Below are 144179 nucleotides of genomic sequence, written 5' to 3'. Positions count from 1 at the left end.
TTGGATCATGTATAAAAGTTCTTTTTTTTTTAGTATCTCAAAAGAAACATCTATTATAAAAACTAGCTCTCTAAGTTTTTATTTTTATAATTCAGTAAATGGGTGAATTTATAATTTAAGCCCCATCAAACACTTGCAGAGCATATTGGCTTGTTATTTTTGTATTGATATCAAGCATATAACAGAGGTAAAAAACATCTCCGAGGACTTCTTAAATAAAGAACAATTACCACAGCACAGGTAAGTTCTAAAAAGACAGTTCAGTTATTTTTTTGAAACATACACACGTTATAAAATGCATACATAAAAATATGGAATACTTCAAGAATTGTCTCATTTCTTATGTATGGCCATGTTCATATATTCTTTCTGCTAAGGACACCTAGTTTGTTTGTTTGTTTCTTCTAAGTACATTTTAGTGGTTTTTCTTGTGTCTAAATGTACCTTAACATCGCTGTAGATTTCTCCTAGCTTCCAAGATTCTAATTACTGTGTTTGGGTAAAGCTAGTCTATTTGAATTTTCAAGATTTCCCTGGTATTTAGAAAAAATATTATTATTATTTTAAATCACTCCAAGGTCCTGTTATTTCCTATTTTTCCTTCTGTGTCAGTCCCTCCACCAACTCTGTAACCTTCTTCTGACCCCTGCCCAGCTCATGCATTCACCTCAGCACCTTAATACCTCTCCTTTCTCTGACACACTTGTCTGGCTTTTAAACAGACGTATTTTCACGTCCCCATTCCTCCCCCAATCTCTTCTCCATCCTTCTCTTTATCCCTCCCCCATTTCTTCCCCTTCCTTCTCTTTATCCCTTCCCCATCTCTTCCCCTTCCTTCTCTTTATCCCTCCTCCATCTCTTCCCCATCCTTCTCTTTATCCCTCCCCATCTCTTCCCCTTCCTTCTCTTTATCCCTCTCCCATCTCTTCTCCATCCTTCTCTTTATCCCTTTCTTTTCTCTTCCTTCCCCCTCTCTTCCTCTTGCTTTTGTCAGGTACTCTGGTGCTCTCCATTTTCCCATGGTTTCAGTAGGCAGTGAAGACACTGGGTGTCTTCATGACAGTTTTACATCCGTACTTTGCTCACCATGTTTCCCATGCCCACCACTTTCCCTTTTTTACCTTTCAACCTCGCCTAGAACTCTTTTCACCTCATCTTGCAATTACTTGCCACATGACACTTCTGTGTTCAGGGTCCCCCCCGCCCCCCATCAGCTTTATCAGAAAGACACAAGAAGGCGGCTACACTGTAGATTTTCATTCCATGTTTGCTGAATCATTCAGACCCATCACATCTCTTCCTGAAACATTATTGTTTTCTTTATCCCAGTAAGACTAATAATCAAAGACCCAGAGTACTAATTCATTGGTGCTAATTAAATAAGACCCACCAATTGGATACTTCTTAAAGTCAAGACATTGGCATTCGTTCTTCATTGGTATTTTTTCAGGAATCTCTGATGAACAGAATTTATACGAGGTGTAAAAATGAATCCTGGTCAGCCTTGAATCACATTCTTTGGTATGGTGCTGTGCTACCAGTCACTTTAGCAAGCGCTGTAGGAAGCATGGTTAGCACTTCCAACTAGTTCTGCAACTCGGTCAAGTTTCTTAACTTCTCAGCTGCTCAGAATATTCTTCTGAAATTGAAAAAAATCTTCCCTAAAAGATTGACATGAGAAATAAAGAAAAAAAAACAACACATCTAATACTCTAAGAACTACCAAGCACTCTCAGGTATCTAGTAAAAATATAAATCCCATGGCACTATTTAAATTAAATACTTAATTTGAATAAAATAAGTGGTAATGATTAATTTTATGTTACAACATCTGTGTTGGCAGTTTAACATATATTAGTAACGCAACATGCAATCTCTACTCTGTTTATTTCTCATCTCCATTGTCTTTTGTGTGTATTAGTCACCACAAAAAGGGACTGTTTCACAATTCTAAGTGTAAAAGTTTATACCACTCAGAAGCATTATTAATGGGTAGAAGTCTTGGGAATGCTGTTGAAAAACTCACAGATGCACTGACATGCACATTGGCATTTTTTTGTTTGTTTTGCTTTGAAGAGAATGCAAATAAAACACCATGACAGTAATAAGTCAGAAGATTTGCACAGAGTCTAGAATCTCTGTCCCTAAAGCTGTACAGGGGAAGAAGACTCAATTCAGGGCTCACTTTATTCTTTCTCCACCTTCAAGTCAAAAGCAGCTTATGTTCCCTGGCAAACTTGAGAAAACTAATTTCTCTTTTACCACACACTTGTTATCTTATTAATTTCACCTCTCAGGTTGGTCCTGGACTATTTTTTTATTAGTAAAAATTAGTAAAAAAAATTTAAGCTTTATGTTTAATTGGCTTGCAAGTGCCATCTATCAAGAAATGTACACTGATCATTAATATGAGATATATAAATGGAAACATTTTTTTCCCTTTACTCAGGAATTGATCCATATCTTAGGTTGTTTTTATTTCCTTCCCAAAACAAACCAATGATTATATTAACAGGATTTCAAAATCGAGTCAAATTGGAGAGTGGCTTAATGATTATTTGGTGTTCAAAAGACAACAGGCTTAATGTAATGCGTGAGTTCAAGTTCTACCAAGAACTTCAAAAGGAAATCCTGGCCACACATCCTATTTTTAAAATAAGAATTGCTAGGGTAAAAAAAAAAAAGTGATACTGAAGTTTAAAATAACAGCATGCAGATTTCTTTATAGAATTTGAAGAATGGAAAACACTTGCAAAAATATCAGCAGGCAGGGGCAGGAAGAACAAACGGTAACCAAATTGGTTCCTTTGACAAACCATAACATTTACTTTAAACCATCAGCGTGCTACTCAGTAAAAGGCAGGCTACCACTCTTTTAATAGATCCCAGGCCTTGTTAAACTCACAGGTCTGCAAGAATTACCCAGGTCAAGAGCAGGTCAAAAAGTGAAAACCCATGTGAACGTAAACTTTGAAATATCTGCTTCTGAAGAGCCCCAGCCCACTGTCTCCTCTGCAGTAAATACACTTCCTTTTGTGTATGACAGTGTTCAATATACTGTACTTAAAATATGTGCAGGTAATGTAAATGGCATTAGGATATTTTACATCCTTTCCTGTTAAGGGCAATTTCAACTCTCTTCATAGTTGATGAATCTTTGTTAGTGTAGTTTATATATTTTTTTAAAAAACTTTAAAAATTGCCCTACATGTTGAGTCTGTGTTGAATAGTTGCCTCTATTTTGTTTTTTAAAAATTATATTATATTTAAAATTAGAGCTATAACTTCCTCGTGTGTCTAAGAAAGAGTTGGGGGGTGACTCTCTGTGGAATTTATTTGCCTGGTAAACTGGGTATTAATCTGACCTGCAATACACTTGCTGTAGGTTTTGTTCAAGTGTAAGGTCATGCTGTGAAGCTGTTTTTCATTTTGTTTTATATGTGTTAATATAATGCCTTATGAATTACCACAGAGTTTTGTTCTGACAGTTAAAAAGCATAATCGTTTTTCCTTTCAAGGGGATTGAAAGTAAAGCAATTGACTCTATATTTGAAATGATTTATCTAAGATCCTTTCTCTCACATCTTGCCTTAATGTTTATAGAGAATATTCCTTGCGTTTTTACTGGTAGCATTGTATTTATCAAGCTCTAGGTCTGTTTCTCAAGATTGAGTTCATCTTAGGTATGATCTTATGAGTTTATTGGTCAAATTGCTAGCAAAGTTAATTGGCACCATACTACAAGTTTAATGGGAAAGATATAGTATCTTAAGACATATATCAGAATTCCCCATTGAGAAAGTGAAAGAAAAAAAAATACCTTATTGCTGACTTCATGAGAAATGAGGAAGAAAAGAGTGTGATCATGTCTTTGGCACGAGGGTAAAATATTTCTTCATGACTATATTGAAAAATGTTAGTCATAAAAGAGCAATGCCAGTCTCAGTATAAAGACAGAAAAAAAGACTATATACTTTCTTTAAACATGCAAAGTAACTTACATACAAGGATATATTTAGTGGGTGTTCACTGGTGGTGGTGGACTAGAGAAACAGCTAATAGTTGTGCTTGTAAGAGATACCAGAAATGCTTCAGATACCTTACATGTCTCAACTCACTAAAGCTTCACAATAAACTGTTATTGACCTCATGAGCCACAGAGAGATAAGTGTCCAAACCAATGACTTAGAGCCTAGAAATAATGCAACTATATTCAAAGGGAGTAACAGTTCCAAAGCCTATACTTTAAACACAATGTTAAACAAAGTAAGGTTGAAGGAAATTCTATATTTCAGGGGCCCAAGATATCACTTATAGCTTGGATTGCTATAGTAGGCCTTGTGTGGCCTTCAGTTGATTATAGAGGCCAAAAAACTATATTGCCTTAGTGGCATGGTGGGGTAGTCTAGTTTCTAGAGATTCTCTGGTGCTGAGCACTGGACCTAGTGTTAATTAGACACATGCTGATTGCCTAACATCTGGATATCTCAGCATACTGCCTTTATGTCCACATTGGTCTGGCAGTGCATTGCAATATTTCACTTGACACTAGTTGGGAACCTTAAAAAAATGTTCCATAAAACTTAAAAGCACATACACATGATTGCACAAACCATTCTCTTCAGTGAGATTTAAAAAGTCTACAGAACTCCAGTTACCCCATTCAATATTCTGCCCACTTGGCATAGTACTAACTATAACAACCTGGCTTATGTTTGTTAATATGCCCTAGCTCTTCAATGTTCACTTATTTTCTTCTTCCTGCTTCATATACATTTGGGTCAAAGACATAGTAATAAAATTCATTTCAAATTTTGGGCCCTACATGTTTTGATCATAGCAATCTAGCTCACTGCTAACAACAGAGGTAAAAAGCTGATCCCAAAGGGGAGGAAACAGCAAAGACAATCCATACACTCTTACAATGTATTGGAATGAGTCTGCCTTTTGTTTTTAGCAATAGGATTTTTGTTGGAGACATCCAAGATATTTGCCTTTAAGGAGTATAAAGTTTTGTGATAGGTACAAAAGAAGATGAAAACAGTATTTGGTGTTTTTGTTTTATTTATTTTAAAGATCTGTGGTTGTTTTTTTTTAGAGTCAGACACATTTGCGAATCTCAGATATGTTGCTTTTGGTCCAATGATAAAAGTTAAATTCTTGAAGCCTTAAGTTATATATAAGTAATTTTGTGAGAATTATGTTATTTAATATGGAAATTTTCATGTCCCTGCATGAAAAGAATTCAGTAAGTGGTATGTGCCTGTAACTAATCATATTGTATTTAATTATGGAAGAAACATTAAGTGATAAATGTAACAATGTGGTTGGAACCCTCAAGGAAACTTTCATCAAGGAAGAGTAGGAGGCCTGTTGGAGCCATATAGAAGCTGGCTCATGGATGAGGAGTTCATTGGAAGTTAGCACTGAGCCTTCCAGGATTAGTGGTGCTCTTCCAAGCCACTGGGACATGCCAGGCTAGACTAGCTCTTTGGATGAGCCTAAATGACTGGCCAGCTGAGTGGTTCTTAAGGAGGATGCAGGGGAAGATGAAAACTGTATTTGAGGAAGATTTGACCTGGTAGGGTCAGGACAGACTGTACAGGAAAGGGATTTTGGTGGATCTTTGTGTGGTGGACAGAAGTGGTTTAGACAGACACCTTGTCAAACAACCATGGAAGCTGTGGAATACAGGTGAGGTGACCAGGAACTTGATAGACTCTGAGGATGGCTTGGAATATAAAGCAGTGAAAAAGTCAGAGAACTCACTGAGTTACCTTTTTCAAATAAAGCTTTCAAATAAGCTGGCCAGCCAGCTTAGCTGGATTGGCGAGCACCAAGTTCGGTGAGCAACTTTTCCAAAAAGTAAGGTGAGAAGTGACAGGAAGATATCCATGTTTACCTTTGGTCTACACACACACACACACACACACACACACACACACACACACAGAGAGAGAGAGAGAGAGAGAGAGAGAGAGAGAGAGAGAGAGAAAGAGAGAGAGAGGTGCGTGTATGCATGTACACATGAATACCTGTGCACAAGCACATGTGTGCACATATACATGCACATATACATGTACTTGCACACACAATGCACACATATATGCATGTGCACATACATGTACACACACACGGGAGCACATGCATGTACACATACATGCGCAAGCATTTGCATAGACACGCACATGCACAGAGATTATTCCAAAATATTGTAGTGACTATTCTAGAGTAACATTGTTCCATAGTTTTTGTAAGAGATAATGGGAATATAAAAGTTTAACTAAGCTGAGAAGTTAGGGTTTAATGTAAATAATGAGGTCTTCCAAATCTTATCACATCTTAAAGCACATTGTTTAAATTGAGTTTTATCACAACTATCTCTCCGTTAAGTAAATTACTTTCTGATGTGCTGGGTTGGAGGCTGTCCTCTCACATTAACCAGATGAAGTAGCATCAGTTTGCTTTTAAAATTGTCTATTTTATTGTCTCATGATTCTTTCCTTACCACATTTGTAACGTGTTGCTGTCTCAGAAGATAAGTAGTGTTCACTTAGGGGAAGTGTAGCATCTCGTCCTGAAAAGCCAATGATGTCAGCATCAGATTCTATTTTTTTGTACATAAGGTCTAGTAATTTCTAAAGCCAGGAACAATGCATCTGCATTCTTCTGGTAGTGAAACATGACGGAAAGGAAGGGTCATGGGCAAAATAAGTCAATCACAATAGTAAAATCCAAACAATGTTGCTGCCCTTTTCTACTTTATCAAATTTTCTTTTTCGTTATACTTTATGGATATATATTATCTCCTCTACATTTTACTCTGTACAATAGCTTTGAAGATGGAACCTTAGGGACTGGAGAGATGATACAGTGGGTAAAGCACTTGCCCCAGGAGCATGAGGACTGGAGTTTGAACTCCCAGAATTCACATAAAAGTGGATGTGGTGGAACACATATACATTCCCAGCACACATACAGTGAAATGGGAGGAAGGACAGAATATTCTCAGAAGCTCATAGGCCAACTAGTTTGTCATGTACAACAGAGAATGTGAGACCCTATATGTGGATGATTTTATAAATATTAAATATTAGTTCATGAAGTGTATATCTAATGGTGTAAGTCGAAAGTTTAGAATTTTACTATGCACTTGCAAAAGATTAGGATACATATTTCAAGTGACACAACATTGATATGACATGGTAATAATTATTGGAAAGCAATATGCTGACAGCTTTTGCTAGTTGGGTAAATAACTTTTGAAAACCTGTTCTTTTGGCTTTGTAGCCTCCGTGTATAGGAAGGAAGATTGTGACATGAAGAATGTGAACCTTTGATTGCAAAGTTTGCAGCAGTCCTAGGGTGGGTCCTAGTGGCAATCTTTTTGGGCTTTGTGTGTAATTACCGATCATTCTGTTTGTATCAGCTGCTCTCTGACAGGATCCTTGAGAGACTTCATGCCACTATTCCTTTCCTTAGGGTGTTTGTATTGTTATTTTGGTCACATTCAGCACATTTGAAGAACAGCCCGGGATATGTGGCAATGACGTGCAGAATAATTCTTTTCTTTTTTTCTGGATCTTTAGGCACAGATTCATAATGTTAAAAAAGCCAGTCATTCTTCCAGTAGAGCCCGGCTAACGTCTCCTGCGCTGGAGAATGTTTATTTACAAGGGTCTGAACATGCGCATCTTTACAGCTTTCTGCTGTCATAATGAATCACAGGCTATAAGTTGTTCTTTGTTGGTTCGGGTAAGAATCAAATGAAAGCCAGCAGGAGATCTCAGAGTGCACCGTTCACGAGTGTAAAAACACTGTGCCGATGACAGATCATACTGTTTTTATTAAAGCCAAGAACACTGACTTCACTTTGCTTTTTGACCCTGGTACTCGACTGTCAAGGTGATTTTATTTCTACAAATTTTCCTTCTGCTGGCCTCATCAATGATTCACCATAAAACATTAGACAAATTCTCATCATCTGTATATGATTAGAGTGGGTTTGATGTGCTGCTGTTCACCACAGCTAGAGAGATGTGTTCAGCTTTGTCTGAAGAGGAATCCAGTGGCCAAGTTCTTTCCCTGTGTGATATCTCCTTATTTTTAATATCAAATTATAACATGGTATAGATCTGTTATAAAGTCTCCTGATGTGCCATGTGATAACACTTGTGAAAAACTTTAGTTCATCTTCATATATTTTTCAAATGAGAAGAAATCCTCTCTCTACTAAACAAGAACCTTCTATGTGAGCAAAGTATATAGGAATATCTGGTCTCAAAAAACGCATATGTAAGGAGCTCTCACTTCTTGGAATGATAGCATTAGTAACACTATTTAGAAGAAACTAAAAGTTGTACTTAAGGGAGGTGATATTACAGAATTCTGAAGCTATATGTAACCAGCCATCTTGAAGGATTCCAGCAGATTTTCTTTTGACACATCTCTCCTTGTAGTTTTAAATTGGTTTTTATGGTCTCACTGGTGCTTTTCTGTGTCCTGAAACAATTATGTACAGGATGAAAGAGATGTACATATTTTCAGGGGTTATGATTTTTATAAGAGTACACATTAATAATAAAACAGATGATAATGACCAATAACGGACTGTTTATATTCCCAGGGACTTTACATGCCTCCTCTCTCTATATCTATCTATCTATCTATCTATCTATCTATCTATCTATCTATCTATCTATCTGTCTGTCTGTCTGTCTGTCTGTCTGTCTGTCTGTCTGTCTATCTATCTATCTATCTATCTATCTATCTATCTATCTATCTGTCTGTCTATCTATCCTGGGATCTTGAGCTAGCAAAGTAAGATAATGGCAGAAATACTGAGTTTCAGGATTAAGTAGCTTCTTCAAGGTTTCAGAATTAAATAGTCAAATAGAGAAAAGGAGATCTGCTGGAATTAAAGCTTGTGCTCTTTGTACTGTGTTGGCTACTAAAAGGCAGTAAATAAAACAAATGAAAGGAAAAGCTTACAACCCCATGCCATTCTGGCTGAGAATCTATTCTTCCAGTACAGTAATATGCTGACACTCACTTGGGTCATCACATAATGCTCTTCCTAGAGCCTCATTGGCTATGCCTTGTCTAATAAATTTCCTGGAAACATCTCATGATTGCAATGAGAGCGCCCAGAGGCCCCAGCTTATTGTTTCAGCCTCTTGTAAGTAAAGTATCTCCTTTTAAATGTCCTACACCCAATGCAGGAACTTCACAACATGTATTATTATTATTATTATTACTATTATTATTGGGGAAAAAGCCTTCCCTTACTTCTGGTTCTCATGTGGAAAAACTTTCCCTCAAAACATTATTGGTTCCCTTCTCTCCTGTGTTTGCCCCATCCTTGGAAGGACAGAGTGGTTTTATGATTAATATCTTTGGGAAGAATGACTGGAAGATGCCAGATCTCCTCTGCTGTTCTTCACTCGGGACTGCTCTGCCGAGTTTGACAGTTGTACTGGGGCAGAGTTTGCTGCCAAACTCTGGGATTCTATTAGCTGCATATATGGCTCTTGAGTTGAGCGGTATCCTTCGGCTTAGCATTCAGTAGTGAAGTTCAAATTGGGCTTCTGTGATTATTATTATTATTATTATTATTATTATTATTATTATTACTATTATTTGTTTTTTTTCCCTCTGAGATAGGGCCTCATTATATAGTCCAAATTCACTATGCAGCTCAAGTTGTCCTTAATCTCATGCATATCCTCCTTCTACCTTAGCCTCTGGAGTGGTGGTATTCTAAGAATATGCTTTCATGCCTATTATCCAAGACTCTACCTTCTGGCTTCCATGCTTATTCTTCACTTTACTTCTCACCTTGTTTAGAAGCTAGATGGGCGAAGGATGCCATGCCATTGATTGATAACTCTCCTTGAGATTCCAAGAATGCTGTTCCCCTCAGTGTCCTTCCTATCTAATACCCTCGCCACCTTCTTCATTAGTCTACCCAATCCTATTTAACGTGCAAAACCTTCTCAGACACCCTTTGTTCACCTTTGACAGGCACACGTGGATGGTGCATGGACTCCTCCTTCCCTTTAACCATCCCCACTACTTTGAGATTGCCTTTTTAAATAGTACTTATCTCAGTCCTTATCTTTTACCTATTTATTCACTTTATCAGTTTGAGGCCTTTGAAGCCTTATCCTGATACTTGGGGTCACAGCAGTGAACAACTGAGATTAAAAAAAAAAATCTTTCACAGCTGTTGGTCTAGCAGAGCAGGCATGGATTGAGAAGTAATGACAGTTGAATGAGTTGAGCGTGGAGGGAGGAGCATGGTAGGGTCGCTAACCCATCCAGGGTATGGTTAAGGTAAATTCCAAGTCTCCACGAGCGCTTAAGAACCTCACAAAAATCAACTTGTTGGGTAGTACTTGAAAAATGAAGTAAAGCTGAGAGGGTAAATAGTAGACAGGAGGCAGACTGTGAAGAGGGAGCACCTCCTAGAAATAAAATAGTGTGGAGAAGAAACTCAGAGGGGAACAGAAGCAGAACATCCCACAGCTGCTCGAATCAGACAATCGGAGAGAGGGTGGAGCATTACACAAGTGCTAGACAGTTGTAGAAAAGAGGTGTTTATATTAAGATGAGATTTTTGGTAATACTCACTAAAATGGATTATTATTTGCATAAAATTATAATATGGCAGATATTGTGTTAACATTATACACATTAATTTAATCTTTCCAATAACCTTATTACAGTACTAGTATCTCAAGTTCAAAGATAATAAACGGGATTCAGGTGGAGAAAGTAACTTGGCAAAGATCATAAAGCTAAAAGTTGGCAGAGCTGAGAATCTGGGAGTCACCTCACTCCAAAGTCCTCACTTCATGTGCTAGTGACTATTACTACCACCCTGCTGCCAAATGTCACCTCTAATGGCTTTACTATGTGGCCAGTGTTCCAAGAGCTTCATGTATCTTATCTTATTTAATCCTTAGAACAAACTTATGAGGCTGGAAGTGCTTTGCTATTGGTATTTTTCATCCTTCTTTATAGAAAATGAATTTAGAAAAAAAAGAAAAGAAAGCTTAGACCCAAGGAGGGTTAAATAGCTTGATGACAGTGACCTTCTCTAGAGTTTTCTTAAGACAAAAATTACAGCTATAATGAAGATTGGTTTTTTGCCAATATGCTAGTTATCATGGAGGAAGAAATGGTAGGGGAAAATACAGTGTTTTAGAGTAAATGGGCTAGTAGAGACCCTGGGAAGGAATTATAACGGTTGGCATATGTTCCCGTATGGGCATTTCTTAGAGAAGCTATGTTGTTTTGGAAGAAAATGGGACATGGTTAATCAATAGGTTTGTCTCAGAATGGCAAAAAACACAACACACATTCTTTGTGGAAGTAATGTCAGTTTTGGAGAACTTGGGACATGGCAGATAGTAAGGAAGGAGGTATGAGAAATGTGATTACAACACAGCATTTTACTCGGAGAATGCAAGGCGTATTTTCATTTCCTGGAAAAAGGAGTTTCATGAGTGGAGGACAATTACTTCCAAAATTATAGATTTGTTTCCCCAGTAACAAAATCATCATCTCTAGGCAAAAGAACACACAGAACCACGCCTTAGGAACTTAATTTTGTATATGCTACTCTGAGATTTGCTTGGGTAGAATTTTGAGGTTTTCCATATTCTAAAAAAAATTATAAAGATTGTTTAATGGAACTTTTTCTTGTGAAAGAAATTTTGGAATTCCTGCTATGATGTCTAGAAGGATATAAATGCAACAGAAACGTGTTTAGACTTGAGGCTTGTAGAAGTAGTGGACATATTACTGAATCAAAATAAACTTTCTTGACTTAAATTTTCAGGTACAAACATTGATGATTAAAATAGCAGCAGAAATGACTAGTGAGACGACTCAGCACACAATGCTCATGTAGGCATGAGGACCTCAGCTCAGCCCTAGCGAGGTCGTGAAAGAAGAGCGTGAGGGTGGCAGCATGCATTTGTAACTTCAGTGCTGGGTGGGGAGGCCCAAGGGAGTTCACTGGTCAGCCAACCTAGTGGACAGAGAGCTCCAGGTTCAGAGAGAAACCCTGTCTGATAAAAAATTCTGGTAGGGAGTAACAGAGAAAGACATTTGACCTCAACCTTGGGTTTCCACATGCACTCACATGTGCTAGCCCATCTACAAACAAACATGAATATATAACCCCCTCAAAGAGCAGAGGACCATAATTCCCTGAATAGGCATAATGAGAATGGGAGTCAATGGAGTACAATGGGGAGGAAATTTCTGGAATGGGGATTTTGTTCTGTAGCTCAAGTGCTGCTAGAGGGATCCATGAGAAGGCACTACCAAGGTATTCACCCATTGTCCTTAAGGTAGGAAGTCATTAGAGACTGTGGAGGGAGAGGCAGAATATTGAGGCTTGAACAAAGACAATAGGAAACAAGGAATGTGTAAAGTGCTTCAAGAAGTTTGACTCACAGGAAGGAGAAAGATAACATGATTCTATAGAAATCAGTCATGCGGGGGGGGGAGGGAATCTGAGGCTATTTCAGCACCAATGAGAAAGATCGATTACAGATGTAGGTGTTAGAACAACTGACGAAGCGGGGAGTTTCTAACATAGATGGGAGAGTTTTGGGGTCCCATTGATTGATTGATTCTCTCAGTGTCTGTGCTACTGGTGTCCACAATAGACTACTGGCAATGGTCGAGAGAAAGCTGGAACTGACCTACTCTGGTGATCGGATGGCCAATCACCCTAACTGTTGTACTAGAACTCTCATCCAATGACTGATGGAAGCAGATGCAGAGATCCATGTCCAGGCCCCAGGTGCAGCTCCAGGAATCCAATCAGTGAGAATGAGGAGAGATTGTATGAGTGCAAATTGTTTAGAGCATGATTGGAAAACGCACAGGGACAAATAGCCAAACTAGTGGAAACATATGAACTATGAACCAATAGCTGAGGAGCCCCCAACTGGATCAGGCCCTCTCGATAAGTGAGACAGTTGATTAACTTGAACTGTTTGGGAGGCCCCCAGGCAGTGGGACCAGGACCTGTCCTTAGTACATGAGCTGGCTGTTTGGAACCTGGTGCCTATGCAGGGACGCTTTGCTAAGCCTGGGTGAAAGGAGGAGGGGACTGGACCTGCCTCGACTGAATCTACCAGGCTGAGCTGAATCCCCAGGGGAGTCCTTGCCCTGGATGAGATGGGAATGGGAGATGGGCTGAGGGGAATGGGAGGGGAGGGAGGACAGGGGAATCCATGCCTGATATGTAAAATTAAATTAAATTATAAAATAAAAAAAATTAAGAAAAAGAAGAAATAATAACAAAAAACAAAAACAAAAACTAAAACAAACCCAAATCAAACCAAACAATTAAAAAAATAAAGAAACCAAAACAAACTGAACCACATTGAGCAAAATAAAACAAGAAGCATGTAGTCCCATATTTCTTTATTCACTTTTGAATATAACAAAAACATCCTACCCTGAAGACATTTCTATATGGCAATCCAATAAATCATTGTACAACAGCAGCTGGCACAGGGCAGGCTAAGAGCATTAACTTATCTGATGCCCTGGACAGGAGGTGTTTAGTGAGGGAACTCTAGTCACTACCAGTCTTGGATCTTGAGTGTTTTAAATTTAGGAATTAGCAAGTGCTTTAATCTATCATAAAAGCACATCCAATGTAGCTCAAATTCTCTTGAGTTCCAGGCCAGTCTGGTCTACAAAGCAAGTTTTAAGACAGCCAGGGCTAGCTACACAGAGAAACCCTATATTGAAAAAAAAATCTTGGAAGCAATCCCTTTGATTGATTTTTCACATGCAAATTAAGAAACTTGGGAAATTATACATCATTATATCTATCTAAAATAACACAAATATACCTCCTGTCCCATCATTTCCAAGATAGAATTAGCTCCAAGGTATGAGTTGTTGCTCAGAAGACATAGCCTTCAGAGAGTGATTCATCCGTAACAAAAGTGACCCCCTACCAGGACCCACTTTGCAGAATTTCTTGGACAGTTACTTTTGGACTTTTTCCTATTGTTGTTGCGCAACTTTTCCTTTAGCCTCTCTTTTCCCTTTCCTACTTTCCCTTGAATCCCCTTCATTCTCTTCCCCTTCATTTCTTTTTGAAAGAGATGACTATGTGAAAGCTGTTTTATTTTCTGTAATGGCAAACTCATCATTACAATAGTATTTCCCATGTTACCATGAGTTTTGGCCCAAATTCTCATCTCTGTGCAATGTTATGGAACATTTAAAAAATTCCTATAAATTGTTATTCAAAAATACTTTACATCATTTTAGTATATTTTCACAAAACAATAAAGGTGTACATGTTGTCAACTTGACACAAACCTGCATGTACTTGAAAAGAGAAATCACAGTTGAGGGATTGCCTTCATCACATTGGCCTGTGGACGTGTCTGTGGGGTATTACTTTTGATTGTTGACTGATGTAAGGTAACTCAGGCCTCTGTGTGTGTGTGGGTGTCATCCCTTGGCAGGTAGGTCTGAGCTGTATAAGAGAGAAGGCTGAGCAAGCTAGGGAAAATAAGTTGGCAAAGTAGCTTTCTTCCATGGTCTCTGCTTCAGTTCCTGCTCCAGGTTCCTGTCTTGACTTCTCTCCATGATGGACTATAACCTGTAAGCTAAATAAATAAACCCCCTCTACCACAAATTGTTTCTCGTCGAAGTGTTTTATCACAGCAAAAGGAAGCAAAGAAAAACATTGCCTCCTAGTATTTTCTTTATCATATCATGTCTATTTTCCACTCCACAAGCAAATACAAAGAAGAATTAATTATTTTTTTGGAAGAGAAAATGTATGAACTGTGTTATTTGCTGTGGAAAGTTCTAACAATGTTTATGAATTAAATATTTAAGTTTATCTATTATTTCCAGTAGGTGTATACCATATTCAACAATAAAATATTCTCTCTGATGTTCTAGTCTCCTCAACAACCATTTCTAAGCATCTGTTGAGCACCAGATTTGAAGGAATAACAAGTTGATTAGAACCATGGCAACTTTCCTGGTTTATGTATTGACTATTAAGTGCTTTGTAACATGTAAACACAAGTTGAGCATCTTAACAATAACCCTTTCTCTTTTCATTGTCAAGAGACTGGGTATGGAGTAGCAAGGCTCTCAGTTTGGGCTCTTTACAGGATAAATTACACTAGGACCAGTGCTGTCTTCACATCTAGGGTTCATGAAACTCTTACCCCTGGCACCTGGCACACCTCAGCGTCTTGCTGCAGTTTGACTGAGTTGCCTCTTCTCTCCTTTTTTTCAGGCTGTTTTGGGAAGGGACTGATCTCCTCAGATAAAGGCTGTCCTTACACATTATGTTGTGGGGTACACACAACATAATAGCTCCCTCCCTCCCAGCCAACAGGGGTCCTTCTCCTCCTCATGTGGATATCCTGGGCTCCAAACCTTGACAAATTTCATTATCAAAACTGATAAGACAAATCACATGCACTGATGCATGGCCCATCTTACCATAGCAACCTTTGAGCCCTGGGAAGATAGGAAACCACATTTGTGAGTATAGGTTTCTAAAAATTCAAATTTCCACATGAAAGCTGAACTGTGTCATCGGCAGCACAAGTTAATGGTTGTTTTCCTTGAGGTAACAAGGTCAATTTGTTCACTTCTTTCAAGATAATGAGTTCCAAGATCCCCACTCAGTATAACCATAGCTTTCCTGTTGTTCTTAAGGAGAAAGTGTGCTCCACAAAAAAATATAGCAATAGTGCGCAGCTTGATCACTATTTGCTTTTCTTAAGAGAGGGAAAAAAAAGTCGTATCTATGTGCTTGGCCTCAAGACCCCTTTAGAAGGTCAGCAGTGTTAACTAGGTTTTCATAATAACATTAAGATGCCAGTTGCCTTTCTTCACTGGTTCAGCAGTTGTAAAAGCAGCGAGATGGGATGATTGACATCTGAACATGAGTGGCGGCCACAAGAAGCCATCATGTGCTACTTCACCCTGACTCATCGGCAGTCTGAGGAAAACATTGATAGCTTCACTTAGCATGTCCTCGATCCAACAGTATTGATTATGCAGATTTTTGTCTATCTTGGTTTTGCAATGTACTGCACATCCTTTATTATCGCAAGGGAGGAGAGAGAAAGAGGAGCCCTCCACAGCTCTCATATGGTAAACTCTCAAGGCGACCATTGTAGTGTTGAAGATTAATTCATTGACATACTAGATACGTGTTATGTTTTGATGATGCTTTCATTATGTTCCTGGTAAACAACAACAAAACGACAACTTCACACTTTTAGTTCATTTGAAGTTGGGTTGTTACATGAAGGATGATGTAATATTTCTCCCAAAGTTACCAACAGGTGACACCTCACAAAGCTTTATCTCATTTTTCAGTGTATGGTAACTGGAAGAGCTGTGAATCCGATAGTGTTGGTAAGCACAATGAACTACAGTCCCACAGCCTCTGTAATCTCCAAGGTGATCTGAAATTCTAAACAGGAAAAAACTAAAACCTATCCCAAACCTATACTCTCCTTAATCTGTAAAACTCAAGACAGAATTATAAATTTATAGCATATTTCAGACTCTTTCAATTTTATTTACATTGTTTTGTAATAAATTTTATTGTTCATTGCTCTGCTTTTCAAACATTTCAAACAGTTTTAGGATTTTTGATAATGTACCTTGGACTTGGGAGCAATGCATTGCTAACTGGAAAACGGGACTTGGGTGAAAACAATTTGGTTATTATTTGAGCCATATCACTTGCAGGCTTAAAGACTTTGTGTTTGGTTTCTGTTTGTTTGTTTTTAGCTTTTCTAAATTTCAAGGTCTTCCTCAGCACACAGAGAAAAATTTAATGATTATCTGCTCATAGCCGCACTGTGGGGTTTGGATAAGGGGATGGATGGTGCTTTGGTTTGTCACAGGTATCAGTAGCTGTCAATAAAACAAGCTGGCCATTCTCACCAACACGCATCTAGCAGTAAGACCTATTGCAAGTTAGAGAATTTTACGATACGTTTCCTAAAAACAAAAAAAAAAGTTAGTATAAACTATTTCATGTATTTTTGATAAAGACTGGTAAGTAAAAACAATGTTCAAGTCTTTGGCCAAATATTCTTCTCTTTCATATTAATACTTGTTACCTCTTCTGTAAAGTCACTTTAAATATTTATCACTTCGAACAAATGGCTTACGAAAAAGAATGCAAGAATACCGAGGGAGATGACAACGTGTGCATCTGTAATTGGAAAGTGATGGGATGTGGAAAGGATCCAGAGGGGTGACTGCCGCGTTGCATTTATCTTTTGAAGACAATGGACTCACAGCTGAGTATTTCCAATGCATACTTTGCTTTGAAAGCCTGAGACCTATCAGGACAGGCAAGAGGGCAACTTCGCTCACACATTGCCCTCAAAATAAGTCATGAGTTTTAAGGCTAAGCCAAGCTGGCATGCAAAGGGGCGGCTGTTGATCTTTTATCCTAATTTTGGATTAATTGTGATCTACAGCCTTGCGTAAACATGCTATCCCTGTGCTTCTGCCCCTCCACAGCTAAACATTAATCCCTCTTAATGCTCTAAGTCAACTTTTAGTCCTTAGCAGAATTTACCTTAATCTCTTAGTAGTAAGTTAACTGATTTACAAAACATAATCCATGAGCCCAGAATCTTAAGGATGTGTGATCAGCAGCAGCCTCCCTTCACCCAGTTGACTTGACTTGACACAAGCTGTAAAATGAGCTGGTGAAGAAGATGGCCCCATATTGTGAGTTTGGGCAATGCTGTTTCCCATTGTGTTTTAATACAGCAGACCAACAGATGAACTTCTGTTTGTTGGAGTTGGTGCGTGTGTGTGCCTTGGTATGCATGTAGTTAGTATTTGTAATTTTATAAGTATGGCTAATAGGAGCCAATTACTTTTCTGCTTTGTATTTCTTTTTTCTCCTTAGGACTTTGCAACTAATGTAGTCAGTCATCTGAATTAGTGGCAGATCTTTCTCCATGCTTAGGTACCATTTGACTTTATTTCCTAATTATTTAAGCATGTGCTTTATGATCATGGAAAACTGCCCTATACACAATGTCTGGTTTCAGTCTTTCAAATTGGAGTATGAACATCAGTATTAGTGATGACAACCTCAGATGGCTCTGTAATGTAATTTGCTTCTGAAAATCATTCATATAGCATGGATTTTAAATTTGAAACTTACTTGACTACTGAGGTCACCCAAGGTTACATTCTCTCTTACTTCCAGCCAGCCAGGAGGTGCTTTTCTATTTGTAGGTCTGTTCCATCTCACTCCATTCAGAACTCGATGGCTTCCTGAAAACCTCATTCCTATGAAGACTTGTCTTAAATTACTGGTTAGACTTGTCAAGCCCCAGACCTCAAGGTGAAAGACAACATATGTAGTTTGTAAATACAGTTCTTTGCTGCCATATTCTGAGCCCATGGACTTCATTCTCTTCAAGGAATATCAAATGCTCATGTTGCTTACCCTATGTAAACAGAGATGCTTGAAGTTGGTTGCTTCTTTGTAAAGCTATTGTAGCTGTTAGGTCCATCTGCTTATTCAAATGTATCACAAGCCCTGTCTAGAAATGGAGGTGAGCAAATGTGGGAAATAACCCCATGACTTTTGTTGAGGAACTTTATTATTATTTTTTTTTTATTGAATTTAGGAACTTGTTGCCCTTCCTTAATGTGCATCCCTGAGAGTGCATGTTCATGCATTGAGTGAGCATGTGTGGGCTTGTGTGTGCACACTCACTCTGCCATTGTTCTGTGCTTCATTCAAGGTAGGTGATGATGAAGAAAATTGCAGCAGTGCTCTGTGTAGTGAGTGTTCATGGTGCAGTCTCTGGTAGCTACGTTCATTCTTGGGGAAATGTTCTCCCAGTGACAGCATGTACACACACACACACACACACACACACACACACACACACACACACACTGCCCAGGAGGAAAGCTGTCAGAGAAAGAACAAGTCCTGAGAGTAGGGATGGAAGCTGCCTGAAAGGAAGTTATGAAAAGATTCCTTTGAGGCAGGAAGAGGTACCTCATCACATAACACTAGTCAGCCCATGATTAAACTATGTATTTTTGGTTCTTTTCCTTTTACTAGAGACAGGTACATTAAATGCATTATATTCTGCCTCTATTCCATTGGAATTCCTTTCCCTTCGGTTAGCTCCAGTATGTGGCAAGTTATGGCACACTAACCAACCTTGGTGCAAGTTCTATGTTTTTTTTTTTCCTTTTATTTTATTTTACAATACCATTCAGTTCTACATATCAGCCACGGATTCCCTTGTTCTCCCCGTTCCTGCCCCCTCTCCTTCCCCCCAGCCCACCCCCCGCTTCCCACCTCCTCCAGATCAAGGTCTCCCCAAGGACTGAGATCGACCTGATAGACTCAGTCCAGACAGGTTCAGTCCCCTCCTCCCAGACTGAGCCAAGCGTCCTTGCATAAGCCCCAGGTTTCAAACAGCCAACTCATGCAATGAGCACAGGACCTGGTACCACTGCCTAGATGCCTCCCAAACAGATCAAGCCAATCAGCTGTCTCACCTATTCAGAGGGCCTGATCCAGTTAGGGGCCCCTCAGCCTTTGGTTCATAGTTCATGTGTTTCCATTCATTTGGCTATTTGTCCCAGTGCTTTATCCAACCTTGGTTTCAACAATTCTCACTCATATAAACCCTCCTCTTTCTCGCTAATTAGGCTCCCGGAGCTCCACCCGGGGCCTAGCCATGGATCTCTGCATCTAGATCCTTCAGTGTTGGATAGGGTTTCTAGCATGACAATTAGGGTGTCTGGCCATCCCATCACCAGAGTAGGTCAGTTCCAGCTGTCTCTCGACCATTGCCAGCAGTCTATTGTGGGGGTATCTTTGTGGATTTCTGTAGGCCTCTCTAGCACTTTGTTTCTTCCTTTTCTCATGTGATCTTCATTTACCATGGTCTCCTATTCCTTGTTCTCCCTCTCTGTTCTTGATCCAGCTGGGATCTCCCGCTCCCACAGGCTCTCACAATGGAATACTACTCAGCAGAGAAAAACAATGACATCATGAGGTTTGCAGGCAAATGGATGGATCTAGGAAAAATCATCCTGAGTGCGGTAACCCAGACTCAGAAAGACAAACATGGTATGTACTCACTCATAGGAGGATAGTAGATGTGGAACAAGGATGACTGGACTGCTACTCACATCACCAGGGAGGCTACCTGGAAAACAGGACCCCAAGAAAGACACGGGGATCGCCCAATGATGGAGAAATGACTGAGATCTACATGAACAGCCTGGACATGAGTGGGGGTAATAAAGGGCGAGGGTTGAGGGAAAGAAAGTTCTATGTTTTGATAAAGGAAGTGTGGCTTCCTCCTCTGAGCTTATACGGGTAGTAAGGGTGGCTACTATCCAAGAGTTCCATAGCACCGTGACTGGTGGTAGACACAGCTTGAGAGACTCAAAGCAGAGCATTGACATGGAATATGGCTACCACCACTCATAGAACAATTACTTTGTTCTCAGCGCTGTTTTAGGCACAGCACATGAGATAATCTATAAGGGAACAAACCAGAACCAATTCATGCTCTCTGGGACCTCTGCTCAAGTGAAGAACAAGAGTGGGGCCAGAAAATCAGCAGCAGATGTGATGAACCATTTACAAGATTTGTTGGAGGGTGAGAAGTATTGTAGAACAAAGAAGGAATAGGGCAGAGTGACAAGGTGGGAGTGCTGTTTCAGATTCCCTGCAGCATCAGTGTGTCTGAAAGGCAGCAATTGAACTTGGTGAAGAACTTGAAGGAAAGATGCCTCAAGGCAGAATGATACACACAGAAGTAACAGGGACCACAAATCTCCCCAAAAGGGAACGTGGCCAGGGCTAGCTACCTAGGGCCAAAGGATATAGTACCATAGGTGATGAGTGGCAGAGAGATAAGTGGAGATAAACAGGAGAGGAGTGATTTGACCAGGATTGTTGAAAGACTATGGTCTCTCCATTCAAAATGAACTACGAAGGAAAAATCATTGCAGCAAGAAGATGCTGCAAGCTGAAGAAGCAAACTGTTCTGAGGATACTGATGGGCTTCACAGGCCTGCTTCCAAAGAGTGCAGTGTTCAGTGGGTTGAATTTAGTTTTGAGATACTATGGAAACTGCTGTTGACAATGTTCATAATTATCTGCTTACTGTGAACTCATCTTCACCTTCCCGATTCACTATGATCTAGACTGAATTTGAAGCACTGCCTCCTCCACTGAGAGTGGGTATGCTTAATAATGCTGAAAAAGATCACTTACCAGCATCTTTGTGATGTGACTGAAGCATTAAAGAGAGTTGGAGGCGAGGAGTGGATTGAATGATAGGAACATAAATCTTACTACAGTGCAGGCTGGAGAAAATGCATGAGGGGCTGGAGAGACAGCTCAGCAGTTACGAGAACCCAGTTTCAGTTCCCAGCACACATAAAGTAGCTTAGAAACCTTGTGCATGAGAATCACAAGCATGAGGAATTGGACAGTGACAGTGAACCGATCCAGCAGATGCTAGAGCAGGTGATGGATCAGAACGAAGTTGATGCTCTTTGCTTTGATGGCATGTAGCATGTAGAAATTCAAATCTTAAAGGCAGAAGTGAACTTTTTAGGGGACAGCACTCACTCAATCTCCTCAAGCTGTCCTGGAAAATGGGATCCTCCACTCTCAGCCCCGTGAGTGCCTGCATAGGCATGCAGCACCACGCCTGGCTAAGGTAGAATTTTAGATTGGGAAGAGAGAGATGAAGGTGCAAAGTCCTTTTCCTTTCCAGTGAGGAAATGGGTGTCCAGTAAGGTGAGTGGCAGAGTCCTGTCTCTACCCCAGCTTCTGGTCCTGCAGACTTCTTGTGCCTATACTGCTAGTCAATTAGTGGGGTTATGAGTGTTGTAAAACTGTTTCCTTTTGAACATCCTTACTGTTTTTAAAATGCTTTAAAAGCCATTAAATCCAAATGAAAGAGGCTAATGGCCACAGAGGTGTCTGCCAAGTTCTTGTAAATACGAACAGGTTAGAAACAAGAAGAATCTTTGAAATTAGAATTCTGTACATCGAAACTTCACAATTTAATTTTCTTAAAGAGTGCACTTATTTTGTGACTGATATATAAAATATTAGTGGTGGGTTTGCAAAGGTTAGAACAAATGTAGTCTGTAAACAAGACTCAGCACACTGAAGACAGGCATAAAGGAACTGTGTTAGAGGCCCTTCTGCCACTTCTTATGCAGAAGCCAAAGGCAATGCTGGAAATTCACCTACAAGTTATTTGCCACTCGGGGAAGACTTTTTAAGGGCCAGAAATAATTGGATCTAAGTTATTTGCTCGAATCAATGTCACACAAAGTGTTTCTTGGCAATTAGGTAATCGAAATGGAAATGCCAGCTTGCTGTGGATGCACGGCTGTCATTGGTGTATCCATCTATCCATCTGTGCCAGAGGCTTCGTGTGTGTGTGTGTGTGTGTGTGTGTGTGTGTGTGTGTGTGTGTGTGTGTGTGTATTTATTCCCACCAAAGGGAATAAAATGGATTAAGAAGCAAAGGGGAATATTGGAGTTCCGCGATCCTTTGCCCTTTTATGCTTTTACGGTTTTACAAACTCTTCTGTATTGAGAGAAAGAAAAACAGCACAGTGGAACAGTTAAGGAAGTAAGCTTTTGAACTTGACACCCTAACTTGGATGCCAGCTCTGCCACCTGTTCTCTGTGAAACACAGGGACTTAGTTAACCACTTTGTAAGATGGGTGTGGTAATAGAAACTACTTGCCTAATCAGGCTGTTGTGACAACAAGAACCCTGAAGGCTTGCACACGTCACAAACCTTTACTGGAAGTGCTAAAATCATAGCCTTATCCACTACAAATATAATCGTCTGTATTTTATTTGGGGCAGGTAAGCCAAAGTGCAAAATAAGCCTTAAGTACATTGTTATACTCCTTGGCAAAGAACTCATAGTCATAAAACGTCACTGTCTCCTAGTATTACTTAGTGTGGCATGGAAGTAAAAACCTGAAATATAATAGATGGGCTAGGGCAGAAGTTACACTGATTCATTAGAAAGTCAGTCATATTCCAATGTAGTTTCATAGTCTTACCTAAAAGCAAAGAATATATACTATTTCTACACTAAAATGTGTAGAAAATATACTTTCCCCCTCTCTTTTTTCCCTCCCTCTCCCTGTCTCTCTGCATAGTATGTTTTAAGAATGAGCACTTAAATAAGTGTAAAGATAATATAAAGAAGGAAAAAGTAACCAATTTAACCTTCAGGGCCAGAGAACTTTAAAAGCATCAATAGAAGTTGGGCGGTGGTGGTACACGCCTTTAATCTCAGCACTCAGGAGGCAGAGTCAGGCAGATCTCTGTGAGTTCGAGGCCAGCCTGGTCTACAGAGCTAGTTCCAGGACAGCTAGGATTTTTGTGCATAGAAACCCTGTCTCAAACACCCCTCCTCACAAAAAAAAGCAACAGTGGAGATCTAGGGAGCACAATTCAGATGCATAATGTTAAAGAGCTCAGAGCTAATGTCCAGAGTCTTGGGTCACTTACATTTCAGGCTTCGGAAGCAACATCAATATCCCTCTGTGGTGTTCCTTTCCAATGGGGAGCCTTTTACTGGGTATCACTTCTGGTTTTGTTGTACCTGCCCACTTGAAGGAGCAGGGATTTTATTGGGTTCCTAGGGATGTGGCAACAAATTACCACAGACTTAGTAATTTGAAGTAGAAAATTATTCTTTTCATGCACTGGAGGCCAGAAGTCCAACACCAAGGCATGGTCATGGTCTTTCGTCCTCTGGAGGCCCTGGGCATTCTTTGACTATAGTTGCATAACTCCAAACTTGGCCCTGACTTCATACTTCCTTCAATTCTCTGCCTCTCTCTTCTTCCTCTCATAAGCAAGCTTCTCATAGGAATGAGCTCCACTGCTCTCTGTTCTCCATAATCAGCTGGAGACCCTGAATGTAGTCACTTCTGCAGAACAGTCCAAATAAAGTTATAGTCACAGGCTCTGCATTGTGGAGCACCACTCTACCGGCTGCAGGTAAATATTCTCTGTCTCCTGAGCTATTGCAGCCCATGTGTTTGTCAGTTGTTGGCAGGTCACTGTTTTTCTAAGTGTCCTAGTATTTTTCCCGTCCTCCACTAAGAAGTTTCTCTTGCTTTCCTTTCCCTCATTCAGTTCCAAAGTTCATGATGTCATATGTTTGTTTGGTTATGGTGGCGCCCCATTTTCAGTACAGACTCATGTTTCATTTGTATTACTATGAAAATCAGTCCAATGTGTAAAAGGGTAGCATAATTGCTATTTCATTTGCCTAAACTACTTAAGGCAAACAAATTACTTGGGCTCAGCCGGGTAGTTCTGTTGCTGTACCTGGAGGCCCTCATGTTACTCTATCATTGTATCAGACACTGGATAGGTGGGAGCTGAATGATCTGAAATGGTCTCATGTACCTGTTGTTGGTGCTGGATTCTCAGTCTCTTGCATGATCTTTTATGTTCAGGAAGGCTGTTCTGGATTCCTGTGCATGACTGCCTCACTCTAAGATGGCAAGAGTGTACATGCAATACAAGGAATGTTCTAGAATCAGAAATCAAATGTCACCTCCAAGCCACATTGTTGGCTTTAGCCAGTCGTAAATTAGTATAGATTTACTGACTAGGGAAATGGGAAGGCCTTTGGACTCTGCATACCTGCAAAAACCATGCATGTTGCTCACCATATCAATACCATGGGTTTTCCAAAGAGTCTTTGCTCAGGGAAGCTCAGAGGGTGCCCAGTGCTATCAGTGAGGATACAGGTCGTCTTTGGGAGTTTATATGTAATGTAAGTGATGTTTATTTCTTCCTGGAGTCTGAAGTCCTCCCTCCCCAGCCCCCTTACCTCCCTTCTGTGTGTAAGCCCAAAGAGGACATGAGATGTCTTCCTAATTAATTGAGTCAGGCTCCCTCACTGAACCCAGGGCTGGTCAATTTCAGGTAATAGAGTCAGCCAGCTTACCTGGAGGTTTCCTGTTCCTACCTTTCAAGCACTGGGATTGTAGGAGGTCACCTGCCTGGCTTTTAAATATGTCCCAGGCTCAAACTTGTGAGAATCCTCAGGCTTGTGTAGCAAGTGTTTATCCACGGATCCATCTCCCCAGCCCTAAAGCTGTTTTTCAATTAGATCAGAACTAATAAAGAGTATGGAGACATCATTTATCAGATTTTATATAAACTCAGTGAATGAGGCAAGCAGGGAATGACTGAACAGTTTCTAGGGGGTCAGCTCTCTTGAGTTGAAACATAGTACCATCTCTATTGTATCTCCAAAGTAAAGAAATAGCCTTAGAAATTCACCACAATCTAACACTAATTCAAGTATTTTCCATTTATTTACGTGTGTGTGTGTGTGTGTGTGTGTGTGTGTGTGTGTGTGTGTGTGTATTGTGTAGAGTCAGAGCTGTGTGAGTCAGTGCCCACGTGGCGATCAGAGCACAGCTTAGGAGAATTCATTCTCTCCTCCCACATGTGGATTCTGGGGATCCAATTCAGGTCACTGGGCTTTGGTGGCAAGTTCCTTTTATCCCATGAGCCATCTTACTAGCCCAGATTCAAATGTTTAATTACAGGAACCTCAGAATTTTTTTCTGGAAAATGATAAAGAAAAATGTAAAATAGGGCATGTCATAAATAAAGTGACATTATCATACGTGGACTCCTTGAACATTATGAGAGCAGACCTTTTAACAAATGTGAGATGTGGTGCACAGAGCACACGTAGTGCACACATAATGCAGATGCATTTGTGTAAGAGATGTCTACAGGAAATGGGCCGCTCTTGGTTGACAATATGAAGTATGATAGAGTACTTAATAAGGCTGGCAGCCTCGAAATGATAGCATAGTTTCATGCTGATCATATAAGGTATTAACCACAGGCATTTATGTTATTTATTGCTGTCATTATGCACTTTTTTCATCCGTGGAAATCTCTCAGAAACCATATTATTAGTTCAGATGACAAAAGATACTATTTCAGATTTGGGTTTAAAGCTTCTTAATGGTATTTTTATTATACATGAAACCACATACCATTTCAAGACCATGTCTTTCAATTTCTATGCTTATTAAAGTTGCAATTAATACTTATTCTCTTAATGGAAGACATATTTATGACATTACCTACTAAAGGATGAATACCTCTCCTGTAGAATTTGGCTTTTAAATTAATTATACATTTAAGCAGAAGAAGAAAAGGAGGAGGAGGAGGAGGAGGGGGAGGAGAAACAAATCTTAGATGGAAAAATGCTTTACCAAAGATCGAAAAATGCTTTACCCAAGATCGGAAGATAGTGGTGGGCTGTGTAATGTGCCGCTGTGTGTCTTCATTTCCTGCACATCTCATGTGGACATCAGGCCTCACTGGACTGGCAGATTTAAAGCAAATCCATGGGGCATGAGAGAACATGGAGCAAGCAGTAATTATTTCAGGAGAGGAATTCTGCTCCTTTTTTCTGTTACTTTTCTTACAATGTCTTCTGCATTAAAACAAATTTTGAAACAGCAGAACCCTGTCAAACGACCCTTTTCAATAGAAGAAATTTCAGTGCCTTTACTTTACACATATGGACACATGCTGCTTGAAAGCAAGTAAATACTGTAATGGTTGATCTGAGCTGCTCAGTAGGTTAGAAAATATTCTTCTTGAGACCAGGGTCATGTGTTCAATTTCCAGCTGGACAGTACAGTCTCACATAAAGGGACTTGCTCTGAAGCCACGGATTGCTCTTCAATCCTTGTCCATTTCCCACTATGTATATTATTGCATATCAGAGCTAGCATCAGTCAGCTGTTGGCAGTCTCATGACATGCTAAGAGGCTTGGCACTTCTGATGATTTTCATTGCTTTATTTGTTAAAGTAAGGTTAGAGAGACATCAAAGCTAATGTTTACTTTGCGGTTCTACATAGCCTCACAGGCATTGGTTTGGGGAATTTACTCTGAGAAGAAACTCTTCAAATCTATAATGAAACGGAGCAAAGGAAACCTTAAGTAACACAAACTTGAGTATTGTCATCTTTTTTCATCCTGAAGTTCCTTCCTTTCTTGAATCTCTCGCTTTACTTCCTCCATCTTCTAGAGAGAATTTTGTTCTCATTTCCTAGTATCATTAGAAGATTGTGTAAAACTTCGTATAAACTTGAAGCTTCAAAAACAATGGAAATTTTTGTTTAAGTGTAAGTACAACGGAGCTCAGTTCATTGCTTAGGAACTCAATGATGCACAGTAAACACTAACGAGCATCTCATTGAACTTCATGCAAGTGTATACTACATAAAACATTCTGACTTTTATTTATTTTATTTTTGTTTGTTTTTTATTTATTTTGCCAGACAGGTCTCATTATGTACCCAACTCTCCTAGAACTCACTATGTAGACCAGAGTACCCCTCAAGCTCACAAAGATCCATGATCCACCTGCCTCTGTCTCCTGAGTGCCAGAGCGAAGGCACTCACCACTTTGCATGACTCTATTCTGGCCTCTGAGCTTAGCTTTCTAAAATATTTCTCAAAGTGGTTAATGTTGGACGCAATAAACCAGTGAGTTTTTAAGCACATTCGCTTGCATTTTAGAGACCAGAACAGAAGCCCACTGAACTTAAATGAATCTCTCAGGTAACAATAAGTGAGGGTAATAAATCAGCACAAGAAGTCTTAAGGATACTGACTTTAGTCACATGCTTGGGGTACTCATCTATGTTCAATTTCTTTATTTCTGGAGGATTATTCAAGTTTTTTTTGTGTATTCTGTGTCATCATAAATCTTTGTTTGAACTCAGAGTTTTTATTTGTTATAAAATCGTATATGAGTATGCTTATAGTTTATTAAGACCTCCAAGGTTCTCAAAAAAGGGTCTTGGAGCACTGACAGTGATGGGGATATATTCTAATCCATCTGGGGTTGTCTTCTTCTCTCTGAAGCACATGAAGATCTCTGTCACTGTTTAGAACAAAATCATAGACCCAAAGATGGAGTTTTACATTGTCTCTTCAAGCCTGTTGAAAAATCCCACCGATGACAAATAGAGTGGCCTTTCTTCAGCAGAGTGAGGTGAGTTGAAATCTTCAGTGTGGCACACGTTCAAAATTTGCAGATAAACAGTAGATAACAGCCCATGGGGAGGCAGAGGAGGTGATAAGCGGTGTGTGTGTGTGGTTGGTCCCTGACACAATGTCAAGTGCAGAGGGCATCTTGGGCGAGGACAGCTTCCACAGGATGACCTGTGGTTCATGGATATGTTTATACCACGTCTCAAAAACAAAACAAAACAGAACAAAAAAACCCTTATGTCCAGGAATTCAGGGTAAAACCAAAGTGACTTGAAGGAGTATGTGGCAGTTCAGGTTCAGATGGGGAAATCTTTTCTCCTAGAAGTCCCAGAAGGCCACAAATTCCAGCATTAGCTGTGCTGACCGATGACCACTGCATATTGAAAATACAGTGGCTGCTTGTACAGTTCGTTTGTTGAAAAGGTGTTTCTAGGCAAAACTGAAAGTGTAATCTAAACATCGAATGTTGAAATCCAATAATTAAACTTTTTTGACATTCTTCTTATTTAACTTCAAATTCTGCAGGCAGTGAAGCCAACATAGGCATATTCTTTGAAAATAATATTTCCTGGGAATTACAGGCATAAACAATATCTACATTATTTATGTCCCAAGGTCCACCAGTTGTCTCTTTAGTTATTCAAGTGTGGCTGTCAATAAACAGAACAAAAATGATCAAGAAACACTTGTATTTTTGCCAGTGAACACAGTGTGCTAGCTGTACAAGTCTCCCAGTCACAAGTCCAGATCTGGTTCTTGTACTGGTTGACACTCTCCCTTGGATGTCTCAGAGACACCTCAAAATCAGCCTGGGCAAGACTGAACTCCTGATCTTCTCTCAGACTTGGCCATCCTTCAGTGCTTCCTATCTCGGTCCTTGGCACTGGCATCCACCCCCTTTGTGGCTCAGAAATGGGAGAGTCATTCTTCATACCTCCAGCTTCCCAGCCTTCCCATTAATCCATCACAGGACCCTTATTTTTATCCCTGCAAATTTTTACATCTTATGAACGTTTTCCATCTTTGTGGCCTCCAGCCCTCGTCCCAGCCATTGTCTCTGGTCTAGTTCCTGCCTTTGGACCAATGTGTGAGTCACTTTTCTTACCTCCAACAGTATGCCAGTGACATGGTCAAAGCTTGAATCTGGTCAGATCACCTTGTTGTATCAATCCCTTTAACTTATCTTTAGCTGAATGAGGTGGGCTTGGGGAGGAGCCTTGATTGCAACTCCCAAGCACCATGTAGTCTCATGCTACTCAGCCCCAGCCTCACACTCCCCTTTGCCCTCTCTATGTGCTAGCTGAATGGGATTGCTCTTCCTCTATGGTGTCACATCCACCCTATGGGGCTTTAACATAGGCTTTTCTCGGCCTGGAATAAATCACTCCCAACATTGCTAAGCCACATTTCTCACTTGGAAGCGTACCCTGTGCCCTGTGGTACTCTTTCTGGTAGCATTTCTACACTTTGTTGGTGTCACTAATTCCAGTAGTAACAGTAGGCCCTCTTTACCTCTTCTTCCCTCTCTATGCTATAAATTTGATAAGATGAGTGGCGATATCTGTGTTTACTTATCTTATGTTTCTGGCACCGAGTATGTGGCTGGGTTAGGAGTCACTTGATAAATACTGAAAGAACAGCTGAATACATAATTGAGGTATGAGTTTTTGTGAATTTGTTTCATAATGTCTTGATCTGTGACATGGAGGATCTTATATTTTTAAAAGTTTTAAGTTTTTTTTTTCTTTTTTCTAAGAGCATCTAAAGTATGCTTAATTTGAAATTAAATATGGGTTAGAGAAACATGTTCAGTGGTGACTTGATACTCTATGAAAACAGAGTCGGCAAGAGGGGGTGAGTTTCAGGGAGCAGGGAGAGAGGGAGGGGAGGAGAGAAGAGAAATAAACGTATCTTGAAGGAGAGCAAGGAGCAGATGGAATTTGGATGAAGGGAGGCAGAAGTGTGCCCCTGGTAAAGAGAATGTGACAGAAATCCTGAACCTCCACCAGGAGAATGCTTACATCTCCATTCCAAGAACACATATACATAGGCATACACACGTGCACATACCCACACTCACACCTATAGACACATACACAAACACATGGAAAGCTAATGAGTATCGCACCTGTTTATAAACAGGTGAGTGAATGGAAGATTTTTGTGATCTGAACTCAGGAGTCATTACGCTGTCTGTTTCTGTTTTGTTAGGAGACAGGGCCTCAATATAGCCCAGGCTGGCCTTGAACTCTCAGTTGTCTTGTATCAGCTTCCCAAATGCAGGGTTTGTGGGGAGACACCCCCCACTTCATCTGACCTGAACTTAGGATTCTTGGCTCCCCATCTATTGTACCATTGTCCTCCCATCAGATTAAAATATTTCTATATCTTTTGTGTTCAAGGATAATGAGCTGAAATTAACAATAAATTAAGTTTAACTATTGTTGAGCTTTGGTTTAAAATATTAAATCTCTGTAAGAGAATTAAAGGAGAGGAGAAGAAGTCTGCCTTGTTCTTCCCTGGCCTCTAATGGGCTTCACTGTGAACACAGCCTTTAATAAAAACAACCCTTGCAATTTTCAGGTTGTCTTTTAATATAATAATTTTGTAAATACATAAATTAATTTTCTCAAGTCTCTGTTACAGGAGCCTTGGCTCATGCCCAACCAAACACAAAATCTTGCAAACTTTTGATATATATTTATATATTTGCCCACGGCAGCTTTTCCAGAGCTGCCTAGGAAATGCACTTTCAGTCTCTGCTTAGTCCTCGAACATTCGCTTGACTTTAATAGGCTGGGATGATTTCAGCTTATAAATCTTCAACTGGAGGATAAAGTTCAAGTAGATAAAATCAAACAGATGTTGGTGGGAGGATTTCTTCATGACCCATAAAAGTGCTATCATCAAAGCTGAGAATCATTTGTTTTGAATTATTACACTGTTATCAAAAGGATTGTAACCGTCTGTTTGTTGAGGAATTGGATCTGTTTATCTGAAAACAGAACAAAGATGCCAGGCTGAGGCGTTCCTGGGAATGTGTGCTTCAAATGATGGCTGACACTCGGGAGTTAGGGGGCAGCTGAGACACTCTGATTGACATTTGTCAGCAACATGGGCGTCGGGGCATGCCATTCCAGAGTATCAGCCAGAACGGGGCTGAAAGCAGGGGTGGGGTCAGGCTGGGGAAACCCCAGAGGAAAACTAGAACGCTGGCTTCGAAGTGAAGAATTAGCTGTTAGGGAGCTGAAAATAACTCATTTTCTGCACCTCAGACGGCGGGCTGGGAAAGTGTGTGGAGACGCCACTCTCAGAAGTCCTGTCCAAGAGCTGCTGCTGTACACAGACCATCCGCTGGTGCTGTGGAGGGATGCTCTCACTGTGTCTATGTCCACCCCTGCCTATAAAGTAGCTCTTCAAATGCCTTGTCCTTTGCATGAATTTAGTTTATAGGATCAGGCATGTCTAGGTATCTATGAACTTAAAAGGCAATGCATAAATGCATAAAACAAAACCTAAAGAAATGTCTTAAAACTGCAGACAACCGATACGCTGAAACAGCCTCCACTTAGCTATCAAGTCCTCATCATGCACAGAGCGCTGGCATAGTAAAATCTAACCTGACAGAAGGTTCCTTCTGCACTATCTCTAGCAAAGTTTGAACATGATGGGCCATCTGCCTCCCTTAATACAACCAAAGATTTCTTTACATCAGCCCTTACATGCGCTCAGTTCTTCCTTGTTGTTTTGTTTGCATTGTTTCAATAATGACAAGTGGTTCATCTTTTCTGCTCAATGTAGTATAGTTTTGTTGTCATTTCCCAGACAGTATGGTCAGTATGGTGAAATGTAAACAGTTGCATGTAGTCACAGGGCACACACACACACACACACACACACACACACACACACACACACACACATCTCCCTCTTACGCCTGAGGATAAAAGCCTCAGGTAAATCCTTCGTGAACAACAAAACTTCCATTTCTCCATGAAGCCAAATCCCTGTAGGATATAGTCTGATCTATTTCATAATACACTTAAAGAAGAGGGCTCCAGGATTTAACCTGTTCTCTCTCCAACCTGTAAACTGCAGGACCCAGGTTCGTGGACTTAGTTTTCTCCACCATAGATTAAGTGAGCGCTACAACAACACTAGTATTTCACTTCTTGGTCTCACTGCACTGTGTAGACTGAAAGCTGTATGGTGGGTAAGGGACCTCAGCTACTGTGTGTTTCTACCTCCTGTAACATAGCTAAAATAACCCTACTTTCCAAATATCACTTCAAACACCTTTAGGTTACATGTGTATTGAAAAATAAAGCAATAGGCATGCTATTGATTTCTTACACTCTAACTCTTGGTGTCAAGTGTAGAAAAGAAATTTAAATTCAAGTAAGAGGATCAGGTATTAACACCTTTGCTCTATTTTCTTACACTTTAACTCCTTTCTCAAAAGCTTGTCTATGTTATCTTCAATGGCCACCAACTATGAATCTGGGGTTTATTCCTAGAAATGATTATCCTTTTGAGGGCAGTACCTAGATGATGTCTGAGTAGATGCACATTGATACTGCGTGAATATCACTCTGCATCTTCTCCTCCATAAATCATTTCCAAATCTAATTTAATTGAAAACATGCAATGCTTTTATAATAGTTTTTTTCTTAAAGAAATTAAGCAAAAACAAAAGTATAAATAAGAATGTTACATGTAGGAACTGAAATAATTCTTGGATGGAATTACAGACAGGAAGAATGCTTGGTATAACTCAAACAGTAGTAGATGGCCAGGGTGGTGTGATGAGTATGTGGATGGTGATGAGCATGTGGAAGTGGCATTGGCTTCCCTAGTCAGCTATTCTGGTGACTTTATAGTGCATCTTGTGGTACCCACACCATTGGGAGGGAGCATCCCAGGCTCTTTCTTTCTCCTTTCCTCTTCTCCCAGGGAATCTTTAAGATAAACAAGCACTGATATGAATCATTTGAGGACTCAAAAGTGACCTTAGTGCTAAAGAGTTTTTGTTTGTTTATTTGTCTTGTCTTTTTGAGAAATAAAAAGTTAAAAAGCATTGGTCTATGAAATGGCTCAATGGGTAAGCCAGCATGTGGCAAATCCTAAGGCTTTAGTTCCCAGGATCCACATGATGGAAAGTGAGAACTGATTCTAGTAGGTTGCCTTCTGACCCATGCCCCACAATAAATAAATAAGTAGGTAAATAAATAAATGCTACTTTTAAAAAAGAGCACTGGCCAAGTTAGATTTCTCTGATTAACCATGTAGCATTGATGCAAAAAATAGTCAATAAAATACTGGCAAACAGACTCCAAGGACACATCAGAACAATTATCCACCATGATCAAGTAGGCTTCATCCCAGGGATGCAAGGGTGGTTCAACATACGAAAGTCCGTCAATGTAATACACCATATAAACAAACTCAAAGAAAAAACCACATGATCATCTCACTAGATGCAGAAAAGGCATTTGACAAAACCCAGCACCCCTTCATGATAAAGGTCTTGGAGCGATTAGGAATATAGGGAACATACCTAAACATAATAAAGGCAATTTACAGCAAGCCAAAAGCCAACATCAAATTAAATGGAGAGAAACTCAAAGCAATTCCACTAAAATCAGGAACAAGGCAAGGCTGTCTGCTCTCCCCATACTTGAAGTTCTAGCCAGAGCAATAAGACAACAAAAAGAGATCAAGGGGATACAAATTGGAAAGGAAGAAGTCAAGCTTTCCCTATTTGCAGATGACATGGTAGTATACTTGAGTGACCCCAAAGATTCAACCAAGGAACTGATACAGCTTATAAACACCTTCAGCAACATAGCAGGATACAAGATCAACTCAAAAAAATCAGTAGCCCTCCTATATACAATGGACAAACAGGCCGAGAAGGAAATCAGAGATACATCACCCTTTACAATAGCCACAAATAACATAAAATACCTTGGGGTAACACTAACCAAGCAAGTGAAGGACCTATATGACAAGAACTTTAAGTCCCCAGAAAAAAGAAATTGAAGAAGATGTCAGAAAATGGAAAGATCTCCCATGCTCATGGATAGGCAGGACCAACATAGTAAAAATGGCAATTTTACCAAAAACAATCTACAGATTTAATGCAATCCCCATCAAAATACCAACACAATTCTTCACAGACCTGGAAAGAATAATACTCAACTTCATATGGAAAAACAAAAAACCCAGGATAGCCAAAAGAATCCTGTACAATAAAACAACCTCTGGAGGCATCATGATCCCTGACTTTAAGCTCTACTATATAGAGTTACAGTAATAAAAACAGCTTGGTACTGCCATAAAAACCAACATGTGGACCAATGGAATCGAATTGAAGACCCTGACATTAATCCACACACCTATGAACATATAATTTTTAACAAAGAAGCCAAAAGTGTACAATGGAAAAAAGAAAGCATCTTCAACAAATGGTGCTGTCATAACTGGATATCAACGTGTAGAAGGCTGCAAATAGATCCATATCTATCACTGTGCACAAAACTTAAGTCCAAGTGGATTAAAGACCTCAACATAAATCCAGCTACTCTGAGCCTGCTAGAAGAGAAAGTAGGAAGTAGTCTTGAACACAATCTATACTCTTGAGAAGGTGTTCAAATAAAGAAAACAAAGTAATTTGGGAAGAGAAAAGGATCCAGGGAAGTGGGGAGCAAGAAAAGGAAATATGGGATAACTATAAATGGTTTATTTATGCCAAGCAAATGCCACTATGAAATTTGTTTTATGTGACTACTGTAGGTTAATAAAAACAAAGGGAAAAAATAAAATAAAAAAAGCCACAAAGCCAGGGCATTCTTTTGGCTTTCCTGATTTCCTCTTACTTTTTCATGTCTATTTATTTTGCTACAGGAGTGTTGTGTTTGATTGAGAAATGTCCCCTAAAGGCTCATGTATCTGAGTGCTTTGTTCCTCATTAGTGATGTTGTCACAAGAAGTTATAGAACTTTGACAAAGGCAGCATTGTTAGAGGAAGTCTGTCATTGAGGATATATAGCCTTGCCCAACTTCCTGTTCTTTCTCTCTGCTTCCTGTGTATAGATATAAAGTGATAACCCAGCTTCCTGCTCCTGATGGCTCACCGTGCCTTGCCCACCCTTATGGACTTAAGCCTTCTGAACTGTAATCTGAAATGAACCCTTCATTCCTCAAGTTGCTTTTGGGCATGGTGTTCTATCACAGCAACAGTGAAGTAACCAAAACACAGGCCGTATCAAGGTATGGACAGAGGACAGAAGCAAAGGACCTTGATGAAATTGTAAGTTTGAAGTACATGTGGACCATGTTTAGGCACATTTTGATGGAACCAAATTCCCCAGCATTGACAGTCATAGGGAATTGGGGCAAACCCAAGCACTTAATAAAGAGAAGGAAAGGCAGGAGGAGATAAAGAGGGGAAGGGGTGGGGGAGGGAGAGCGGTGACTGGAGAAAGGAAAGCCAAGGGAAAGAGGTTTAATCATTCATCCCGAGTGCTCTCTGTGCTGGTACCTTTGGAAATCAGAATGAGAGTTGATAACTGGTCAAAAGCTTGTCAATGATCATTCTAATTGCTTACTTCCATGAACACCATTAATACTTAACGGGAAACATGAGGCACTTTAACCACATATAGGCCAAAGCTTATGTTGTTTGGATCTTGGTAGGTTTTTGTTTTAATTCTTTCTCTAAGGGTGCCAGCATTTATTTAAACTTGAATATTTTCAGATGACATTTTTGTTAAGGTTAACTTAAAATTCCAAAAAAAATCTCACAAGTAGGGTGACAAGTTCACACAAGAGCCAATTATGTGGCGCTCGCCAGCTGACCTCATAGATGGGGCATTGCGTGTTCTAGTTTGCAGACTCCTCACCACCCTGGTGCTGAGAAACTAGTATTGCATCCACTTGTCTTACTTGCGTGGTCATATAGACATTTGAATATGCAAGTTTTAAAATGCTTCCAGGAAAAGCTTGAAAGTACTTTTTTGTGAAACTGAAGTGAGTTGAATTCCTGAGAGCTCTGTTTCGTCAGACAAGTCACCTGATGGGAACCACTGCCTACCTTCTCACAGAGTTCCCTTCGAGCATCTCTCATCTCTCCAAGTAACGTTTTCTTTTCTAGATGAAATGAGATTCTCTTCAATAACTATTTTGTGTCATCTTACGATTTTCACCATCTCCTAAAGTATACTCAAAACCTGCAGGGAGTCATTTCTGTGACTTTTAAACCGTTATTGTTATACATCTATTTTTCAGAATAATGTGCTTCATTATGATGATTTGGTACACTTCAAATATATTCAAATAACTCCCCATCACCCTTCCTCTTCCTCCCTTCTCCTCATGCTGGACTTTTTCCCTTTCCCAAACAGTCTCCTGCTTTCACATCTTCCTGTTTTTCTAGCCAGTTTCTGCTTGCATAATAAAACACATGTGCATTTTTGATAGGATTTTTTTTTTAGTTAACACAATGTACTCTAATTGTGTTAATTTCCTGAAAGTGACATGAGTTTGGTTCTTCTTGACTAAATAGTATATCAACATGTGTATGTATCACCATTTTTCATCTGTTCATTTGCTGACGATCACCTGGGCTGAGCACACAACTAGAGACTTGGTTCGTGTTCAGAGAATGACTGGAAGTAGAGCATGTGTTAGGGCTCTTCACGATCCAGTGGCTCCAGCACAGCTCTAAGTGGATTTAATGAATATTTTATATAACATTTAGAGGAGAAATATGTATATAGTGACAGTTTTGTATTTGTCTGAAATTCATGGTTACATTTGACTCTTTTTGGAGTCTCACCGTATGCCTGTTTGTCTCCTCATCTGCCTAGATATTCACATATGGCTTTAGCTAAGAGTGGCAGCCATTAATTTTAATGGACTGAGGAACTGAATCTATTCTTTCACTTGTTCACTTAACGTGTTTGTCTATAGAGCATTTATTTTATGGCAAACATTATGCCAAAGGAATAGGAAGGTATAGGTCTTTTTTTTTTTTTAAAAAAATTATTCTTCTCTCACATGTTACATCTGGACAGCAGTTTCCCCACCCCACCCCCATTCACCCCTCCTCTGTTTGCCTTCAGAAAAGGGCAGGCTTCCCAGGGATATCAACCAAACATGGCATGTCAAATTGCAATAAGACTATGTACCTCCTCTCATATTAAGACTAGGTGAGGCAACCTAGTGGCATGAAAAGGGTCCCAAAAGCAGGCAAAAGAATGAGAGACAGCCCCTGCTCCCACTGTTAGGAGTCCCACAAAAAGACCAAGCTACAACACCATAACATATAGAGAGAGGACCTATGTCAGACCCTTGAAGGCTCCCTGATGGTTGGTTCAGTCTCTGTAAGCCCCTACAAGCCCAGGTTAGTCTGTTCTGTTAGCTTTCTTGTGGTGTTCTTGACCCCTCTGGCTCCTACAATCCTTCCTCCCCCTCTTCCACAGAATTCTATGAGCTTGGCCTAATGTTTGGCTGTGGGTCTCTGTATCTGTTTCCATCAGTTGCTGGATAAAACCTCTGATGATGGTTATGCTAGACTCTAGTCTACAAGTATGAGAGGACAGTAGAATATCATTAGGGATCATTTCATTGGTTTTTTTTTTGACAGTCATGTTTGATTCTATCCTAGGTCCCTGGGTTGTCCAGCCTTTGGGTCTTGGCCCCCCAGGCAGTGTCAGGGGTGGGCTACCTCTTGTGGCATGGGTCTCAAGCTGGACCAGTCTTTGGTTGGCCACTCCTACAGTTTCTGAGCTACTTTTACCACAGCACATTTTGTAGGCAAGACAAATTGTAGGCTGAAGGTTCTGTGGCTGTGCTGGTGTCTCAGTCCCTCTACTAGAAGTCTTTCCTGGTTACAGGGGATGGCCAAGTCAAGCTCCTTATCCCCACTTACTATTAGGTCACCCTAATAGATTCATGGGAGTTTCCATTGCACTAGGTTTCTACCTCACCCCAGAGATGTCCCAGTTAATTCCAGTTACCTCTCCTTGTACTCTCTTCTTCTGTCCCTTCCTCCCCCTCATGGTCCATCCTGTTTCCATCCCCACTCACCACTAGTCTACTCACAAAACCTATTTCCCTTTCCCAAGGAGAGTCATGTGTGACCCTCTCCCATCTTGAGCCCTCTTATAAGTGATTACATACCATGTTTGTCTTTCTGGATCTGGGGCACCTCAAGGTGATTTTTTTCTAGTTCCATCCATTTGCCTGCAAATTTCATGATGTCATTGTTTTTTACAGCTGAGTAATACTCCATTTTGTAAATGTACCATATTTTCTTTAATCATTCTTTAGTTGAGGGACATCTAGGTTGTTTCCAGTTTCTGGCTGTTAGGAATAAAGCTATTATGAACATAGTTGACAAATGTCCTGTGGTAGGATGGAACATCCTTTGGGTTTATGCCCAGGAGTGGTATAGCTGGGTCTTGAGGTAGATTAATTCCCAATTTTCTGAGAAACCGCCATACTGATTTCACATTTCTAAATTATTTCTAGCAAATAAGGATCTTTACAGAAACACAATGGAGACTGGTGAGATAATTTTTAAAAGTGTGGAGATCCTTTGAGAAAAATTTAAATCATTCAAAGAATTTCAGTAAAATTAATCACAAAACAGTACTTCTCTAAAATATATGTATTTCACTACCAATGTTATACTTTCTTTCATTTTTTTGTTCAAAATATTTGATATGTCTTAATTTTGAAAATTAATGATAAGTTAGATAGAAAATGGTAAAAATACTAGATGGAAAGTGGTAAGTTACTTTAGAGGAATAAAGTCCAAGCTTAATCAAGTCTCTTCTGGCTTTGCTGGACTTTCCTCCACTCCATTTGCATGAACACAGTGAATATTTGTTTCTTTTCTTGTGTCGCTGGGGTCCCTCATTCCATTGGTAGGTCACAGGGCTTCTCACCAGCAGTTTGTTGATAGCGGCTTGGTGGACATGCTCCCTGAGGGATGGGGTGAGACCCACCTCCAATTTCTGTGAGGGGCTGTACTCACCTAACAAGTGTCTTTGTGCCCTTAGAAGCATTGTATCAAATAATCAAGGAAAACACTTGAGCAGACTGCCAAGAAAGAAAGAGACTGTGGTGCCTACACTGGATGTCCTCTGTTTGCTGAGCATGAGGGTCTGTGTTTCCACTTTTTTTCTGGACCCTACAACTTAAGCTCCTGCTTTATGTTGCAGTTAGACAGAGAGGACAGGGTATGAGATGGGAGAACAGTACCAACCTACTATATTAGTCAGGCTCAAGATGCTGGTGTGCCTAGATCCAAACTTGAGTAATGGAATTGCTTGGAATAGGCCTGTTTCTGGAAATATTTGGAAAGACACGCCTTCCTTTCTTCCCCCCTCCATTTTACATACACAGCAATTCTGATAATTCTTAATTTAAAAAGAAGAGTTTCTGAAGCTTAGAATAAATTGGAATGAACACGCATAACCAATTTTAGCATAAAGATGTGTCTCCAAACACTTTACTGCTAAATCACATTGGGAGATACACTTAGTAGGGGCCCTTTCTGTAGCAGAGCCATTGGTTTTATGCTTTGTTGTGGTTGGTAGTGGCATTTCTTTCTAATGGATGGTAATTTCATATAAAATATGTAAAGAGATTCAACACATGTGTGCGAATGCCTCCAAGCACAGTGAAGAGCTCCCATGAAGCAAATGTTATGTGTCCAATTAGTAAAATTATCTTCATCACAAAGTAGACCCAAAGAGCATCTTCATCTGAGAAGAATTGATCACCATACTGGAAAGGTACCAAATGTCTACCATCTTATTATATCCACTATTGTGATTTTAAACACTAGTAAATCTTCTTCTTCTCCTTCTCCTCCTTCTTCTTCTTTAGCTGAATGGATTCCTTACTTTTTGTTCTTGACAAGTCATGATTTATCTCCCATTGAGAGCATGGGCATGGGTGTTCCTCATCCAGGTGCCTCCCAAGGAATTCTTTTCTTTGGGTTGGAGCCAATGATTGCCATGGAGAGATGGATGCTGTTCAAGAAACCAGACCTTGCTGAAGAGGTGGGGAGATGAACAGGGTTAAGTAGATACTGCTCCCAAGGACAGCCATTGTAGACTTGTGTTTGGCTGGATCAGCAATTAGAGCTGTGGTAATTAGTGCACATTTTTAAATTATGGAATGCTAGGCCTGTGACATCCTTTCTTTTGATTTCCTTCTTTTTTCTTTTTCCTCCCTGGGATTTGTCCCAAGAAGAAAGCCAGGGGGAAAATGAAGTGAGAATTAGATGAAAGCTGCGTGCACTGCCGAATGCTGAGCCTACATGAGCTGCAGGATCAAGGAGCAGCACTGGAAAAGCTCTGCTACAGTTGCTGAAAGTAAGCACAGCATCAGAATTGCGTCCCTCTCCGATGCTGTCTGTTTCCAGTGAGTGTCACTGGTGCTGCTGCTAGGCACTCTGAAAAATAAAGGATAAAGAATAAATAACTGTAAGCCTCAGTGGCTCAAACAACTTATTTTCCAGAGTGCTAAGTGAAAGGCAGAGAGCTTGAACATGAACGTCTTGATTGGTGGTCAATGGCAGCCACCTTCTGCGTCCAGACGTCTCCTAACCAAGGAGACACATTCTTGAGTCTGAGTGACTCTCCTTAAGCATACAGAAAAGCACACAGAAAAATATTTAGGGCTCCAGAGTGGTCCAGGTATTCTTGGAGTGGTATGTAATTAATGAACCTTGGATAACATTGTATTTTATATATGAAAAACATGTTTTTATACAACCTAGTTATTGAGTATTGGTTCTATATTACAAATGATAAAAAAATTGATGCCTTTTGTTTGCCACTGTATTTGAAAGTTGGTGAACTGTAGACAGTTACTATCAAAACAGGTGTTTTCCTTTTTTACTGGAATATTATAGTATACTTGTCATGCAAATGTGGGAATTATTTTATCAAAGTACTGCATGTTCGATTAGTAGTTGCTTTTCACCAAAATAACTATTAGCCTTGAACATGCAAAGTCCAAAAGACAGACTTCCAGCTAATATATCATGCTGAATGACAACTGATGTAAAAATAATATCCGGTCCTTCGGCCATCAGCAGCCACAGTGACCTGTTAGGGAAGCACCTGTGCCTATTTCTTCTCTTCTAGTGGGAGTGCTGAAAACTTATGGTCTCTTTGGGAATTTCAGTTTCCTTTATGATGCTGTCAGGGAATCCATTTGATGAAACTTCTAATTATAAGCCATTTTGGATGTTGAAAGCTCCTTCTAGCACACACAATCAAAGAGACTGAGAACCATCACTAGTCATTCTGAACAATTTTATTGGAATTTTATTGCCTGAAAGAGCATATAAAAATTCAGTTTCTTACAGAATGTTCAAAATGACACCCACAACCTTGTTAAGAGTGTGACTCAGCCACTGAGCACTCACTGGGCACTGCTGTATGTGCTTTATAGGATTATATGTTACTTATTTATTATTTATTTTATGTGTATGGGTGTCCTGCCTGGATAAATGCATGTGCACTGCATGTGTACAGTGCCCAGGGAGGCCAGAAGAGGGGGTTAGATTCCCCTGGAACTGGAATTACAATAATTGTGAGCCATGTGGGTGCTGGGAACTGAACAGCAAGCCCTCTTAACTGCTGAGCTTTCTATCCAACCCCAATTTCAGTTTTTAAAAATCCTCCCTATAGTTACTGAGGAAAATACCGTTATTATTCCATCTGAAATGAAGGTGAGGAATTGGTCAAAGATGATGACAATAACATGTGACAAGAGAAGCATAGAAGTCAAATGCCAAGGGCTTTTAGGCAAAATGAGTTATGTCTTTGTCCCAGCTGATTGTATTGCATTCTAAGGTTTGAAACTTGTAAAAGTAATAAAAATTAGTAAATGCTACATTTGAAAATAGTAAAGACTCTTAGTTTCCACACAGCTTTGTGAAATCTTTCATTGCAGACACCTTTGGACATCAAATCATCATCATCTTCAAAATACTGATGAATATGGACATAATAACCTACAGACTGTGGTGTGGTTGGGTTTCAAGTTGGGAATCTGATGATGTCAAACCCTCTCCCATGTGCACAGGCTTGTTTGTGTGCTTGGTTGTGCACATGCATGCATGTGTGCAATTTTATATCAGCATAGAAAAGCATGTGGAGAGATATGTGGTTAAAATCCATTACCCAGGAACAATGAGAAATGGGTAATGTTTCAGGTTATATGTGAGCGTGTGTGAGGAAGCCTGAAAAGACAAAATTAGAGAAAAATCAAGGAAAACACTGACAGGAAAAGAGCATGCACTTGAAGATTGATGCATAAATAATTATTATGATATGAATTTGAGGAGTTCTGGCCTAGATATCGGAAACCATGGGTTCTGGTGCCTGTCTTGATAGCGGCTTACTGTGTTTCTGCGGATGTCACTTTCTTCAGTTTCAGTTTTGCCTCTGTAGAACGAGTTCTGACTTTTTTGAAGAGTTGCTATGGTGATATGGATCCAGATATTTTGAAAACATCTTGGGCTATGCTTGCCTAGGCATAGCTCTGTGTATTCTATATCCATATTTGATATTGATAATGAAGATTAGAGCTAAAAAGAAAAAAATCACATTTAGATATCTGCTACCAGTTTTTTTCTCTTACCTCTTTTGTTGGTATTAAAATGAGTGTAGCTTTGACTTCTGGAAAACTGTCTTGTGCATAGAATGCATTTTGATTAAATAGCAAATTATAAAGGGTTTTAAAGACTTAAACATTTAAATATGTCCAGGAGAAATGAGTTATACAGATTGTTATTGTATTTTGTTACTTTACTACAGTTAGAATTTCAAACTAATCACAATGAAATCCATGAACTAAGGTTAAGAAAATGTCTTTTTATGTAATAAAGAAGTATGGTGTTCATTTTGACACTTTAAAATGTTATCAACATTTAGAATAGAGCTAAGAAGTTTGTTGGTCTAGCAATGTAGCAGTAGTATATTATTTTCTAATATTCACAGATAAGTGTGGCTATCCTTCCTCAATAAAGAAGCTTCCCTTTACAGAAAATGGAGACCATTACAGAAAACCACAACTGGACACAAGACAGAGATCAACAAATCATGGGTATCCAGCCTAATGGACACATCTACATCACAGCTCCTGCATCTATGGCTCAGGGAACATTGCATGAGAGAGGTGGACATATTGTAGGAGCTAGAGGATCAGGAAGTCTGCTGTGAAGCAGTCTCTCTTAGAAATGGCTGCATAAACATGACCAGAACAATGGCAACATCAATAGACGGGCTAATATGGAAAGGGGGAAAGATCTCACTGGGTCCTACCCTTGGACAAGGAACTACAGGCAACTGATGACTACTGAGAAAGGGGGAGTCAACCATTCCCCGGGATGAACCACCTAGAAAGGTATTTGTCAAGGCACCTGCAAGGATTAAGAAGCCCCTTCCTACCCATGTCAGGCTATAGGAATTAGAGAGAAAGGAGCAGGAAGCTGTTGTAATTTGACTTGTCTCTTTGAATGGTATTTAATATATATATTGTGTGTGTGTGTGTGTGTGTGTGTGTGTGTGTGTGTGTGTGTAAAACTTCACTTGAAATACAAATGAAATAAGTGAAAATCGGATTCCAATCTAAGTAACATAACAAAGTTTGCATTTAATTTTCCATGCTTTCTCTCTGCTTCATTGATATTTAAAAATTATGATGTCAGTCTCCAAGAATGCTTTCTCTAGAGAGAAAGGAATTGGGAAATGGAATTTTCTCTCTGATATAGAGAGATATGAATTACTGGGCCAAGTTTTTTTGTTTAATAGTTCTGGAATTTTGTGTGATTTGTTATTTTTGTTTTAAGAGTCAGATTCTCACAGTTTAGCCTAGGTTGGCCTTGAACTCAACATCCTCCTGCATCAGCCTCCTGAAATTACAAAAGTAAGCTAGATCACAATTCTGGAATTTGGGGCCAGGAAGGAACCTTTGAGAACCATCTCATCTCATCCTGTCTTTCTATATATAAAGAATGAGAAGCCCTGCTTATATACTCTGGGCCAAGTACAGTTGAGTCTTCAACTGACTTCTTTTGGGTAATAATGAGTATGCTTTGTTGACAATTATTTAACTAACACAATAGTTTTGAGAATAAATATATATTAAATATGGATTGAAATCTGTTTGTGATACCAAAAGCATCAAAGATGTTTTCATTAGCTAATATTTCCTTGCTTTGCCCTTGGAATTTTTAAAAGTAAATTCATTTTCAAGATAACTGTGCTTAAATACAAGTGATGAAATAAGTGAGTAGGTTATTAAAATATTTTTAAGAACTACTCAAAAACCACACAAACATAGGGAGTCTTAATTAAAAAAAAACCCAAAAGTCAATGTGATTTAATCATTACAGAATTTCCTCTTTTGTGCATATACCAGAGACATCTTCATCAGATGCTTTTAGTGTACGGATCTAAGGGAAATAACTGTGATGTAAATTGGGAATATCATCTCTCTCTCTAGCTGGAATTTCAATCTTAAATTTTCTTAGCTTGTTTGTGCTTAATGTTCTGCTGTAAATAGACATCATAGCATAGATACAACAAGTTGGTACAATGTAAAACTCTATAATGTTAAAAAAAAAAGGCCAAGTGCTGGTGAAGTGCAGCATGAGGGCTGGATAGTCTGAAGGCTTGCATCATGACCACATCCCTGGTCTCCCATGGCTGCACATGCACAGCCTCATGACACTTCCCACTGTGAAGGCACAAAACATCCAATGACCTTGCAATTTATGAAGTTAAAAAACATAAACAAAGAGTTGTACTGCCTGTAATGGTGTGAATACTGTGGCAGCATGCCTGCCAACCAACCTCTGTGGATTGTCAGGTCATGTATGCTGCAGCTGGGATGCATGCATGCGTGCATGCGTGTGTGTGTGTGTGTGTGTGTGTGTGTGTGTGTGTGTGTGTGTACAGTGATGCGTGATTTTTACACAGCTGATTTCATATTCTGTTTCTATTATAAACATTATGACAGAATCTTAACTATTCACGATAACATGATTTTTTTTCCTATGAAATATTTCAACATGTGAATAGGGCTGACTTATGCTCTCCTTATGAAGAACATAATGAGGGGAAGGAGAAACACATGACACAGGCCAAGGCAAGGGGGATTTGGGTAGATAGTCATAGAAATTTCATGGTACACCATGCAGGATGTGTGGCCGAGATGTCCAAATCCTCCACGCTTGTGCTCTTTCCTGCTCCTGCTGTAACTGCTGGTTTCACTTTCTGACGGCATGTCTGCCTCACACTCTCTCTGAGTATAGCTCCTGATCCTCTACACGGTCCCCAGTGCCCTTTTCTTACTGCAGCCTTGCCTTCTGTGTAGATTAGACTTCTATACACCCACCACCTTGGCTTTATGCTAACTAAGGTCAGCATCACTCATTTTATAGTTAAGTTCTCTGTGCGTGAGTATTTATGGGTGAACTCAGTCTATAGAATAAATCTGCTTGGAATTTTAAAGTCATGACTTCGAGATTTTATAACCTTTCTCTTTCACTCAGAGCATTCAAAACATTTCATAATGCCATGATTTCAGGGAAGCAATGGTCTTAATGTTGAGTGGTTTTGTGATCTAAATGTCAATGTCTACAGTGCAATGAAAGAGTACTCTACAGTCTTCCAAATATACATCTACACATGCATATCTCACTTCTGTAAACTAAATTAAATGGGATGTTTTAGTTTCCAAGTTCATTTTCCTGTGTTCTTCTATAGATCCAAGAAAAATATGTAGATTTCTTCTTCCTTAGCCATATAATAATTCATCCACTAACTTGTATAAAATTAATATAATTAGTGATAAACAGGTATTCCAAACAGCAACATCAAAGCAAAAGCACATTTGGCAAAACTAGCCAGGTCCACCTCACTGATGTATATATCAGAGATCATTAAAACCTATGCCGTTAGAAGGGTCTCTGTGGGGGAGAATGGGAGGAATAAGTGAGAGTCTAAGAGAAGGGAGAAGTTTAGAATGAAAATCAAAGCAATGAAGGAAGAGTCATGGTGCAGCAGTGGGGGGTGAGGTCACAGTAGGCAGACCCCCTAGGAGGCAAAGATACAGCAAAATCAGGAAAGACTTCCATCATTTGCAAAGAATACTGGTGGTATGCTTCATAAGACAACTGCTAGGATGTCTTCAGAGAAGTAAACCTAATCATACCCTTGACTCAGTAGGATACTCAGTACTTGTGGAAAATTCTTTTAAGGATAAAATCACCTGAACTCATATAAGAGAAGTCATACACACAGTACTAAGTTCATTAAGACAGTCTTCCTAGGTTTTCTTAATTGTGAGAAAGTAAACAATAGAGGTCTAATTACATGAGAGTAGTTTAATTGTAGCACATCAACAAATTGGAGAAAATGGACATTCTTGTACATAAGTATTATGTTGTTAAAATAGCACTTTAAACCACATTGTAACAGTTAACACTAAGTCCAAATGCAGAAATGCACAAGATAAGAGCTGAATGTGAACAGGGAACATACAAGCTGTTGCTTCCTAATGTGCCAAGATTCAGGGTGCTTTCCACTTGGAAATGGTTGCTTGATGACAGATTATAAAATTTCATTCTCAAATATTATATAATAGAGGGTAAAATTTAAAGGAAAAATGACAAATTGATAAGGAATAAACAGAAACTCTGGGAAGATATTACTTGTACAGGAATGTGGCTGGGGGAGAGAAGAGGTGCCATATAGTGATGGAGCATGTGATGCAGAGGCAGGAAGCAGATGGTAGGCCAGTAGCTACCAAGATGGGAGAACTGCAAGCTTAATATGGAAGATGAAGACACCAATGCAGGCCAGAAGATTGAGTATTTTTAGAAAATATCATGTAAGAGATTAGCAGAAGAGGTCCATCATTAACTTATTCAGTACTGAGTGCTGAAAATGTTGCATATCTACACATACATAAAACCAACCAACCAACCAACCAATCAACCAACCAAGCAACCAATCAACAACCAACCAAACAAACAAAGAACCAGATATAAACCAACCATACTTCCTGCCTTTATTGGACATATTGACAAGTGTGGGGAATAGTTTAAGCAAATGAACACTAAAACCACAAATTGGATTAAGGAAGGTTCAAGAAATGTACAAGTGTGGAAACAGGAATGTGGTGGTCAAGGGAGCCCACTGTATGGCACACTGTTTGGTGGAAACTAGAAGAGTGCTGTGGGAGAAGTTAGCCACGGCAGAGAAGAGGACCAGCATGCTCAAGAGAGCAAGGTTGTGAGCGGGAGAGACCTGCATGTGTTCTGTATGTGAGAGCAGGACATAGTGCAGGGGATACCGTGAACGAGGGGTAGAGAGACACATGATGATACATTTAAGATTGACCATTGTGTTTGGATAACCTATCAGGGTTTACCCCTGTAGAAAACTGAGTCTTCCTCTTTAGCTATTAATTTTTACTAATTCATTTAGGGGTGGGGTATCGTAGGATTTCCCTTGTATGTGTTGGCATGCAGAGTGCTGGTATCAGTAAACAGGTCTTGCTTAGAGACTATATCATTGAGGCTCTCTGTTTAGCATCCCTGTTGTATAGAGAAGATACAATCCAGCAGCAGGTGTCCTGTGTTCTGGCCCTTACAATCTTATTGCCCATCTTCTGGGATGTTCCTTGAGCTTTAGCTACACAGTTATGCTGTAGATGTACCAACTGGGACAGGACAGGCCACAGTTTACTTATTCTCTGCATATTGACCAGTTGTAGATCTCTATAGTAGCCTCCATCCACTGTATAAAGAAGCTTCTTTGATGAAAGGTGAGAGACTTACCTGTGGGTTTAAGGATGGATGCCTGTGTGTGTGTGTGTGTGTGTGTGTGTGTGTGTGTGTGTGTGTGTGTAAAAAGTATAATATATATTTTATTGGTTTAGGAAAGTGACAGGTACAGTAGGAGCTGTTAGGTTCTATGAACTCACTAGCCACAGGTAGTCGGCTAGGTATATTAGTTACTTTTCCATTGCTGTGCTAAATCATCATGAGTGCTGAGCACACAAAGGGCCTGGGCATGCCAGAAAGCACCTAGTCAACACTGTGGCCTTGCTCAGCCCTCGATGGACCCGGTCATTCTGGGAAGTGCAAAATCAATGCTGCATCCCTGCACCTGGCTAGGCAAGGTGGGAAACGAGTAAGTAGATGGTGGAGAGATGGGAGAGAAAGAAGCAAGCCAAGAAGTGGTGGAGAAAAGGAAGACAAGCAGTTTGTGCACTGTGAAGCGCAGTAGAACTGGAGACATGGAGGCAGTTGCTGTTCTTGCTCCTTGGGAAAAGGTCGATTATGCTGCCCATCAATTGAGCCAGTAACAAACATAAGAGCTAGTGAGCCTGTGCCTTCTTTCTTTGAGAAACTGATCACTGTCTCAGTCTCTGACTCCCAGAGTTGCATCCTAGCCCAGGAGGAAGAGCAGTATCTGCAGAATGGAGACCCATGACTAACTGGACCTGCCCTGTTGTGTTTGCATCTCATCACTGATCCAGCTACTAATCTCTCTAGTCATTGGTGGTGGCAGTTCAACCATAAGACTGGCTGACTCTACGTTGAATTACAGTTTTACTGTCCTGGGTCTAACTTTGGCCCGAGATTTATTTCCTTTGGAAGCTTTGGTTGGACAGACATTTGAAGACACGCAGAGGCCCCGCCCACTATGTGGCCGGTCTATAGAATGAGCCACTATAACGTGCAAGTATGGAGTGGAGAGAGGGGAGAGAAGGAGAAGTGGAACAGATTGAGCACTATGAAGAGACATGGATCTGGAGACTCAAGGGTGGAGAGGAACAGTCTGATGTGAGTAGTCTGGGAAGTTACCCAAGGCCATGGCGAAATCCCAGCCAATGTGCCACTAAGACCATGTCTAGGTTTGTAGCCATATAGCAGCAGGGCTCCACATAGATGTCCATGGTCCATATTACCACCAAAGGCCTGTGGATGTCCCTGGTCAGGACTGCAGCCTGGGATCATGCTGATATCAAAGGGTTACACAGAGTCGGCCCCACAGCTCACTGGCTACAGCCCTGCACTCCCTTGGGCAGCACCATAGAGCTGGCCCTGGTGGTGTGGGTGCGGGTGAGCCACCAGGAGGGTGTGAGAGCCGGATAACTGACCACACCCCTTGCAGCCTGCCTGTGGCAATGGATGAGTTGGCTGGGGCAGTGCTGGAGAGCTAGCCCTGGTGGTGAGGACGTAGGAGAGCTGGAAGACTGTCCAACTCAGCTACCACCCATGCCCACCTATGCACAGATTCAGAACCATGAGTTGGCCTACCCCAAATCCACCCCATCTGTAAACTGCTGGATCATGTGAAGGGGCCAGTCCTGCAGATCCAAAGCTGTAGGATCTCCACAACACAGGTCAACAACAGGATATTCAGGAGGAGTCCCAGTGAGGATCCAGTATTCATAGTGTAGCAGAAGCCGGAGGCCTCCAACCACACCAATTACTCATCGCAATGAACATTTGCAAGTGAAGATGTATGGACTTAAGTGTATACTGTGTGACTCACGGTGACACACCACACTACAGCTTCCATGACAAGATTGTGTTTGTCTTTTTTTTTTTTTTATTTTGGTTTGTTTTTAAATTTTATTTTATTTTGGGAGAGAGGCTTTCAAGGGCAGTAGATGGGTACGAAGGGATGGAAAGATAAGTGAGATTTGGGTGCATGATGTGAAATCCACAAAAAAATCAATAAAAAATAAAAAAAAAGATCAAGGAAAACATTAAGGATTAAAAAAAATAACATTCATATAACACATTTTTTTTTATAAGACCTGGCTCATAGAATCCCTGCCTCAACTGAATGTACCAGGCCCTGCTGACTCCCCACGGGAGGCCTTATCTTGTTGGAGGAGGGAATGGGGGATGGGTTGGGGGAGGGAAGGCTGGGGGGGCGGTGGAAGGAGGGAGGAGAGGGGGATCTGTGGTTGGTATGTAAAATGAATAAAAAACTTCTTAATAAAAAATAAATCACCGTGACCAGGGTGACATAAAGGAACGCATTTAATTTAGGCTCCTAGTGTCACAGGGTAGGAGTCTATGATGACGGAAGGAAGGCATGGTGAGAGGTTGCTGGAGAAGCAGCTGAGAACTTGCGTCTTGATTCTCAAGTGAGCGACAGATTGCATGTTGGGGATGGCGGGAATCCTTTGAAACCTACAAGCCTGCACCCAGTGGCACACCTTCTCCTTCAAGGTCATACCTGCTACTTCCCAAACAGTCCCCCAAACCGGGTCCAAGTATCCAAATATGTGAGCATAAGGGTGGGCATTCTCAATCTAACCACCCCACTAGGTTAACAGTATCGGGCAGAATTCTCTCCTACTGAGTGGAACGTTATTTAGTCCAATCAGATGGCTGCTGGTTATCCCCAAGATAAGAGTGCCACCGCTGCACCGTTGGGAGTATCCTGCCAGGCAGGTTATTGTTGTGGTTCGTAGACTTTACAGCTGGGTAGCATTCCTGATTGCTCGGCTCCCTTTGCAGCTTGTGTGGCACCTTCCAATACCGTGATCGCCAGTCCTCAGGGAGGAGACCGCCATGCCAGTCCCACCTTAGTTCCCTCAATAGTCTGCGGGGCGCATAGTGTTCTTACAGGAAAGGAGAGAGCTGTGAAGTGGGGATACACTTTAACCTGCCCCAAGGTGGACTAGGTACAAGAACATAGCACAGGTTAGCTGAGTGCTGGCCCACAGTCCCAGAGATGGCTTTCTTCCCCTCTGTTTCTGTTGTCTTCAGGCAAAGCTTAGGGATCTGACAGAAAGTACTTAGCTGAACAGAGACTACTGAGAGTTACTCTTTTCTGCTGTTCCAGAGAACATTTTGTTATCATGTGCTTTGTTACACATGTATTAAAAAAAAATCTGCCACAATGTAGGGAATACGTATGAAAATTTCAGATTACTTAGATGGTAAATAAGCTTAGTAATCTGGGTATGGGGATCCCTGCCTCTGTTCCTAGTACTCCAGAGAATGGGGTAGGAGGTCATGAGTTCAAAGTAAACCTGAGCTACATTTCGGGGTCTCCAAAAATTCAAAACAAACAACAAAATATAGCTTGTGGACTTCACAGTCGAGAAAGAGGTCAAAGGTCAAACCAGTCAGACACCTACACAAAGGGGGAAAACTAACAATTATGTAAGAAAACAAGAATACTTTTTTTTAAAACAGAGATAATATAAATGTAATATATTAGAAGAAAGCTTGTCAGGTGGTGGTGGCACATGCCATTAATTCCAGCACTTGGGAGGCAGAGGCAGGCAGATCTCAGTGAGTTGGAGGCCAGCCTGGTCTATAAAGTGAGTTCCAGGACAGCTAGAAATGTTACACAGAGAAACCCTGTCTTGAAAAACAAAAAAAAAAAAAAAAAAAAAAAAAAAGCTTCAGGACTAGGTATAATTTTTAAGTGTATAATTAGTATTTATGTAATGGTTATGAGATTAGAAAATTAAAATTGATAATTAGAAAACTATATGTAGAGTTCCATATCCTAAAAAGTTTGTTTAAAATCTCTCTTAGCTGTGCTGTTTTAGTTAGGCTGAGTTGCTTGGGCTTCAAAGAATAGTATTGTGTATCTTTTCTAATTTTTTGTTTTTATTTTGCATGCTCTCTGTATAATATGCACATCAATGCAAATATCATGTGACATTTCTTCATGTGCATACTCTTTAAGTATATAATTTTCTTTCCTAGTAATATTACTGATTGTCATTAAGGAATATTTATAAAAAGTTTTGAAGATGAGAAATGACTGTGAGTGGTTACTTTCCATGTAGCATGAGGAGATTAGGCTCAGAACTATTAATAATGCCAAAGACACAAGTATCATCTGAAAGAAAATCTTGTGTAAAACATACATATGTAGTGAATGCTTAAACATTTCATTAAATGCTTTTACAATGGCAAAATTAGTTTTAGATATTCAGCTAAAGCTTCCTTATATAACGACTAAGGTGATTGTACCTTGTTCTAGTTTACTTCGTGTTGCTGTTATGAACACACCACTACTAAAAAGCAATTCGAGGAGAAAAGGGTTTATTTCATTTTATAGGTTATAGCCCATTATTGAGGGAAGGCAAAGAAGGAAGTCAATAGAGCAACCATAGAGGAATGCTGCTTACTGCCTTGCTTCTGGCTTGTTCATCTACTTTTCTTATGTAGTCCAGTCATAAACATCTAGGAATGATACTGCCCACAATGAGCTGAGCTCTCCTACATCAATCATTAATCAAGAAAGTGCTCCATAGACTAATATGTTAGAGGCCATTCCTCAGTTGAGGTTTTTCTCTTCCCAAGTGACTCTTGAGTTATATCAAGTAGACAGCTGAAGCTAACTATGGCATGAGTAAGATCTTTTGGCTAATGAGGATGAAGAGGCCTCTATATAGTTCCATTTCAGTGAAAAAAAAATGACATTGATTCACTGTGTCTCTAGATCTATTGAACAATGAACCACACAAACACACAGTGCTATCATGCTATATCACACAGAAGGGTGGGATTTTTAAGCACATTAATTCTGATCATACAAATCACTTTGTAAATGTAGAAAGTAAAGGTATTTTGCTTGACTGTTCATTCATCATGTATTGTTTCATTTTAGAAATGTGTTGCTAAGATGCTTTGTTCATCGTCATAATAATTATAGATTTACTTGGAATTAGCACCATATTACCTAGTTATTCATTAATAACTTCGCAAAATACTGTATAATGTTATATACACATTGTGGCCACACCAGACACCATCTTTTTCACAGTTCACAGTTGTATTCACACATCTGCAGTTCTGATTCATGTGTGTTTTTGCACAGCCAGTACCACCATGAAGATGAAGGCACTTTCAACCCCAGCATGCACTCTCTTACAATCATGACGGCTTCTTTGGTATGTTTGCTCTCTCCTCACACTCCCACCTTTAACTCTGGGCAGCCATTCATCTGTTTTCTGGTTCCACAATGTCATTTCTAGAATGTCATATAAATGGAATCATAAAATACTCATTATTGAGAATTGAATAATGGGACTTGAAATTTAGTGGCATAGCTTACTGCTCAAAATAACCTAAACATAGTTTAGTGCTCACAATAATTTTTGGATTCCCCCCACTCCTTCTCTTCCTCTTCTTCTTCTCCCTCCTCTTCCTATTCTATATACTGTATGTTAGTGAGACTCTGAACACTGTGGCAGTACCCTTAGACAAGCAGCTTAAAGAAGGAAGGTTGGATTTCATCTCACAGTTTCCAAAGGTTCTGTTCCTGGTTCATTGGCTCTATGTGCTTGGCCACAACATAATTGTGGCAGGACCATGTAGCAAAGGAGAATTTCTACACCTCATTGCAGACAGGAAACAACTGCAAGATAGGACCTAGGAACTAAGTAGAACTCTCTCCCTGAGCACACTGTTGGTGTTCCTTTAGCTATTCCACCTCCTGTCATTTTCACAACCTTCCCAAATGGGACAACCAGATGAAAATTCAGGCATATGAGCCTTTTGGTGCATTTCATATTCAATCCATAACACTTTTAATATAACATTTGTGTCAAACCATGATACCTACTATTAGTACATCATGGATGGTTTCTTGGAAGGAGAAAGAATCAAAAGAAAAGACCAAGAACTTCTATCCTTCATCACCTACCAAATACCTCAACTTCTGTATCTTTAATCCATCCTCATACATAGAGGTTAGCCAATACATGTTGCTGGAGAGCTTCTCTCCAGATCCCACCAAGCCCCGCAGTCCCACAACCCACATATAAAATAATCACTCAGATGCTTATATTACTTATAAACTGTATGGCCATGCAGGCTTCCTGCTAATTGTTCCTATATCTTAAATTAACCCATTTTTACAAATCTATACCTTGCCACATGGCTCGTGACCTACCGGCATCTTCACATGCCGCTTGTCCTGGCGGTGGCTGGTTCTCTCTCCCTCCTTCTTCCTGTTCCCCCAATTCTCCTCTCTCCTTGTCCCACCTATACTTCCTGCCTGGTCACTGGCCAGTGTTTTATTTATATAGAGTGATATCCACAGCAAATACATACAGTATAGATATTCTTATATTTTCTTCATTGATTCCTGATCTAACAAGAACACTGGATACTTATTTAGTGTGCATGACTTAAATATACATAGATAAAACATTATTCAGAATACATTATAATTGAAATTATGTCTAAATCAAATACTATTTATATATTCTCATCCTTTCAAAATCAATAGTCTTAAAACAATTTTACTTATTATTATTGTATATAAATATGATAGGTGTAGATGGATGCTTGGTAGGAATGTGGAAGTCAGAATACAACTTTGTGGAGTCTGCTCTTTTCATCCACATTTATATGTATTCTCGGGGTTGAATTTGTGTCATCTTAGTTGCATGGCAAAGCATTATACTTGCTGAACAATCTTGTTGACCCTGAAATCAATAGATATTTGATTTATGTTCATGAGTTTAACCATATCTTTTATTGTGCTGGGGTTTGAACCTAAGAGCTTGAACATGTGATTCAAACAATATACCACTGAGCCACAAACTCTGCCAGAAAAAGTATTTAATGTCACATTCCAGGGGATATGTATTCTCTGATATCAATTTTCTACCATTGTAATCATTTTTTATGCTTCTATGCAGAAAAAATAATTTTCAGTCAACCCAAGTGTTTTTAAATCTTAAATGTTTAGCAAAATATTGGCAAGAGAATGATCATTTTACAATAAAAACACAAAGAAATTGAGGGTAAGATTTGTGTATATATCTCATCATTTTGTATGACTAACCATAATTTCTCACAGCACATTTTTCCTTCACAGTAATCCAGTGTTTGCCTATTTAACAAACTAAAGCCGAGAGATTATGTGTCCCCTAAACTTCTTAGAAGAATTACTTGGCATCAGAATGTGCCTGCTGGTTTTTAGTCCTAATTGCTTTATATTTTATATATGAGAAAGCCAAAATGTTAAAACATGCTTCCATATCATTGTGCTCTCTTAAAAATGAGAACTTCTACAAATGTTTGTTGTAATTATGCCCCTGAAGATATCTCTCAAAGGCAAGGTTCAGTTTAAAAACCATAATGATGACTTTGATGAAAAAATTTGACATTATAAAGTGAATTCATACACACTAGTTATGGAGCATGTGTAATGGCATCATTTACTTCGTCAAGGTCTTTAGCAGATCTTGGAAGCTGACTTATACAGACACAATCAAACCAATACCATAGGTATCAAAGTATATATCAATACATTGTATACTTCAAGCTTTTCTCTATAAAAAACTAGATCTGGGCTTTAAAATGGTTATTTTTGAAATTTGGAATGAATTTGTTGATATTTTATATATGTTTGTTGTCCTGAGTATCATTATATTATTATTCTTTTGGGTAGGCAAAGGAATAAGGCACATACATGGAGAATCTTCTAAGACCTAGTTGACCAATGAGGTTCTGTGAGCCAAATTCTCATGGTGGATGCAGCCTGAATCATAACTGAGATCTCAGTGAGACATTTCATAAAAATTTACATACTCTTACTTTGGTTTTCAATATTATTCCATAATTTGATATCTCTCTCTGCCTAGTTTCTTCATTTTAACTTATAAACTCTTGAGATGAAGGTGTGGTGGAAGATGAGGTGGTTCTATAGGAAGAGAAAGAAAGTAATTGAAGAGTGCTTTAGGGAACTTTAAATATCTATTATCTACCTATCATTTCTCAGTCCATCAGTCACTGTATACATCCATCCTCTCATGTACTCGCCCATCTCTGCATCAGTCCTTCTGGCTATCAAACTGAGTTATCTAATCCATCTACCTATCCGTTAATCATATTTCAAACGATCATCACTTAATTTGGTTTCAGTTGGAATGATGCTACCTCCTGTTGACAGATAGTGTTACAGGGCTTGTTGTAGTTACCACGTTCCACACCCTTGTGCTCAGAAGAGAAAAAGACATGATTTATCATAACCATACTCAGTGACTCTGTGTACTGTGGTTTCTCCTATTGGGTCCTGACTTGGCTCGCTCACCAGCCATCTCTCCCATTGCCTCACTTTTTGAAATGGTTCTACAGATCAGAGATTGTAAGTATATACACAGAATTGCAGAGAGTTTTGCAACACTTAAATGATCCAGAATGTTCCATTCCAGCCTATTCAGGTGTTGTAACAGTTGGTATTAGTGTGTCCTTAATGTTCATTAAGACCACTTTTCTAAGGTACTGAATAATTTTTTTAATCACGTATCTGATATTTATGTAGTTAGATAGTCATGAAATATATTCCTTAAATGATACATGTATTGGAATACAAAGATAATATTATTAGCAAAGTTAAATTGTGATATTATATAATTCCTTTACCACATTTTATGTCTTAAAGCATGTGCATTATTCAAAGGGTTAAAACTAATGATTTAATTAACCAAACCTTAGAGCAACTTATTGTAGCATTTTGGCATAGTGAAATTTTGTCTTCAGATAAGAAATTATAACACTTTTTTTTCAAGACAGTTTCTCTGTGTACCTTTAGAGCCTGTCCTGGGACTCAATCTGTAGACCAGGCTGGACTCAAACTCACAGAGACCTGCCTAATTATAATTCTCTTAAAGGACATAACAATCAAAAGTCAGCTGAAAATAGCTACCTACTCCTGTATTTTTTTGTTCAGTGACAGCATTTATCCAGAACTCAATCCATTGATTAAAATATGTGTTTTCCTCTTGCTTCTTCTGAGTACATTAAGTATTTCAGAATCCAAAAGTAAATTATTACAAGAAAACATGACAGCTGCTGATTTTAGTCATCATCAGTGCCTCGGTTTTCCCTTGCATGTGTCGCCAATTCAGAGAGAGGGATGCTCCACAGCATGGCACATCACAGCTTAGAACTAAATCCAGTGGTCTGAGATGACAACACAAGACTAGACCCAAACGAGAGTTTGCGTCCTCTGTCAGGAGGGATGTAGCCTCACTTTCTGATGTTGGTCTTAGCTACAGACCAACTATAGGAGGAGTTTTCTGAACAATGCAAACCACTTTGTAGAGTGAAGTTTAATGAAGAGAGTGCAAACAAGGCTGTTTGAAAGAATGTTATGGAAAAATACTCTCCTACTTATAATTACAAAGTTTTAGAAATGAATGTGAAAACATTTCCTAAGTTTTCTAGGAGTATTGTTTAAACACATATTGCATAATTGGAACTATGTAGTTACTTTGTTTTGGGAGTACTCAATTTTAAAGAATTGATTTTTGAATCAGTTCTTTAAATGAAATCAGTTAATATTTATCATTAATATTAGTCTTTAAAAATCATCACATTACTAAATTAGGTAAACTCATTATGACCTCAGAGCTGTTCATTTGAGTATTTCTGTGCTAGTGATGTCAAAGAATAAACAATTTCTTTATTTCTTCTGGCCTTGAGCTGACACGGGCTATTCCAGGTCTTGGCAGTTCTGGCAGAAGGATAGGTTGATAGGAACTTTGAAGTCATGGGAGTATTCCCAGGTACAGGAACCCATTATAGAAAATGCAAAACATTCCTGAAGACAAAGATTTCAATAGACCCAGTACTTTGAATGTTAACAGTGGACATTGTACAATGCCACACTGTGAAAAGTAGTCACTGCAGAGTTATATGATAAACAGCAAAATAAATTTAAACTGCAGTGTTCTTTTCCTTAATGTGTAGTATAGCTTTTTAATGAGCCTATAATCTACTTCTTATCATCTCACATGCAATATAATCAGACTAGTTTACCTATTCTTAAAAGAAAAAAAACCTCATATGATGTCCAGGGCCATCAAATCTTTAAAAGTTATATTCATTGTCCCAATTTAAACATGTTCCAAATATTCAAGACATATCATATCCTACCAGTGTGTGCCTAGGCATGATGATGAGACACAAACACAGAGGCTATCAAGAACTATATATAATTCATGTACCTAAAATGTGGATTTATCATTGAGAAGCCAAAATAAAATTATGCCCACAATTCTAAAATTTTAATACTGTACATGATTTACAGAGGTTGTGACTTGTTGGCTGTTAAATGTATAATACCTACTGTGAAGCTAGTAACACTCACTTTTGTTTGTGTGGAAGGCTCTGGTTGTGATGGACGTCGAGTTGGAATGGTGTTGAAATAAAGGGAGCCATCCCAAAAGAGAGATGAAAAGTTTAGCCTGCCATGCGTCGATTGCTGGCTTTGAAGTGAACCACTTTTGTGGCCCGTGTTTTTCTTACATTGCATTGTACTTTGACTCATAGGCTACTCCTAAATCCATCCCCTCCCCACTTCCTAAATAGTTCAGCTATAATAGGAAGCTTGTTTTTCTTTTCTTTCTTGTCTACCTTTTCTCCTTTCTTGTCAATTTTGCTTTATTCCTTAACCCTCCCTCCTGACTCAAAATGAAACATAAAAGCTTTTTGACTGTAAAGCAATTTATAAAAAGTCTGCTTTCTCACTTGAAAGGAGGGGCACCTCTCTTCTGCATTGTATGACTTTCCTTTTAAACAATACTGCAGCAATGAAAACACATGTCTAAAAGGTTGGTGGAAAATTGACTTAAATACTTTAAAATTAATGGTTTATTAACACGTCTCTTTCTTCTGGTTGACCCATATTGATTTTAGAGCCCTGTATAAAATGTGGGTGCTAAGATCAAAGTTTGTTACAAATATAGAACACTAAAAATTCTGAAGCTATTTTAGAACTCTAACAATATTCTTAAGCTTGTTAGTGGGATATCATGGAAAGAATGATAATTATCATATAATAATAATAATAATAATAATAATAATAATAATAATAATATAAGATGATTTTATTGCTCAACTTCCTCTCCCAGTACTGGGAAGGCTAGGGAGGAAGAAGAGCTTCAGGTGTATTGTGAGTACAGACAGATGAGCTGAACAGTATGAATGGATATGCAGCCATTATCCCATTGTAAGAATTACTTTCTTATATTAAAGAACTTGAAGAGAACCTAAACTGAATTGGTAATTAATGTAGGAAGGGTAATAACAGTGACAACAGAGCAAATGGACATTTAAAGTGAACTTGTGGTTGAGGATGTGGCTTAGTCAGTGGAGTGCTCGCCCAGTGTGCACAGATCACTGCGTTCCATCTCTAACAATGCATACAATGCATACAACAATGAGGCTCGTGCCTGTAACATCAGCACTTGGGAGGTGGAGGCAGGGGGTCAGAAGTTCAAGGTTGTTTGCCACTACATAATCAGTTCCAGGACAACCTGGAACATGTGAGACCCTGTCTCAAGATAATGTGAATTTGTGGTTTTTAAAAAATCATTTAACCTCCATACCATATGCGTTTTATTTTCTTTTCAAAAGTTACTAAGTGAGAGAATATCTGGAGAGTTTATATTTTTACATTTACAGCCTTAACTGATGAGTGTATCTTCAATGAAAGTGAGCTCAGATCTGTTATATTCTGTTATCTTGCAAGACACAAATGTTATTTTGTGAATTTATTCATTGTAATTTAACACTTTCTAAAAGTAAATGTCTAAGCATATTATAAAGGAAAATGTACAAATGTTTATGTCTCATAGTGATAAACTAAGAACATTTATTAAAAATTGGCAAAATTACACAATAGCAAATACCTTACACATAGTAGGAACATAGCAACTTTGCCATGTTAAGAATACACTTAATTTGTACAAGCATATTAGTTTTAGAGAAACTACTTACTGTACTATACAACTTAAGGGAGACATTGTCTACATTCTGTGAGTGGGTGTATTTTAAAATAGCATACATTTAAATAAATCTGTGAATCTTTTTAAATTTATAAAACAAACTTTATGAATCTAGATGAGGTTGTTGAATATTTTGCTTTATGTTAAAGATGTCCCTTTAGCGCGTTCGTGTGTTTATGTGTGTGTATCTGCATATTTGATATACACACATGGAAACAGACTTAGACCCTGTCTCTTGGAAGTTACATGCCAGCTATATGCCTGCTGTGTTTTCTTCAGCCCTGATTGATCCCCAGTTGGCTCTATCTTCCAGCTCTTAAGCTCACCTTTCCCTGTCCCCACAACTCCTTTGTCTTGATTTTGTAGTTAGGGACCTATAAGCAAACACTTAAACAGAAAGCTCCCTATGTACACGATGCCATCTGTGAATTCTATTGTGATATGAATTGTCACATTCTAATATATCTGATTTTTTAATTTACCTGGATTTCTGAGGCTGGGTCATACTGGAATTTGGAATAGGAAACCAGAAATTCCACCTTTCAGCCACTCTAGATTTTTGAAAATCTTGAAGAAAAATCTACAACTTTAAAAAAATGCATCTTATAAAAGTAAAAATATACATACTTAATGATGAAATTAGAAAGAAATAGGACCACAGAAATCAAGTTCAATGAAAAAAAAATCTAGGTCCTGATTAATATGTATAATCTATGGTAATTCCTTAACTCATAATAATTTGTTACAGAGTCAAGTACAAATGGGCCATACTCCTTACTTCTGAGTGAAAAAATATTTATTTCCTTTCCTCCACATCTCCATATTTATACAAAGGTACTTATTTATAAAGATATTGTGTGGAGGACTGTAAATATTTGTATTTGGTATAATTTATTTACCGTCAATTTTAGAAGAGAAAAAACATCACCAGTCATGCCACAAGCTTGTGTGGAGACCAAGGGGAACCATGAAGATTAAGCAATGAGATAGCTTTAGATAATATTTAATATTTCATCTACTTCCTTAATAATAAAATTAGCAACCTAAATGTTTTCTGTAATTAGGCATGTTTCATCAAATTGTGCATTTTAAAATATTTTGAGATATGTAGCTAAAAATAAAGATCAAAATTAACATACATAATATTTATGAATAGTGTTTATACACAGATTATCTTACCTAAGGGGTATGTGAAATTGAACCCCAAACACACTAGTGAAACACTGAAGGATAAAAGTTGCAGGAAAAGCATAGAATTTTTTTAAAAAAATGTTAAATTATACGTGTCATAAAAGTAGCATATTACTTCTATATTGTGCCCAATTAAAATTAATCTTGTTTTTCTGTATTTGAATAGTATTTTGGGGTTGGGAAATGGAGGAAGATTGCTTATAGAATACAGTCCCTTGCTTTATGAGAATAAAGTATGTCTAATTGACTAAAATTTAATTCAATGTCTCATTTGATTTGAACAAAACTAGGCTTGTATATTTTAGCATCATTAGATATTTTTATGCCAAGATCTATGCTTTCTGATATGACACCACGGCTACTGTTATGCTTCTTCTGTGAGAACTCCCACAAAATGCTTGAACATGAATTTTTAAAGGTTAAGATTTCTTCTCTTTTAAAGGACATTGTACAGCTTATTTTGAGCATTCTTGGGCATCAGACAGGTATTGAATGGCTCAGCTCAGGTTGTCCAGGACAATCGGAATGTGTTGCCTCATCTCCAGGGTGCTGGTATGCAAGTCCCAGTTTAGTTGATAAAGTTTTACAGCAGTTTAAATGGTTATGTTTACACCAGCATCTTGGACTTTATTTTTATTTGAAAACACAGACTCTAATTACAAATCTAGTGATCATCTCTGATTGACATGAAGATTCCCAAAGATAGAAATTTAAGATATTTTTAATGCTGAAACATCATTTTAGACTAAGGTACCACACTCTTTTTTTTTTGTACATTTACATGTCTTATTAACAAGTGCTTAAACTTCTGAAATTGTTTCATAAATTAATTTTCTTATTTTTATCAGTGTGCCTACAATATCCTGACCTGATAAATAATATTTGGTTGAAGATAAGTCACCATAGTATCAATATAGAAATCAAGAGTGAGAATGGTCATAGTCATAAATGGCTTTATTGTTCATTCTTGCTACCATTATTCTATCAATATTTCTTTCATCTAATAAGGTCATTGACTCCTTTACACTATTAAGAAGTGTCCTTCAACTATACATACAGGGAAAACTAAGTTTAACAAGTAAGTAAACAAGTTAGATGAACCCTTTTGATTTGCTTCTAGAATTGCAAAATTGTTGTAAAGGTTGTTAGCAGTAGGACTGTAAAATGTAGTATGAACCAACAGCTGTCAGCTCCTGTGAATGGAGCAAGAGGACCTGAAGGTTGACGAGGTGGCTCCACACCTCAGCCTCTCAGTTAGCAGCAATGACTTGTTCATACTCTACTCTTTTCCTTTCAGTTCATATCAAATTTAATGTTTCTAGAAGTGAATATTTATTTATGACAAAATAAAGACCTTGCATTAGAGTTCACCCGCCCCTCTGACTCCAATTTTAGTGTAAGTTAACATGAATACTAAAAGTCTGTCAAACTCTTTTAATAGATGTTCGTGTGTTTCACATGGTGGATTGTACTAACAAGCCTTCCTTTCAGAAATCACAAAGCTGGTGTTGCTAGCCAATCAGGGCTTGACTTGAGCACAGCACCTTTACTGGTAATAATGACACCCAAGGATTAAAACTCAAGCCCTTGTTTATGTCTGCATGTTGGAAGTTACGAAAGTTTTCCTATTTGTCAACCTGGTCCAAGTTAGATTGGTAAATTAAAGTTTGTTTCTGTTTCTTGTAAATACCTCATATACATTTTCTATAATGAGAAACCCGTTGGGGTTTGGGGCTAATGTCTTAGTGTTTTCATCATGCCCAGTGTTATAGAGAAGGGCAGCCAGGAGAGCCACTGGATGGGAGGTTCACTATTTGGTGTGGTTTACTTCATACAGACTCTTCAGAAGTCCTAAAGTTCTTAGATTCAACTCAATTTAATGTCATACAAATACCCGTCCTATTCATTTTCTCCTTGAAAATAAACATTCCCAATTTCCTATAATTTCTCAAGTTCAAAAACCCTTTCAGAATCTAAATTTCAATTTCTTGAAAAATCTATTTTTTTTTGGCATTAGGAATTTCTATGCCATAGAACACCTTGGTGTACACTAGCCAGGCTTTGACTGTTCTTTAACAATATGAGCTTTGAGTGCTAACAATAAAATTGATTATGCAATATGATAATATTTGTTTCTGATCCAATATACAAAATGAAAGCTTTGCTTATTTATTTGATTAAAATGTGAAAGTGCAAGTACATTCCAGTTTGTGTTGTGTGGACCAGAACTTACTTTATCAGTCACTTTCCTAACCTTTAAAGAGCCTTAAATAGTACATATGAAAAACACATTCATATCAGCTCCCCCTTGGGGATTTTTTCTTTGGTTTAAGAAAATTTTATTAAAAATTGGCATTGCAAATAACATTTTTCATAACTATATGTAGACCTGTTAAAATTTTTATTAAAACTGGAGTTCGGCCTGTTCTTTTTCATCATTCTATCAGATATTAAAGTGCTGCAGCAGCTGTAGGAAATAGAGAAAGGGATTTTCACAGGGATTTGAGTCTCCCTGTCTCCATGCCTTCAGTGATCATATTATCATAACTATCACACATAACAAAGCTCTAAATCTAATTCAGATAAAGTAGTCAGGACTCCGAAATACAAAAATCCAAACATATGCCGTAACATTTTTTTTTTTTTCAGTGCTGGCTCCTTTAACATGGATTTTGTAAACTTGGAGAGGCATTCAAGAGATTTTGTATATGAACACAAACTAAACAACATTGTTAGCTGTATGTTTGACAGAGATTTAATTAGAGGTGTTTTCAGTCGTCCAAGCAGTTCCATTAAAAAGAGCATCCTGCATGCACTAGCAAATTATGATCAAACCTCGAAAGGTTAATAAGAATGAAACTAGACGCTTGTTTTGAAGCAGCCCGTATGAATCTCTAACTCCTCAACAGTCTGAGTCATTCCTCAAGAGAGCAACGTCCTTTAAATGCAGTGTTGAAGATGGTAAGTGTGACCATATAATTCTTTTGTGAATTAAGGAAGTTAAAAATGAGGGCAATAAAATTGCAAATGGGCTGAACTTCAAATAAAAAATGACACAAAAGGACTTCTATGATGAGCTTTTCTTCACATTTATAGGACGAGTTTATAATTTAACATCTCCGTGTAAAGCATGCTTGTCCTATGAATAGTTTGTAAAACTCTTATCAAAATTTTCAACCAGTTGACAGATGAGCAGCTGTGTATATATATATATTTATTGTAACAGTGCCTTCTACTGGTCACACCTTATTTATGAGGTGAATAAATTGTAGAGTAATGAAAATGTATTTATCCTAAACTGTTGTTGGGAATGTCTTTTGACTCAGCAAAAATATTTCGGTGAATCAAAACTTCAGGGCATGAAAAGATGGTGTGCTGGGGATTAGCACATTTTATTTCTGTTTTAATTCAGCAGAAACTGGATCTTTGGAATAGTTTCTTTTAGAGAGAAAGTGTTTTCTATATAATGTAACTTAAAATGTTGAATATTTCCACCTGTTTATTTTTATTGTTTTTATTTTGAAATTGATCTTGTTCTGGTTGCCAGTGTTTTAGCTTTCCAGTCACACTGTGTCAAATTAAGATGAGAGGAATGCTCACATTTTATTAATCTCTATAAAATTTGAGAATCGTGAAATTTACTTGTAAATTGAGAAATACAGAGGAACTTAATATATAACAAAACCAACTTAAAATATTTAATAATGTTTCATGTAGTTATGTAAACCTCTTTTTAGATATTAAGGCATTACATATGGCTGATTTTAAAAAGTTTTGGAAAAGAATAAAAAATTAAAAAGAAGCCATAAAGTCATGATGAAAAGGTGTGCTTTTCAGCAAAATACTGTATAATTTGTGACATTAAGTACATAATTCATTCTCAATGTAAAATCTTTATGAACCCCACACTATTTCAGTTTTTATTTTAAATAACATTTAACAGATAATAGATTACACAATAATGATTTCACTATTAAATGCTCCAAAATTAGTTTTATATAGATATAATTTACATTGAATGTGTTATCTTGCAGTATTAACTTTTATAGAAAATTCTAAACATGGACATTTGATGCTCTACAACCAAATTAGAATCTACTATAAAAGTATTTCACATTAGCATGTCATTAAATGCTGCTTTTATTGTCTGAAGCAATGTCTTAAGGAATCTTTATTACAAACAAACTAAAAACCTGAATGTCTGATAAAATTCATTATATTCAAATAGAAACAATTATTTTAATGGAGCCAGTTTTGTTTTTGATAGAAATGCTGTTCATCAGAAGGAGGTCTCATTGTCTGTTTTGCTTCACGAATCTTTGTTCAGGACTTACTACTCAGTGGTGCTATCTAGTCTAAAACTGGAGGCTGAAACTTACCAACCAATGTGTCCCTCCCGACATCAGACTGTCAGAGTTTGAAAAAAGTCACCTGAGCAGAGTAGTTAAAGAAGAAAATATCAATTTTTTGTTTCTTCCACATCTGCTCTTAGTCAAAGGCTAAGAAGTGATCATTTATCCTAAAAGATTTGTTTCAAATAATTGTTTCTTCTAGGAATGAATTATGTCACACCTTAACATACATGGAGGAAAGAAACAATTAGAAACACACAGGCAGCAGTTTAAAAACAGTGTTTTAGTAAGATTTTAATAAATACTAGCAATAACATTTTTAATGGTGGAAAAAATTAATGGTGAAAAATATGTCAAAGATTAAGGGCACAACTTCTGGGTGGTACAGCCTATGTGAAGAAATTCCTTTATTGCTACCTTTATTATGTCTGTTTTGTTTACCACCTGTTACTCATAAAAAGAAAATAGAGGTACCCCTTAACAGTTTTACTCACTTGGAATGAAGTTTATATATCCAGAAATAAAAATATCATTGCTATTTGTTCATATGTGACTATTTCCACATTTTATGTGTGAATTTGAACTTGCATAGATGCATCAATGAATAATGGGCTGTGGAAATGTGCGCACAAGGACAGAGACAGAGACAATGCATGGCAGTGGGCAGTTAATGCACTTTCATTTTCATGAGTTACACATGATTGCATAATTCATGAATGGCAGAGAAAAGTCACAAGTGTGAGTTGCATATGGACAACTTAATATACCATCAATGATGCCACAGCCATGGTGGTTAAAGAATGTGTTTAAGCATCATTTGTCATTTTTAGTCAGTTCATTTGGCATTGTCTATGAAGGGAATTAAAAATATGATAAAATGAGTCATCTCTTTAAAAAATAATAGGCTATTTATAATCAGTATATTCTGTTTTCTCTTAAATTTGCCAGCAAACTGTATTTTCTTATCTTTGGGTTGTTATTTTTATGAACGGAATTGCTATGAACAAAGCTGCATAATTTTTGATGATATCTTGTGACATCGATTTAGGCTGTTATATTTGTTGGGGTCAGACTGATCATAGGATTTGTGTTCAGCACCTACACTTTAGCTGTGGTCTTTACTGCACATAGAACAGTGATCTCTGGCTGGAACTCTGGGATTCTCAGCAGTTTCTGCAGAAGTGTAGTAGCCATAATTCTCTATGCATTTATTTTTCTTGGTTGGCAGATTTAAACCATGGAACCGGGCAATTAAATATTCATGGAGAACTGCTTTCTAGTATTATTTAAGGATGTAGATAGATGATGTAGTTAAAGTGATCCCGGAGCAGAGCATTGGATTTACAGATATAAAAGGTTTTGAATACAAAGCGTTGTCTTGTCCATCATTATCAATGCAGTATTGTTACGGGACATGGATCCTTGCAGATGTGCACACATCCACACATAATATCTAACTACCAAGTCCATGTGCTCATGGAAAGACATAATGTTGTCCTTGACAGTTAGCAGTTTTCATTATGACTGAGTTGATTTCAACCTTATGGCTAGTAATTAAGCCTCGGTGTGCGGGGAGGTTTCAGTGCCTTGCTCCATTAGCTTCTTGGCGGAGCAGCTTCATGAACACAGATGTGCTTAGCTCTTCATCTCAGTGTCTGCACTTCTGACTGCAGTCTGTCATGTGTAGCCGAGAAGCAGCACTGGGCACTTGTATCTAGCTACCTATCTGAAATTGCCATTTCAAAGACAAAAACACTGTGTTCAAATGAAAATCAGTGAGGATCGATTTTCTAAGAAATGTGATACTTAATGAAAGAAGTATTTCCTCATGTAGGAAAAATGCACTTGAGATGCAAATCTGTATTAGCATGCACTATATAATTGTGAAATGTATTCATTTAAAATATTACAAGAAGAACACTGTTTAAGGGCAATGAACACGACACTGTATGGTGAATAATATGGAGCACAGATTTCTGCCTGTCATTAAAATGCCTACAATTTGTGAACATTGCAAAGCATACTTTTCCCCTTCTATTAACTGGAACAGACTAATTGCACATTTTTGGGCAGTTGTTGGAGATTCCATAGGCAATATTTTTGTAATCATTCTTGGTCACCAGGCAGGTATTTAACAGCTTGGTTCAGGTTGTCTAGGACAACAAGAATGTTGTCATGTCACATCTCCAAGCTGCTGGAATGAAATCAGTTGTGACAAAGCAGAGAAGATTAAATTTGTAACAGATACAATGCCTTTGAAGTCCCAGCTTATGATTTCACAGTGGCATTATAAGTCTTACTGCTCTCTTTAAGCAGTTAGAAAGAATGCTGGCTATTAGCAGTTGAAATTTGTAAAATGTGATTTTATTGTTTTTAAACAGCCATAGCAGCAGTTTGTATTATCTTAATACAACATTTTTATTGTCACACATTAGAATTAGTAGTTTTTACACCTTTTTAAAAGGTAAATTACATTAGCCCCTATGTTATAAAATAGAAGAATACAAAAATATTTATATTTGTGAATTTAATATACATTTGAAAATTTGACAATTTCTAGAAAACCAAATGAAGAAATTTCATGTTTTACAAATTATTATTTTGAATTTTCCATAGCAAAATATTGCATACTTTACAAAGGAGTAAGTACAAGGTCACGAATGCTGTATGCTTGTCTTGAAAGCCAAGAATCGACAATATACAAAGCAATTATGCTTTGTTACTAAATTTGACCACACCAAAATCTCCTGTCTTATCATATGTCAGAAAGAGTCTGGTTCCTAAAAATAATGTCTAGAAATCTTAAGGTATGCAATAAACTGCTTCTTGATGGGGAATGTGATCCCTGCAAATGTTATATTAGACAAGCACCTAAGGTCTGAGCACACAAATTTAAATACCAACATTTTATGTAAGTTACTCCTCTTAAACTCATGTAATACCACGTTGTTTAATTACTACATAGACTTCAATGGGTTAACTTTGCATGAGGGTCAGGTTTTATATGTTTATATTTTTTTAGCCTTGGTCAGGAGAAGTGGCTTTGCTTGCCCTTCTGTGGTGTGGGAATGGTAGGGTTTCACTCCGTTTGAAAACCTAGCACATCCCAAGAGGCTAACTTGGTGTAGATTTCTTTCTTTCTGTATTAAATCGCTCATTGTCGCAAAGTGCCTAGTGCTGCTCAGCTTTGAAAAGAACTTCTAAGAGGTTGAAAAAGCTTCTGTATGAAAGGATTTTTCCCTTCTGTGGACAGAGTACAGTTTGCAGCTGTTTGACTCGCGACAGTGAGACGGATCTGGTTGTATACAGTAGAGCGGGAGCGGTGGATGCAGCTGGAAGGGAGGTTATAAATTTTAAAAGCAATGCAGATTTTTGCCATTAATTGGCCTCTAATAAAAGCAAACTCAATGGCTTCTAACTGTGGGAGCCTGTGGCTCTGTATCTGATATCAGGAATTCATACACATTACACAGTTTTAAGGATTCAGACCACGACTAATTGAAATATGAGGCATACTGATCAAATTTAGCATTACCAGCATGCACTATGGTTTGGGACTGTATGGCGACAAGGTAGCATTTATTACTTATTCTGCATAACACTGCTTGATTGAAATATCCAGCTATGTTGTCAGCAGAGGCCCAGCTGGGCTTTACTACAGCTAATTAAGTCATTAAAACAGAGGTCAAGCAATCTAATTCTTGCATACTAAAGTACAAAAAGTCTTTTATTATATTTTTTAATAAGTTAAGATTTGAATTTTTAAAGAAATTTCTTTTTAATAATAAATGCATTTACTGGTTTATTTATTGAAGTCTTAATTTAAATATATAGAGATAAGAAGTTATGAACTTGTCAATACACAATTTCCAAAGCAGTTTATATGCCTATGTGCTTTAGGAAGTACATGGTACATGTGATTTTTTTGAAAGTTGTTTAATAAATTAACACTGATGCAAGCTTTGGATACTCTCCGTTGACTATTTCTGCATGGTTGCCTGTCTCAGGGAAAAAAATCTCTAAGATGCCTTCTGATGGAGCATATGATGCCTCTTGCAAGTCACAGAAAATACTGGACTATGACACTTCTTCTTTGAGAAATTTGGTGGTAACGACAGGAGATTATAATTATTTACTTCTTTGTAACTTATCAAACAAAGTTTGTAGAACTCTTTTATGCAAATGTGTCAGTGGGTATGGAAATAGCCATGTGTTTAGATGTACAGGGGCTAACATCAAGACAGTCTGTTTCTAAAAGGGAGAGTATTACTGGCTCATCAACAACATAACTTATTTCATACAGTAAGAATGTTATCATGCTTTGCTTATCTTTATTATCTTAGTATACACAAAGAATTCAATTACATTTTGTTAAGGCAGACTTCTCAAGCAAACTCTGAACGTGGTAGATGTCCCAGAAATGATTAACCAACCAATGAATATCTTAGAGATATAACAGAAATTTCTTGATAATTCAGAGAACAATTTATAGCTTTTTGTCTCTTTTGGGTTTTTACTTTTTAGGATTAATTCTTAGCCACAGTCTTCAAAGCTAGGTTTGGAGGAACAGCAAACTCATATTTGTCCATTTTTCTAAGTACATCTGAATAGAACTGGGAAAATGTGGGGATAAAAGTGTGTGTATGTTAACAACAAAGTTAATTTCTGCTTGTTACTCATTTCTCTCTTTTGGCATGTATCAACTGAATGAGTGCAATTAGCAGATACTAGTGCTTTTGGCCTTCATTTTATAATATTTATTGCATTATTTAAAAAGTTTGAAATCAAGTTAAGTACAAAGAGAAGATCAATCGGAGAAGCTTTAAAACAGCGTGGGCAAAATGATACAAAATAGTTCAAGTTACAAGTGCTGTCTTAGTTAGAAAGGGTTTGAAATATCAAATGAGGTCTGCTTTAGAAAAAAAAAAAAAAACCTAGGACAGAACTGTGGGGAGATGCAGTCTTATTGCAGATTTCATATCTGCCAGGGATCTACTTTCAGTGTGCGATTGACATGGAACAACTGTTCCTAATTTTTACATTTTTATTAGAGCAGAGTGCAAAGATCCAAGTAAGCTACTGCTGTTTTGGAAAGAACGGTATGTTTTCAAGTGTAACGCGTACTGACATAAAACATTACGGCAGCGGCTTTTCAGAGCTTGAGAAACTCTGGACTCTTCATGTAGCTAGCTGTTCTCTAGCCCTCAGTGGTTAAAAACTCCGGGAAGTAAAACTGTGTGGTAATAACCGGCAAGTTTATTCCCAGCTCTAGCTCCTTTTGCCAATGTAGTTTTGATGGAGTCACTAGAGGGAATGTATAGCTCCTATATGTGATACCATGAAAGGTTGGACCCTGGGTTGCCTATTGTGTGATGCAGACTGTGAATCTCTGTTCTTATAAGTAAATTCATGCAAACATTCCTTCTGCATGGCCACTGCATGTTGTATTCAAAGATAGGTTTGTGGTATGTGTCATTAAATCCCATTTAGTCCACATCCCCTCTCTTTTTTTCTAGAAAAGAGTAAAAAAACCAGGTCTTACTAACCATCATACTAATAAACACTAGAGTGTTTATTGTTGCTGTAAAGCTGTTATCAGAAATTGCCTTTTTTGTTTCAAAAAAATCTTTATTTCATACTTTCATATCAGTAATTTTTCACAGCAAGCTTTGTTGTTAATAATCTGTCTTTCAAAGATATTTGAGAAGCATTCAGTTAGATACATAATCAAGACCAAAGAATGTTCATGTTCTTTGAATGGCTCATGCTGTGATGTTCAAAACAACTATATTTTCAGAGTGATAGGCACATCCCCTGTCACATTTTCAGATGGCCTTCCTCATGGCTGTACCAGACTATATAAGATAGTCCCTCTGAGCACCCATCTCTCAGGCCTCCACTTCCTTGACAGCAGTGGATAAAGCTTCACACAAGCTGAAGAGTTGATATAGCCGATCCTCAAGAGTGAGTTGGATGGAATGGAGATTTTACTCATTTATTGTATTGAGGTACAATAAACCTTCTCAATGGACTCAAATATCAGATAAACATCTCTACAGAAAGAGAAAGCAACACATTGCTTATTGTTTTACCGTTAGAAGCATTAAAAAAAAAAAAACTAGCATCTATTTAAAATAAATAGTTCATTTTACCCAGATCAGAAAGTTCAGAGTTTCTTAGCTTACATTTATTCTAAGGACCATGAGTATGGGATATGACTGAAGACCTAACGTCTGCTCTCAAAAGAATTTCAGCTCAATTTTAAAATCAGAAGTTATGGAAGGTTTTTGGGTAAGCCTGTGAATCCCTGGGCACCTGTCCAAAATGAACCTCTAAGTCTTTGAAGTCTACCCATCACTAATATACACAGTGCAGTCTAATCCAGCTGTCTGCCCCCTTTCCTGTTTCCCTTTCTCTTTCTTCATTCTGTCCTGAGGTACCAATAGCTCCGGACTACGGGAGACAGTTAGGAGAATGAAGTTTGGTTTGCCTCTTGGCAATGTTCCCACACACTGAACCTAGGGTTCTGTTTGGAGATGGAGGTGGGAAGGGAAACAGGCACCTGAGGCCTTTGTCTTTTTGGTGACATACATTTGCACAGTTACAATTCCTACCTAACTTTCAAATTACAAAGTGTTTTATTTATCAGTTATACATTTGCAGTATTTTTTTTTCTCGTTCAAGAAAAGATTGTATTATGTTAAACAGCAGCAAAAATACATTTTCCCTAAAAAATCAAATTAATTAACACCTTTTAATACAATAAGGCATTACATTATATACTATTAAAGCTATAAAGTTTTCCTGTGGGTAAAGTCAATAGAATTTTAATTTCTTTTACACGTATCCTTCATAGTTTGGTTAGTAACTTTACTATTAGACTTCACATTTATTCATATTCTATTTGTTTAAGATGAAATATTATTTGTCAAGGGGTATATTTTTACTAAAGAAAGAAATATTAAATTTAAAGCAAAGTTTGAACACAGTTTTAAGCCATTTCAGTGAAATACCCATCAAAGTATGGTCAGAAGATATTTCCATTAAGTAAAATACTTAAACTAGCATGTTGTTTTGGAATTTCTCCTTTCTTGGTCGTGTTTTGCTCATAACTGGATAGTCAATAATTTTTTAAAACCATTCTATGAAACTTCCTTTAGTGGAAATTGTTCAAGTATTTCTAACCCCATCTTCTAAAAACAGTAGCAGCATCAATGTGAGGAATTATATGTTTTTACCACAGAGCTCCACACAAATTAGCTAAACGCACAGCAAGGGCAGAGGAGCCAGCCCCATCATTTCTCTGCCCCATGGTTTACAAAACGCCTCATTTTATGTAAGTAAAAGACTAACAAGTTGAAGGGCCCTGAAACCAGAAGTGGCAAAACCAAACAAAAACACAGCTAGGTCAGTTCAGGTACAGACAAGACTGGAGTCTTTCTCTTTCTTTAGTTCATCACGTACTTCTTGCTTTTATCTTCTCTGTCATCAAAATGACCTGAGCACTGAGCAAGTGTATGTCTGGATCACCAACTAAGGACTGGGCAGTGCTGCTGATGGGAGAGGCGTGTTCACAACCAGAGGAAGACGCAATGGAGATGGCAAACACAAAGATGGCAAACACCATTTACAAATCCAAGTTTCTATTTCAGCTCTTCCCAAAGGTTTGGAGCAAATTCCTAAATATTTCTTAATATAGATTTCTATCTCTAAGTTGGAATAGTTACTCAGTTGTCTTGTGGGCTAGTTGGGAGAATGAGATGAGACAATGTCTATTCAGGAACTTTACAGATTCAATTTCATTCAAAATTCCAATAATAGTTTGTGGAGGATTATGAACCACTCCTGAAATTTATATGGAAGACAAAAGGACAGAGAATAACATGAACTTGCTCTGGAGATGATTAGGAGCACGGGTGCCATTACTCTCTACTCATCAAAATGAAGTGCTACTGAATTAAGGTAGACGGGCAGCCCATCATTTAGAGACTAGACAGATGCCCCTCAGTAAATGAAGACCCAATCCAGGGTCTGTGGGAAAATGATCAAATGCCCCCAACCACAGTAGGCAATAGTTCCAATAGTTCAGCCACAAAGAAGAAACATACTATTTTAGAAGAACTAATCATCTTAATGTGAATATTAAGCTTAATTCTTTAAGCAAAAGTTAAGAAGAAAATGTAATATTTGGGAAGAAGAGTATTCCCTATGACTAGAAAACACATTCCGTGCAAGAAAATGTTACTATATTTATACATAAATGATAGATAATTTGATATCTCAAGAAATTCTTTGAGAAACAGGAAAAAGTAAAGTAAAATGCTCCTGGATATTTGGAGTACATGAGTGATAAAAATTAATAGTTAGCATATCAAAAATTTATGGGATTGAAAGGGAAAACATATAATCCAATATAAACATAGGAAAAGAAGAGGTCAGTGAGATGGTTCACCGGTGAAGAGTACTTACTGCTCTTGTAGAGGACTTGGGTTCAGTTCCCAGCACCCATGTTTGGTAGCTTACAACTACCTGTAATGCCAGTTCCAGGGGATCTGATGCTCTCTTGTACACTGTTCAGTCACCTGCACACACATGGGACACATAAATTTATGAAACACACACAAATAAAATTTAAAAGATAGGCAAAGGATACACACACACACACACACACACACACACACACACACACACACACACTTAGAGAACAGACAAACTAATATGGCTAAAACCAGACAGAATATGCTCAGGTGTGACATGCAGAATAAACAACAATATGATACGATTCCACACATACTGGGTTAATACAAATTCAGTTTGGAAAATCCTGAGTACACAGCACTAGATGCTCCTATGTGCTTTTTGTGTGAATTTGGTGCCATAGCTTTAGAGGGTACTTGGCATTCTAATAAATGGAAGAGCACACAGAGTCTCAAACACATTTCACAAAAGATTTGAAAACAGAGATGTGATTAGAAGAGAAAAGAAAACACTTAGATACTTATTGCAGCACCTGTTACCATAGGACACATGTGTCTTTGGTAGCTATCGGCGATCATACATCATGAAGCAGAAGCTTCAAGAGACCTAATGTGAATGAATTGGAGGTGCCCCCAGCAATAGAAAAAACTCTAAAACTAGTTATAGGTGAAAGTGTGTTTTACCTAATGAAGAAAGCATGTTTCATAAAGTCTAATACATTGCCTATTTTTGTGTAATTGATACAGTAAAAGGTGATGTGAAATAAATATGTCTGTTGTTGTTTTGGGATTAGATGATTGAGGAGAGGGAGGGATGATGGGAAAGGCCACCTAAGGCCTGTGCAAAGAACCCTCAGTCCTTTCTCAAGCATCATCATTTCTAGTTAAAATGCAGCAACATATTCAGAATTCTTTTAAAACTTTTTAATTCTTAAAAATGGATATAGTATTTGTGTATATTAAAGGATATAGTATAATAATTACACAGTGTAAAAATACATTGACCAATCAGGGCAATTACCACTTATAGCGCCTCAGTTCCTTATCATGAGTTTGTATAGGAGGAGCCTTCAGACTTTTCTGGATACTTTGAAATATTAAGTTGTCAGAGTCTGTAGCTACTTTATGGTGCTACACAGTAGAATTGATTTCTCCAGTCCAAGCACATCTTTCCAGCTTTTATCTCCCCCCCTCTCCTTTTTCCAGTCTCTAGTGATCACTACAGAAACATAGGCTACTGACGAAGCCTCTCCGTCTCACCTCCTACTATCGTCTTGGGGGACAAGGTCCATCTCTATGCTTCGGTTCCTCTAGCTCAGCTTTACAAAAGCAACCTAGTCCCAAGGCTCACTTTTGATTTGGTGATTCCCTCAGTACCCTTTTATTACAAAATCGTCCTCTCCATTTCTGTCCCCTTTCCTTTCCTGCTTAGAATAGCCATTTATCTGTCTATATTTCCCTCATGTTCCCTCCCTTTTGGTGTGTTTGCTGGTTTGTGAAATGGCTATTCTCTTCTTCAACTCGCCATGTTTCTCATGTGCATCAGTGCTTGTTGGAAACCTTGCTTGCCTTAAGCCCACAAACAATTTTTCAAAAGATGTATTTATTTAATAAAATTATATATATTGTTTAAAAGTTTATATATGTATACACACACATACATAATTTAATTTTTCTCCTACCTCTATCAGCCTTCCTCCCTCGTCATAGCTTTTTGATTAGTCAATACGAACAGACAGAGAGTATACTACAGGAATTACAGGACTACCAAGAAAACACCCTGGCCACTCAAGATTCCTGTTTTTATAGTCAAGATTCTAGAGATTGCAGTCTGCCCTTGCTCTCTGTACATCTTCATCTCTGCCATACCATCTTTCTGTTGCTTTGTTAAATCTCTAAAATTTGTTAATTGAGGATTAAAGAGGGAATTATGCATTTAAGATAAGTGACACATTTTTATTTATTACTATACTGTGTCTTACTATATCGAACACATTTCCCTTCTGCCCACACCTGGTTTCTATGGGATTACTTATTATTTGTGAGGCAGGGTCTCACGCTGCCCAGGCTGACATTGAATTCCCTATGTAGCTGAAGTTGACCTTGAACTTTTGATCCTACTACCTCCACTTCCCAGGTGCTGGCATTTCAGACACAGGACACCATGCCAAGTTTCTGAGGTGCTGGAGGCTGAAGCCAGGACCTTGCCCATAGTAGACAAGCTCTGCACTGACTGGACTGCATGCTCATCCTCTGGGTGGGGCTACTTTCTTCTAACCTTCTTCCTACACTCTGTTATTTATTTGTGCACAATTTTAGACTTTAAATTTCAGCCGACATATTAGATATTGATGTTGCAAAAGTTCTTTCTCATTTAATTAGCTTTTCTCCAAGTAATATTCTGCATTTCTGTGTTTTCCATGACCACAGACACACCATTATGCCTCATTTATTTCCTGCCTCCAATACTGCCTGCCCTTCTTCCCATTAACACTTTAAACCACTCCAAACAAAGCAGCTCATCTTCCATCTCCATCCTCACCTTCTCCAGTCACGTTTTCATTGCTGTCCATTCAGTTGGTTAATCTCGGACTATGATTGGTAGGTTTGGTGTTTGTAGAGGCTTTCCTGTTCTTTCAATCTACATGTTCGAATGATACCAACTCCCGATATACCTTCTGTTCAACCCTTCAAATTAGACTTTTTCTTTGACGAGGAAGCTGCAGTTAACACTTTCTGTGTACACTGACAATGTCCCGATACAAGGGGCCAGGGGACAACTTTGCCATTCCCATGGGTCTGAGGCATTGGGATCATGCTCATGTCAAACAATACACATAGGCTCGGGACTTACTCCACTCCTGGCACCTTTGCCTAAATAGTCTCTCTGGAAACCCATCAGAATAAGCACTTTCTCTTCTGTGAAGCTGCAGGAGGCTTTATATTCAGCCATGAGGGTATGGGCTTTGATGTCACCTGTGTGTCAGGTACAAAGCTACTTTGCCCCCCGATGATTATGTAAGTCATTCTGTTGAGCCTTAAAAAGTCTGATGACAGTATAACTTCACAGAGTTATAAGGTAGGAATACATATGACTTACGATACAAAAGAAAGTGAAATCACATTCTCGGCGCTATGCTGGCCCTGTGCTAGACATGAAGCAGTAGTCTCAATCACTGTTACGGTGAATATCAATGATAGAGGCAACACTGGTAGCAGCAACAAAGCAATGACTCATATGTAGAATTAATACTCCCTTCTGTAGCTCTATAGAGCTCTACATAATCTTTCTAGCCTTTTCACATGTTTTTTTTTTTTTTTTTTTTTTTTTTTTTTTTCCATACCAGCCTGTAAACTCCTTCAACGCAGTGGTCCCCTTGTTAGGAATTAATCTGAATAAGCCCAACTTCATCACAGAGAATATTAAGTAGCTTATGAAAAGGTATATAACAATTACATGAAATATATAGGCATCAACTTGTAAGGAAAGGGAAATCCAATAGGAAAATAACACTAGGGTGCATTAGTTAATGAATGGGGGCATAACATATAATCCCATACAGTTCCCCTCATAAGTACGGGGTTTGCCTTTAAGCTTTTTTGTGGTCATGGCAAAGAGGGAAATGAAATGTATAACATGTAAATGGTCAAAATGAGACACTTAATGAGGATAAAAGTAATGTTTCCTGGAACTGAGACTTTTGGAATACTTCGTTGGGGCACTCATCCCAAAATGACACTGTAGTATACTCACATTGTGTGTGTGTGTGTGTGTGTGTGTGTGTGTGTGTGTGTGTGTTTTAATTATATCACTTGTAAATACTCACATTGTACTTTTTAAAAAAAATAATATCACTTGTAAATTTGTTATGCATGTAGGATCTCAGGTCTCACTCAAAGGTATTGAAGTCTAGTTCATATTTTAGTGATCCTAAGTGATTTGAGATCTGGGCAAACCCATGAGGTTCTACTGTGGAGCACAATGTTTTCAACAACTTCCTCAAAATAAATGATGTTTGCATGATGGGTTCTTTATAAGTTCATGTATTGAACTCCTAATTCCAAATTACCAAAAAAAGTTGTGGTAAATAGGGACATTTCTAGAGAATTTTAACATGGTCCCAAATTGTTTTAACTTCTTTTGTGAAGAAACAAACACCTATTTCTTTTTGTTTCCATGTCTCTGCCTCCCTCCCAGGCAACTGTTGATGTGGAACAGAGAATATGAAGCCAGTTTCCTCATAGACTTTTCTAGTTTTGCTTTGGATGAAGGTGTCCACAAAGCACAATGTCTTAGTGTTTCTTGACATATGTGTCCATTGGCACGGTCTTAGGAAGTATTTCAGGACATACATGTCCACAGAGCACAGTATCTTAGGAAGTGTTTCTGGACCTATATGTCCATTGAGCACAGTCTTAGGAAGTGTTTCTGGATGTACATGTCCACAGAGCACTGTGTTTCCAGAGAAGGACTTCAGTCTTTAGTGGAGACCCAGATAAGGCAGAGATGAACACAGCTCAGCATAGGCCATATACAAATGCAGAGCCTGTGGGAAGGCAAGGGTTGGATTTCAAATGCTCTGACTTCTTAGATATCAACACTGTGAGGGGGGGTGGGAGAAGGGATGGGGTTGTTGAGAAGAAACTTACTCTGGATGGGAAATGGACTCATGAGAATTCAATTTTCCACTTGATGGCTGCTGTGTTGGGACATCATGACAGCACTAGTGTCTTGACATTAAATTCTGAAGCTGTTTTTTTTTTTTTTCTTTCCTGTTGCAAGGAAGAGATGCTTGCCATCTGGGACTACACTTGGTTCTGGAAGCTCCCTCACTTGGTAGAGAGATAGGTGCCAGATCTGGGAGCCACAGAGTTGAGAGAAGAGTTCTAGTTAAAATGTTTTGTACTAGAAGCTCAGTGGAACCCACTTCTGATCAAAAGTTGGAATCCACCCTAAAGAATCTCCTCTCCACACCACAGATAATCTCACATTTATGTTTGTTGAAGTACCAACCTCATATCTATGTTTGTTGAAGCACCACTTATAACAGTCAAGATATGGAACCAGCCTAAGTGCTTGTTAGATTAATGGTTGAAGAAAATGTGTCATATTATGTAATGAAGTATTGTTTTACCATAAAGATTGAAGTGATGCTATTATTTTAGAAAATAAGTATAATTAGAAATTTTTCATATTAAGCAAGATAAACTAGACTCAGTGCTTTCTATCACATATTAATCCTAGATCTTATAAACTATCTAGGGGAGACATGAGATTAGATGGAAGTTGTTGGGAGGGAAAAATGGGAGGACCCAAGGGGGTGAGGATGGTCAATGTATAGTATGAGACACGTGGATTAAAATGTATTTATGCAACCCACCACAATTCAATGGGTAAGCACTAAAAGCATTTAGCTTGAGTCTAGGTTTAATTTTTTAGCTACTTGTTCTTATATGACAGGAATGGAAAAGAATCTTTTTGTATCCTTTGGCTATTTAAACTTGAGATAATGATTTCTTATAATTTCTAGCTTGCAAGGAGACAAAATGAATGGAGACAAAAAGTGAAGGTCAAGGCAGGGGTCAGGCATCAGTAACCCCCTCCCTCCACCCACCTACCCTAATCATCTTCTGCTTCCTTACCCTACTCTGCGATTCTTTTTAAGACTCCTCTTCTTGCTTTCTCTTCTAATTCTCTGACTCCCTAAGAAACTTCTGGAAGTCCTTAGAAAGTTCTAGAGAAAAAGTAAAGAGAACTCATAGACAAATTTGCTTATAAGTTAAGAAAGTATGATTAAAATGACAATAAAGTAGTTGGAAGAGTTTTATAAGAATTTTTATAGTTTAACCATAGGAGCTTTTATCCTCTATGTCTCTGTCAATCATAAACTATTATGGTTTGAGTCTTGATCCTTTGCTCCTACTCCCACACTCTTCAGCATCCTGGCATTTCCAAGCAGAATTCAGGCTTCTGAAAAGTGATGAGGAGAATCTCTCTCTCTCTCTCTCTCTCTCTCTGTGTGTGTGTGTGTGTGTGTTCTCTAGTGCAAGGTAACTCCACTGAGCATGCTCAGCATTTCATATGTATCAAAATTGACACATTAGTTATTAAGCTATGCATGATAATTAAAGTATAGCATTAGAACATGGTTGCTGGGACATCATCTTTACATGTCTTTTGCCATCTCCCTCATCAGACATCTGTTTTTAAAGAACAATCTAATGATTTGGAGTTGGTGGTGCTATCCTAGGTGAAAAAAGGTTTAAAACCATCAAGCTAGTTGTTCAGTAAAAATTCTGCCTCAATTAAACATTCTGAAGTTGTTTAGTAAGTTTGCTCCATTTCTCTTCTAGGGGTTTTCATATGCTTATAGAGGGAACAGTCCTGTTAAGGTGGGAGATGAAATGCTCTGACCTGAGGCATCTATTTCTGAGGCTATTGTTATGTTTTTCAGACTCTTAATTTTTGACTTCAATAGTTGTTTTTGTTGGTGTGTGTGTGTGTGTGTGTGTGTGTGTGTGTGTGTATACACTTGTGTGTAGGAAATCAACCCCTAGGTTGTTAATTTAAAAAATTATTCATTTATTTTTATGGGTATGAGAGTGCATGTGCATGTAGGAACCCTTTGGAGGCAAGAAGATTTTAGATTCCCTGAGACTGGAGTCACAGATAGATGGCTGTGAGCTGCCATATGGGCCCTGAGGACTGAACCAGGATCCATTGAAAGAGCAGCCAGTTCTCTTCATCACTGAGCCAACTCTCCAGGCCCCTTGGTTGTTTATTTTATTCAAAATTGAAGGTTGCATGTTTTAAGGTTTTAGAACATCATCGTTCCTATGTTTTAAGCCATTACTTCATAGACTTTCCTCAGAAAAATAAAATTATATATGATACAGAGAAGATAACATAGAGAGGGCTTAGGAATTTAAGTGGGAAGAAATGCCAACTTTTTTTTTTTAACTTAAAGCACAGTCCTTAAAGAGTATTGTTGAAACGCATGGCAATGGGGATATCTTCCAGTCCTTTGGGTAGGTACAGCCATTTTTGATGGAATGCCGGTGTGCTACAGAAAAGTCCCAACTTGTCCTAAGCTACACATAGGCTTTAAATCTCTTACTTAAAGCTCTGCTTATTTTCATTAAGCCTCTTCTTTTCAACTCAGATGATGAATTTGTGTTTAGAAGTGTATAACTTTGGCTTACTGCTATTTTCCCTTCATGCAGATTTCATGCTGGCCAATGTACACTAAAGGGCATTTGGATAATTGCTTGTTTAATCAGGACGCTCGGAGCACTTTGTATGCTGCACAGCTCACCTCTCAGCTCAGGTATTAATAGTGTTTTTTGATGAGTTGATGAGCTGGATATTGATAGCAATGGAAAGAATATGGGAATAAAATCAGTACCATGCAATTTGGGAGCAGAAGAAAAATATATTCCCTCTCTGCAGGGAAAGGTATCTCATGCATCTACAGAGGAAGGGGTGGTCTGTGCTTTATTGGTTAAGAACACACTTCTTTTCCTTGCTTGTTGACTTAAAGCAGGTGTTGACTTGAGTCTAGGTTTAATTTTTTAGCTACTTGTTCTTATATGACAGGAATGGAAAAGAATCTTTTTGTATCCTTTGGCTATTTAAACTTGAGATAATGATTTCTTATAATTTCTAGCTTACAAGGAGCCATTTGAGATTGCCTGGCCTATGTTTTAAATGAGCAAGACCCACATATTCCAAAAAGGAGAAATTGTAGTTTGACTTACTAATTTAGAATGAATGTTTCCTTTCTGCCACCCTAGTAAAGAAATAATTTTAACATGATTCTTGGTTTTATCATTCTGATGTATCACCAAAGCATTTATCACAAATATTTCAGTATTTCTTTCTCAATACATTCTTTAATGTACAAGAATGTTTTGGCTGGGCATCGTGGTACAGCACACCTTTAATCTCAGCACCCAGCACCCAAGAGGCCGAGGAAGAAGCAGGCAGATCTCTGTGAGTTCCAGGCCAGCCAGAGCTATGTAGTGAAACCAAATCTTTCTTCAAAAATTTATAACACAATCCTTTTGTTGTTGCTATATTTGATAACTTTGTATATACACAGAAATTATTGCAGTGACCTATAGTATAAATATTTTGTTGCTTCTTCATAGATGAGGTATAGAGAGTTTAACTTCTATCAGACCGTGGTTTTAAAATGCAGAGAAACAATCAACAACTTGACAAATGCTCTCAATTTTGATTCTGCCTGGGCAGAATGTTGGTTTGCAAGATCCTAATAGTATTAGCCAAGGCAAGAGTCTTTCACTTGAATAAGTTCTTGCTAGAGAAAAAGAACATCTTGTTAGCTTTTTTCTTTTTCTTTTGAGATGGAATTTCTCTACATAGCCCTGAATGTCCTAGAACTCACTATCTAGCTGAATCTGGCCTTGAACTCATAGAGATCCACCTACCTCTGCGTCATGAGTACTGGGATTAAAGGTATCAGCCACTATACCCAGTCTATGAGAGCAGCCTGTAGTATGCTGCTAGTCGTTTTGAGGGTGCTAATTTAGAGTAGTACTACAATTAGCTAAACCTTCTGAGTTTATTTTACTGGTCAAAGATTAACCCCTTAGCCCTTCATGATACTAACCCATTAAAATTAATCCCATTTCATTACTAATAATACTTATACACATTGAGTTTCCTTTTTATGTGGCACAGGATTTGAGACATATCAATAACTACTGAATTCTCATGGAGATATTAGCTATAAGTTTTTTGATGGTAAAAACCAAGTCTCTTATTCACAACCATATGCCTTGAGTTTATAGCATAAAAATAATGATTTTGTCTTAATTAGTAGGAAAATTGACACCAACTGGAAGGTTGAGGTAACTTACTTAATGCTGGTCTAGTAAGAGAATAACAAACCCTTCCTTGTGTTAGCTCAAAATCACCTGTGTGGCATAAATTTTATTCTAATTCTGACCTTTTACAAGACAATGAGATGCTTCGGTTCAAGACTGCGTCTTATTTCTTTTATTCTTCATGGCCTACTTGAAGCTCTGGATATGTAAGTTTGGAGTGAGTGAATGAAGGGCTGTCAGACAGTGCTGAGCTACCCTGGGTCTTAAGTTACTATTTGAAAGCAACAGGATAGAATTAATTCTTGTTTGAGGTCCCGTGTGTGTGTGTGTGTGTGTGTGTGTGTGTGTGTGTGTGTGTGTGTGTGTTATTTATACTTGTATCTTTGTTGAGTCTAACCTTGTAGCCTAGGATAGCATGGAACTCACTGTATAGCCAAGGCTTGTTTCTAATTCACGGAAATTGTCTTTCCTCGACCTCTGAGTAAGTGCTGGAATTGTAGCTATGAGGCACAACGTTGGTCTCTAAAGAGTATTAGAAGGGATGGTTATTCTTCTTGGGTAATTTTAGGTGGACCTTTGCATTCTGAATTTCACAAAGGCAAAAGGCAGTCAATATTCTGCTTTGAAATTGTGAGAGCATGGTCTGAAGTGCTTGCTAAGGAGGCCCAGACACAGGGGTGCTTCTTTTTTCTAGCACAGCTGCTTGGTCTGCAAGGAATGTGCCAAGCAAACAACAAAATCTGAAGGAATATGAGTCATAGTTTCAATATTAATATGTAATTTTTGCCTCATTCTGTTGATCAAAATGATTTCCAGAGTCAGCCACGTTCAATGCTAAAAGGCTTTACACAGGTTACAAATCTTAAGAGTCTGGGTGTCTTGGGTACCTTTTCTCTCTCTTTGAGAGACAATCTGGCTTGCAGGCATTTAAAGTATGTTTGTGCATAGCAAGGAGCAGTGGGATAGCTTCATGGGAGAAGTAGGCACAAGGCTGCTTCCTGAGGCTACAGTGAGACCCTGACTCATTGCTTCCATGGTGACTTAGGCTTCCAAAGAATATGGGGTAGGGAAAAGTGTCATCAACAACTGGGATATCAGATTCCCAGGATCAGAAACAGACAGTTGCTGGAGGAAGGAATTTTAAAGTGGAGACCATCACCCAGGAGAGCTACCTAGGGAGGAAAATGAAAAAGAATGGCAAATGTTTAAGGAGAAAATACTCAATAAACTTAGAAACAAAAATATCCTGGAAGCCAAAAGAATAGAGATTTGTCTGACCAAACTAGGCATGAGAAGTAGTTAAGGGATTTGATTGTTCAAAGGTCATCAATGAGCCCGAAAAGAGGGATTTCTTTACCATTTTAGACTATAAAAGATCCCAACAGCTATTCTTAGATTTAGCTTCTGTAAGTGAGCTGGGAAGCTTGCCAAAGTAAAAACTTCTGATTTGGTAGGCCTGGTATGAGGAATAGGCACCATCTTGTATAATAAGCATCTCAGAATAGTATGAGGCAAACCACATTTGGGAAATACTAGATCACGGGAAAGATGAGACGTGAAGTCACAAAGGTGTTAGCTCACAGCATGTTGTTAAGTAGCTTCCTTTACAAAACTTAAGCCTTTGAAAGAACAGTTAGGGAAAATGTTTTCAGGGTAAACATATTTGAGCATATTTGTAGACTAAGGAGAGTTGGATATGGAAGAAATATGAAGTTGGGAAATTGACGCTGAGCTCAAGTGCAGATTTTGGGAGCAACTATCTGTCTCTGCTCACCCAAGGCTCACCCTACCCACATTTTCTGCATACTTCATCATTCTCATTACTGGAGCCAATGAGGGAGCATCTTGATGGATTAATATGGGCCCTGTTCTCACGAACAGATGGCATCTGAAACTAATTTCATAAGTGGGGATGACAGTATCTATGAGGAAAACAAAGAACTATACATTTAAAAGAAAATATTACTGTGGGTTAGTTTTTATTCTCTACCCCATCCATTGTATATGTGTGGTGTATACATTTAAGTGGGTTTATGCACTCTCGGGTGCAAGAGGCCAGACATTGCTGATGGATAGCTTCCTTCATTGTTCAGTCCCTTATATTTTAAGACAGCATCTCTCGTTGAATCTGGAGCTCACACATTGGTAAGACTAGCTGACCAGTGCGCTTCCAGGATCCTTCTGTCTCTACCTCTCCATGCTTGTGTGCATAGCCATTCCCAGCTTTTTACACAAGTGCTAAGAATCCACACTCATGTTCTCATGCCTGCACAGCAAGGGTTTATTCACTCATCTCCCTAGAGCTAGTCTGTCCTAGTTTCTATTTTTTTTTCTTAAAATGCTGACTATTAATCTGTTGATCCTGTCACTTAGGTTGGCTTCCTGCCTCTCTGCTAATTCTTCCTTACATCAGAACTGAACCTACCCTAGAGACAGGAGGTCAAGCAGTGAGATGAGGTGGCCTGGATTCTCCTCTCCTTTTCTATTCCATGTTACCAGCTTGTTCAAGAGCAAAACGTCTGCTTCTCAATCACTTGAGATAGAAGGGGAAAGTTAAAATTTCTGGACTCTTTCCCAGATCTGCTTCAATCAGGAGGTCTGGGTGTGGGGTCCAGAAACACTTATGTTAATGGGTTCTCTAGTTGACCCTTGTGCTTCAGAAAGTAAAGGACTGAGAAATTGGGCTGCACCCAGGCAGATATTCTTACACTGTTTTCACAGCCTTCCCCTTGACCTCAGAAGTAAACTGCTTATTTAACACAGACACTTATATTCTTGTTAATTCCCATATAGGAAAAATTGAAGAGTAATATCACCCTAGCTAGGACTTAAGCACACTATGCATCTTAATAAAAGACATTTGAGGCCTCTCTGGATGGTGGGAAGCTGGGATCAGTGCAGAAGCCTTTCGGTTCTATTACTTTGCCTTGGTCTCCTTCTAGAGCCATGGATTCTGCTAATTCTTTAGAGTTTAAATGGGGATTCATAGAATGTTCAAGCTGTACCCAGGACCAGTCTTGAGAAAGAATGCAGCCTCTCCCTGAAGAGTGAAAGTGAAGAGATTAAAGTGGTAATTATGCAGTAAATATTTTTTTTGTAACTTCCTACTAGCCAAGCTACACATTTATGTGCATCCATGCTCCCTTTCCTTGCTGTCTTTTGTTAATCTGGAAGAAGTGAGCCTACCTAAACACCCTCTTTGCCCCATCAGCTCTCCAATCTCATCGTTCGCATCCTCTGAGTGATTTTGATTTGCTGATTATCTCTATGTCCCAGAATACCAATCTCTTCTTATTGGCTCTTTCCCCACAGATTCGAGCATGCCCAATCCTCACATTCCTCTTTAGAGTCCAGTTTATCAACCCATCTTCTCCTTAATGCTGCAACAATAAAAGCATCATCTATACCTTTGCTTCACTTCCCCATTCTTACCTGGTCTTCTAAACCCACCCAAACTTGATTTCAAGGCCAACACATTATCAAAACTGTTTATCCAGCCATGGAACATCTTTTTTAGTTAAATCCAGTATGGATTCTTTTCTATCATTTCTCAGGGACATTTCCTATGTTCTGAAATAGTTCTTTCTTGCTAACGTGGCAAATGTGGCCCTTCCCATATGTCACTTTGCTCCTGCCCGACACTTCACTTATTTCAGTCCTTTGTGTGATCCCGGCTCCTTCTCTCACCCAGGCCTTCTGGAATACACTTCCTTCTCCCTAGAACTCTTTTCTCTCTTCACTTTGATGGCTGTAGTTTATCCACTAACCCTGCTAGCCACCTCCATTTCTGTTCCATTACATTGGTGCTCTCACTCACTACTGCAGAACTACTTACTTGAGACCTTGTCATCCCATTTAATTAGCTGTTTGTTTAAATTACTCACTAGAGTATCTCACTGTCTCACACCTTTTTTTTTTTTTTTTTTTTTTTTTTTTTTTTTTTTTTTTTTTTTTTTTTTGGTTTTTTGAGATAGAGTTTCTCTGTGTAGTTTTGGTGCCTGTCCTGGATCTCCCTCTGTAGACCAGGCTGGCCTCGAACTCACAGAGATCTGCCTGCCTCTTCCTCCAGAGTGCTGGGATTAAAGGCATGAGCCACCAACGCCCAGCTAGAGTGTCAATCTCACAGTGTGCCGCGGTTGTTTCTGAATGCTTTCCAGAGCCTGTAGCCTATAATAATGGTAACTGGCCTATGAATAGGCAGGAGCATAATCTTCATTCATTGTATAAATGAATGAACACACACACACACACACACACACACACACACACACACCTCTGCATGCATTTGCTTGCATGAAAGCTATCTATGCTTCTAGAGATACTGTAGAAAATTGAATTGAGTAGTGACATTGTATCTCTGTTGTATACTTTTTAATTAGAAAAGAAGGCTCAGAAAAGATTGCAATATACTCCAGAAAAATTAGGGACACAAACAAAAAAATTTGGGGATACAATATATAATAACACATTTATCTGGGCTGAGCTGTTCACAGGGGAGAATAGCCTTTAGAAACTAAATTTGGCTGGAGATGACCCAAGGTAGAATATGCAGACATCATTTAAAAACCTGAGTTCAATTCCCTCACCAGTTGCTGTGTACTTTGGTGGAGTCAATGACCTGCCAACACATCCAGAGTGCTGTTATTTCTTTTCCTTAGTTGATTAGCTCTCTCCAAGAGTTTCAGGTGTAAGTCGTCACTTTGGACTTTAGGTTTTTCATGTCACAATCATTTCTTTGTACTTATGAACTATGAGAATCCAATGCAAATGTCCTTGAAAAGAAAGTCCGAAGGCGTTTTTCCAAAAAAGCCAGCAGAAGGGACTTCTTGAAACAGGCAGCATTGCATGGCAGAAGTGGCCGAATGAGCTAAGCCCCAGCCCTGGAGTATCCAGAAATGGAAAGAAGAGAAGGCAAGGACACAAGAAGCCGCAGCTACAGTCTCTCTTCTGTAAGCTCTGCTCAGGCCTGCTGTGCATACATCTCTCTCTCTCTCTCTCTCTCTCTCTCTCTCTCTCTCTCTCTCTCTCTCTCTCTCTCTGTGTGTGTGTGTAAGGAAACTGGATTTTATAATATTATATTAAGTACACTTAAAACTTCACAAATCTGAAGTGAGTCTTAATTTTCACAGTGGATATTGTTTGTAGCTTAAACATTCATGAAAAACTACTGATACACACTGAAAATATATTTGTCATAAGGTGGGGGAATCAAGAGAGAATACTGATGTAGAGTGGAAAAAATACGCTATTCCAATTGTCTTCTGGCCATCTAACTTATTGGCAATAGTGCTTATGCTTGGGGTATTAGAATTACATGTATAACTAACTACATAGATGGGAAAAATAGCTTCCATATTATTCAAATTCTTTTCTTATTTCCTCCCTCTCTCCTTTTCCCCTCTTTTCTCTCCCTCCTTCCTTCCCTCCCTCCCTCTCTTCCTTCCTCCCTCCCTCCCTTCCTCCCTCCCTTCCTTCCTTCCTTCCATCCTTCCTTCCACCATATAGAGACCACACTCTGTTGGATATGGTGTTCACCAACAGAAACATACCAATGTGAAGGCAAAAACAATATTTCCTTCATGGAATTTATATCCTTGTCTCACAAAATAAACAGTTAATGAGTTAGTCTGGATAGAGAGAGCATACACAAAGAATATCTGTAGAGTGTTCTACACAGAGGCAATGATGATGTGAACATCGAGGCAAGAGTGTGATTGGCAAGCTTGAAGATGAGCAGAGGCCAGAAGAGAGATGGAGAGTAGGATAGGTGGCAACATGAAGAGAGCGATGGTGTGGGGCAGATGACACAGGACTCTGGGTTTTTAGGATTTATTTGAACTGTGGTGGCTCTATATGGCAGATAACAGTGTGTAGAATATTATTTTAAGATGTGTTACATTTGTTTGATGATGCAAGGATGTATCGCATTTTTATGTGGCATTTGTTTAACTCTGTGAAGCTGTGTTACTTTGCCTGTCTGAAACACCAGATGGTCTAATAAAGAGCTGAATGGCCAATATCTACATAGGAGAAAGGATAGGTGGGATTGGCAGGCAGAGAGAATGAATAGAAGGAGAAACCAGGGAGAAGGGAAGCAAGACAAAGAAGAAAGAGCAAGAGAACAAGCAGAGGAGGACACCAGGGGCCAGCCAGCACAGCCACAGAGCCAGCCATGGAGTAAGAGCAAAAGTAAGATATAAAGAAAGAAAGTAAGAAAAGGAAAAAGCCCAGAGGCAAAAGGTAGATGGGGGTAATTTAAACTTAAAAAAAGCTGGCAAAAACAAACTAAGGCTGGGCATTTATAATTAAGAATAAGTCTCCATGTGTGATTTATTTGGGAGCTGGGTGGTGGGCTCCTCAAAAGAGCAAAAACAACCAACTACACCATAGTTTTACTTCAGCCTTGAATATGGATTAGCCCACAGGGAAATGAGACTGGAGTCTAGAGGTCAGGTCAGAGAGCTGCAATCCTGGCAAGAGAGAGTATGTTGAGAGGTGATGTTCGGAGACATGACTGAATTCTGGTTGTGATGTGAAGACAAAGCTGGGAATTAGCTCATGGCTTAGGCACAAGCTATGCAGAAAGGAAGGGAGTCAAAGATTTTCCCCGGGTTGGGTGGCTGCATTGTTTGCTTGTTTTCCAGGATAACTAGCAGAAACCTGGTGTCATTGACAGCGGTGCAGAGGAGAGCAACACTGGTAGAATCAGTTTAACTTTTGTGGCTTTAAGATTGAGATGCTTATTAGACATTTCAACTTGAGACCTGTGGTTCAAAAGTTCAGGGAAATATAGGGTCGGAGAAGTAAATATGGGATAGCTGCTGTTAAAAGCTAAGACTGCACAGGATATTGAGAAGGGAGAGGTCAAAGAACGGATCCTGGCTCCAGCAGTTCGAGAATGGAAAGGTTGCAGTAACATTGCTTTCTTGGGAATGGGAGCTGAGAAAATATTTCTAGTGAAACCCTGACAATTTAAGGAGATTAATGTTCTCCCTATACTCTTTCTTTCTACCTCCTTACTCTTTTCTTTCTTTAGAGACAAGATCTAACTATATAGCCTAGGGTGATCTTGACTTTGTTATGTAGCTCAGGCTGGCCTCCATCTTGTGATACTCCGATGTTTCCTCCAAAGTGCTAGGATTATAGCTGTGTATCACTACTCAGGACTGAGAAGATGGCTTAGAGAGGATTGGTGTTAAAATGCTGCTAAGGCAAAAGTTAGACTGAAATATGGATGCTGTTAGATTCAATAATAATGGTGGTCATCTTGGGGACCTCCATGAACAAGTTTCTATGGGTAATAAGGCTGAGAGCTTGAGTGGAGTGGGTTTAAAAGAGAGATGGTAAAGAGTGCATACACTGAGGATCTCATAGAGTAGTTTTTCTGTATAGCAGCAGCAGAGAGAGGTGGTAGCCACAGCACCACGAAGGATCAAAAGAGTCTTTGTTTTTAATTGAGCAATAGTACAGAAGGTTTGATTGCTGGTAGGAATGATCCAATAAAATAGGGAAAGAATCATGATGTGACAGAAAGAGGGACAGTTGCAGAAACAAAGGGGGAAACCAGATGAAAAGGTCTTTCAAGTCAATGAATCACTTGGTCTTTGATATGAGCACTAGCATCATTTTTGTCTTGCATGTATAGAAAGGATGATGACCCTATACACCTGGTGATGGCAAAAGGTCAGGAAGCCAGTGTAAAAGCTCTTTGTCAATGGCAAGTTCTTGTGAGCATGGAAGCTTGCACTCATTTGACCAAGTCATTTGTATTGAATGAAATGGCCAGGTCACCCATGTGTGACAGATGTATTGCATATGAAACACAGACATTTCTGAGGGAAAGCAGCAGGATTCTCCATCTTGTGCACTTATTTGCACATGTAACTTTTTGGTGGGCCTATATAGAGCCCACAAGTGGATGTTGGGCATCTTCCTAAGTCACTCTCCACTTTGTAACTTGTTTTGAGACAGAATCTCTTACTGAACCTTAATGATTTGGCTACTCCGGCTGGTCAATGAATGCCAGCCATCATCCTGTCTCTGTCTCACAAACACTACAATTCCAGGTGAACACCACCACTCTTGATTTCCTTACAGGGCTCCTGAGGATCTGAACTCTGGTCCTTAAATTTGTACAACCATCATTTCACTAACTGAGCATCTTCCCTACTCCCTCGAAGCATAGATTTATGTGTGTAATTAAACCAGCAGCAAATACTGAAGGAAATTTGCTATTAAGTATGGAATCGTGGTGTTAATAATGATGAAAAAGTTGCCATCTTTAAGGATCTTACATTCTATCAAAGGAAGACAGTGGATAGAATGATGAATAAACATCAAGGCATTTTTGATGCCACATCACACAATGAAAAGAAAGAAAACACGGAGAGATCTGACAGAGACTGTGATCCCACCCTCATGGGATAAGAATTTGTTAGGTATGGGGCCGGTTCCCCAGAGACACAGACTATGACACAGCTGTGTCACTTTCACAGGAGGGAGAAGAGAGGCCCATTTCTAGGCTGGAGAAATGTGGACCTGAGATTTTGTACACCACATTGTAAAAGAAAGATTCAAATACAGATCCATTCATATCTTTTGCTTATTGCTTTCCTTATACCAGTAAAATATGCATATGATAAATTGACCATGCTTAGCATTCATTTCAAAAATTGTTTCATACACTTGAAACAAAGCACTGACAATAAATATACAGAAATGAACGACTCCTAGATTTCAATAGGATCTAGGAAGATTAGACTAACACTATTAAAATATAAATATGAGAGTTATTAGCTTAAAGCACTATAAACTATTGGAGGAGAATGTAAAACTATAATTGATCATTGCTGCTGACGCCACAGTTTTAGTGTCACATTTCAAAGACTTCATTTCATGACTGTCAGTTTGTATTTTGTATCTTAAACATTAGTATTTGGGGAAGGAAAGCAATTTGTAAAATGATTTTTAAAGGAATGACACAAAAAGTTTTTCCTAAATAGAGAAAAATATTTTAAATTAATATCCTGTACAGTTCTCCTTTGGAAACATGAGAGGATGTGGCGAATCTAAATGTGCTATTTGAGGCTGTGGGCTAAGCAGCCTTAAAGCTGTGAGTTCTTGTTAACTAAATGCTAAGGCATTGGGGAAAAAGTTTGATTCCTTTAACCCCCTCTTTCCCCTTGTACTTAAACTAGATGACACTGGTTCTCAAAGACCATTTTGTCTTTAAAGCTTTTAAAAAGTTCAAGTCACTGCTTTTTTGTGCTCTAATTAGGTACAATAGAGTTTTGAAGTTTATTGTCCAAACTTTCTCACAGCGACCTGCAGCCCTCATGTCTACTCCCTTCGGGACCTCCTCATGTACCGCCTTCATAATCCCCCGCCTCCCGGCCTATCGAACTTAAGTGAGAAAGGAAATAGGGAATATTCATTATAATCTCAAGAATTTTTTATTAAGCTCTGCATTTCTATGCTCAGCCCCAGTTCCAAGAGTCCCTATCTCAAGTTGCATCGTGATACGAGCTCATGGTATTCCATCTGGATAACTCTGTCTGAAAGTATCAAATAGAAAGAAACAATAAAAGATGATCCTGCCTCATTTCAAATTGGTGAGCTCAACTCCTTATGTACAAGGAAATCTTAGTCTGCATTGTGTAAGTCAGCAACTTTAAATAAATCTTCATGTCTTCTTCAAGGAGACCCAAGTTTTTTTATTTTTTCCAACATTTCTATTTTTCCTTTTTCTTTCTTTTATTGATAAAACCAGAGCTTCTTTACTTTCACAAACTTCTCATTTAATGAGCTAGAAGCAGGTGTGAAATTTGCGGTATTAACTAACTGTATTTGTTTAAAAACAAAATGTTGTTCCAATCATGACCTATTTTATATGACCACTTCCAGGTCATGTAGCAGATCGACTATGAATAGCACAAGCACAATGTCTTCACCCAATAAAGTCCACTAAATCTTTGCATACAATAACAAGGGAAATATGGTTCACCAACAAAATGGGAACTGCAGCATGATCTGTGTCCAAGAACACTAATGACTTTAACTGAATTGAGAGAATGGCTAGACATGGACAAGATTAGTGCAACTGAGTCCATATAGAAAGTGTCGCCACGAATAATTGGCCTTAATAACCCTTGAGCCAGAATCAGTTGAAGCGAAAGCTCAGAAAGCAGAGCGAGCCATACCCACCACTTCTTACTCTCCAAACTCTCAGCCTGGAAGTCGCAGTTCCTGTCTCCTCCTTTGCTTATTCTCCTCTGCCAAATACACTTCCTTCTCACCTTCCTACTTGATTAAAGTGTGTGCACAACTCCTGGCTCTGTTTCTCTTAGCACTGGATTAATCTCATTAGCCTGAATTCACAGAATCCAGACAATCCTGACTCTGCTCCGAAGTGCTAAGTAAAGTGTGTGCCACCACTGCTGACCTCTTTGGCATCTGTCCTCTGATATTCAGGCCTTTATTTCTTTACAAACAATATATTCCACAGAAGACAAGTTAATATAAATGAACTTTTTAGGATCACTTGATTAACTTCTAATATTAAAAGATTTTTTCGCATGGGGGTGTGCGCGTGCATCATGTTCTCTGGAGGCTGAGCAGGAAGATGGCATCAGACTTCTGTTAGAGGGAGCTATAGGACAGCTTATAGCAATTTGTGTACTGGCCCAACTAAAACTTAAGAGTTCTTCCTGTGTCAATTAGGTTGCATGCCCATAGAATGCAAGCAATACCTCAAGTCTCACATTAACACACCACACACACACAACACACACACACACACACACCCCAACACACTTAATCATGATTATTTTAGACTCTCAGAAATTAAATCAGCCAACAATGCTTACCAATAAGCCACATTAGAAATTTTTATTATACAGCGTGGGCATTGTTCAAAGAGGTGTCACAGATATTTTCCGACCTCGAGCCTGAGGACACTCTTGGACCATCTTGAACGTGTGCACAATTAAAATCCTTTTTGCTATTCAATACACATCAGTCATGCCCTCAGGCCAGGAGTCCATTCATTTCCTATAATCTCTCTGACTGTGTCTTTCTGGTATTCATTTCCTTACATTCCACTCTGTCTCTATGCCACGAGTTATCGTATCATTGCTGGCTGATTATTCCTATTAGAATATAATGGACACTCCTGGGCAACAAAATTGTGGGGTATGAGGAAGAGCTGTCGGGAGATGCTTCATTTTTTCATTAAAAGCAACAAGATGTAACTCAAACTTCAAACAATTTATAAGATAAGAATATTAATAATAAAGAGAAACATAAAATATAGTTATTAACTTAATATATCTTCCTTCAGGAAGCAAGTTTGACGTGAGTATTATGAGCACATACAGATAAGTGAGAGATGATAAGTAATAATTTGTGAGTTTCAGTAGTGTTAAAAACTTAAGATTCCGATCGTTGAAAGTATGCGCATTTGTCATAGATTTTTAAGTTGGTTATGTTTATATGGTATATGATGTTTGTCTGGATATTAGTGTGAATACAGCAACTGTACCCGGGGGGGGAGAGGCGGGGGGGGAGCGAGAGGAGCAGTGTGTCGTCCGGAAGAGGGGAAGGAACAGAGGGCCACACCGGGTGGTGAATGCGCTCTCTGGGTTCGTGAGATGGAACGGTGTAGGAATGGACCTGGGTTCTCTGCGAGGAGCAGGAGTTTCTTAGACCTGTCATTTAAGATAGGGATGTGATGGAGCAGAGGTAGCTCAAAGGTAAAGGAGCATCCTGTGCGCGTACGCTAGGTTTCGTTCCGCAGGACTAATCAGTGATCACGAATCCAGTGTAGCTGCCAGTTCCAGGAACATTGCTCTTGGACGTCGTGGGAACTGGCGATATTTGTTGTGATTAGAGGCGAGCATAGAGAGAAAGATAACAAGTAAAGATTGAAGGCATATAAGAGTTTCATTCGAATATCGCACTGAAGACTGATGAGAGTCCGCCGATAAAGGAGTTTTAGTATTGTTACTTTTTGAGGGAATAAAGTCTAAGGTTTCCATGTTCATTATTTGAGGGGAAGACCATTAAATATATACAGGTATGGGTGGTGTTGTGGGGTGTGTGTGGGTGTGGGTGTATCAGAATGCAGTACTATGTGAATATTGTTTCTTGGCTAAGTATATAAAACATTAGCGAAAGACTAAACTTTATTATTGAAAATTAGTATGTATAGTCTGCTGCTGCTGCTTCAGTTTTGTGGTTTCTAAACTACATACAGATGAAAGACTTCTTGGACTTTAGAGAACTTCCACAGTGAATCTGGGCAAAGAACAAGAATCCAAATTCCATAATTACACCAAGTAATTCTAAGATGTAATCTTCACCCACCCCTAAGAACTATTTAGGGGTTCTTAAAGATTCATAACTTAATGAGTATTGATTAAAATTGTGTATTGGTAAGGTACCTTGTGCCTTCTTCTTTAGATCATGGGTCGTTCAGTAAGGTACCAATTTTAAGAGGTTATAGGTTGAGTGATAGGCGAAAGAGTATGTAACCACTTAAAAAGAATTGAAAATTTGGGGGAGTCTGGTGCTAGTGAAAAGTTGGCAATCGCTGGGGCAGGGCAATGCACACGCTGTGATCCCGAGAACAGGGAGACAGAGGCAGGGAGAGTCCGATGAGGTTGAGGCGTGAGCGTATTCTACTATAAAGGACACCAGCCCATAGAGAAACTCTATGTCAAAAAACAACAACAAAAAAGGTGCAGTACATTCGAGCCAAAGAATATGCTGTGGGGAGTTCTAATCTACGTTGATATTAAAAATAATTACTTTTAAATTCAACCAAACGAACAACATCTCCATGCACCCATTACATACTTATGTACTTGAAGCTGAGTGTTTTCAAGTCCAGATGGACATGATGCCTACGAAGAGTAAAAGTTGCAGGTCGTCTCCGTTGTCCTTCGAATTTCTTTCACGCCCACCAAGAAGCTGTATGAACCTATGTTATATAGATTAGAAGTTACCCTGCCTGCTCAGTATTAGGAACAGATCTTAAGGATAAGATTCACAGATGATATTTGAAGCCATTAAGCTTGTACCAGAAGGTTTTTTTTTTTATTTTTTTTTTTTATCAGGGTAGCTTTGTTTGAAAACATTGTTCTAGTTCCACCAAACCCAGACTAAGAGGTGGGTGTAAAGGGCGTATATGTGATTTCACTTGAGCAATGAATCTGAAAATCCTTATGTTCAATAAATTTGAGAAAAATATCATGAACTAGAATTACCAAAAATCAATTACCCATAAACTGACGGCACGTATTGTTATCAGTCCAGGGCGCTGTTACCGAATAATCAGAATGTTCTTCATTAACTTTAGCTTATTTCCCCAAAAAGTTGGATGCATTTGTCTCTATGAAGCTATCTTTCTGTTAGGGTGTTGGGGCGAGTGTGGGGAACGGAAACAGCAAAAGACAAGGAAGAGTGAGGAAGCCACTACCCCTTGTATGGCCTCCACCATCTTCACTGTTGAGCAAACAGTTAAAACATGCAAATCCTTTGGATGAAATCGACATCTTATATAGATAAAAGACAAAAGCAGATGCAAGATAGTGCAATTCAAATTTAAGATATTGCTCTCAGTATTATATAATGGTGTTGCAACTGCAGTTTAAACATTTCATGACGACATTTGCATTCTATCTTGACATTGATAGGAGCGGGGTTCTTGTTAGTAGTGGGATCCAGCAGGATCCCCATTCCCAGCTAAATATAAACTATAGGCACTCTAATAAGGGTAATGTTCCTGTCATCTAGGGCATGTGAGACAGGGGGCAGGGCGTGTGGGCTAGTGAAGGCCAGCAAGATTATGTAGTTCCGACCCTGGGCATGTCAGATCTTCGGTGAGGGCGTTCGTTCTTGAGTTAGGAATGGGAGAGAATCGGTATGAGCTAAGCAGCATGGTATCTTAATATCTACGGAAATCGCAAAAGAGAAGAAAAGAGAGCTATATGTCCATGGGTTTACATGCAGCCACGCAGGACACGTCCTGTGTTGGAGTGTCTTGTCGAGGGTGCCTGGGCTAATGGCCGGCAGCTCCCGTAGTCATTAGTGTGTGTGTGTTCTGTTTTGTGCAGAAGGTAGGGGTGCCCCTCGGGGGGTAAGCGGGTGCTATCCAGAATGTTTTGCGTGTGGGAGTTGTGGGAAATGAGGTGTTGAGTAATGGATACCAGAAATTGAACATTGGAGAAAAATGTATGATGTTTCGTGTAGAGAATAAACCTGGCCTTAATAACGCCAGGCTTCTGCAAGCTCCATGCCAGATGTTGTCAGTATGCAGCTCCAGTCTCGTAAATGCGCTTGGCAGAGGTTAAGATGCAAGTTCGTGATGCGATGAGTGATAACAATTAATCTTCGCAGGACAGCATGTAGCTGGGTCAGAATGGTAGCGCCGAATGCTCAGCGTATATTGATGTTGTATTGGTGAGGTCGCTCTCCGATTAGCTAATCTTTGCATACACCTTTGGGGATATCAACACACGGGAGTGTCGTAAAACCTCTGTCTGAAATTCCTTTGTTCTATAGACTGTCAAGGAGCATATAATAAACATTCCAGCCCTGTTGGTGATTCTCACACGTTATCCGATTTGCAAGAATGCCTTTTATACTTCGAGCGTCTTTTTCCCATGGCGCGAGTGGCTTGACAGCAGCAACTAGATATGAGATACTATCAAAGAAGTATTGCATTGCCTGTGATCTCCATGCTGATGTTAGGTAGTTTTTGTGGTTAATTGTATGTTTGCAGATAGTCCCCACTTTACTAGATTGAAGCTCGCTTATGCTTTCGATTTCGTTACAGGATTTGTGAGGACTTGATACTTGTAGATATTTCCTATATACTGAGACATTCGGTTCTGTATTCGAACTCTTGTTGAAATTAGTAATGTATAACCGAGGGTGTTAAAGATATATTAAACTATAATGGAAGAAGTCGAACCAAATGAGATATTAAATTTGATATCATTTTCATCATAAAGATTTCGCACTTGTTAGTATCAGACATTTATCACATAACCATAGTACTGTAAAATCTGTTTATAATAGTGTGTGGCAGTCGAATCACTTGAGACCATGGAGTTTTGTTTTGTGTGATTATATAAGAAACCCTAAATTAGGTTTCAAATGGTCGTCCATTCTAAAAGATAAGATTAATGTAATGAACAAACAGTTTTATACGGCTTTAAAAAGGAAAACATGAAGTTCATCAGAATCCATAGCCTTCGTCTGTCTCTCTTAGGAGCTACATCTCAATCCTGGCTATGTGAGGTGTGAGCAGCGCGCGGAGCCACAAAACACATATTTAGTTGTTTATTTAATTACACATTATATAGGACTTTATTCTATGTGTATAGTAAGAAATGCATATCTTTTACAGTAATATGGCACTTACTATGTATACGTCCTAATTTGAGGTTAAGGTACCAGTAAAGATATCCCAGCATAACAATTTTTATTTCATTAGATATTAATAGCTAATTATATAGCATTAATTAACTTTTGGGAGAGAGGGCATAGTGCATACGATTAGATTAAGGAATTGGAGTTAACCTAGTGTAGATTATAATGCAATCCAAAAATTTATGGTAAATATATCAATTAATAGAATAAGAACAACTGTACTAAAACCACAATGTCTAGGATGGTAACTGGGTGTCAGAGGTGATCATGAAGAGAGAATCTCCAGATGTAAGACCAATCTGTCTTTATGCCTGAATAAATTACAGGGATGAGAATCCTAAGTGAGAATGGCTTGGAGAGGAGTTATTGTTTTTGTAACCCGTGTAAGAACAGAGACACGACCTGTTCCAGAAATGGTACAAAAGAAAAGACGTAGGTACCAGGGTGAGAGCCGGTAGAGCTCGATACGAGTGTTCAAGAAGAACGGGAGGTGCTTGCTATCTCCGTGAAGCCGGTGACAGATCTCTGTGACATAGAAATCTGACCTTAAAATGCATGTGTCATAAACTCTTCGAAGAAAGGCCTGTTGTCACAACCAGCCATATTTTCTTTTTCAATGCTCCCGCTCATGTGAGTGGAAGACTGAATGTAGCCTGCCTGTACTGTTCACCCCAGCATTCTTAGCTGCTTCTCACTGAGTCTCATATTATCCTTTCTTAATCGCTATGAGTTAGAGCTGCAAATTTTTAAGGTCAGAGATACAAGTTGAATTTTTAAATTCAGATCGACGCGCAGTCTTCTCACCGATCCATGCAAGTTCACACTGCCACGAAACGCATGGACGTATAAAGCGATACACCAATCTTTTTTAATAAATGTATGTGCGTTAGACCACATCCTAAAGGCACAATATGACAGAAGTATGTGATTGGACAGGACATATCAAGGTCTTGATGGTATTTAGGCCTTTATCCAGCGTGGCGCGGATCGAGTTCAGGTTGTGAGAATTAACATAAAACCAGATGGAGGACAAAACGGAACACAAAAGTAGAAAAAAAAAAAATTATATACCACAGAGCATATGTCGTACCATACCTCACTGCGCACAGAACCATATAGCAGCCTATGTGCACAGGTGACTGCCATTGAATAAGAAAAGTCTGATTCCCTGCAGCAGTTGAATTCCGATATACACCGTAAGTCAGACATAACTGTAACAAGACACGAAAGAGAGAAGATGATAATACAACCCACGCAAATTTCAAATTTAGAGTCGAGTCTGGAAGGAGGTAGAAGTCTGATAGGCTCCAAGAATAGAAAGTAGGATTAATCTGTCCATTGTTTAAGAAGACTAAAATCAGAAAAACAGAAAACAAGAAAAGACCTCATAACTACATTGCATTAATGGAATTGTCATGGTTACTGAGTAGCGTAGACTACTCGTCTGGCGCATTTGTCGCATCCTGCAGAGAATCAAGAGCCCAGAAACACCTATCAATAAGACCTGATTTGTTTCAAACTTGCCCTCTGAAACCCTCAATTTCTTACTATCTACTCTTCTTCATACAACCTAATTGGAAAAATAAAGAATGGGAAAAGAAATTACTATAGTAATCCAGTGGAGTAAGAATATTATTATTATTTGTGTGTAATTTACACAAATCTCTCTAGATAGTTGTATAGTTTTGGCATACACACACAAGTGCATGTAAACATATATTGATAAATAAATATGTAGGAAATGATTAACTGAACTCCAAGAGTTCCACGCCTTTATAGTCATTTTAGTTTGCTAGATGCTCTTAAATATTTGTTTTCAATGACTATATTTTTACAAAAACATGATAACACTTCTTTACTGGATCTCTCTCTCTCCATGTCCCCCACCCCCCACCCTTCTAGCCATCACCGCTAACATTTAATGGCTGTCTGAAAATATCGTACTTTGCTTGGCATCATTTAGAAAAATTTGACAACCTTTAGTTTTCCAAAGAATTCCTTGGTGAGAACATTTGGGTGTTATTTTCTCTAAACAAAAGTGAGACTTTGCAGATGGGCACGCGGTGACTGTGTGCCACCCTGGTGGCCTCTGCTCTGTCCTGTTTGTTCCTTTCTTCTTTCGGTCTCAGTCTAGGAGACTGCTCATCTCTGTGGATCTGCAGTCCTATTCAGGAAGGAATTACAGTTAGCCCAAAGTGCTGCCCGTGGGATGTATTAGACCACAGTTGTTTTTCCTTAATCATGACAGTATTCAAGATTTTAATAACTGAGTTTATGAGGCACAGCAAGAGGAATACACTTTTTAAGGCCTTGCAACTATTACAAAAAAATATCATAAATTTTAAGTTGGCTCTTTTTTTTTGTTTTTTGTTTTGGCGTATTCAGTGAAAATGCAGAGACTAAGAGGATCATGGCTGGAGAGGATAAGTAACATTGCTTGCCCTAATCTAAGTCTGAGATTTAAACTTATTTTGTCTTACATTTTGTGAATTTTCCCTATTTTAAGAAAGATGTGTGCATTTTAAAATAACACCTATTCTTGCCTGTAGTAGGTTCAGTCGTATACAGTGATTTTTTTTAAAACGCATGCCTAAAGTGAAATATTTATTATTTATTGCATTTTTCCTAACAGCATGATTGTTTCTGAGGATGATAGTCTATGTAGTTTAATCACAAGCTATTGAACATGAAAGAGTAGATGGAATTCTACAACAAAGTACACCGCAGGTACAAGCCAATGAATAACAATTATCGTCACTGAGATCAACACCAACAACAGAAGGTTTCTAAAACCTTTAAGACCCTGAATATTTTCCATAATCTCCTGGTGCCTTTTAACAAGAGAAACTCTTTTTTGTTATTATAAAATTGTCAATAGCCTTTCTTTGGATTTCTTTGGGTCCTACTTAGGGAGAGTATCTGAGTATTTTCTGTTTTCACAATACACACAGCCTTCTGTGTATTGTTTTCTGGAACATGTACACACACACAGGAACATACACAGCAAAGTTGGTCAAAGGAAAGCCATTAATCACTTTCCTATAAAATGTGGTCCTCCATGTCCGAGGCTGACCCCACACAAGGAAGAAAGTATGTGTGTCTTCACTGTTGACATCATCTTATTAACGGATGCATGGATGCGAGTGACAGAAGTCTAATAAAGGCTCATTGCTCTGTATATTTTACTCTGTTTGCAATTAATTCTCTTGCTATATTACATCTACGTTAATGTATGTTTTCATACAAATTCTAAGGAGAGCACTGCTTCTAATTTATTTCCCATCTTGCAGTTAATTTAAGCAGGGGTTTAATTCCAGTGATCTCCTTTCTTAGTAACAAATACACACAGTGAGTGTTCTGAGATTTATGCATGAACCAGAATTCAGAAATAGAGTTTTATTACTCCCTTTCATTTAAAATTAATTACCAATTCTTAACTTAAAAATTCACAGTGAGAATTGGTGGTCTCAGATTGCTATTTAGTTCATTCTTGTTATTTTAAAACTTTAAATTACTGATATTAATACCAATATTTTAAACAATCTTTCTAGAATAAATGGCTCTCTAATATTTGTAGTCTAAAATTACTTTGTGTGTGTAAATTCAAATTTCTTTTTGATGTAGGAAAATTGAATAGTTATTTTAATAAACTATTTTATGACATTAATTATGACCACTATAATTTTATGTATATCACAATTCAGTAGCTCTTAATTACAGTTTCAAAATAAAAATTTAGTTAATAATCATTGACTAGAGTCACCGATAAGAATTGATAAAGAATGTTTTTAAATATCAGATATTTTAAATCACAATTATCTCCTTGGAAAAAGATTATCTATAGGGTTATGAGAGAGGGGAATGAGAGTTTGTGAAAAAAAAAAAAACCCTGTCAAACAATTAAAAAATCTGAAAAAAAAAAAAAAAACCAAGCAAATATGTTTAGGAAACAAGAAGCCACAGGGTCAAGTCAAGTCTAGATCAAGAGAAACAATAAACTTGAAAATCCTAGGACAGAAAGTAATGGAGAGATTAGAAGAGGCAAGAAAATAGAAAAACCTCCAGGAGCTGGAAAAGGTTTTGTTTTAGTGTTTATAATCTCATATGTGCTTCATTTTGAAGCATAATTTAAAATAAAGTCCAATGATAGTAATTCAGTGATAATTTCTTTTGGCTTTGGTACCCGGGCAGAGAATACATAGTCCTTCCCAGCTTTGGCTTTTATACAATCTGTGAAACTCTGTGTTTCTGAGAAAGAGTTTGCAATTTCCTTTCCAAGCCCCCATGAAGCGGTATTTTGCTTATTATACCTTACATTATCGCATATGCCTCCAGAAAGCAGCATGTAAAAGACTGAAGAAACCATTCATGTAAGAAGGCAAATGCTGGCCCTTGCTTCTGCCCGACCTCACTGTTGTACCTGCCATGCAAAGCAGCTCTGGGCCTTGGAAGGCATTTAGTGGCTGTTGTTAAAACAACAAACTTCCAGTCACCAGAAATACCTTTCTTAGCATTACCGCACAGGTGTAGCAAATGGTAACACGCTCACTGGCCTGGAGCCCTCAGTTAAATCATCAGTTTGTTAACCGCTGTTTGCAAGGTAAACCCTCCCCCTGGAATGAACTTCTTTAAAGCAAAATGAAATAAAATAAAGGTAAGTAAAAGTAAATAGATTTTCCTATTGAAAGTTATTACTTCAGGAATGAAGAAGATAGGTATTGATCGGCACCTTGCTTTGCCATTACCGTCAGGCCCACGTAGGTGGCTAAGACACTTTATTCTAAGCAAACAGCCATTTTCTCTTCTGACATGGGATTCCAGTGAGAATTGAAAAAAGTAAAAGGTTTGTAAAAACATTTTTCTGTCCTTCTTACAGGGACAATTTATGTTGAAGTAATATTTTCTGAGATACTCACACCTGTTATTGATTTATTTCTTCTTTCTTGTGAACAATCTCCCGTTTTATAATGCAGTCACCCTTGTATACTGCTCCTAGGCAGTGATTTAGAAATAATTTTCATTGCAACAGTGTCCCGGGGGGTTCCAAATATTGAGAGCATATGAATAAAATAGTAAGCACATGTATACCTCTGCAAGCTTTCCTTGGAACAAAGTAATAGTTATGATATTTGTTTTTATCACTAATAAAAGCACCTCATGATGAGCTATTGTCATAACAGTGAGAATGGAATTCTAAACATAGAAAGCCCCCAGAGTTCGTGGTCAAATAACCCTCCAGGATGACCTTGGGAACCCATGGGCTGGAAAAAAGAAGAGAATGCATGACGCACATTTTGATAACACAGGTTTATTATTATCAAAGAAAGGTTATCACTGCTTAAGAAATAGAAGCTTTTCCTTTGAGCACCTTTGAGATGTACACTTTGCATTTGGTCACTAGTACATGTATAAGCATCCACTTTCTTGTGTGTCCACCTATGCAGTACACAGTTATTTCCTCCTTCAAAAAAATCAATGCAGCTATGATTTCTCTATAGTTCATTCACTGTTTATGGGTAAGGATTAATGTTTGACCTTCCCTCGCCTTCCTGACTTCAACCAATTGCTTTAGAATAATTTCTCTGGTTTACTTTTTTTTTATCACATTCTCTGACATTTTAGAGAATAATATTTGACAGCTATGAACATCTGCAAAAGTTATTGTTATCATAACTTGAGCTCAATGGAACTGATGGTCCACAGCTCATATTGCACTGCAGAGAAGGGGTACACTAAACATAAAATTTGCTTGATTGTTTTTCAGTGGAAAAAATTGCTTAGTTGTTTTTAGCAAAGGAACACTTTTAAAATAACAACTAAAAAAAGTCTCCTGAAGGTGGCAAACACATTTGTATTTTACACAAGGAGAAGCCTCAGACTAGTCTTTTTTTTTATTTTGGAGTTTTGTGTATCATTGCTAATTTTCTTTTTTATATATGTATATATTTCTCTTAAGTGATTTAAATAAAAATCTTAGGATACATTGTCACAAGTCAGCTTTCTGCATATGAAATTTGTAAGCAATTTCTGATCAAAGTTTCTCATTTTAGTATCCTGATTTCTTATTCAGTGTGCACCCAGGGAAACCAGCATATCTCACTCTCCTTGAGAAAAGCAATAAAGAGAGAAAATGCAGTTAGTCATTTATGTGCACATAACAATAGAAATCTCAAAGATTAAGGGGGATCATTTTGGGGAGCCCCACAATTTTGCAACCAAAAGCACTTAAATAATTACCTTTTTAAACACCTTTTATTGACTATGCAGAAGGATAAATGGTAATCTTACTTGTTTTAAATGGCAGAAAGCAACCAAATGCCATTAACAGAGTGTTACATTTCTTATTTCACTAAGATTGTTGAAGCTTACCAGAAAGAGATAAAAAATGTATAAATTCAGGAACACTGGCTAGTAATATCCCAAACCATTGTCAGTGGACTCCTACTTTCTCCTGCCAAAATATGTGGAAGCATGCATGGATTGTACTAGATTAGTGAGAGGGGCTTGTTTCCGTGGCATTAGCCAGGTATCTTAGCAACAAGAGCATACCAGATTCTAGCAGTGCTCTGTGGTGGTGCATGTAATATCCTGGACATAATCTGTCTTTTAATTTTCTTTGGATTGTAGTGATATTACAGATACATGTGTTCAGTTATAGATCTTTATTTAATAAGAAGAATGCCTTAACTGAAGATTTGTACTATGCCAGGAGTGGGCAACTCACAATAATGTTGCTGGCGTTTTAGCCCAGGTACTGCCTTGTCTCACATTGCAGATTGACAGGAAAACTTACTCCCTTCATTAAGATGTGCCTCATAGTTCATATCTTTATGCTGTGGAGATGGGGATGCTGCTGGAATTCATAATACCAAGAACGTTATTTAATGTCAGATAGAATGCAAATTGCTCGTACAATTGAAATGTCATCTAAAACATGCCACCGTATGCAACACCACTTTATTATAAGTCACTGAGAGCAATATCTTAAATTTGGAATTGCACTAATCCTTCATCTGCTTTGTTTACCTTTCATCTATAATAGAGATGTCGAATTTCCTCCAAACTGGATTTGCATGTTTTAACTGTTTGCTCACACAGCTGAAGATGTGTGGGAGGACCATATAGGGGTAGTGCCTTTGATTTCCTTGTCTTTTTGTTGTTTGTTTAATGCAAATTAACAGCAAAAGATAGCTTCCAAATATGAGACAAAATGCCATGTCAACTCTTTTGGGGAAATAAGCTAAAGCTTATGGAAGAACATTTGATTATTTAAAGGGCACACTATAATACAAATATGATGTCAGTTTATTGGTAATTGATTTTCTTGGTAATTTAGTTTCATGGGATATTTTTCTCAAATTTAATTGAAACAATAAGGATTTTTACAAGATTCATTTTGCTCACAGTGAAATTACATATAAGCTTTTAACACTTTTGTCCTGTTTGTTTGGAAAAACCACCTAGAACAATTGCTTTTCAAAACAAAGCTACCCTGACATAAAAAAAAAAAAAAAAAAAAAAAAAAAAAAAAAAAAAAAAAAAAAAAAAAAAAACTTGTCTGTACACAAGGGTTCTTAAAATTGGCTTTCAAATATTCATCTGTGATGATGCCTTATCCCTTATAGATCAGTTTTTAATACTGAGGCAGGCCCAGGATACCTTCCTAATCTATATACTATAGGATTTCCATACAGCATTCATTGTGGAGGGCGCGCTGTGCAAAGGAAATTGGAAGGAAAGGAGAGACCTTGAACCTTTACTCTGCTTCTGTCCCCTGCACTCAGTGTCCCCACCTCCATGGACCAAACTCTGAAAAACATCTCAGCTCTCAAGTAACACTAAGTAGTTTCAGATGGGTTGCCTGGAGATGTTGTTCTGTTTGGTTTGAATTTACAAAGTATATTTATTTTTAATATCAACCAGTAGAGTTAAGAACTCCACCACAAGAGACTATTTCTTGGTGAATGTATTGATCCTTTTTTGTTTGTTTGTTTTTTTGAAATAGAGTTTCTCTATGTAGCCCTGGCTGTCCTCTCTATGTAGACTAAGCTAGCCTCAAACTCATGGATCTCCCTGCCTCTGTCTCCTGAGTTCTGGGATTAAAGGTGTGCATTTCCATGCCCAGATGATGCAAAACTTTTACTAGAACACAAGAATCCCCAAATTTCAATTCTTTTTAGTGTGTTATATATCTTTGTATCATTCAATATAATTTCTTAAAAATTTGTATTTGTGAAGACATGCATGAATCTTAAAGAAAAGGCCTAACATAGTCACTTTAGCATAACAATTATTTTAATTCTACAATACTCATTAAGGTTTATAAATCTTTACAGAACTCCCTAAAATAGTTCTTAGAGGGATGGGTGAAGACTTCACATCTTAGAATTACTTGGTGTAATTATGGAAATTTGGAATTCTTGTTCTTTTGCCCAGATTCACTGTGGAAGATTCTCTACAGGTCTCAAAGAAGTCTTTCATCTGGTATAGCAGAGTTTAGAAACCACAAAACTGAAGCAGCAGACAGTAGCTAATACATAGCTTAATTTTCATAATAAAAGTTAGTTTTAGTAATGTTATATATTATAGAATATAGAAACCCGTATTATATTCACATAGTAACCATTGCATTTGATACACACACACACACACACACACACACACACACACACACATATGCATGTATATATATTCTATGGTTTTTCAAAAATAAACTTGAAACATTGAACTTAGGAACATTTATTTTAAAAAGTTAAAATAAATAAATATTTTCTCATGGGGGCATTTCATCTAGGTCTTTTCAGTGAGAATATTGAATGAAAGTTTCATAATGTCCTTTAAAATATTTATTTGTTATTTTTATTTATGTGTACATATACCACATGTATGCAGTTCCCCACAGAGGTCCAAGAGCATTGTTTCTCCTGGAACTGGAGCTACACATGGTTGTGAAATACCTGATGTAGTTGCTGGGAACGAAACCTAGGTCCTCAGCAGGAGCAGTGAGTGCTCTTAACCTTTGAGCTACCTTGTCACTTCCCACAATCTATTTTAAAATCATGACAGGTTAAGAAAACTTCCTGTTCTCGCAGAGAATCCAGGTTCCATTCTAAGGTTCCATTCTAAGCACCCACAGCAGGCATCTCACTACTGTGTGTAACTCTGTTTCCTCTATTTTCAGGGGAACCAACATGCTCCTCTGGTCTCTGGAGGTACCAGGTTTGCATGTATTACACATATATATGCAGACAAAACAGTCATAAACCTATGATAAAGATAAACACAACTTAAAAATCATATGACAAATGGCATACTTTAACAGATTGGAATTTTAAGTTTTTTAAAATATGAAAACTCAAAATTATTTTATTATATTTATATTATATATGTGATACATACATACTCCACAGTAAACTGTTCCTTTCCTGATGTAAAGGAAGATATATTAAGTTCAAAAGTAGAACTAATGACTTTTATGGGCTTCTCTTCTTATTAATTTATTAATATTTTCCTTATCTTCTAATACACATTGGTTTTGAAGTTTGAGTTACATCTTTGTTGCTTTTTGAATGACAAAAATGAAGATTTGTGACCAGTCTTGTATATACCAGAATTTTGTGCCCAGGAGTGTCCCTAAGTTTTATATATACTAAATACGGAAATTAATTCAGCCAGCCATGAAGTACGATAATCTCGTGAGCATAAGGAGACAAGAGTGGAATGTAAGAGAAGATGAAACACAGAAAGACACAGTCAGAGAGGATTATAGGAATATGAACATGGACTTCCTCGGCTGAGGGCATGTGACTGATGTGTACTTGAATCAGCAGCAAAAGGAGTTTTAATTGCTGCACACAGTTCCAGAGATAGGTACTCAAGAGCTGGTCTCAGGCTCGGAGGTGCAGGAACAATTATTCTGTGACAACTCTTTGAACACATGATGCCCCACGCTGTAATAAAATTAGAAAAGGTTTCTAATGTGCACCTTATTGGTAAGCATTAGTTGGCCTGATTTATCTAATATATAACTTGAGAATGTATCATAAAATAATCTATGCATTTAAGGGTGTGTGTGTGTGTGTGTGTGTGTGTGTGTGTGTGTGTGTGTGTGTGTGTTATTGAGGACTGAACTTGTATATGCTTGCATGTACATACTGGGCATGCACCCTACCATTGAGACACATGGAAGAACTTTAAAGTTTTAGTTTGGGCCAAGGTATCACTAAATTGCTAAAGCTGTCCTAAGCTCACTCTCTAATCCAGAAAGTCCCTGAACTTGCAATCTTCCTGCCTCAGCCTCCAGAGAACATGAGATGGCAGGTGCACACTACCACCCATGCCCAGACAAAATAATCTTTTAATAATTAAGAAGTTAATGCCTAATGATTCCTAAAAGTTCATTTATAACCTTTCCCTTTCTGTGGAGATATATTGTTTGTAATCTAAGAAATAAAGCTTGCCTGAATATCAGAGGACAGAGCCAAACACAGAGGTCAGGCAGTGGTGGCACACACCTTTAACTTAGCACTCAGGAGGCAGAGGCAGAGATCTGTCTGGATTTCTGTGAATTCAAGGCTACATGAGATTAATCCAGTCTAGAAGAGAAACAGAGCCAGGCAGTTGTGGCACACACCTTTAATCCAAGCACTAGGAAGGTTGAGACAGGAAGTGATATGGTTGGGCAGAGGAAGGAATATAAGGCAGGAGGAGACAGGAACTTGCGCTCTTCCAGGCTGAGGAGTTGGTGAGGTAAGAAGTGGTGGCTATGGCTCGCTCTGCTTCTCTGATCTTTCAGCTTTCACCCTGATATCTGGCTCAGGGTTTTTATTAAGACCAATTAGGATTCGTGCGACACTTTCTACATATGGCAGTTGCAGTTGCACTTCTAACTTCTTGTCCCATGTTCTGCCATTCTCTCAAATTCAGTTTTTCTAAAGTCACAGTTAGTGTTTCCTTGAACACAATGATCATGCTGCCAGTTCCCAGTTTCTGTTGGTGACACCATCATTTCCCTTGTTACTTGTATGCAAAGATTTAGTGGACTTTATTGGGTAGAAGACATGTGCTCTGATTCCTAGTCAGATCTGCTTACATGACACTGGAAAGTAGGTCTATATTTTAAAATAGGTCATGAATGATTTGTGAAACAACATTTTGTTTAAGACAACATACCAGATTAGTTAATACCCAGCAAAATTTCACACCCTGCTTCTAGCTTCATTAAATGAGAAGTTGTGAAAGTAAAGAAAGACTCTTGGTTTTATCAATAAAACTAGCAGAAAGAAAAAGAAAAAAAATAGAATATGTATGTGAAAAAAATAAAGACTTGGTGTCTCCCTTGAAGAAGACATGAAGATTTTATTTAAGTTGCTGACTTACACAATGCAGACTATAGATCTTTACAGTTTTGTACATCATAGTGAGTTGAGCTCACAATTCTGAAAATGAGGCAGGCTCATCCTTTTATTGTTTCTTTCTATTTGATACCTTTTCTAGACAGAGCTTATCCCAGAGATGGAATACCATGAGCCTCTATTCATGATGCAACTTGAGATAGGGACTCTTGGAATCCTGGGGCTGAGCCCATAGAAAGTGCAGCAGCTTAATGAAAAAAATTCTTGAGATTATAATGACATAATTTCCCCTTTTCCCTTTCTCACTCTAAACCCTACCATATACTCCTCTTTGCTTTCTTCCAAATTCATAGCCTCTTTTCCCATTAATTGTTATATCTCCCGCCTCTGTGTGTGTTCCTAAATAGAACTTGCCTAGTTTGTATAATGTTAGTTGTGTGAACATATTTTCAGGGCTGATCATTTGATGTTGGATACCATTGTGCTTTTCCCTGGGAAGACTATTTTCCCACTCTCAATATTCCTTAGTTGCCTGTACTTCTTTGTTCAGGGTTGAAGCCTCCTGCCTTATGCTGCTCCCATCCACATTAGCATGTCTATTGTTACTGTGCTTGTTCAGGCCACATTTAGTAATTCTTGTTGGTGAGACTTTATGGGTGTAGCTTCTGCCATTCCTAGGAGACACAATGTCACAGAAAACTCACTGTTCTGGCTCTTACAGTCCACTCCATCTTCTTAGAGATCTCTGAGCCTTATGTACATAATTTGCCTCAAGGATATATCAGTTGGGACTGGGTTCCACAACTCTTGTTTCGATTTTTTTTGTAATGTTCTCTGTTGAAAAGAGGAAATTTCCAAGGAATTCCAAGAAAAATGAGGTGTGAGAACTACATTTATCTGTGGATATAAGAAGATATATTTAGAATGCAGTTAAAGATTGTGCTGGTCTAATAAAGTGGTGGTTGTGGCTTCTCCAAGGTGCATGACTTCACTAGCCTAATTTTAGGGTTTGATGAGTTGAAAGAGGAGAGACTGGAGAATTTGAAGAGTGAAGAACACATCAAACCATTGTCTTAATTCAACATCACTAATCACTGGTGAAGAAAGAATTAAAAGTAACCAAGTAACTCATGTTTTCTCTCATGTATGGAATCTAGATTTGAAAAAGGAAAAGAAAAAAAAAAGACATGGAAGTAAAAAAAAGGGGGAATATTGGATGGGAGGGGAGAGCAGTTGTAGGAGAAAGGAGACAACAAGGGATTGTGGGAAATAAATAGGATCAAAGTACACTGTCTACACATGAAAATGCCACAAGGCACCCCATTCTTTTGTACAATTACTATATGCTAATGAAATGGAATGATTAGACTTTTATATGTGCATCTGGGTCCACACTGCTGTGTTTTTGTCTTAAAAAATGGGCTATACCATTCTACTTTCTTACAGAAATGTATTGGTGCTAGAGACACCACCACCTGCAGGTAGTCTGGCATAGAAGGCTCTTTTTCTATGACAGTGTCACATTTCCTGTTACTCTCCAATGAGGATAGGACAAGAACGTTGATGTAATAGAAAGTGTGTCAGTAAGCAAGAGCCACCTGATAGGAAGTGTTTGTATGAATTTGGATAAAGTTACCTTAATTATTCCTACCTACTGTGAACACAATATTTTCTAAAGGTAGCAGGCCAGATCTTGGGGATCTGTAACACAGCATGACAAAGGCAAACCCATCATTTCAGACATAGCCAGTGCTGGAGAGGGCTTCTTTTATGCTTATTTCGTATTCTGCAGAGTAGTCTGGCCATTTCTGCTTTTAATTCTCTTCATATGTAATGGGAGAAGGAAATAATTATAAAATTAACAAAAATCATAAGCTTGAGAATTCACTGTAGTTCTATTACTAGGCAACTGAGATCATATCCACTGCTGAAAATTACTGATGGATGCTGAGTACCTCCTATGAGCCACAGACCTTGCCAAGTATTGACTTGACTTAGATCTTTCAATTCTGGTCACAACCCCTAGAGGGAGGGATTTATCTCATCTTAAAGATGAGAAAATGGATTTGGCAACAAGGATAAATAGCTTTAATAATATAGCTCATAACAGTGATAATGAAACCATTGTCCCCCAATCCATATAAGAGATTAATTCCTTACCTACAAAATTACGTTAATTAAAGTAACCACCAATTTAGGTTGGAAAAGGCTTAAAGTTTTAATGTATGTTGTACTATTAGCAGTATAAAGCTCCCTGGTACTAAAACCTAAGGAGGCTCAAGTTCCTTCTATAAAATGGCATGGTATTTGCATGTAGCCTATTCTAAGGAGTCTCTTATAATGCCCACCACAATACAATACCTAATGTATCATCATCTAAAGGATTGCCACAGTGTGTATATTTAGGAGGATACATGAGAAGGAAAGTTTGTACATGTTAAATACAGAATGCAACCAACGTAGGACTAACTACCTAGTAGGGAAAGTGTGGGGTGTGAAATGTCCAAATAACTAGTGCTGTAGAAACACTGAAATTCTGGGAGGCTATAGCAGGTGCACACATACCTATATGCAAATGCATTACATATTGGCATGTGGCAAATTCAAGAAATACTCTAAAAAATATAAGTCCATGGCATCCTAATGAAGAGGACACTGTAATTGCTCTCATTTTCATAGGGAACTGGAGAGAGGCCCTGAAAGATTAAGTTCCTTCTCCAAGTCACAAGTCTACTACTGGTAGAACCAAGTTTCAAAACTAGGCACACACGTTTCAGAATATGTGATCTTTACCACTCACTCAGCTTGCCTAAAATGTGACACAAGACTTCAATCTTTGACTTCTACATCCAAGCTACCATCATTAATGTGCTCTTATGTCACTCTTTCCAACAGCAAAAAAATTTGTAATTAAAACACAGAAAATAAGAACAGAAATATTGATTCAAACAAGTATTTGGGGATGTTTGTCCCTTTGTTATTTTAACCTTTTGGTGGACTGTATTTGAATATCTGTGTAGATTAGGAAATAAAGTAGACTACAAAAAATTACATTACTGACATCTTTTTTTGTGGTTCTATTGCTTAACCAATAAGTGATCTCAAAGAAATCAGTCCTGTGTCAAAACATACAGAATTGAGTAAATTAGTGTGCTTCTACTAGTAGTGGTCAATAATGAATATTCTGGTAAGCTTGAAAATTATTCCAATCTGTGCAGAACCACAGAGTTCCTACATGACAATCTTTATTTTAATGTGAAAATGCTTTTTTATTTATAACTAGCTGGTCTATTCTGTGGTTTTAAACATTTACTAATGATGTAAAACAATAGTTCAAGAATAAAAGGTTCCTTTTAATCTTACTATATTTATTATTATTAAATGATAAAAGTATGCCATCACTTTTATGATGTCATCTTAAACTTGAAGAAGCTTAGACCACTTATTAAAAAACCCTGGGTGATTAAAATAAAAGATTGACATTAAAAAGGATGCCTGTAATGATAGTTCTCTTGTGGCTTTATGTAGCAGTCTGAAGTGAATTGAGTAATAATTACGGTCACATCTTAATCACTTGCCTTTTCCTGTTTATTAACCTTGGGAAGAAACATACTGTTAGAGTCATCTTTAATTCATATGAAAGATTAATCCCTTTCCATTCCATCCGAGACCTCAAAATATGGATGGAGAATGTAAGTTTGGATCATGGACTGTGTTCTGGAGGCATTTATACATGAAAAATCAGGCACTCCTACTAAAAGCTCACTACCCTCATCACACACTAGCATCCAGGGCCTCCTGGAGCCTTCTCTAGAAGGAACTTAGACATGCACCCCCACCCCACCCCAAGGCAGCTGATCTCAGAACCTGCTACAACTAGCCAGTGGTGAAGCTGTCTAGACCAGCCCATTTGAAAAGAAAATAACAGAAAACAAGATATTCACCAGCTAGTCTGAATTTCTCATCCCTGGAGGGTATTCTGTGGAAAGTTGGAAAAGATTATTTAAAATAGCTCTCACATGTTAGCCAGGAACAAATACTTACTGCCTCTGAACAGGATGGTTATAAACAAGAATTAATTTTGTAAAAAAAACAAAAGTAAAAATCAAAAAGATCAGTGACATAAGATCAGCTTTCCAAACCCTCCTTAGCTGGAGCTATGTCCTCAAACAGAGCTTTCAGAAATGCCATCAGGTTTAGGTTCAGCCACTTGTGTCTGATAGACAAAGAGAGGAATTTGAAAGATTTCTCTCTCTTATTTTTGAGATGCCTCTGAGTCACACAGTACCCAAAGCATCCAAAGCTGAAGAGATGAGCTCTTTTATCCCAAACCTGCATTTCTGCTTTTCATGCTGAATGTGGAGAGGCAGTTCACCAGCGCTATTAGCAAAGGGTCAGTGACATTAGTAGAGTTGACACAGGAAATGTGCCCAAATCAAAATTGGTTCAGGTTCCACTTTTTATTAAGTTTGGGCATTACTTGCATAAGTTCAATTTGTATAATTCTTACCTGACATATTGCTGAAATGTGGCAGTAGGCTAAGGGTTGTGCTTAGACCAATATTATTCTTAATTTCAGCTATGTTGCAGGTTGACAGTTCGTATGTGTAAATATTTAGTATGTTTGTGGTATGTGTTCATGTGCACATGTGAATCTGTGTGTGTGGGTGTTCATGTTTTCCTCCAACCTTATTTTTTGAGACAGAATCTCCCACTAATCCAGAGCACATCAGTTTAGGTAGGCACACAGGAACACAGTTGGCTACCCTACCCAGCTCCTTTGTGAGTCTGGAGATATAAGGCCAGATTCTCATGCTTGTCTGGCAGGCAATTAATGACTGAACCATCTCTCCAGCCCCATAAAAGCTATTAAAAAAAACCTACTAGTAGTCTATAGCACATTAGAATAACTAGAGTTTACACTGTTTTATTCCATAAAGAAAAAGATAGTAGCTCAAATTTCCCAACACAAAAAATGACAAATGTTGAAGAAGAAATCCTGATTATCTTGATTTTATCATTATATGACATGATCCAGTAAACTATTATGTCACTGTATGCTGTAACTGTATAAAATAGAAAATTAGAATGATAATAAAATGAAAATTAAAGTATATGTAGTGTCTATGTTTATATATATATATGTATATTTAAAATATTTGATAAATAAACATGATGCTTGGAGATTCTAATTCTATTGAATTTTACTGTGCACTACTTTTCTGACCAGTCCACAGACATCTATTCTTAGGAATCAACTTGGTACATTTCTATCCTTGTGGACCACGTGCTTGCAGCTTCTAGTTATCAAAAATGCACTGACACTTTTCCCCTTACTTTCTTTTTGTGTGAGTACTTCTAAACAACAGTGGACATTAGTGACATGGGTCTGCCAACCATATGGATTAGTGTTTGCATACAACTAGTGAGAGAGCTGAAGACTAGTTCAGTGGCCAAAAATGAGTGAATACTGCTGTAAGCCAGAGGCTGGGCGACCTAATGTCAGCAAAGGAAGATTGCAAGACAAAGGCACAGCTCAAGAAGTAAACTGAGAAACATTAAGGGCACATTAAGTGCACATGGCATTTCCATGTAACCCAAGCATGATTCCACTTATCTGGAAAGCTCCTAGCCTCACATGGGGAGTGCTGTTCTTTCTTTGATCTTTAGAGAATCCTATGCAACTTCTGAACTATTTCAGCTGTCAGTTTTGTCACTGATAAATGAATAATTAACCCTTGGAAAGATATTAAACATTTCTAAATAATCATGGTGGAAGCCTGAGTTTCCCGGGCTCTAGAGGAAATGATAGAATTAATGGTGGTGGTGTTTCTGAACAGGGGTTTGAAGAGTTAGCTCCCTACTGCCAACTTTTCCATTTGTGGTGAGACCTACAATGTTGTAGCTTAGAAATAAAACACTTGGAACATATACTGTTCTGAACTCTGAATGGACCTGTAACATGAGTGAAAAATCAACATCTGCTTTATAAGTCACCGAGCCTTTTAAGGCTGTTGGTAGTATACGACTGTTCAGTCTGAGGTGACATACATTGCTATTGACACAATAATACATATCAGTGGTTCTCAGTCTGTGGGTCATGACCCCATTGGGGGTCAAATGATCTTCTTATGGGGTCACAAAATCAGATATCCTGTATATCAGATAGTTACATTATGATGTATAACAATAACAAAATTACAGTGTTGAAGTAGCAACAAAATAATTTGTAGTTAAGGGGTCACCACAACATGAAGAACTGTATTAAAGGGTCCTAGCTTTAGGAAAGTTGATCTATAGTATAGTGCACTATTTGTATATTCTTTTATTATTGTCTTTAAGTTTTGTTTACCTCAATTACTTGTCTCTTTAAAGAACGGATTTATTTATTTTGTTTTATTATGTATGACTGTTTTGTTTGCATCTGTGTATGTACACCATGTGTGTTTGTTTCCCATGGGGTTCAGAAGAGTGCATGACCTAAGATCTCCTGCAGCTGGAGTTACAGAGGGCTAGCTGCTATGGAAGTCCTGGGAGCTGAATTGGAATCGTCTGTCAGAACAGGCAGTCATTTTAAACACTGAACCATCTTTCCAGCCCCATATATATTTTAAAATAATCTTACTATATTATTTTCATCGTTTGATCCACCATAAAAATAAAAATTGTCAAGATATTTTAAAATGTGGTGATATTTTGTTTGTGCTCTAACAAATAAAGCTAGCCTAGAGATCAGAGTGTGGAGCTAGCCACTAGAGACCAGGCAGTAGTGGCATACATCTTTAATCCCAGCACTTGAAATCTCATGCCTTTGATCCCAGTACTTGGGAGACACACACCTTTAATCCCAGCATTTGGGAGGAGGAAACAGGAAGTGATGTTGCTGTGCAGAGAGGAAGTGATAAGGCAGGGTGGAGACAGGAGCTTGGCTCCTTCAGTTTGAGGAGTTGGTTTGGTAAGAGGTGGCTGTGGTTTGCTCCTTTGTCTCTCTGATCTTTCAGCATATACCCCCATATCTGACTATTGTTTGGATCTTAGATGGTGCTTCATTAAAAAACCCAGAGTCAGATAGCAGGGTGAAAGCTGAAAGATCAGAGAAGCAGAGCTGCCAGCCACTGGTTTTTACCCCTGTGAAATCCTCAGTCTAAAGAGAGTTAATTCCTGTTTCCTCACACCTTATATACCTTTCTCTGCTCTGCCATATTACTTCCTGGGATTAAAGGCATGTGTGCTTCCCAAGAAAAGGCATGAGATCTCAAGTGCTTGGATTGAAGATGTATGCTATCACTGCCTGACTCTGTTTCTCTCCTATACTGGATCAATCTCATGTAGCCCAGTGTGGCCTTGAACTCACAGAGAGCCAGTCTGCCTCCCGAGTGATAGGATTAAAGGTGTGTGCCACCACTGCCTGACCTCTATGGCTAATCTAATGACTGACTCTGTCCTCTGATCCTCAAGCAAGTTTATTAGGGTACACAATACATCACCACATTTGACTCTGGGTTTTTATTATCAAGACCAATTAGAATTTGTGCTACATTAAAACATATCAGAATGGATTAATGGATGGATATTTGATATATACCTCTCCTAAATGATGCTTCCAGTGCCCTCCTGTTGATTTCACCAGTCCTGAATAGTTTTCCTCTACAATCTTTATATTACCCCTTCCCAAAGAAAAGGATGGGGACTTTCCTGGTCTCCCTACTATCTCTAGCCCTTTATCACACCCTCACACTTCCAACATCCCTGATCAGAAACCTAGCCCACTTCATACGCCACTAGATCCCATTTCACTCTTTCTGGCCACGAACCTCCCTTGATTCCCAAGACACTATTTCCTCATGTAATCACCCAGAATTGGAGGAAGAGCCAATCACCAGTTTGCTGCCCATCTTTCTTCAACACAACTCTGGTAATGAATCTTGATGATTTTGTTTATGCAGACAAGTCTACCCAATGGCTGTATGGCTCAGGTCCTTGACTTTCTTGTGCCTCACATAATTGCCCTTGCCTCACACCCACTGTATTCACCCCTGTCATATTCTGGATCTTGACATTGTGAATTCTTGCCTAGCTTTCTAGTCTCAATTTCAGACACACCAATCTCAGTGCATTGCTGCCTTGCTCTTCCCCCTTTCTCCTAGACTGTACTTTCTTTTTTTATTTTCTTTCTTTATGTCTTTCCTTTATTTTCTCTCCCCTCCCTTTTCTTCCTTGCTTGCTTCTTTTTTCTCTTCCTTTACCCTTCTCCTTTTTCTTTCCTCTTTTTCTCCTCTCCTACTTCCCCTTCTCACTTTTTCTTCCTTCTTCCTTTTCCAGTTCTTTTCTTCCTTCCTTCCTCTCTTCTTTCTTTCTCTCTCTCTTCCTTCCTTTCTTTTTTTCTTCCCTCTTCAGTACCCAGAAGTCTGAACCTCTTTCTCTCCAGCCCCACTTTGTTCACTGCCCCTTTCTTGGCTTCAGTTCTGTGGTACATACTCGTAATAACCTCCTTGCCCACTACCTCAGATCATTTGCCCATCTCTCCAGCCATTATGTAGGCTGAGAAAAACCCCAAGCCTACTAAATCCAACTCTTTACACATTGTTCACCTGTGTGAGCATCCAACTAGAGTGGAAGAAACACATGAATCAGGTGGCCAAAGTTCATGACCCCTAATCCCTAATGGGCTCTGAGTGCTGTGCTGGGACCAACTTATGCTCCAAGGAGTTCTGTCCTTCTACACTATAGAATGTATGGACCATCTTACACCTTCTCTATTCTTTCTCTTTTTATCTTACTGGAAAAAAAATCAAAATGCTCAAAAGGCAAATCCTGTGTCCTGCTGCAACAGATCTACCAGCCTGAACATCTGCCTTTGAGGTTTCTGCCTTCTCTCCAGGTACAAAGCATGGATTCTTTTTGCTCTGTCTGAGGCTTTCATTGTACACCATTTACCACTTCAAACTGGAAGGATAGTGTTTCTGTAGTTTTTCTCTCTCTCCTGCAATAAATTATCTCCAGTTATAGGACAACGTATGCTATAATGCCACATGTTATAAAAGAAAGTCTTTATTTCACTTGACTACATTTTAGTTTGGAGTCAGCCCACATGTTGCACAGTGGCAGTTTCTGTCTTACCATTCCATGCTGCAGAATTCATCAGTCATTGCTAAGTTCTTATCTTACTTTCAGACAAGCAGGTTTTGATGCACACGATAACTAGCTTCCCTGAAATCTACCATCTTTAGGCTCTTACTCCTCCATTCCAATAGACGTTTCTTTTCAAGTTGTTCCTCTTCCTATCTCAGCATCATACAGAAATGCTCCTAAACCAAGTGTGTTCCCTGCATAACCTAGTTTTGGAAGATTCACTGGAATCTTTGCTGTGACTGGCATTTATACATTATTGCCAGAATCATTGCCCTCAAATTCCAACTGCTTTGATAGATGTGTGATACAAACTAGAAGTTGAACATACCAAAATCCACACTGAATGCCTTGCTATTAATTTTACTCTCAATTTTGTCTAGAATCGGACCCCTTTTACTAGCTCCACTTCTAATAGTTTAGCTCAATGACATCATTTTCACTTGATTTTAATTAATAATCAATTAAAATTTCAAATCCTTTCACATACCAACCACAGATCCCCCTCTCCTGCCTCCCCCAGCCCCCAGCATTTCCCCCAATCCCTGCCCACTCACCATTCCCACCTCCTCCAAGGCAAGGTCTCCCATGGGGAGTCAGCAGAGTCTGGTACATTCAGTTGAGGGAGGTCCAAGCCCCTCCTCCCTACACCAAGGCTGTGCAAAGGCGTCCTACCATAGGGACTTGGCTCCAAAAAGCTGGCTCATAAATTAGGGATGGATCCTGATCCCACTGCCTGGCGGTTCCCCTAAACAGTTCAAGCTAAACAACTATCTCACCTATCCAGAGGGCCTAGACCAGTACCATGGGGGCTTCACAGCTATTGATCCAATGTTCATGCATTTCCACTAGTTTGACTGGCTGTCTCTGTACCTTTTCCCATCATTATCTTGATGTCCTTTGCTCATAGAATCCCTCCTCTCTCTCATCAATTAGATACCTGGAGCTCAGCCTGGCACCTGGCTGTGGATCTCTGCATCTGCTTCCATCAGTCACTGGATGAAGGCTCTATGATGACAGTTAGGGCATTCACCCATCTGATCACCAGAGTAGGCCGGTTTAGGCACCCTCTCAACTATTGCCAGAGTCTAAGGTGGGGTCATCCTTGTGGATTCCTGGGGGCTTCCCTAGGACTCTGTTTCTCCCTATTCCCATGATGTCTTCATTTATCATACTCTTTCCTTGATCTCCCACTCTGTCCCTGTTCCAGCACAAAACTCCCGTTCCCCTTTGTTTTCATCCCTCATACCTTGCCCTTCATTACCCATCCTCACCACCAGTTTGCTCATGTAGATCTCATCTATTTCTCCTTTGCTGGATGAGCCATGTATCACTCCTAGGTTTCTCCCTACTGGCTAGTCCCCCTTGAGCTGTGGGTTGCAGTCTGGTTATCCTATACTTTACATTTAGTATCCACTTATGAGTGAGTACATACCATACTTTTCCTTCTGAGTCTGGGTTACCTCACTCAGGATGATATTTTCTAGTTCCACCCATTTGCCTGCAAATTTCATAATATCATCTTTTTTTTTTTTTTTTTTTTTTTACTGCTGAGTCGTACTCCATTGTGTATATGTGCCACATTTTCTTTATCCATTCTTCAGTTGAGGGACATCTAGGTTGTTTCCAGGTTCTGGCTATTATGAATAATGTTGTTATGAACATGGTTGAGCATGTGTCCTTGTGGTATGATTGAACATTTCTTGGGTATATGCCCAAGAGTGGTATAGCTGTGTCTTGAGGTAGATCGATTTCCAATTTTCTAAGGAACCACCATACTGATTTCCAGAGTGGCTTGTAGCTGGAAATTTTCCTGTGTCCCACCCAGTTCCACAGTCGCTCAGACACAATTAAGCACACAGAAGCTTATATTACTTACAAACTGTATGGTCTATGGCAGGCTTCTTGCTAGCTAGCTCTTATAATTTAATTTCTTTCTTTATTTCTTCCTTGAACCATTGGTAATTCAGCTATTTGTCATTCAGTTTCCATGAGATTGCAGGCTTTCTGTAATTTTCGCTATTGCTGAGATCTAACTTTAAGCCATGGTGGTCTGATAAAGTATAGGAGGTTATTCCATTTTTTTTTTTTGTATCTGTTGAGATTTGCTTTATGACCAAGCATGTGGTCAATTCTAGAGAAGGTTCCAAGGTGTGCTGAGAAGAAGGTATTTTCTTATATGTTAGGTTGTAATGTTCTGTAGATCTCTATTAAGTACATTTGAGTCATAACATCTGTTAGTTTCCTTATTTCTCTGTTATGTTTCTGTCTGGAAGACCTGTCCATTGGTGAGAGTGAGGTGTTGAAATCTAGTAGTGTGTGGGGTTTGATGTGCAATTTAAGCTTTATTAATGTTTCTTTTGCAAATGTGGGTGCCCTTGTATTTGGGGCACAAATGTTCAGAATTGACCTTGGTGGATTTGACCCTGTGATAAATATGTAATGTCCTTCCTGATCTCTTTCAATTGATTTTAGTTTTAAGTCTACTTTGTTAGATATTAGGATAGTTTTTTAAGTCCATTTGATTGGAAAGTCTTTTCCCAGCCTGTTACTCTGAGGTAGTGTCTGTCTTTAAAGTTGAGATGTGTTTCTTGTATGCAGCAAAAGGATGGATCCTGTTTTCATATCCATTCTGCCAGCCTGTGTCTTTTTATAGGCAAAGTGAGACCATTGATATTAATGGATATTAATGACCAGTGATTGTTAACTCCTGGTATTTTTTGTTGGTAGTGTTGTGTGTTTCTCTTCTTTTGTAATTGCTGGTGTGGAATTATCTATTGCCTGTATTTTCATGGGTAGGTATATCTGACTTCCATAGATTGCAATTTTCCTTCTAGTGCTTTCTGTAGGGCTCAATTTGTGGATAGATATTGTTTAAATCTGGTTTTATCATGGAATATTTTGTTTACTCCATCTATGGTGATTGAGAGTTTTGCTAGGTAAAATAGTCTAGGTTGGCATCCATGGTCTCTTAGTGTGTGCATAACGTCTGTCCAGGACCTTCTGGCTTTCAGAGTCTCCTTTGAGAAGTCAGGTGTTATTCTGATGGGTCTGCCTTTATATGTTACTTGGCCTTTTTCTTTTTCAGCTCTTAATATTTTTTCTTTATTCTGTATGTTTAGTGGTTTTCTTTTCTTTTCTTTCTTTTTTTTTTTTTTTTTTTTTTTTTTTTTTTTTTTTTTTCTTTATTCTGTATGTTTAGTGGTTTTCTTATTATATGGCAAGGGGATTTTTTTTTTTTTGGATCCAGTCTATTTTGTGTTCTGTAAGCTTCTTGTATCTTCATAGGCATTTTCTTCTTAAGATTGGGAAAGTTTTCTTTTATGATTTTGTTGAACATATTTTCTGTGCCTTTAAGTATTGGTATTCTTCTTTCTTCTATCCATTTTTTCCTTAGGTTTGGTTTTTTCATGGTGTCCCAAATTTCCTGGATGATTTGTGCTATGACTTTCTTGGCTTTAATGTTTTGTTTGACTGGCAAATCCTCTATCATACTTCAATGACAGAGATTCTCTTCCATCTCTTGCATTCTGCTAGTTATGCTTGCATCTGTAGTTCGTGTTTGTTTACTCAGATTTTCCATTTCCAGCATTCCCTCAGTTTGCGTCCTCTTTATTGTCTCTATTTAGTTTTCACATCTTGAATTAGCTGTTTCCTTTACCTGTTTAATTGCTTTTTCTTGGCTTTAAAAGATTTATTGATTTCTTCCATTTTTTTTGTTTGTCTTTTCCTCGATTTTTTAAAGGGAATTTTTCATTTCCTCTTTAAAGGCCTCCATCATCTTCTTAAGGTCATTTTTATTTCGTCTGCTTCTTCTGCATTGGGATGTTCAGATCTTGCCAATGTAGAACCACTAGGTTCTGATGGTGCCATGATGATATTTATGTAGTTGACTGTATTTTTGCACTGGTGTCTACCCATCTCTTCCTCCACTGGGTACAAGCAGTGTCTGTGTCTGAGGAGCCTCTCTTGGTCTAATGGGAGCTCTTGGTCTAATTAGGGCTCTTGGTTGGTTCACTTGATGCTGATGGATGCTATGTCTCAGGGAGCAGCTCTTAATCTAATAGGCGCTAGTGGGCTCTGTCGCAGGAAGCAGCTATTGGTATAAGATGGGCTTATAGTTCCTGTGGTCATTGTTCCCAATTGGTGCAGAGTGGGCTTATGGGTCCTGTGGTCAATGATGTCACAGGGGATGGTCATCTTGGTGAAGGTGCAGGGGAGGAGGCAGCTGCCTGGTCCCTGGGGATCCAATGCCTGGGGCAAGGTACATGGAATATGCCCCTGGGGCCTAGGGGTTAGAGGCCTGGTCTGTCCAGTCCAGAGATGGGGCTTTACCTGTTCCCAGTCAGTGCAGGGTGTGCTTATGGGTCTGGTGGTCACTGATGTCACAGGGAATGGTTGTCTTAGCGAGGGGGCCTGTTTTTGTTTTTTGTTTTTTGTTTTTTTTTTAACAAACTGTTACCTTTTCCTTTCTATCCTTATTTTCCTAGTGTACTTTCTACTGAACCTAGAAATGTCCCATTCTAATGAAAGTGTTAGGCTTTCTCTTTGTGTAAAACCTTGATCCATGTTTCTCTATTTATTGTTTGTTCCCTCTCATATTTAGCATTTTTGTATTTTCTCTATAATTCTAGGTATTTCTCAAATATATTTATTGTTTCCTTTGAAAAAATTTCACTCCCACAAGCCTGAATAATTAATTTATAATATTTAATTATTATAAATAATTCTTGTTTGGTAGTTATAATCTTTTCTTGACTCTGTGATGGTATTAATTATCATTCTTTAAAGCATTTTTTGAATTTTCTGCTTAATTTATTTAAATATTTATATTCTATGATTATTCTCAGTAATTTCTCTGAATACTTTTGGTTATCTTTTTTTGTTTAAGAAAGAAGTATTATTATCTTGAGTTCATTTTCTGTGCCATTGGCAAATAGATGTACCTCATGAACAGTAGAGTAGGAGCCTGGAGTTTGGCTACTCAGAGTTTATGGACTGGTATGCTCAAATTGAACTTGAGTGAGAAGAAATCAGTTTTCATGTCCTCGGTCCCCAAAAGATTGAACAAAGAGAATTTTTGAAAGTTTGACCATGCTTCAATGAGTACATGGGCAATGCAAATTGGACTTGGTACATTTTTCTTTTGTGTGTGTGTGGGGGGGGGCATAAGAGTGAGAGGATGAACCTGAGAGGAATGGGAAGTGAGGGTGATTGGGATGCATTGTATGAAATTCTCAAATAATTAATAAAAATATTATGCTGGGGAAAAATAAAGTAAATTTACAGAAGAAACTTTGATGAAACCAGGTCCATACAAGCACTTCAGAGAATTCTTTAGGGATTCTACCTAAAGAAGGTAGATGTTGAATGTTCAATTTCCACCATCCAGGAACACAACCTGGTGAGCTGTGCCAGAGGCAGACTTCACTTACATGTCCCTGTTTTCATCTTCCTCTTTGTTCTTGACATAACTTCATTATTGCCCCTAACAGTACATCAAACTTTCTCATGTTGTTACCACCATCCATCTTCTTTCAGAAACTCACTGGCAGTCTTTTATGTCCCTATTTCCCTCTGTCTTTCTCAGTCTGACTAGGAGATCTGTATTTGTTTAACAGCAAAAAAATGCTTGGCTGTATTGTCAATTTGGTGAGATAGCTCTAGTTGCCTGTTAATCTGGTGTGGGATTGGTGTTACAGTAAATGAGAATGTATTTTTCTTTGTGAGTTTTCAATTTGGGGGAGCATGGTATGATTCCCTTGGATTTTCCTCTATGAAAGACTACTCTTTTCATCTATATAAAGGACAAGGGCAATGTTGCTTGTTATCTACTTAATGTTCATTTTCATTGTGAAGATGACATTTGCTATGTTTAGCAATGAAACCTGTATGAAGATAGATCAGCTGCACAGGATTTTGTTCAACAGTGTTGGGGAAAGCAACTGTTTTCTTTGTACACTGTGAAGATGTGTTGCTCCCATTGTTAATAAAGAGCTGACTGTAAGATGGCTAGGCAGGATTTTCATGGCAGAGAGAATGCTGAGAAGGGGAGAGTTGGAGGAGATGCCATGAGATACAGAGTGAGCAGGATGGGAAGTATATAGATGATATAAGTGAGCCTCAGGGCAGCACATAGATTAATATAAATGGGTTAATTTAACTTATAAGAACTAGCTAAAAACAAGCCCATGCTATCAGATGAGCATTTATAATTAATATTAAGTCTCTGTGTGGTTATTTGGGGAGGGCTGGAAGGACAGAGCTGACAAGTGGTCCTCTATGGAATATGAAAAGATGTTTTCCTTAGATGACTTCATGGTGATTGTTCACTGTGGGTCATTTCATTACTTGAACATGCTCCTTGCTGTTTATTTCATGTGTGTCATTCAGCATCACCTTCCCCTCTCTAACACAAGATGACTAGAACATTCTCATACCACAGTGGTTTCTGCTGGGCTAGGCTTTCAAACTGTTCACACTTGTCAACCATGGTGGCATAAGAAGTTGAAAAGGAGAGCAAGTTTCCTGGCTAGCAAAGTAGAACAAATACCTAGTATCTAAAATAAGTATTAGAATCCATCAAAAGTTTTCTGTGGAACTGAAGGAATTATTCCTCATTTTAATATATTTTTCCACTTTGTGACCTAAAAATCTATCATCACATTTTAATATTTTCATTGGAAAAGTCATATTTAATTAGTTTATTACCAAATTGAATTTGTATCATGTTGAATCACAATTTGCCTTACTATCCTAAAGTGTAACAGCCACCATATTCTTGACTCCCAACAACACAGACAAACCCAGTGTTTTGTATATAATGTGAACATTCTCTCACATTTAAAAATATTATTTATGTGACTAACTGTTTGCATTATCTTAATTGTAAGTTCCTTTAATGTTCATTATTATAGCTTGGTCATAGAATTTTTTTTATACCATAGGTAAGTTCCTAGTTAATATGTGATATGTATGTTCAGAAATTGTTGGCAGGAGAAGGGTTATTAATTTAAAGAAGATAGAATTAGGTGTTTGATTTATCATACCTCGGGCAGGTAATATGCACAGAGGGCAACTTGAAAATAAATTTGAAGTAAGACAAGTTCTCAGAAAGTTGTCTTTAAGTCATTGTAGCAAGTCCAACAACAACAACAAACAAACAAACAAACAAAAAGTCATGGAGTTTTGTAAAGTTAACTTTTGGTAGGGTAAAATGTCTTGCTGTTTTATTTTTTGTTTGTTTGTTTGTTTGTTTTTGGTACAACTCACTATTTCCTAGAGGCTTCGTGGCTCTCACCTATCCTAAGGCTCACATCAGCTTTCACCTATGCCCCCACACTCAGGTCCTCACTCTCTGCTTCCTGCCCTCCTCTGCTCTGGAGATCCAGCACCTTCAGTGCCAGCTTCTTACAGTTCTCTGCCGGAGACAGTGTTTGTACTCTTTTCATCCTTCAAAATTTGCTTATTCAGAAGGTCAGGTCTCTAGAGTTTTCTATATGAAACTCAGCAATAGAAAGTTTTGGATATTCAACCTTAAAATATTATTTTTGTGTATTTATAATTATCTTATGAATTTCTATATTTGTATGCATATTATAAATCATATGAATTAAATAACTAAGAAAAGATATTTTATGAACAGTGAAACTGTATGCTCATGAGCAAGTAGAGTTTAATGTTTGCTCTGTGGCTGCACAACCTGTCTTAGAGGTAAGTTATGGTGGGTATAGCCATGTAGTTGAAAACCAAAATATTTCTGGAAGAATATTGAGAACCAATGAATTAGTGGCTTTCTCTTTTAAGACACGGTCACACTTCAATTAAGGTAGTGTTCATGAAGAATTGACCAATCACACTAGTACAACCTGTGTGGCAATTCTAAGGCTGGGATTATTTAACTTTCAAAACTGAAACAAAAATTGTACATTTGTGTGGTGCAATGTGGCACTTCAACACATTCAGGGTGACAGTCTTTAAATAATTGGGTTTTACATCTCAAAATTTCTGTTTTCTTTGTGTTGGGAACTTTCACAATCTTCTAGGTATTTTGAAAAGTGTGATTAATTTTTGTAAAATGTAATCAGCCAACTGTGCTACAAAACACTAGAATTTCACCCTCATTCCCAACTGTATGTGCTCACAGAGAAGAAGCAAGCTTTGAGGAAGATGCAATTCCCATGTTCCCTCAGCAAAAGCTTAGAAATTATCAGAGAGGCAGACATTTTTATTAAAACATAGAGTTCAAGAAAGAAGATGCTGCAAATTAGGTGGATGTGGTAGTTTGAATGTAATTAGCCCCCATAAGCTCATATTGAGTAGTACTATTAGAAAATGTGACCTTGTTGGAGGAAATGTGTCTCAGTTCACTTCTTATTTCCTGTGGATCTAGATGCAGAGCTCTCAGCTACCTCTCCAGCACCATGTCTGACTGCACGCTGCCTTGCTTCCTGCATGATGACAATGGACTAAATCTCTGAAACTGTAAGGCAGTCCCAACTAAATGTTTTGCTTTATGAGTTGCTGTAGTCATGGTGTCTCTTTACCACAATATAAACCCTAACTAAAACAAGTGGGCATTGAGATAAATACTTTAAGGGACATCTCTTTGATAGCAATCCTTGAGATGGAGTGTCAAAGTGTGTAGTAACATACAAGGAGGATTACTTAAGGCTTATACCAAGGCAATGGGACACGACTTCTTATTTAAATATTGTTGCTACTTAAATAAATACTTATAGAATTCCAATCTCCTTCAAATTGGAAGACCTCTGATATCATGTCATCCAGCTCATTCTTTAGCAGTTGCGTACATGAGGCACATAGGTTAGGACCTTAGCACAACTCCATATAAGAGTGAGGCCCTACCATTTTTCTTTATGGACAGTGGACTTTCTCTTGATCAGTAGAAAAATGAAGGGCTCTTGTTTGAGTAAACTCTGGAAACCCTTGCCTCTGCCTGCACAGGACTATTTAGCAGGAATGTCCACTGTATATCCCAGACTTCAAAGTCTATCTGAGATGGAGTTTTAATGATTTGGATTTATAACCAACAGAGGAATTTTTTTTTAATCAGCTAGAAGAGAGTAGTAACATAGCTCAAAGAGAATAGAAAATAAGAGTGGATGCTTTGCTATATCAGTAGCCAAGTGCATAGGAACTTGAAAGAATTCAAACTGTCTGAAGAAATATGTATGCCTGTTTTCTTTATCTTTCTTGTAAAAGGGGGTTTTAGAGCATTTATAATCTTGAAAGTACCTAAACCAGGATGGGATTTGGATAACAGAGAGTGAAGTCATTCTGGTGAAAATGTTAAAATCTACAGCTACAGAACCACTAAATAATCAGCTTTTAACTCATCTTAAACTTATTCTAGCAATAGAATAAGCATTAAAACTCAAACACTAAAAATGCATCATGAGTTGTGATCAAGAAGCCTCAGCTGGACATGCCTTAATCTGCTATTTATTAGGAGTATCGTCATATTTTCAAGTGAAATTGTAGGCCATGACCCCTCAGGGATCTACCCTTGTTATTTGTTTTCTGTTTTATACATTGGGTTCTAAATGAAAACAAGTGTTTACACGCTCATCTGTTCACACTTTCCTTCAAACTCTAGGCCTACTGCATACTAGGCAAACATTGAGATGCATCACTAACCTTTGTAGCAGCCTTTGGGCCTTGAACTCATAATCTTTTCACCTCTGCTTCCCAAGTACTAATATGACAGAGAGGCACCATTGTGCTTGGCTTCACACATGTTTTACTATAATAGTCATAATGTCAATGGACTCAAAGTATAATATATAAGTAGACATAGAAATGTGGTATTGTACATATGTGCACAGATTAAACACTAGAAATTGCAGTTCTAGTTTCTTTGAACGTGAGAGATATTTTTGTAATAATCTATCACTATATATATATGATAGCATATTATTTGACAATAAAAAGAATAAAGTATTAATATATATTGTTAATAAAAACTGAATTTATTACACTAAGTGGAAGGACATAAAAGAACACAGATTGCATGACTTCCATGCACTAAATGTCTGTTATATCAAAGTGTCACAGACTGGGTGACTTAAACAGCACAAATTTATTTAGTCAGTTTTTCTTTTTTAGGTTTTATTTAAATGTGTGATGAGTATTTTCCCTGCTTGTATGTACATGCATATGTGCATACATGTTGCCTGAAGACATCAGAGGAGGGTGCGGGATCTACTAAAACTGGAGCTGTGGAAGGCTGTGAGCCAGTATGTGGGTGATGGGAAACAAACCTCAGTCCTCTGTAAGAGCAGCCAGAGTTCTTAACCTCCAAGCCATCTCTCTAGCCATTCTCACAGTTCTGGGGCATCAAATGTCAATATAAAGAATGTGGACTTTGGTTTTTTTCCCAAAATCACTCTCTTTGGCCACCTTCTTACTCTATCCTTACATGGCCTTTCCCCTGTACATTCATACGTAGCCCTGCTATTTCTTCCCCTTCTTACAAAGCACCAACCCTATTGTATTTGCCTTCAATGCTTATGACCTCCTTTAGTCTGAATCACCTTTCTGGAAACACCATCTCCAAATATGGTAATCTAAGAAGTTGGAACGTCAGCATATGAGTCACAGGGCAGCACCCTTCAGCTTATAGACACGCCAAGTATAGGAAATGTCCAAAGTGAATCAACAGATATGAAAGGTATAATGATTATTAGGAGGTAGGAAGGTAGGGAAAGGAAAAATGACTGATAATAGACAAAGGGTTTCTTTAAGGGACGATGAAAACATTCTGTAACTAGACAGTGGTGATGGCTATAAAAGTCTGACTACAATGGGAACCAGAGAACACTCCCTAAGTGAATGGATTTTATGGTATATAAATTATATCTCAGTATATCTTAAAATGCAGACTTCATGTGGCAAAGGCCCATCTGGTAGAATGCATATGGAATTTCCCTAAAAAGACTGCAATGTGCACTGAAGAACCAAGGATGAAAGAGGTCTAAAACACTGTGAAGTAGTACCTTGCAGATGAAACACAGGCCTCATGCAGGCCTCACCAACAAAGGGAAGAGGAGACTAGGATAATTCAAGGTTAGTAGCTTGGGGAAAACAAATGTAGACCTCTCTGAAGGAGCTCATTGATGCTAGTGTGCAGTATGATACAGATTCTGTGAGTCTCGGGAAAATGCAAAGCAGAATGAAAAGCTGAAAATGAGTCAACTGTCAGGAACTGGTAGAGTACCCTTGTTGATGCTGCTGCCAAGAAAAGGAGGCAAAGAGACAGTGGGTGGGAAGCACTGTGCCCTTTTTCTCCTTCAGCCTCCAGCTTCCTTCCTGATCAATTATAAGATCCTTATATGAGTTAGGATCTCCCAAGAAAGTAAACAGACTCTGCATACTAGGATTGAATAAATTGGTTCGTGTGAGCAGACTAAAGGCTGAACCGACTCAGAATAGCTGTCTGCAGAATGGAGACCTGGGAGACGTGGTACACTTAGTTCAAGCAATTGGAAGCCTTACAATGGGAGGCCAGTGGTGCAGCCATTGTGGGGCTAAAGGCATGGAGTCCTCGTAGGAGTGCCACTGGTGCAAGACCGTTACAAGGCTGAGAATGTGCGGTTTGACATTCACAGTCAAGAACAGCAGTAAAAATTGCACTGCATTCATTATCAAGTTGCATGAAGACCCTGCCTCCCTACTTCTAAGGCCAGAGGCTAGTGCCTCAGCAGGAGGGATAAGAAGCTCTATAGATATTAAAACATGTGTGATATGAAAGAGGCGTGTGAATCCTACAACTGGAAAGGTTTAAGAGGGATGAAGCAGGTGAATAAGAAAAGTCATGGATTCAGAGAGAGAGAGAGAGCAGGGAATGCTAAGGATATAGCAAAAAGCCACCTAGAAACACTCTACATTATAATATAACTGAAAGATGTAATTAATCTTGAAAAATGTTCATGTGGACATATTCTATATGGAAGGAAAATGATTCTCTCAGAAGCCATAGAATCTTAAACATAAATCACAGTGCCAGGTAGAAAATATTTCCCTCTATGTTATTGGCCAGGGATCTCAGATTGACACCCAAAACAATATGGACCACTGCCATTGCTCTTGTTTTCTCAGCAGACCTAGGTGTTAAAATCATGTTGATGAAAGTACCACATACTTCAGGTACAACACACAGATTTCAAAGAGCTGCAAGTGAGCTGGACCCTTCCTCCCTGCTGGTCAGCTAGCATTCACAGTCCCATGAGATGCTGTCCAGACTTCTGGGGGAAAAAAGGTCATTAGTATCTTTACCCAGTGGTAGACTCTCTGTAATGTAACACTGACCTTCGAGACAAGATGTGCCCTCTGGTGTAATAGTGGCGTGACTGTTTGGGGAGGGGCTTAAGCAGCTCCTTTCTGAATGAATTTGCAAGATGCTCCATGTTACTGTTAAGCTGGGTTGAAAGGGATGGAAAGCCATAGGCCCTAAGAGGAAATTACTACTAATGCCAAATTAAATGAGCATGTAGCCGAACTGCCTTCTAAATATTTGTGTTTATAGCCTTACACTAGAGCTATCAGTCTATTTTTTTTTTTTGAGGTGGGAAATAGCTAACACAGAGATTCATAACTGAGAATAAGAGAATGTTGAGTGATTAACTCTAATCAGAACATCAATGTCACACCCTCCAAGGCCCAGCAAACACCTGAAAAGGAGGTGGAAAGACAGTAAGAGCTGGAGGAGAGCGAAGCACGCTATGACTTCCTGTTTTCTTCATGTGACATAACCAGTGTAACCATGAGCACACAGCAGTTGTGGCTACCTGCATAGTAATGGGTGATGTTGTTCTGTATGCTGTGAATATATGTTGCTCTGATTGGTTGATAAATAAAGCTGTTTGGCCATGGTGAGGCAGAATAAGGTTAGAGAGGACATTCTAACTAGAGAGAGAGGAAGGAGAAAAGAGAGCAGAGGAGATGCTGCTAGCCGCCGCCAGAAACAAAATGTAAAGATACTGGTAAGCCACAAGCCAAGTGGCAAAGTATAGATTTATAGAAATGGGTTAATTTAAGATATAAGAGCTAGCTAGCAAGAAGCCTGCCATGGCCATAGTTTAAAAATAATATAAGCCTGTGTGTGTTTATTTGGGTCTGAGCAGCTGCGGACCAGGTGGGACACAGGGAAACACTCAGTTACAGCACAAGACCTCACGTGGAAAAAGAGTAGGAAGGGGACAAGTTTGGAAGAAGGGACTCCATAAGCATGGGAAGGAAATGAGAGAGGGAAATGGGCACAAAAGTGCTATCAGTATATTGCATAGATGTATGAGACTGTGAAAAGTTAAATTTAAAATGATAAAACCAATCTGTGCTTGCATGAGTAAACTAGGGATGGGGGGCAATGGAGGATCAGGGATGGGAGATGAGAACATCAGGGAACAGGATGGTTGAGCTAGAACAGGGACAGAGTGGAAGAGCAATGAAAGAGATACCATGATAGAGAGAGACATCATGGAGATAGGAAGAAAAAACCGGGTGCTAGGGAAGTTCCCAGGAATCCACAAGGATGACCCCACCTCAGACAACTAGCAATAGTGGAGAGGGTGCCTGGACTGGCTTACCCCATAGAGTCTTCATCCAGTAACTGATGGAAACAGATGCAGAGATCTACAGCCAAACACCAGGCCAAGCTCCAGGAGTTCAGTTCAAGAGAGAGAAGAGGGATTCTATGAGCAAGGGGTATCAAGATCCTGATGGGGAAACCTACAGAGACAACCAAACAAGTGGGAACTCATGAAATTTAGACCAATACCTCTGGAGCCTCCATGGGACTGGACTAGGCCCCCTGTATAAGTGAAACTGTTGTGTAGCTTGATCTGCTTAAGGGGCCCCCTGGCAGTAGGATCAGAATCCATCCCTAGTGCATGAGCTGGCTTTTTGGAGCCCACTATCTGTGGTGGGACACCTTGCACAGCCTTGAGGCAGGGGGAGGAGCTTGGACATGCCTCTGCTGAATGTAGCAGGCTCTGTTGACTCTGCATGGGAGGCTTTACGTTCTTGTAAGAGGGAATAGGGCATTTGCAGGGGGAGGCTGGAGAGGTGGGATAAGGGAAGAGGGGGACTGGTGACTGGTATGTAAAATGAATAAAAAATTTCGTAATAAAAAAATTCAAAAATGATAAAACCACTCAAGAAGTGGTGGGCATGTGCACAGTAGCATATGCTTCTGTTTCTCATCCTATTCCAGTCCTGAGTCTACTGAATGGCATGCTCAGCATTTAGGACAAGTTCTGCCCACTTAGTTTGCTGACTGACATGACTGTTTTCTCTGCAAACACCCTTACAGACACAACAAGAATCATGTTTTACCAATCTGCTAGGGATCTCTCAACCCAATCAGGTTGTCAGCCAAAATTAATTCTTAATTCTAATAGAGAACAGCTGGCAAGAGAGAGTGTGGCTTGAGAGCTCCAGTCCCATCATCAGCATCAGGAAGACGACAAGGCAAGGATGAGATGGAAGCCAAGAGACCAGAGACTAAACTGGGATGCCAAGTGTGGCTTGGGAGAAGCTGGAGTATCCTATGGCCTTCCCACTAACTGCAACCTATTCTGAGCTGCTTCTTAGACGATTTCTCAAGACTGCCCTTGAGTGCTCCTTGCTTTGGTCAGTTCCCTGATGGCCTTAAAAAGCCTTATCACCTGGTCTCCCAGACATGCCTACTTGGGTTTCTTTCTACCTTACCATGCTAGAGGTACCAGACATGCATGGGAGGCTTGATAGCCAGTCTTTACTTTCCTACTTTCCAAAGCATACAAATGAAGTAAAATGATTTTAAGGTTCTCTTCTCCCTCCCTCCCTCCTTCCTTCCTCCTCCCTCCTCCTTCTCCCTCCTCCTCCTCCTTCCTCCTCCCTCCTCCTCCATTTCCCCCATAGTTATTTGTGTACATGTGTAGTATGTATGCTGATGGGTGCATGTGCACACGTGTGGGTGTGCATTGGAGGCCAGACACTGCTATTAGGTGTCTTCCTCAGTCATTCTCCACTATGATTTAGAGATAGTGTCTTTCACTGAACACAAAATACACTGATTGGCTAGTCTGGATGCCCATCAAGCTCTGGAGACTGGCTTTTCTCTGCCAGCCCTCAGAACTGAGATTACAGACATTAATGACCACGCCTTACTTTTCTGTGGGCAATGGAGATCTGAACTCCCCCTCATGCTTGAGGTGCAGGCCTTTATTGGCTTAGTCATCTCTATGTCCATCACTTGTATTTTCAATCACATAATTTTGTACAAGTATATTTTGGATATTGATAGAAACAGAAATTTTTAGTTTCGTTTTATATTTTATAACAAATGTGTATATGATATGATGAACTTTATATAAAAACATTTATATTGCAGATAGTATTCTAATACATACTAGGAAAACATATATATATATGTATATACACACACACACACACATATAACCATATTTCTGCAATCATATTACGAGTGGAAGAAAATCTTACTCCAATGTTCTTAACTTGCAGAACTAAACTGTCAAATACACTTCTGTTTATGGAAAGCTAATGAGGGTAAATAGCAGCTTTTATTTTTGTTAATTGTGGTTTGATCACATGATAATATTAAGCAGGATTATATCAGTGACTTATTTCTTTTCTTCATCATTTATATATGGGGTAGAGCGTGGATAGTTTGGTAACAAAATTCAGACAAGACTTGCCTATGTTCAGGGTGACAACCATCTTCAGAGGGACTTGTCCAGTGTTTTGAGTTACATTTTTCATTTTCTCCCATAAACCAAGAGGTCAGATATAAAACATTCCTTATGACGCTTATTTTTGGGGGCTATGAGTCTGCACACCATATCTGGTGATATGTAGTCACTCTATCCTCTGATGGCCAAAGGATGAGAGAGGAATTTTTCTCATGGTCATTCTTATAATAGCCCTGTTCCCTGTTTGTTTCCCTTTTCTATCATTCCTGTGTTATCTTCCCACCAATTTCTTTCTCTTTACCTCTGTGAGCTTCAGAATATACGGAAGCAGTTTTTATTTTTTCACATTGATGGGTTCATATCCAGGTTGGTTTCCTTTCCTAGTTGGTTGTCAAGGTGGCTGAAATGGGGGCCATGAGAAAGAAAAGGAGACCTTCACCCTGGAATCTGTTTGAAACCTCTTGACCCCCTCAAATCAAGAATTTAAACACTGTTAGCAACATTTGCTTCAAGTCTTACTCCTTCTTAATTATAAATCTGCAATTTGCCAAAGATCTCCCAAGAAACTCCCTTTTTCCACCTCAATTGAAAAGGCATACCTATTTGTGAAACCCTAAAGGTTCCTGGATTCACTTTATTAGATTATAATTCTATCTAAGACACCCCCAGAACAACCCTATAATCACACTTATTGAAGAGAGAGAGAAGGAAGTAGTTCTGTTTTGTTTTCTTAGCAACCCTTTGAGTGTAAATTGAGAGCCATCAAATGGTATATGTGGCTAAGGTACTTCACTGGGACACTCTATCAAGAAGCCCACATTCACACTCTGCATATGTCTCAATTTTCCTCTAGCATCTCTTTCTCTTAACCCCTTTGCTCTTGGACATTCTCCTACTCTTTTTTTGAGTGCCTTTATATTTTAATAGAATCCAAGCCCTAACTCATACTGGCTAGTGCTGAAATGGTTTTCTGTGTTGAAGTCATGAATCCTACACTGATCTGACTCAAGGTCCCTCAATGATTAAGGACTCCCCCCCCCCCTGTCTGCTGAGTGTGCCTATGTCCCAGTCACTACCTACAGAATCATTATTAGGCTTCTGGGAATCAAAGTTAATTACTGTTATTAGGAGATGTTTACAACTGAAGATTTTATTTTAATGTTGAATCATTCATTATATTGATATAAAAGTTTTGCCCTCAAATTCAATGTTATCAAACTATGCAAATACTACAGCTCACAAACATGTATTTAGTGTGGCATTTACTAGCCAGTTGTTTGGCTCAGTGTCAGATCAATAGCTGGAACTTTGATCTATAGTTCAAAATTCATCTCATATGGGGACTCTTGTGCTAGAGCCACGCTGATCCCTTTGCGTATAACACTGTAGACTCCAGTTGTGGCCTCCGCTCTCTACTCCATTCCTTATTTAGTTGGGCTGCTACATTTTACACCAGTGGAAGCATGCTGGTGAACGACATGGGGGGGGGCCTAGGCAAAGTCTTTATGGTTATGGAGTCTGGAGGTCATGAATACATAAGAAACTAAGTCTAAGCACCATAGAGAAGAGACAAAGTCAGAGTATGATTGTGAGACGTAGTGGGAGAGAAAGTCCCATTCATAGCCACCGATGCCCTTGAGCAGTCAATGGTGTCTCCCAGTGGAACCACATGTCTAGTCTGTAGACCTCAGACACAGAGAAAACTTACTCTTTCAATGAGGGTACTTGTGTACCCAGATCCCACTTGTTTGCCCAATAGTTATGGCAGTTGCTGACTCTAGAAATGGAGGGAGATTTGCACTGACTACAGTAAGCTCATTTTTCTGATAAATCATCACAAAGCATGTCAAATCAATCTGCGTTCACTCTTTATCCATTTTGTCTTTTGGGCTAGCACCAATAATAAAACAGGTGAACGAAAATATCACTTGCTTTTGGAAGACAATCACTGCCAAGGGAGAAGGAGTGCTTGCTTTCGATGTTTTTCTTCCAGGCTTTTAGAAAATCATCCTGCCTGTCTTTATGTGGCTGTAACAAATTTCAGATCATTTACCAGGATAGGTGTCATGGCTGTTCTTGGTGTCAACTTGACTACATCTAGAATTAACTAAAACCCAAGTGGCTGGGTACATCTATGAGGAATTTTTCTCAATTAAATCACTTGGAGTAGGAAGAATCCCCTTTAATCCAGGCCTTCTGAGGTGGGAAGATCCACCTTCAATCTAGTCCACACCTTCTGGTGGCAGCCTACATAAAAGACATGAAAGAAGGAAGCACTTGCTATATTTCTGCTTGCTTGCCTTCACCCTTGCTGACAAGTCCATTCCTTCACTGGCATTAGTTCCTACTTCAGCAGGATCCCAGCATATACTGAAGACCAGCCAAGCCTGGTGGACTAAACAAGTACTGATTCTTGGACTTTTCATTGGTAGGCGACCATCAGGACTTGCAGGACTACAGCCTGAAATTGAATCTAATTAACACACACACACACACACACACACACACACACACACACACACACACACACACGTTCAGTTCCTCTAGAGAACCCTGACTAACATAATAGGTTACATACACCTTGCGGAATGGGAACTCAGCTTGCACATGCTGCTCCTGTGTATTGCTCTTGCATTTCCCTGTTTTTAAGAAAACATGTCATATTAAGTAGTTGCTGAAAATGGCATACTTTTATCTTTTCTAAGTCCACAGTGCTGCTCAGAGCTCACCCCTATGAGGTATGTATTAGTGTTAAGGACAACACCTCACTCGTGAGAGCTATTTCTGTCCTCCAAGTGGGAGTCATCATCAAATACACAGATGGGATGTGAGCCACTGTGCAACTAAATGTTTCATGTTTTCAGAGATTTACAGTATAAGACCTTTTGGTACTAGCCATGTTTACTTTAAAAAAATAAAATTGTTTTAAAAAATGATTTCTCACACTCTTCTGAGGCTTCAACATAACTTCAACATGCTTATGTGGCATTATTAATACAGTTTTTTATGTATTTCTGATTTGAAATGATCTTGTTGGCACCATGACTATTTTTAAAAAGAATGTGATTCCCTCTAAGAGGTCGAAATAGATTTTTAAAAAAGAAACTTCCACTAAAAACTTTACATTTTTTTCGGGGGGGGGGGGAAGGTAAATTTTCTAGGAAGACAATTTTCTTAACAGTGTTCTCAGGGGCCCGTTTCTTCTCATTCGCAGCTTATTAGGAAGTGCATCTTACTGTCCTTCATATGCGGTGCCAGGATCAGTGAGGTGTTATTGTGCAGGACGAAGACTTCTAACCTCGCTGCCAGACTTTGGAAATCGATGTTCATTTCACACAGTACTCCTCCCCCCCTACTTGTGCTGCTCAACAAATACCAGTGCTGGGAGAGATGACCCCTTTTAATTCCCTAATATAGGCCACAGTTCTCTTTGATTTATAGAAGACTGGTAGTCTATTTATAAAATATGTATCTGCAAGATGCAGTTTATGAGAAACTTGGCTTTGGGGACACATTAATTCTAACTGCAGATGCAACTTTCATGTTTTATAATATAACCCTGACAGCTGTAATTTCAGATTAAAGATTTTTCATTCCCATTCCCATCCTGATTGCTCTGCATGGTCCTTATATTACCTTATTGTCAATAGCAAGTGTTCACCCTATTGGGAGTCATTTAATAACCAGTTGCCATTTAAAGTGTGGACAGAACATTTGTCTCAGCCTGGCCATCTCCAGTGGTGCTCCTGAGCACACAGAGCTGGGATCTCCTCAAGAAAAACAACAGCTGGCCCGCACCATTGTCCCCTCAGCTCCCATTTTTGTGGTGGCTAGTTAAAATAAACATGGACACTCTCAGTGAATTTTCTGGATGCATTTGTGAGTTTGTTATTTTAGTAACGAAACCGTTCCCTCTGTCAGTCCATCATCCCAAATCCCTTATCCCACTCTGACCCTCATCCACTTTATGGATCAACTTTTATTCATTTCTGAGTTCTATAAATATATAACTCTCTCAAAGTCACATACTGGTTACTTAAAATGGAGCAACACAAAAATGATAGGTTTAGTGTCTATGTTAAAACATCTGTTTTTGGGGAAGCTAATAATATATCAGTTTGTGCAGGTTGCATTTGTAAATGATCAGATTGTAATGAACATTAATTATAACAGTAAGAAGATCTTCCACAGTCGAATTACAGGTCTCAGTCCATCTATAAAATCTTTGAGAACTAGAGTTGATATATGAAAACACATTCATGATTGGTAATGTTTTTATTTACAGTCCCTTTAAATTTTCTTAACTTGACAGCTGAGGATTAGCATCTACAGCAGGCAGTGGTGAAAGAAATAAAAGTGAAAAGTAAAAGAAGGCTTTAAAAAATGGACTCTTTCATGGCTAATTAAACCAGAATACAAATCAATCATTGGAAATAAATGATGAATTTATTATGCTTGTGAGCTTACTATACCCTCCAGTGTCCGCTATACATTGGAATTATAATTTCCATCAGCTTATAGGGTAATCGTTTACCCTAAGCTTTATCTTTATCTATTTTATTGATCCGAGACTCTTCTGCAAGGAATGAAAAGTTGGTGGTCTAGGTAAACACGGGAAGTTAAAATGCTAACTGAGAAACATGGGAACTCCTGATACTATGACCAAGACCCACCTTTTAAAAAAATTATTTCAACTGCTAGGAAAGTACCCCATTCCTAAATCCACAGGCAAATCTAATCCAATGAATGGTAAGGAAATGTGGGAAATGGCCCTGGCAGAATCCACACCGTGATGGCCCTGGATCACACCACACTGTCACTTTCTTTCCTTGAGGTAGAAGGAGAGTTATGCTGGAATTGTATTATCAACAGTCACTGGGAAACCTTGCAGTGATTGATTCGTGACATAATGCTAACACATTAGGGTATGATCGAAGTTTTCTGATTGTATTTTCATATTTGATATCACAGTTATTTCTACATGTGTGGAGTCTCCCTATAGACTGTAATAATTTTTTCCTTGAGCTTCAGGCTCACACTTTTTGCACTGAATATGAAAGCAAGCACACGTTCCCAGAATAAAAATATGTTGAGATTACAAATAGTTCTGCAGATGTGTGAAAATGTCTAATTTTTAAAAAGTGAGCATTGTGCAACTTTTGGCAGCTGCGTGGTGAGATGCCAGGAAACAGTTAACTGAAGACTAGTGAATGGCAACAATGTCCAGAATTTGATCACCTCCACTTTGTAAAACAAAAAAGGCTGACCTTTCTAGTTTGCCCTCTTGCCAATGCAGTTTTTGCAGATTGGCTCTTGCAAGTAAATATGACTTCTCTAGGGATGATATCACAACTAAGCAGCTGAACTCTCAACCCTACAGGGTCCTCAGCCGGTTCCAATCCAGCTTGGTGACCTTGCCTCAGGGGCCACCGGTGCTCCTCTGGGCTGTCTTAACACACCTCATATATTAGCCATTCTCCGAGCAAAACAGCAGCATTGAGAACTTGGCCCGGCTCTCCTCGTGTCATTGTCTGAGGGCAGCAATAAAGAATTAGGCCAGCTGCATCTCTGAGAAGAGCCCATGGCCCGAAACATCTGCATTTCAAGGACAGCCCTGGATGGATAATAAATCGAGATGTCTCTGCCTTGGATTGGAAAAGAAGTCCCATGACTAATCATGCCTCTAACAGAGTCAGTGTTAGAGTTTAGGGCGGGGGAGCTGGGGGGAGGCATCTTCATTTTTTGTCTTTGCAATTTAGACCCTACCTGCAGATGTGACATAGTTGGGAAAGAAGTTGCCTGAAGGGAGACCATGGATGTTTATATTCAATGTCTCTTGTTTCATTAAGATAAAAAGTTAGTATTCATATGTGTACAGCACAGAGGGGTGGACAGAAAAAACGCTGCCCAATGGCAGACCGGAAGGCTCTGGCTTCCCAGGTCCTCACAAGCTGTCTCTCTGTTTGCTATAAACAAAGTACCCTGAGCCTCTGGAGGCTAATGGGGCAGTTGATTGGTGTTTACTCATCCCAGCAGGATCTGGTTTCTGATAATCTAGGACCCCTGTGTACTTGGAAGTGCAGGCTGGTGGTGAAGTTGTGGAGCCCACTTAAGGGCAGAGAGGAGGAGTTTGTAAATTCTTTGTGGCCAGGTTGACTGGAAGACTTTGTTTATTTAGAATTCCTTCCAGGTCCTCTAAGACCCTAGGGAGGGCTGCAGAGTCAAATTCCCCAAAGCCCTTTGTATCTTTGTTGGAGTATCTGGTTAGTGAAACTTTAAATAAGAAATTGACAACATTGTTTTTGAGGAGCCTGGAGTGTTTTATCTGATATTTATCATTTCTTCTTACACGGTTATGTTTTTCTAAAATGTTCTTTGAACACGAACATAAGCTATCAAAATCTGAACTCAGATAAGGAGACATTTAACGTTTGCTCTAATAGATAATAATAAAGTTTTTTTTTGTGTGTGTGTGGGAGGGGGCAAATGTAACCCACGTTTTCTTGACAATTTAATTTTCTTTGCTTTCATGGCTTTTTAGGTTTCTTTAAGAACAGAAGCCAAGATGAAAAATTGTCAAGTACCACTGCAGCTGAACTCTGTATAAGTCAGCTCCTGAAAGAAGGTTTGGTTCACCATGGTGGCAGCCCTGGACAAGGAATTTAACTTCTGGGTGCTTAGCCCAATCATAATTCTGACCCTTCATGGTCTCACAACTGTTGATAATATGATTTCTGTGGTGATATTGTGTTCCCCGAAATATTGTGTACCCTAATAAACTTATCTGGGGTCAGAGAACAGAACAGCCAAAATATTAAACAGAGAGGATAGGCAGTGGTAGCACCCACTTTTAATCCTAGCACTCCAGAGGTAGAAATCTATGTGTTCAAGGATACAGCCAAGCATGGTGACACACGCCTTTAATCCCAGGGAGTGGTGGCAAAAACAGAAAGATATATAAGGCACGGAGACCAAAACTAGAGGCATTTCACTGTTTAAGCATTTGGCTGGTTAAGCTTTCAGGCTTTGGAGCAGTAATTCAGCTGAGACCCATTCAGATGAGGACTCAGAGGCCTCCAGTCTGAGGAAACAAGACCAGCTGAGGATCCGGTGAGGTGAGGTAGCTGTGGCTTGTTCTGGTTCTCTGATCTTCCAGTTTACCCCAATACCTGGCTCAGGTTTGATTTTATTAATAAGAACTTTTAAGATTTCTGCTACAGATTTCTATCCTTAAAACATGGAGATCATGTTTGCAACAATGGTTTTGTGTAGACTCAGTGGTCCTACTCTTACAGACCATAGTGACTGATGGTACACAGTGGCTTCTTCATCTTGTCACAGTGTTTCTTTTCTGCATCCAAATGAATTATCACACTTCTACTTCTATTCCCATCCACCCCCCCCCCACAAAAAGATTGAGTTTCTTTTCTATTTTTTTCCCTTAATTTTGGCTTACATTTCAGTTGAAGTGCAAAACTGGAAAATATGTTGGTGTGTTATAATTTCTGTAAGCTCAGGACCAAGATGCTTCACACTCCTTACCATTTAGCACCATACCTTTATTGTTCATCATCAGCAGCCTTAGGGAAATCTATGGTATTAATTCTCTTCCAGCATCTCTGTTCGAAAATGCCACAGCTGAACATCTGGAATGTAGAGGCCGGAGAGACGGCTCAGTGGCTAAGAGCACAAGCCCTTGCGGAGGACCTAGTTCAGTTCTCTACTATAATATCTATCTCTATATATATCATCTCTATCTATCTATCTCTATCTATCTATCTATCTATCTATCTATCTATCTATCTATCTGTCTGTCTGTCTGTCTATCTATCTATCTATCTATCTGTCTATCTATCTATCTGGCACCCATGTCAAGTGGCTCACAACTGCCTGAAACTCCATTTCTAGGGGATCTGAAACCCCTTCTGGCCTCCACAGGCACCCGTAGCAACTCCCCATGGCACACATGTACACAACTGAATAATAAAAACTGAATTTTAGAAAACTAGCTGGTGTGTGAGCAGCAAGAGAAGGAAATATTCCCCCATCTATTTCCAATTCTTCATTCTGGACCTGTGTTTTATGGGTTTCATTCACAGCATCAGCATTTCTTCTCACTCAACATTTGTTTGCTTTTTAAATAGGAGTGCTTGGACAAGCCAGTACTAAAAAAAAAAAAAAAAAAAAAAAAAAAAAAAAAAAAAAAAAAAAAAGAACGTAATTGGATTTATTTACAATCTGAGTTTCCAACACTTCATTCCATAAAATAGTATAATTCAAAAAATATTTTCAAATACTCATGTCTTAGTATTGATATGACTATAATAATTGTATATGCATATAACATTACTATAATTTATCTTGTAAAAATGTAAAGACATCATGCCTCAGTAAAAATAATAAATTCTACTTTTTAAATAATATAATAAAGGTAAATCTTTATTAATCTATCAAGAAGTACATGTTGAATACTTACTTCTATACAATGTACCTATACTTTGAAAGATATTACACACAGTAGTAACATTTTTAATTTTTCAAGAACATTATTGCCATGCACCAACACTGATGGGAAGAACTGGCCCAGCTGAGACAAGTGTGTGGGCTGGTTACACCATTGAGCTGTAAAGCAAAATGGAAGTTCGGTAATGAGCCCTGGCCAAAGTAGTTTTTTTTTTTTTTAATTTTTTAAAATTTATTTTATATACCAACCCTGAATCCCTCTCTCATCCCTCCTCCCATCCCCCCTGCCTTCTCCCACCCCTCCTCCCCTCCTCCAACAGGGTAAGTTCTCCAATAGGAGGACAACTAAGCATGGTACATTCAGTTGAGGCAGGACCAAGCCCCTCCCTGCTTTATCAGGGGTGAGCAAGGTGTCTGACCATAGGTAATGGGATCCAGAAAGCCAGCTCATGCACTAGAGATAGATCCTGATCACACTGCCAGGGACTCCTCAAACAGACCCAGTAGCACAGACACTGAGAGAAACAATTAATAAATGGAATCTCTTGAAAGTGAGACACGGGGCGGCTTTAATCCCAGCACTTGGGAGGCAGAGGCAGGCAGATCTCTGTGAGTTCAAGGTCAGCCTGATCTCCAAAGCGAGTTCCAGGAAAGGTGCAAAGCTACACAGAGAAACCCTGTCTTGAAAAAAAAAACAAAAAAAAAAAAAAAAAAAAAAAAAAAAGAAAGAAAGAAAGAAAATGAGACACTTCTGTAAGGCAAAGGACACAGTAAGTAAGACAAAATGACAGCCTACAAAATGGTAAACGATTTTCACCAACCCCAAATCTGACAGGGGGCTGATCTCCAAAATATATAAGGAACTCAAGAAACTAGACAGCAAATTACCAAACAATCCAATTAAAAAACAGACTACAGATCTAAACAGAGAATTCTCAACAGAAGAATCCCAAATGAGCAAAAGACATTTAAGGAATTGCTCAGCATCCTTAGTCATCAGGGCAATGCAAATCAAAATGACTCTGAGATGCCATCATACACCCGTCAGATTGGCTAAGATCAAAAACACTGATGACAGCTTATGTTGGAGAGGATGTGGAGCAAGGGGAACACTCCTCCACTGTTGGTGGGAGTGCAAACTTGCACAGCCACTCCGGAAATCAGTATGGCGGTTTCTTACAAAGTAGTTTTTTGAGAAAGTTGAGAATGAAGTATCGTAACTG

This window comes from Peromyscus leucopus, chromosome 6, assembly GCF_004664715.2.
Source record: "Peromyscus leucopus breed LL Stock chromosome 6, UCI_PerLeu_2.1, whole genome shotgun sequence".
Lineage (NCBI taxonomy): Eukaryota > Metazoa > Chordata > Mammalia > Rodentia > Cricetidae > Peromyscus > Peromyscus leucopus.
Note: the sequence above shows the minus strand (reverse complement) of the source record.